Source organism: Eretmochelys imbricata, chromosome 4 (assembly GCF_965152235.1).
Source record: "Eretmochelys imbricata isolate rEreImb1 chromosome 4, rEreImb1.hap1, whole genome shotgun sequence".
In the NCBI taxonomy this organism is placed as follows: domain Eukaryota; kingdom Metazoa; phylum Chordata; order Testudines; family Cheloniidae; genus Eretmochelys; species Eretmochelys imbricata.
In genome coordinates this window covers 140,082,912-140,225,098 of record NC_135575.1, presented here as the reverse complement: position 1 = coordinate 140,225,098, position 142,187 = coordinate 140,082,912, and the positions used below count along the sequence as shown (strand labels likewise).

General features: G+C 49.3%; 2 protein-coding genes across 4 annotated transcripts in view; both read left to right on the top strand.

Annotated features, from left to right (window-relative positions):
* Window positions 1–46,286, top strand: part of ALMS1 (ALMS1 centrosome and basal body associated protein) — a 69,509-nt gene extending 23,223 nt beyond the window's left edge. The window contains exons 5-16 of one of the 3 annotated variants that reach the window (XM_077816043.1): window positions 3,437–3,974; window positions 6,625–6,750; window positions 10,782–10,952; window positions 15,878–17,067; window positions 18,837–18,878; window positions 21,742–21,859; window positions 23,586–23,834; window positions 25,038–25,282; window positions 26,525–26,705; window positions 28,147–28,210; window positions 37,405–37,504; window positions 45,772–46,286. In XM_077816043.1, coding sequence (XP_077672169.1) covers window positions 3,437–3,974; window positions 6,625–6,750; window positions 10,782–10,952; window positions 15,878–17,067; window positions 18,837–18,878; window positions 21,742–21,859; window positions 23,586–23,834; window positions 25,038–25,282; window positions 26,525–26,705; window positions 28,147–28,210; window positions 37,405–37,504; window positions 45,772–45,816 — 3,069 coding nt within the window. In that variant the 3' untranslated portion in view covers window positions 45,817–46,286. Of the gene's footprint in view, window positions 1–3,436; window positions 5,193–6,624; window positions 6,751–10,781; window positions 10,953–15,877; window positions 17,068–18,836; window positions 18,879–21,741; window positions 21,860–23,585; window positions 23,835–25,037; window positions 25,283–26,524; window positions 26,706–28,146; window positions 28,211–37,404; window positions 37,505–45,771 lie in introns of all 3 variants that reach the window. The other 2 variants (XM_077816042.1, XM_077816041.1) reach the window with 2 other exon arrangements.
* Window positions 46,287–60,730: 14,444 nt separating this feature from the next.
* ADAM33 (ADAM metallopeptidase domain 33) lies at window positions 60,731–136,654 on the top strand. The gene is made up of 23 exons (XM_077816040.1): window positions 60,731–60,862; window positions 65,761–65,843; window positions 82,165–82,241; window positions 98,412–98,490; window positions 103,490–103,566; window positions 106,199–106,385; window positions 106,863–106,928; window positions 116,340–116,411; window positions 117,005–117,171; window positions 117,284–117,368; window positions 118,128–118,270; window positions 120,141–120,318; window positions 120,902–120,991; window positions 121,574–121,769; window positions 123,242–123,350; window positions 126,036–126,240; window positions 127,125–127,202; window positions 128,224–128,332; window positions 129,008–129,155; window positions 130,074–130,176; window positions 133,404–133,637; window positions 134,301–134,455; window positions 136,461–136,654. Exons 1-23 carry the CDS (start codon window positions 60,742–60,744, stop codon window positions 136,510–136,512), a joined length of 2,814 nt encoding a protein of 937 aa, XP_077672166.1. The 5' UTR covers window positions 60,731–60,741; the 3' UTR covers window positions 136,513–136,654.
* Window positions 136,655–142,187: the final 5,533 nt, after the last annotated feature.

Here is a 142,187-nt window from a genome sequence, read left to right as displayed (position 1 = left end):
TCCTGTTGCAAGGGGGAAGTCGGGAGTCTAAGACCTCCTCTCTTCTAGAAAAGTGCACCAGTTTAACTAAACAGATTTTTTAAATTTCTCTGGTTAAACTGGTGTAAACCCTTTTAATATGACACACTTAAATCGATTTATTCCTTGCTTAAATTGGTTTAGTCTTGGTAAATTACTGACTGAAGCTAAATTGATATAGGTAAAGGGTAAACGGATTTAAATGCATCTGTTAGGGCTTTTTATCAGTTTAACTTGACTGACTTTTAAATCAATGTTAGTTAATTGCTTGTACTTTTCTAGCATAGATAATGCCTCAAAAGGTGTGGTTTGGAAGAATGAACCTAATGCTTGTCTTGAAGGTTTTCTTGATCAAATGATCAAAGTATTTAATTTCCAATGACATTTTGGACGTCAAACAGATTGTCCAGGATTATATATTTAACTCATGGTTTACACAAGACCATTTCCAGTTCTACTGTGGCTGGCTTTATTTGCTCATTCCTTTACTCTAGCTGTTGGAACAGTACGTGTTCAGACGTTCACATCCCCTTCTACTAATGAAATGTAAGATTACATTTTCCCCAGTTGTACAGATCAGAAGATAAATTAACAAACTACATAGATTTTCTAGGCAAAAACAGGACTATCTAAACTTTGTCCAGGTCAATATAATTTATTTCACGTTAGCTCTTCACAGCATCAGTGGAAAGTCCGTCAATTTTGAATGAATCTAAATTAAAGGAATGCAAATACTGGTATCTTAAAAATAATACACTTTTGTCCCTGTCAATGAAATTCTCTATTTCTAAAGAAATTGGACAGGGATTGAGGTTTTATGGAGCAAATGTGGGCTCTAAAGAGATTGATGTAAAATTTGCTGATCAAAAATGTTTCTTGTCTATTTCCAGTATGTGGTGATCATGGCACTGCTTCTGATGCTAATTTGTAACTAAAGGTGATGGGATGAAGTGATGTAAGAGAGAGCGGTTTTCTAGCATGTTGTGTGGAGTGTGGTTGATGCATCTCAGTGCTGTCTGCAGTGGGGTTAAACCGTGTGGCCTCTCTTTAGTTAGCATACCCCTTTGACTTAGGGAATTTTAGACTGCTAGTTGAGAATTTTCTGCATGCATCTGGGAGTCTGGTGTTTGTTTACTTACCTGTCGACTTGTTTACAGTGTGATCTGCTCTGTAGAGGTGTATTTTATTTCTAGTTTTTCTTTTAAAGATGCCACCTGTTAGATCTATCAGGTAAGCTGCTACAGAGAGAAGCTGTTTGTTTGGTGCTCCTTCCCTAATAAAGATATTCTTGGGAACCTAGGTTTTATTCTCTTCTATTAAACAAAACAAATCAACAAACCTGCAAGAGACATATCTAAAAACAAAAAGCCTTGTTTTGAGTGGTGGTTATCCTTGGTAAGTCTGCACATACGTTCACTACTATATAGGGGTAAATGTAACACCTTAAAATGTCCATTATTTATCATGAAAGCTTGAAAGAGAGCAGAGAGTCTGGTATGTTCAAACCTTATATCGGCATACTTTTATGTGCATTATTTAGTACTACATTACAGTAAACAAATTTGGCACAGTAACCAGAGCTGGCTAAAGTATCTTTCAGGTCTGTGTCAGCATATTGTGTACTTGTTGGTATGCAACCGTCCGCAAATGACTGTGTAGAGACACCAAGCTTCAGTTTGTTGTTTAGAAATTAAAGAGCAGAATATAGAGGAAGATATAGTCTATACACAAAGGAGTTAACAATTGAAGGGCAAACTCCTGCCATTTAAATTAATGGAAATTTTGCCATTTACTTCAGTTGCCCATGTTAGCAAGATAGCACACTAATAGATGAAAAACAAGAGATCTGACAAACAGAACATCATGTGACCAGGAGAAAGAATCATCAGAAAGTAGGGCAGCACTTATTTTCTGATTAATTGATGGGCTGTACCATGTTTTATTTAGTTTTTGTTTTATTCGCCTGCCAAGGCAAGTCTGTTTTTATTCTGTGTCCTAAATTATTGTGCAGTTGCACATTTCATACCAGAGGTGCCTGTGTTTCAGTGGTGGATTAAGTAATTCCTGTGTATAGTTTCAATGTTAATTTTACATTTGTAAAGTGCTTTGGGATTAAAGGTGTTCTATAAGTGTAGGATCATTATCACAATTAACATCAACTTTTATACGTGTTTGAAAACATTAAAAATGCTGACTGAGTTTTTTACCTGGTGGCTTTACTGGTAAGTAACTGGTCTGGTTTTAGAAATCTAAAGATTTCTCCCCTACCCCTCCACTCTTACTTCCAGTACAGTTGCAAGCAGTCTTACCAGTTTTTGTAAAACAAAAGAATGTTCTTATGGAATACATGTATATTTTAATAGGAAAAAAGATGACATATGTCTGGAGAGTGAAAAGTTATTGCTAACTAATAGTGGCTTCTTAAACTCTGGATATTTTTTGAATTCTGTTTTAATTTTCTTGTCAGTTTGACATTGGCTTGCAGAAAGAGCACTATTGCAGATCTAATGCTTAGACTGCTGTTGGAAAGATTTGTTTCTTAGTCAAAAAAAAGGAACTATTAAATGTGAGAATTAAAATCACCAAACTTTAATTGAAGACTTTTCTCATGTATCAGTTTCAAGAATAGCTTTTTGCTTTGCTTTTATCAGTAATTGAAGCTTTCTTTGATTTGTGTGTGAAGCATACGTGCACTTGGCTTCTTAAACTCTGTTGGAGTGGAACAAGGGAGAATTTTTATGTGCCCCGTTTTATTTCTTACAGTGACAGCTATGGAATGCAAGATGTCTGACAGCAGTAGTGTCCCAATCAGTCAGGTCCTCTCCTAAGTAGCTAATGGCCTAACCATATCAATATTTGTCATTTCTTAATGTCTAGAGGCCCCAGTTGGGGATCTGAGTCCTGCTGTGCTAGACACAGTACAAATGAGAAGTAAGAAGATAGTCTCTGTTCCAAACACTTTATAATCTAGGCTTATAACAAGATGGGACAGGATGGATGAAACAAACAGCTAGTGGGGTAGCGAAGTGGGAGAGCAAGATCCCAGTGAATGAAGTGAGCAAGTTTTGTTCAATAAGAAGTACTTACAGCTTGCCTCCTCCCTATCTCAAGAAAATCTATATATTGTCTATTTTATTACAATAAAACCAAACCCCGAAGAATACTGTTAGAAAGGTAAATTACAGTGATCGTGTTGTATATTGTGGCATTGAAACTGACTGCTTTTCTGGCATACCTGAAGGCCAGTCTTGTTATGTTTACAGTCATATTAGCAGTTGTGTTCCAAAATGTTTGTATTTTCTGTGTGATGGCAAAAATAGGGTTATTGCCAACTTTAGTCCTTACTTGAATTGTTAAATTCTTATTGCACAATTTATTTTTTTTTTCAAGAATCTTTGTGGTTTTTTTGCATTTACAGGATCCATGGGGAAACAATTCAGAGGCTATAATGAGTCACAGCCATAGTCGGAGGCAGAACACAGGACACTTCAAATCTCCAGCTGGCAAACAGTTGCAAATTGACAGCCAGACACAAGATTTCAAACTTAATGAGTCTCCAGAGTCAAACACAAGACCGGTCACACCAATATATAGAAGTGACCCTGCTGATTATTCACCACTAGATGATGCACAGTTTAAAGCTTTGAATACCATCCAAAAACATATCTACCATCAGCTGCAGACGCTCAGACCTAATCCCTTTGATGCTAGCATTGAGCTCCACACACCCTTGTGTAAAGATATGGATAAATTTTCATTGGGATTGGTGGATGGCTCCTGTGCACCAAAAGAAGAGGATGTGATTCTTTCATCTCAGAAGAGGCAGTCTACAGAAAAGCCTTCTGTAGAAGTTGCGAAGCAGATTACTTCCATCACTTTTGCATCCTGTAAACGATCCCAGTCTCCATTAGCTTCCACTGTCCCTAGTGCCAGTCTCAGTGAAGATACTCTTCATGGTATAATGCCTTTTGAAATTGTATCTGTTAGTGCTAAAGACCAGAGACCTGGCGAGCAACAAGTGGAAAGTTCTAAATCATGTCCTTCGTCAAGCCCAGCAGCCACTCACTCACATGATAATGATTTTAAGTTTAGTGCAGATAAAGACAGGTTTCAACATGTTCCCATTGCTGTTGGCAAACTTGGAACTTCTCGAGAAAAAGAAATTTTATCAGGTCAAGGTTCTGTAACCACATACACTGATCAAGGACTGACCCTAGTTGCAGATAGTGTTGAGGAAGCTGAATCTTCCACTCACGATACTCTTGAGTTGGGCAGACATAGTTCCAAATTTTCTGGGGTTGATCATGATATGAAATTTGATCAAGAAGTAAATATGTTTTATCAACCTCTTTCCATGAGTCCTCATCAGCAGGGAAAGATGAATCTGTACAACCAGGTTCCCTTTGCAGATAGCTCAGAAGGTCCAGTTCATAGCCTACAAACCCTTTTGCTTAAAGACCATGGTAATTTGTTGGAAAAGGATAAACTTTCTTCTGATATGTTCTCTGTCAGCCAGACAAATGTTGAGACCGGACATGCCAATGTGATACATTGTTCTTCCCCAGATAAAACTTTAACCGCTATGCCTGAATCTCCTTCATCTCCAACCAGGAAAGCACTGTCTTGTGTCCACATAACTCTCTCCCCAAAACTTAATACAGAACTGGTCAGTATATTGGATGCTGAAGCTGAAACAAGATCTAAAGACAGACTTAAGACTGATGCTCAACAAATGCTTTCAAGCTCTCCCCCCAAAATTTTGTTAGAATCTGCCTCTAAATTATTAACTACTGAATCTATCCCAAAGGATCAAAGTTCTTCACACTTCCCAAAACCAATATCTTCACAAGATTTAAGATATATGCCTCTGGAAAGTAGCCAGAGGGTACCATTCTCAAGTCAGGCTCACACCAGAGTTTTGGATTCATGTGGACATAATCTGCAGGATAATTTCAAGATCACAGTTTCTGCACAAACTGGAAAAGCAACATCTGATGCCATAACTCAGATAACAACAGAAAGTCCTGAAAAGACAACATTTTCAGCAGAGATATATGTGAGCACTGAAGATGGTGAAACCAGTTCCTTTGGGTCCTCTCACCAAAGGGCATGTGAAATCGCTAACCTAGCTACTTCATCTCTGAACCACATTTCACCTTCCCACAGGCCAGCTGGTGAGAAAATCAAAGTGTCTTCCATGAATCTACAATCTTTCCTCTTCCACACAACCTGTCAAGTCAAATGTTTTGATTCTTGTGCACTTAGTGGGAGAAACAAAGGGGTTTTTTTTTAAATGAACTTATTTTTAAAATTGTTATTTAAAATGATGCATATTAGAAATCATGAGGGTGCTCAGAGACCTTTGAGTTGGCAGGTAACTAATCGTATATTACTCTGTGGGCAAAATAATTTATTTACACAGCTACTGAGAGAGAGAATGTGGTAGTGATGATATATACCCCAATAAAATCTGAACTCACGTGGCAGATTAACTCACATTGGTGCAGGCCGTGCAAACTGTACCTCTTTACACCAGTGATTGCTGCTGCACAATGCAAGTGTATGTAGACTCATTCAGTTTCTATAATATTTCCTCTGTTCCAAACTCTGGGTCTCTCTCCTCTTTGAGGTGTTGTGTAAAGCAACATCAGTCAGTTGTGTGCATATGGGGTGAGAAGAGATCAGATGCCTTCAATATGTGAAGACCTCCAGCTCTGTTTGAATGGGAATACAAAGATATCCTTTCAGCTACTTGAACAATTGTTTATCTTCACTATTAAGAAGCACTAAGTGCTCCAGCCCTTGCCACCTGCAGCAAACAGAATCTTCCAGTGGAGTTGCACCATAGTTGCATGTTATATTTGTTGACCTAAACACAGGCAGGTGATTTCATTAGTTATTACTCACAGTGAGCAATGTTGGTATGTGAATGAGCTTTTTAAATTTATTACAGGTCTCACTAGTCACACATTTTATTAATCTTTAAGGAATGTTATAAATGATTGTCATCCTTTCTAGCTATAAGCGGGTCAGCTTTCTAACTAGCAGGTAGACTCCTTTCTGATCATTCTTTTTAAAGAGCGTATTCTCTAGGGCAGGGGTTCTCAACCTTTTTCTTTCTGAGGCCCCCCCCCTACATGCTATAAAAACTCCACAGCCCACCTGTGTCACAACAACTGTTTTTCTGCATATAAAAGCCAGGGGCAGTGTTAGGGGGTAGCAAGCAGAGCAATTAACTGGGGTCCCAAACCACAGGGGGGCCCCACGAAGCTAAGTTGCTCAGGTTTTGGCCTCAGCCCTGGGTGATGGGGTTTGGGGCCCCAGGCTTCAGCACTGTGAGGCATGGCTTTGGCTTTCTGCCCTGGGCTCCAGAGCGTCTAACACCGGCCCTTGGTGGACCCCCTGAAAGCTGCTCGCGGTCCCCCAGGGGAGCCCCGGGCCCCTAGTTGAGAATTGCTGCTCTAGGGAAATAGTAAACTGCAAACTGAACACAATCTATGCAGCACATCTTCCAGGATCTCTTTGGGTCCTTATCTGTGACCTCGGCTTATTACAGTTTTAGGCTTTGCTGATTTCTGTTAATTGCACTGCTCTCCATTCCTGCAGATCAGCCTCTGTTGTTGCCATATAAGCCTTCTGGAAGTTCCGAGATGTATTATGTTCCCCATCCGATGAAAGGACCCAAAATATCTCCTGTCAGGTCAGAGACCACTATTGAGAGCTCTCACTCAGGTATTTACATTTCTAAAAACTTTTACAAAACTGAGCCAAATTCTATCCTGAGTCTGAATGCATAGTTCTAAGCTCTTGCTGTAGTCAATAGGGCTAAGTATGCATAATGCAACTGCAGAATGTTCTAATGAGTTAAATTCAGCTGTTACAACAAGCAGATCTTGAGTAACTCCACTGATTTTTAATAGTTACTTTATCTGGATTTACTCTGTGAAACTGTGAGTAGAATCTTGTCCCAGTATATTTATGCCACTTATGTTTTGTAGCTTTGTAACATAAAGATGTGACATCCTGGATTTGAAAGATGTGGTCTAGACTTCTCTAGTCAGAGACTTCATTACCTCTGTCTGTTGGGACTGAAAGGAGAAGTGTGTATGTTTTTCACACAACCTGGCAGATTTTCCTTTAGTTCTTCTCTTTCCACTTGGAATTGCTTCTTCATTTGGGCCTGTTTCATTTCTTCAGCGGTCCTCCCATCCATCCTGATCTAGTTCCCTGCTTTAAATCTCCTCTTAAAATGTTCCTTTTCTGTTTAGCTTGTTATGGATGCATTCTGAAGTGTAATATGATACCATGTATTAAGGAAGGGTATATCAGAGTTTTTAAGAAAAAAGAAAAGGAGTACTTGTGGCACCTTAGAGACTAACCAATTTATCTGAGCATAAGCTTTCGTGAGCTACAGCTCACTTCATCGGATGCATACTGTGGAAAGTGTACAAGATCTTTTTTATATACACACAAAGCATGAAAAAATACCTCCTCCCACCCCACTCTCCTGCAGGTAATAGCTTATCTAAAGTGACCACTCTCCTTACAATGTGTATGATAATCAAGGTGGGCCATTTCCAGCACAAATCCAGGTTTTAACAAGAACGTCTGGGGGGCGGGGGGGTAGGAAAAAACAAGGGGAAATAGGTTACCTTGCATAATGACTTAGCCACTCCCAGTCTCTATTCAAGCCTAAGTTAATTGTATCCAATTTGCAAATGAATTCCAGTTCAACAGTTTCTCGCTGCAGTCTGGATTTGAAGTTTTTTTGTTGTAAAATAGTGACTTTCATGTCTGTAATCGCGTGACCAGAGAGATTGAAGTGTTCTCCGACTGGTTTATGAATGTTATAATTCTTGACATCTGATTTGTGTCGATTTATTCTTTTATGTAGAGACTGTCCAGTTTGACCAATGTACATGGCAGAGGGGCATTGCTGGCACATGATGGCATATATCACATTGCTGGATGTTCAGGTGAATGAGCCTCTGATAGTGTGGCTGATGTTATTAGGCCCTGTGATGGTGTCCCCTGAATAGATATGTGGGCACAGTTGGCAACGGGCTTCGTTGCAAGGATAGGTTCCTGGGTTAGTGCTTCTGTTGTGTGGTATGTGGTTGCTGGTGAGTATTTGCTTCAGGTTGCGGGGCTGTCTGTAGGCAAGGACTGGCCTGTTTCCCAAGATTTGTGAGAGTGTTGGGTCATCCTTCAGGATAGGTTGTAGATCCTTAATAATGCATTGGAGGGGTTTTAGTTGGGGGCTGAAGGTGACGGCTAGTGGCGTTCTGTTATTTTCTTTGTTAGGCCTGTCCTGTAGTAGGTGACTTCTGGGAACTCTTCTGGCTCTATCAATCTGTTTCTTCACTTCCGCAGGTGGGTATTGTAGTTGTAAGAATGCTTGATAGAGATCTTATAGATGTTTGTCTCTGTCTGAGGGGTTGGAGCAAATGCAGTTTTATCACAGAGCTTGGCTGTAGACGATGGATCGTGTGGTGTGGTCTGGGTGAAAGCTGGAGGCATGTAGGTAGGAATAGCGGTCAGTAGGTTTCCGGTATAGGATGGTGTTTATGTGACCATTGTTTATTAGCACTGTAGTGTCCAGGAAGTGGATCTCTTGTGTGGACTGGACCAGGCTGAGGTTGATGGTGGGATGGAAATTGTTGAAATCGTGGTGGAATTCCTCAAGGGCTTCATTTCCATGGGTCCAGATGATGAAGATGTCATCAATATAGCGCAAGTTGAGTAGGGGCATTAGGGGACGAGAGCTGAGGAAGCGTTGTTCTAAGTCAGCCATAAAAATGTTGGCATACTGTGAGGCCATGCAGGTACCCATAGCAGTGCCGCTGATCTGAAGGTATACATTGTCCCCAAATGTAAAATAGTTATGGGTAAGGACAAAGTCACAAAGTTCAGCCACCAACATTCCACACAAAGATGAACTACAAGCCATCAAGAACACTATCCCCGATAATGTCACGGCTAACCTGGTGGCTGAACTTTGTGACTTTGTCCTTACCCATAACTATTTTTTCATGCTTTGTGTGTATATAAAAAGATCTTCTACACTTTCCACAGTATGCATCCGATGAAGTGAGCTGTAGCTCACGAAAGCTTATGCTCAAATAAATTGGTTAGTCTCTAAGGTGCCACAAGTACTCCTTTTCTTTTTGCGAATACAGACTAACACGACTGTTACTCTGAAACCTGTCAGAGTTTTTAAGGTAGCCCCAAGTTAGGTGATTTCAGATTAGAAACTTGTTTTTTCTTAAAGTGGTTTATGGTTGTGTTTCAAAAAGTGCTAGCGGAGTGGAAGAAAGAGAATGATTCATCAGCATATTCTGCCCTGCTTCTCTCTAAATATGGTTGCTATGTACAGCATTTGCTGCTCATAACAGACATTATAGGTCTGATTTTCAGGTATACTTCAACCTGGTCTCCCTTTTGGCACCCACAGAAATTTGCAGCCACAGTTAATGTTATGAAGATGTTGTCTTAACTCCCTGGTATACAGGTACACTGGATAATAATTACAGCTACAACTGTGTCCACAGTAATCTTATCTGAAAAATTACAGAAGTAAAAGCAAAGGTCAGGCTTCCAAATCTGTCTCCACATGTTTCCTAATCTTCACCCATTCTGTCTGCTGTAATGTAAGGGAGAAGAGAGAGGTAGATGTGATGTGTGGGCTTTTTAGGAACCAGGGTGCTAACAGTGCAAATGCAATGTAGACATGATGCAGCTCAGGTTCTAGAAAACACACAACAGTATTTTTAAAAATCTGATTTTAAATTCCCTGCTGCGGTTAGGACTCGTAGTTCATGAGAACAATCTGAAGAAAATTGAATTGAATAAGGCCATTGAATGTAACTGGATAGTGTTGCCAAAGAATAGAAATCCGTTAACTGTCTCTTTAGGCTTTCAGACTCGTAGGACACAGAAATGTGGTGCTGTGGGAGCTCTGCTGGAAAAATGTGTTGTTGTTGTCTTGAGCTGTTGTTTAGAGGCTGTGCAGACCTAGTTATGTAGCTAAAGAAGCATTCAGTAGGACTAGAAAAAAAAATCCCTCTAACTGCTGTTTCATACGTCTGTCAGCTTGCTTCATCCCTTCCCTGTACAGATCCCAGAAAATAACTGTTTGCATCAGTCAATGAAAATATCTAAAATTGAATATGAAGATCAGCAGGAGGGAGTCTGGACCTCTGAGTGTGTGATCTTAACCTCTATGTGCCTGTCTGTAGTAAAATGGGTATAATATTTGCCTACCTCAGAGGGAAGCATCTTTTGATCGTGGGATCAGAGGCGCTATAGAAAAACTACGTACTATAGAAAAACTAAGCTGCTGGTATTATTTCACTAGAACTATGTTGTTCATTAGTTGAATGCACTACTAATAATGCCTTACTCAGGCAATAAATTAAACTCCCTATGTTAGCTGCCTTTCAGTCATTTGCTGTGACATGAAAGCTCTAGGTCAGTGGTGAGCAACCTGTGGCCCATCAGGGTAATCTGCTCGTGAGCCGCGAGACAGTTTGTTTACATTGACTGTTGGCCGCCCACAGCTCCCAGTGGCCAGGGTTTGCCGTTCCCAGCCAATGGGAGCTGTGGAAAAACAGTGGCTTGCACATCCCTGCGGCCCACCACTGCTCTAGGTTGTGGCCTGGTTTGGCCTGTTCTTAAAACTGTACCTTCTCTGTGCTGCTTCGCTTTAACCTTTTATTCGTTATCATAAACCTCTGTGACCATGTTGCTTGCTTTATTTATAGGATCAAATGATGCTATTCCTCCAAATTTTCCAGCAAAGGTACTTGGCTCCATGGATGAGAATCCTCTAGACATTGTAGCTATTAAACATAAAGAGGGTGTCTATAGTAAGAGATCTGAGCCTAAGGTAGCCTGGGCAAAAGAAAAAAAGACATCACTGGAAGCTACTACAGGTAATTAGATTATCCATGTGCATTTTTCGTTTCTGTATCTCTTACAGGTAAAGCCTTTTATTTTATTTAAAGTGAATTTAGTGATGTTGTATTATACCACCAGGGGTTCGGCTCTGGTTGCTACAGTTTCAGATTTAGAGCCTTTAGGAACACATGAAGACCAAGGATAGTGACCACACATACATTCACAAGTACAGGATCTAATCTGTTTTACAAGTTGCATTAAAACAATAAGTAAAGTTACAATCACCTATGCATATAGAAATCCTATAACAAACTATGCAATAATTATAACCGTTGTCATACTCACATCCTCAACGATATTCTGCGGGTCTGATGGATGGCTTGCCAATTGATCCACAGGAGAGAGTTGGCTCCTGCTGGAGTTTTCCTATAGGTAACTCATTTTACCCAATCCAGGCACCCTCTCTTATCATGTGATTCTGTCTACACCTAATACTGTGTGCATATGCATGAAGGTGTCAACACTCATTTTCCTTATCTGTATTGTGCCCCCCAAGAATATTGGAGTAACCCATTTTTCATAGGTTGTTTTATTCTCATTAGCATCTACACACAACATCTACCCTGATGTCAGGACATATTTTGGAAGAGAACAGGGTATCAATACCTCATGGTTTTAAACAGTACCTTGCGGTCAATTTTTGTAACACCATCTGTTGGCACATCTTTCTCATGATCCTGTGGCATAGGGTCAGTCTTTGGTCACTTACTTATGTCAAGCACTTCGTAAACATATATGGTCTAGTATGACTAAGCTTAAAATCTTACAGGCCTTGGCCTTCAGCCCTGTTATACTTAGATACCTAATGCATACTTATCACTTCTAAATACTTATCAGTCTTATACTTCTATAATTCTACAACTTAAATCTATTAATTATTTGTAACATAGCATATGAGTTAATCATAACATCATACAGTACAATAATATATGGATAAAATGAACTAATTGGCTACACAGGAGAGTGTGTGGTTAGAGCACAGGACTAGGAGTTGTACTCTCACTGATTTCTCATGATCATGTTATTTGTGTCTCTCTTTCCCTCAGTTCCCCCAATAGCACAATAGATATAATTACAGTTAACAACATGCAAGGGGTGCTGAAGCTCAGTTAAGGTTTAGTAAAATGCTTTGAGGTCATCCAATAAAAGGCACACTTAGTGCAAAGTATTCTCAGTCAGGTGTGGAAAATTATCATGAGGTCGTTGAATAGCAATTTCTTGGCAACTAAAATGTGACAGGATGGCTCCATAGACTCATTAGACCTTTTGTTCATGTCCAGGGATACCTGACGTCACATTGCCAGGTACTGATTCATCTCTATAAGTATTGAATATTAATATCTGTTGGGTTTACTGTATCTTTACTCCTTCCCCCTCGTAGCTTGGGTTGGCTGATATTAAAACTAGAAACTGATTTCTAGAGGCAGAAGCTCAAATTTATCATTGCAGCACTCTGCTAGAGGGGACACTGCACCATTGGAAACATTACTCTGTGATGCACATAAGTGCATTTTTTTATATTGAGATAATGTATGAAGTGTCAATTATCCCATGGAAGTAGCTAAAATTAGTCTTGATTGACATTCCAGATCTTGGTCCTATTTGAGTTGTTGGGAGTTTACCAACAGTACGAGTAGGATCAGGGCTTTCATTGACATCAGTGGAAGCTGCTCCCTCTTATTCCTGGGCAAAATTTGTCCTGTGCTTTTTACTCTAAGTGAAAAAATTGCTGCGTGACTGCCATCTCTACTGCAAGCAGATATCCATTCCATTAGGGAAAAAAACGAGGAGTACTTGTGGCACCTTAGAGACTAACACATTTATTTGAGCATAAGCTTTCATGGGCTAAAACCCACTTCATCGGATGCATGCAGTGGAAAATACAGTAGGAAGATATATATATACAAAGAGAACATGAAAAAATGGGTGTTGCCATACCAACTGTAACAAGACCAATCAATTAAGGTGGACTATTGTCAGCAGGAGAAAAAGAACGTTTGTAGTGATAATCAGGATGGCCCATTTCCAACAGTTGACAAGACGGTGTGAGTAACAGTAGGGGAAAAAATTAGCATGGGGAGATAGTTTTTACTTTGTGTAATGATCCATCCACTCCCAGTCTCTATTCAAGCCTAATTTAATGGTGTTCAAGCAAATTAATTCCATTTCTGCAGTTTCTCTTTTGGAGTCTGTTTTTGAAGTTTTTGTTGTTGGAGAATTGTGACCTTTAGGTCTGAAATTGAGTGACCAGGGATGTTGAAGTGTTCTCTGACTAGTTTTTGAATGTTACAATTCTTGATGTCTGATTTGTGTCTATTCCATTAGAGTTACACTTAGTGCTCTGTACAGCATTATGAAATACTCTTTGTACCAAACAAGAACTGAAAAAGTTACAATGAGGTAATGTAATTATGTCCACTAATGAGGGATGAGCGCAAAGTGGGTTCTGAATTAAGTGTCTGATTTCTCTGGAGCCCATTTTTTCCTCTTAATATCACATAAACATGTTAAATGAAGATCTTCAATTAAATGAATGTTTATGGAGTACTTCTGTGTAATTATTGTATTCCTGAGCTAGTAGACAGTCCAACCTGACTGGGGTGAGGTCATTCCAGGAGACCAGGCTAGCACATCAGTGGACATTCCTCTTGATCACTTTCACCTGGGGAGAAATCTTCCTTGAAGCTTTTCTGCTCCTTGAGTGGAGATTGTTTTGAGTTTTAAATATCCACGTGTATGTTGTAGTAAAATATCCTCTCATGTTTACCTTGCTTGTTTGGTAAGCGCATCTGGGAGCTACAGCTCCCATACATTGAATTTGTGTAGTGTTTCCCTTCACTCCTACAACATATCATCCTCTCCTTAAAAAGAAGTAATAGCTGGCCTCCCAGTCTGTTTTCTATGTGGTGTTCTTCGTAAAATGCTAGGCTACAGGAGTAAAAAGATGAGATAAGGGAATGACCCTTTCTCTCTTGGGGAAGAACAATACTAGACAAAAAGACCAGTCTTTGAGGAAAGCCAGAAGTAAACCAACCCTGTTCAAACCAATGGTTCTACTTTCAGCAAAACCTGTTAGTCTCCCATTTGGCCACTTCCTTAATCACCTTACAATTATTGTACTAATCCCCACCTTCTCCAGTTGAACTAGTAATTTCCCATGTGGTGCCATATCAAATGTTTTACTGGTTTCAGAGTAGCAGCCATGTTAGTCTGTATTCACAAAAAGAAAAGGAGTACTTGTGGCACCTTAGAGACTAACCAATTTATATTATTATAAATTGGTTAGTCTCTAAGGTGCCACAAGTACTCCTTTTCTTTTTGCAAATGGTTTACTGAAATCCAGATAGACTACATCTACTGCATTATCCTTGTCTAAAAAATTAGTTATCTTATCAAAGAAAGATATCTAGTCAGTGTGGCATGATCTACCTTTAATACACTCATGTTGCATTTTATCCCATTTTCCTTTTACTTCCATGTCTTTAATGATTCTTTCCTTTGAACTCTGTTCTAAAGCTTTGCATATCATTGAGGTCAGATCGCTTTCCCCTCCCATTTCCTAAATATAGGTACTACGTTTGCTATTCACCAATCATACAGTACCACCCCCACTTCGATAAGTTTATGAAAAATTCTTGCTATCAGACTAACAATTTCATGTGTCAGTTTCCCCTCCTCGACTCCCCCATCTCCCCAGACCCAAGTATATTAAGCTCTTTGAGTTTTGTTTCTGCCCCAGATGTAGTAGTTTCTGTTTCAATATGCTCATTCCCATTAACCATCCTGCCTTTGCCCCCATGTTCTACATCATCTTCTTATTGAAAACAGGCAAAATAAACATTTAGTTTTGGGGCCACGCTCTTAGATTATCCTTAGTTTCCACTCCAAGCTCACTACACATCATTTCTTTTTTTTCCTTGCTCCTTTTTATTTATATGGCTAAAGAATCTTTTACTTTTTGTTTTAATTTACTTTGCAAAGTCTAACTCAGGTTGACTTTTGGCAGTTTTCACTTTAACCCTACATTTTCTGACCTCCAAGATGTAGCTTTCTTTGCTGATCCATCCCCTATTCAATTCCTGTAGGCTCTCTACATACTCATAAATATCCTTTTAGAGATGATTATTCATCCAGTTAAGTCTGGAGCATTTCCTTACAAGCATTTTCTCTTTTGACTTGGGATGCATATTCTTACTGCAGTGCATGCCTACAAAATACATTCATATTAATTAAAATCTCATTTATAATACATTGTGTAGTTATTTGAAAACACAGGTCATTCTACATACATCATCTTTTGGTGGGATTTCCTTGCAGCCATTCTACTTTGGGCTGAGTAATCCCATCAGATTTTACAAGCTAAGACTTGGTCAATACTTCTGTGGGATACCTCCAAGACATAAACAGGGTGATACAGGAAGTAGCATCACTTACAAGTGGCATTCTTTTAAGTTAGTAGCATGGCACTATATACTAGGGGTTTCATCCTTTGGAAGAGAGGTAAAACTGAGTTTTTGGCTGCTTGTCATTGAAGATCTTATGGCACTTTTTGAAAGAGTAAATGTTAACCTCAGCATCCTGTCCATATGCCAGTTTGGGAAATTACATACTGCATGTTTAATTCCTCCTGCAGTTTTAATGGGTATGGTATTCCCCTTCATTTCCTAGCCTTAATGTCTGTATAAAACTGCTGTGCACTGTTAATAACTTTCAGATTCCATCCTAGAGGTTGCATTTCAGCATTGTGTGAAGTGACTCATATATACCTGCAATTGGTAAACTGCTTTGGGAGTCCTGTGGAATGAGAGTTCCCTATTTATAGGAGACTCTTTCTGAAGAAGCCAGTAGCCATCATTTGTGTGTGTGGGGAAATAAAACAGCAGTTTTCTTTCTGTTTCAGAGTCCGTGAATCATTTGGAATCTGTAAAAACAACTCATTCAGTTTTCAAGACAGCCCAGTTTTACCTTCACCATCCAGTGCCCCTGCAACATGAGAGTTACTTCCTCTCTAATGATGAGCCTTCAGAGGAGTGCACTGATATTGGACACACTGGACCTTCTTCAAGAGATTTCTTCCAAAACTGGAGAGCTGCCAAGAAAGATCAACACTCTTCCTCTGTTTATCCTCAAGAGGGTGAGGAGGATGAATTCTCCCCACTAACTGCAGAAATGGATTATAGCAAGGTTGAGGACTTGAGATTCAATGCATTTTTGGGGAAAGAAGCTTCAGGGAAAGAGCTTGTACAAGAGGACCAAAAGAAGGTCAGAGATTATCTGCTATCAAGCAGCCAAAGGACTGACTTAAGCAGGAGACAGAAGATGGATCTGCCACTAAAACAGAGTACCTATTCCACTGGCAGTTTGGATGAGCTTTGGACTAAGTTTTTAGAGCGTCAAAAGAAGCACCACCTTCATAATCTTAAGATCAGCAATGAGCTGTCCCTAGTGGAACGCCTTGATCGACTGGCCCGAGTCCTCCAGAATCCTGTTAGGCATTCACTAATGCCTACAGAGAATGGCAAGAGCAATATTGGAGAGAAAACTAGGGGAAGAGAGCAGAAGAAAATAAGACATCAGGACAAGAAGGTATATGAAAGTAACCTAGACGCTTATAGAAATGTACTGAACGCTGAAGAAAGATCAGATACCAGTTATGATGAAAAAAGACGAGTTGAGTCTAGACAACAAAGGGCAGGAGAGAGAACTATCAATCACATGAAGAGATTCTTGAAACAAAAATATTTAGATCCTCTGAGTGACACCTCTTTAGAGACCATGCCTACTAAAGACCATGTTGTGGTGACAGATTCTACTGCCTCTGAATCAGACATGGTGACCCAAACAGAGATGGAAACAACTTCTCAGACTGAGGTGAGCAGTTCCATTTCCACCATTGACACTGCCAGGCTGATCAGGGCTTTTGGGCATGAAAGAGTACGCTTGTCACCAAGACTGTCCAAACTGTATTGCACCATCCATCAGCAGAAAAGTCGCTCTGAAAAGTGGGACAAGGGAAGAAGTAAAGTAGTGGGCTTGAAATATCCTAACATGACTTCTGCTGAGCGACATAAAAAAAGAAGAGATACTCAGGTATGTGATCAGTTAAATCAAGAGGCAACCTAACAGGTTTTTTTTAATAGCTTTGTTGATGCTGTATCATAAACAGAGTGGAAAACATAGTAATCATTCCTTATTTGGAGAATGGTTGATACTGGCCTAGAGAGAGGGTTATTATAGGATAGGCTTCCCTCACCAGTGAGAAAAGTAGCCCACAAAACAAATCAAGTTCTTCTCCCTTTTTCCAGGGCAGCAAAATCAAGTTCTGTTTTCTCTCTTCCCTTGTCAAGGGGCGTCCTTGCCTCTAGGTACACCTTTCTTCCTGGACACAGCATTGCAGGGGTCTTAGCCTCTTGTACCCCATGTGGTGGCTACTTTCTCTGACACAGTGACCACTCCCATTTGGACCTCCAGCCAAGTCATATAATAGTTCAGTCCTGTTGTGTGGTTTGGCTTCACAAACAAAAGGTCCTTTGCCTCTCCTGGGCTCAACTTCAGTTCTTTCCCCTAGTCAGCTTACTGCCCCCCCCTCCCCCCGCCCAACAGGCTTTTCTCTGCTGGGAGTCCAAATACCATTTAAGCTGGCCTTCTACCCCATCCCCCGTCCCCAAGCTGAGGACTTGTCTACATTCTAGGGCCCCACCACAGGAATTAAGCCTACTTCTATAGCTCTGCTTCCTGGCCCTAGCCACTCCCAAACTACTGGACCTTCTTCCAGATCCTTCCCAGGAAGAGAGAACTCTCCCTAGCTTCTCTCTCTTCGGTCTCTTCCTCTCTATTGAGCTGTCTCAGCTCCTTATACAGCTTAGCTTCACCTCCTCTGGCCAGGAGGCAATTAGTTAATCACTTCCCAGGTATGGAGCATAACTAATTAGGTTCTTTCCCTTATTTTACAGGCAGTGGGGAATTAAGCCCCATCACACCCCTTCGTTCACTTCCTTCCTTTGCTTCCTGTTTATGTCTGTCAGAGACCCTGTAGAGCAACAAGCTCCAAATATATCTGCTCTCCAAACACTTAAATATTCCCTGTCTACCTCCATATTTCAGCAGATGAAACTGGGAAAGCAGGGTTGTGGAATTTTTATGCTCTTAAGTCTAAGCTCCTTCCATTACAGTTGTCCACTGCTTGGGAGTCGTCATTAGTGGAGTATGCATATGTATGTTTGCTTGAAGAAGAAAGGAAAATTACTTAGCTGTACTGTAATTGGAGTTCTTTGAGCATTTGTTGTACATATAGACATCCCTCAACCTGCTCTCCATCCCCTGTACCTCAGAGTCCTTTACCAACCAGGATTCTGCAGTGGAGAGGAAACAGAGGCAGTTGGTGTGCTCTATCCGTTTATGCACTTGACTAAGGGCGCAAGGGTGCATCGAGCACAAGCGTGTCCACACGGACACTTTTGGCCAAAGATTTAGAACTCAAATGGATGGGATGTGTGCACATCATTAGTAGAATGTACATATGGACAACAGATCTTTAAGAACTCCAGTTACTGTACAGGTAAGTAACTTTCCTTTTTACTTATAGAAACCACTACTCCAAGACAAAGTACTGCACAATATTTAAATTATTATAGAATAAATATGTTGTATAAGAGAGTGGCACCCTTTTTATAATCATGTTTATTATATCTGTGTTTTATCTGAGTAATATTGTCAACTCTTCTTCCACAGAACCCTGTTTTGGATAATTTTTTTTATTTATTAATCATTTCAATGCCAATTTTATGCTGAACAGTATACAAACTCTGGACCCTTCCTCAGGGTGTTTGCTATTTAATATAATTTATCTTGTTCCTAAGGCACCCCTCAAAGCTATATCTGGCGCCAGCTGCAAAACCAAGGTTTGCATTAAAGTTGGTCTAAATGGAAATAAGCATGTTTATATTCATTGCTGAATGACTGAATATATCTAATCCTTCTTGAATGCTGAAATGCTTGTTTGGATGGGAGGGAAATCACGTTGTTCTGCATATAGAATAAGGATTCTGTTTTCTCAGAATGTATATCTGCATTTTGATTCTGTTCTCTGATACGCAGGTGTGTATCTGCCACATCTGTCTTGTAAAATCTGCCAGAGCAGTAATTGATTTTACAAGATGCAAAGTGACGCATTCCTGTATGTGTGAGAATAAAAACCAGGCCTTTTAAATGTGGTGATTGAAATTATGCATTGTGTCGATTTGGTGACAATGAAGGTACAATAGTTCCTGAGCAATAAAATATAGCTCCTGTCGTTCCCATCATATTTAGTATTATGAGTTATAAATAGAATACGGATTACTGTGATAGGTGAGAAAAATCTGTTTCCTAATTAAAAATGAAGCACAACTAACTTCATTGCAACAGCTGTTTGACGCCATATGGTCAGAATTGACGGCTGTAGAAGCATTGTCAATAAGTGCTGTGTTATTTAAGCACCAACATATCCCCATTTAGATAATCCGAATACAAAGCTTGTGTAACTAGGTGCATTATATTCACAGACAAAAGACCCTACATTTTAAAGGGCAATAAGATCATTATACAAACTTACAAAGCCATCTCATTCAATGTTAGGCTCTGTGAGTGCAGCTAGTTCTATTTTTATATTGAACTAGTGCCTGTGCAATCTCCCAGGTACTTAGCTCCTTGTTTCTTATAAATTACTATTTTCTGGATGGGTTTCACCTTAGTAAAGAACACTGATTTTGGGGGGGTACAAAAATGTGGGGGAACCTTCACTGATGCCTTTTTGAAAGTCCTTTGCTTTCTCTCTGGTACTGTAGAACCAGAAATCATTACTGAGCAGCAAGAGAACACATCAGAATTCCAGGCTAGTCCCTTCCCCTAACAGGCTCTGCAGCATTCAGGTACCCTTGGCCCAAAGGGTGGGAATGTGTGACTCACTTTAGAGCAGGGGTTCTAGCAACAAATTTTTTGGTGGCCTCAGAGTGCAGCCACCAACTCTTGCTGGTGGCCACACTGATACTTTTTTTCCTAAAATTATTTATTTTTCCTAAAGTTAATAAAGTAATGTGCACATATACACATCCAAATCCTTGTAATTTATTTATGTAAGGTCTTGGGGTTTTTTTGCAGACTCAGTAATAAAAATAGGTTTCAGAGTAACAGCCGTGTTAGTCTGTATTCGCAAAAAGAAGAGGAGGACTTGTGGCACCTTAGAGACTAACCAATTTATTTGAGCATAAGCTTTCGTGAGCTACAGATCGGATGCCGATGAAGTGAGCTGTAGCTCACGAAAGCTTATGCTCAAATAAATTGGTTAGTCTCTAAGGTGCCACAAGTACTCCTTTTCTTTTTGCGAATAATAAAAATGTTGCAGTTATCTCTATTCTTTACTGGACCTAACACAATAGAAATACAAATTAGGTGCTGTGCATGTTCTTGTCTTTTTTTTTAATATTCTTTTGCTTTTTTGGTAAAAGTGGTTGTCTGTACAATTCTGAAGTAAATTTAAAAATGATTTGACATAATAGAAGTCCAAATAATAATGAAAAACATATGTGGGTGGCTTGGGTCTGGGGAGGGGAGGCATGGCTGTGATTGGCCCGGGGCTCCTCCGGGCAGGTGTGGGGCGGGGGACTCAGAGCTTTGGCGGGCCCAGAGCTCCTCTGGCTGGGGGGGCTCCTCTGGGCAGGTGTATGTGTTGGGTGTGGGGTGGGGTCTTGGGGCTTCAGCCAGCCCGGGGCTCCTCTGGCCGGATGGGGTGGGAGGGGACGCTCGGGGCTTCTCCCGGCGGGGGGGCGTGTGACTTCAGCCGCAGTGGGAGTAGGGGGTCTCGGTACTCCGGCTTCCGGGGGTTGCAGACGGAACAGTTACAGTTGGGGGCTAGCCTCCCCAAAGGGGGGCTCCACCCACTGCCCATCCGCCTGCCACTCACCTCAGTCCCTCACCTGCCGCTCGCCTCCTCTCACCCCCACACCTGCCACTCACCTCCTCACTCCCCCCTCGCAGCCAGACCCCCCCACCCGCCTCCTCACCCTGCTGCTGGCTTGCTGCTTGCCTCCTTACTCCCCTGCCACTCACCTCGCCACTTGTCTCCTCACCCCCTGAAATGTTAGTACAATAATTATATTCCATTTGATTTTTTTTATAATTGTATGATAAAAATGAGAAAGTCAGCAATTTTTCAGTAATAGTGTGCTGTGACACTTTTTTTTGTATTTTAATGTCTGATTTTGTAAGCAAGTAGTTTTTAAGTCAGATGAAACTTAAGACAAATCAAACTCCTGAAAGAGGTACAGTAGTCTGGAAAGGTTGAGAGCCACTGTGCTAGTGCATGAAGTTAAAGCTTTAAAAAATGTCATTTCTACAACAGTGTTTATTTTAAGAAAGCAAACAATTATATATGTGAATGGATGTGCATTAGGATTTCGTGGCTGATTGTGTTAGTTACTGGTGGCAGAGCTGTTAAAGCATTGCCATTTTCTCACCTGAAAAATTGGCAGAGTGACGCTCCTAGTTCATCAGGTTTGATGCCAGCAATGTATGTCCATTCTTCTAAACAAAAGGAAGCCAAGGTTAGCGGAATTGTGTAGAAAGTTGTGGAAAGATGTTTGTAGGCCTGTGGTCGATTGTTAATTGAATCATTTTAAGAACTGAACTTGGGACTCTTGCTCCTTTGCAGCTTGACCCCTCACCTCTGCCCCCATGCTGACTTGAGTCGAATAGAGATTCCCAAGAACCTGTTATGTTTTTTTCTAGATGTCAGACTCTGTTATTTCATCAGATTCTGTTGCTACAATCAACGGTTCCTGTGGACCAAGTTCTGCCCTCGGTAACAAGCGACACATACGGATGTTAAACAAGGGCATCCAAGCAGGTGAGTTTCTTAGGTCCGAACTTCACCTCTGCTTATTCACTTCTGACTTTCATCTCTTCAAAACCATCGTAGAGGGCTGCTTCAGAGTCTAATGCATGTATTTGCAGACTGGTATGTACACTGGACATTCACTGCCCACAAACTGTACTGCTTAGATGCTTTCACAATAAAGTACTGTGTTAAGATCAGACACTTCCATTTGCTGGCTCCCACTATGCTACTGGCCAATGTCATTGCTCATCTGAGTTCTGCTAACCCAGACCTTTAATCCTTCTCAGTATCCAATAAAAAGAACAGGAATACTTGTGGAACCTTAGAGACTAACAAATTTATTAGAGCATAAGCTTTCGTGGGCTACAGCCCACTTCATCGTTGCGTCTGATGAAGTGAGCTGTAGCCCACGAAAGCTTATGCTCTAATAAATTTGTTAGTCTCTAAGGTGCCACAAGTACTCCTGTTCTTTCTGCGGATACAGACTAACACGCCTGCTACTCTGAAAAGTATCAAATAAGTGACTTAGCTCTAGCTTCCATGTTATTTTTCTTTTGCAAGAGTTCTAAAGTTCCTGAGGTCCTTTGTCTGTATGTAAGTCACTGAATGTCTTTCTAAGCACTTGCTATTTTATCAGTGTAGTCAGCATGCCAACAGCACCCTTTATCCCTGTTCGCAGTATTGTCCCTTTGAACATCTCTTGTCCTCTGCTTAAGATATGATGTATCCATTGACTGGTATAATTCCTGTGTTCAGGCTCTTCCCCCCTCCCACCAATGGCAATTTTCAATTACACCATTCCCTGAAAGCAGGCTTGCAAAATCCTCCTTTAAGGGATGAGTGACTGTTTTTTATGGGCAAACAAAATACCTGTTTTTCATTATCATTATTTTGTGAGTAAACTTTGCATCTGGGATGGTAAATGTTCATGACATTTTTCCAAGATTTCTTACAGTTTCTTAAGCCTTGGTTAACACCTTCAGTTGTACACATTTTTAGTTCTCCCTTTCATCCCAACTGTTTAAAAATCTTTACAAATAAAATTTAGCATCCGTGGAAAGTGCTGGACTGATCATCCTGAGCAAAGGATTCTGTTTATCCAGTAAAATGTAAGCAGCACAAGCATATGCTGACTTACCTTTGTGCCTCAACCTGGATACAGGAATCTTCCTCTAGCAGAGAGGTGGTAGTTCACTCTCTCATCCCCTTCAGTGCTTGACCTTTGCTGTAACTGCCAACAAGAGAGTTCCAGTTGTGTTAATGGTGTTGTGATGTAGACACCTTTTGCCCTGGGAGCTAGAATGATGGCACTAAACTAACTTCACATGGATCATCATATAGTAACAACCGTTGGTCACTGAACTTGAGCTGGATTTAGAGTGATAACTTAAAAGGCGTGAGTCTGTTTTTACCAACCCTTAGAGTCCTCCAGCCCCATATTTAAGATTACAGTAAAATGGCAAAAAACTCTGACAAAACCTGCACAAGTACCACCTTCTGAATCACTAACACCACATTCTGCAGCTTGTAGATCCTCGGAAGTCTTCTATCAATCTTCTGGTCTGGTTCAACCCAGCTTAGTTTATGAGATCTGACATGGTTAGAATACACGGGGGTATGGCAGTAGGCCACTTACCTAGTTTGAAGGACCAGGGAGGGCTTTCCAACATCTTAGCTTATTGAGTCACTGCTGCTCCCGAGTAATGTGTTCCTTTTTCTTTCTTTTGAACTACAGGAGATTTGGAGATTGTGAACAGTGCAACTAAGAAAAACACTCGAGATGTTGGTATGACTTTCCCCACCCCAAGATCTAGCCAAGTGAGGCCACAGAAACCCTCAAGTTGTGCCGATGGTGGGTTTGGGCAGTTGGACGGTGGGTTTTCAGACTTTCAAAACCCACCAGGCAAGGGGAAACTGAAGGGACAGCCCGGCAATTTTCTCATGGACAAAAAGACAGGAAGCAACAGGCCACAGCTACCACAAGGTCAGACCCAGTATTGCACCTTTGTGAATGGGGAAGTGCTCACATTTCACATCAGCCAGCATATATTACCAGTACACAATGTATATATTCATGAGATCTTTAGCTGGCCCTGTAAGAACAGTTTCTAACAATGGCACAATTATATTTTTTTAAAAGGCAATGGAATCACTAACTTTTATCAAGTGTTTATAGTTGATTATTTTTAGTGCCCCGAAGTGTTAGAGCTCACAATCTAAATTTCAGGCATGATATATCAAATGATGGTGACAAATATAGGGAGTGAATGTGGCAAGAAAAGACAAATCAAGTATATGCTCACATGGATACTTTGTTTAGGCATGTGAACATCTTAGCATTTCTGTGAAGCTGCATATATTAAAATGATAATATTCAGTATTTCATAACTTTACTGGTTCATTTATTGAGGGCTTCATGGAATAAGTGAGTTTTCAGGTGAAGAGAAGGTCATAATGTTGGAAGGAAGTGTTCTTGTCTCCCTCTTCAGCTGTGGTTGTATCTTGGGGAAGGACAGGGTCCAGCCTCCTAATTTGAATTTCCCATCAACACTCAGCTGCCTGGCTGCTGAAATGTTCTAAAATATGTTAGTTTCCATCCCTTGATGCAATTTTTTATCATCTTTTGGTTAGGAACAGATAATCCTACTCATCACAGACTTGTATATGCTTCACTTGAAAACTTCTAAAGGGTATCTTCTAGTTGTATTTAAATTCCAGAAGGCTGTAAATTCAGGAGGGCCTAGCACGTGAACATAATGGCGTTGGAAGATGAAAAGCATGTGCCCTCAGAAACATCTTTAAGAGCCATAGGACTTTTTGGGATTACAGGTGCTTTAGCAATGTGAAATTATTAGTAATTGAGGGTATAAGTAAAGAGAAATTTCTTAGCTGAGCCATTTCAAAGAGTGTTTTATTCCTGTTCGTTGATAGAGACTCGAGGACTTTCTCTAGTGTTTGGCAAATGCAGTTGTTTGAAACAGCCCTGGTGTTAACATGAATAGTCTCATTGAAATCAGTGGAACTATTGACGTGAGCAAGGACTGTAGGATCAGGCCTCTAATTGTGTTTAGTGACACTATGTATACATAGACGCTCAAAGGGAGATGGAAAATGAGAAATTGTATATTCTTCAAAATAAATTTTTCTCTAATTTTTCCTTTTTGGCTCTAAAAAATATTTTCAATAGGAGTTTCCTGGTTTGTTCCTGCTGAGGATTTAAAGTCCGACTCTAGGAAGGAGAACAAATCTAGCTCCTTTTCTGGTCCAGGTCCATCCTGGTTTGAGCCACTGACCAACACAAAGCCATGGAGAGATCCACTCCGAGAGAGGAACTGGCAAAAGCAGCAAGGCAGCATCAAGATTCAACCGGTAGTCCCAGTAAGAGATGTTGAGAACAAGCCCCCAAGACTATTTGTGAAAATGACGTTGCAGGTAAGAACACTCCACTGTAGAGGTTCTTGTTTTACTGTAAGTTTTGGAGGAGAGAGGTGAAAAGATGGAGAAGATTAAGCCATGTTTAGGTGCTCATAGAACCAAAACTTGTGGCCCTGATTTTCACCACTTTGCTTTCACTGCTGTAGGTAGTCAACAACACAACCTATAATACAACACTATTGCTGTTTTTGAAAAAAGGATTGGATAATTGTATACATTTTATAACACCTATGCCTATACAAGCTAAGATAATCAGGATGATCAAATCTCATGTTGTTGGGCTTCAGAAGGAATGTAGCAGCAGCAGTAGCAAGTTGGTTTTTTAATTGCTGCCCTGCAGAAGTATCCATGGATGCTTAGTAATAAAGATTAAAGAGCGTGATACATTTTAAACAGTGAATAAAATAAAAACAGGGAACTTACCTATGAAATGGAAACTAAAATGGGGATTTCAAGTACCCACACAGCAAATTATATAGACACTCAAGGCCAAGTGTGAAAAATACAGTTTTATGGTGATGATCAAAAGTGAGGAGGGTTGAACAGAAGTTGATGTCAAGGGGCAGTGAGTTTCACACCTACTTCAGCAAGGGCATAATCGCCTGCTGCCTTGAGATACAGGAGTAGAGCAGAGTGAAGGCAGTTGTGTCAGCACAAGCAGACATCAGGAAGAAGTTCAAGGAAGGTGTCTCAGATGCAGCCAAGTCATAGTACTCATTGGCTTTGCATATTGAAAGCTTCTTATTACCACTAAACCTTGGGGTTAAAATGGAAGTGAAATGCTGAGACCCCATTTAAAAACTTTCCTTAGAAGCCAACATAATGTGGACACTAATGAACATATGCTATTTAAAAAGATAGCTATAATGGACTTTCGTTTTATTTTGATGGAGGTGTCTAATTCTGTGGTTAACAGTATCTTGTCCTGTGTGTGTGGCTGCCTGATCTTTGGCCTGCTTGTTTAAACTGAATTTTACATCCTTTTTGCAAATTATTTCAGCTACTCTTTTCCTCAGCCAGTTAGCTTTCACGTTGTTTAAAACCAAAGTATTTGCTAACAAGATCCCCAGAGAATTGCTCAGCATTATGGATGCAGCATTCTGTGCCATGTGAGGATGACTCTTTGAAAGGAATGCTTGCCATGGTTCACTCATGGGGTTAGATATTTTGATCATCCCCTCCCAGGTTGAAGGAACGTCCTGAAACTACTTTACTCTGAGGGTTTTTTCACCTTCTTAGGAGGCTCTTGCTTTGCACCGCCCTGATTTCATCTCCCGCTCTGGGGAGCGTGTGAAGCGCCTGAAGCTCATCGTGGAAGAAAGGAAGCTACAGAGTGTGTTGCAGAGTGAGCGAGAGGAGCTGTTCAATCCCCCTGAGAAGAAGGATTATAAGAATGCTAGTTACCTGCTCTATAACAGAGGTGCCTCATGTTTATGCCTTTTCATGCTCTATAGGAAATACTGAATGTACGCTGTTTGCCTACAGAGCATTATTCTAAGTGTACATATTTCTAATTAGATTCTTTAACATTCTTATTCATTTTATATAAATTCATTTTATATATGCATTCTTATAATAGGATAGTTATCCATTTTATATGAATAATGAGATTGTGATGGGTTGGGTCACAGAAACCCCCTTGGGACTGCCAACTGATGTGCTGAGACTACCTCTGAGCCTGTTTTCCCTGGCAGCTTGGGACTTCAGTACCCTGTCTTGTTGAGCCAGACATGCTAGCCTGTTGCAAACACGGACCCAGGTCTGAACCATGTTCCCCAAAAGCTACAGGCTTAACAGAAAACAGCTTAAGAAGTGTTCCTGTCTCCAGCACCCAGATACCCAGTTCCCAATGGGGTCCAAACCCCAAATAAATGCATTTTACTCTGTATAAAGCTTATACAGGGTAAACTCATAAATGTCTGCCCTTTATAACACTGATAGAGAGAGATGCACAGCTGTTTGCTCCCCCAGGTGTTAATACTTGCTCTGAGTTAGTTAATAAGCAAAAAGTGATTTTATTAAATATAAAAAGTAGGATTTAAGTGGTTCCAAGTAATAACAGGCAGAACAAAGTAAATTACCAAGCAAAAGAAAACAAAAACATGCAAGTCGAAGCCAAATACAGTGAGAAACTGATTACAGATGAAACCTCACCCTCAGAGATGTTCCAGAAAGCGTCTTTCACAGACTAGACTCCTTTCTAGTCTGGGCCCAATCCTTTCCCCGGTACAGTCCTTGTTCCAGCTCAGGTGGTAGCTAGGGGATTTCTCATGATTGCAGCTCCCTTTGTTCTGTTCCACCCCCTTATATATCTTTTGCACAAGGTGGGAATCCTTTGTCCCTCTCTGGGTTCACACCCCTCCTCCTAAATGGAAAAGCACCAGGTAAAAGATGGATTTCAGTTCAGGTGACATGATCACATGTCACTGTAAGATTTCATTGCCCACTTGCCAGCACACACGTATACAGGAAGACTTACAAGTAAACAGAGCCATTTACAACCAATTGTCCTGGTTAATGGGAGCCATCAAGATTCCAAGCCACCATTAATAACCCCCACTTTGCATAATTACAATAGGACCTCAGAGTTATATTTCATATTTCTAGTTTCAGATACAAGAATGATACATTTATACAAATTGGATGACCACACTCAGTAGATTATAGGCTTTGTAATGATACCTTACAAGAGACCTTTTGCATGAAGCATATTCCAGTTACATTATCTTCACACTCATTAGCATATTTCCATAAAATCATATAGAGTGCATTAGAACAGTTCTCTGATCTAAACAAACTTGTTCACTGTTTTTGTAAGCTTTAAAGTTTTATCAGGCTCAAAACTTTGCCTTTCCATTTAGACTGCCCGGTTAAACAGAAGAGAAGGACCATTCTAAAAGGTGAAATGGTTCAGAGATCAAAACGGTAAGGCTAAGAAAGACTTATTTCAAATAGACTGTAAATCAGGTGACCTCAATGGGGTGGTGAGAATAGATAAATCACTCTTGCAAGTGAAGGTTTTGGACATTTGGGAAACATCAGGTGGTTTAGGTACAAAATGGAAGGTTTTCTGTCAGAAGGTGAGTATGACTTGTTATTAATAGAAGTTTCCATGTTTTTTTTTTATTTTGGGAAATTTGTTTCTTTTAGCTACCTCTGAACATTTCACTGCAATGTTTGCAAGTCAAACGTTGCAGAATTGTGTAGGTGAGCACTAGAACTGAAATGGTCTAGGAACATAAGCCTTTGGTCAGTGAATAGCCTAGCCATTGGACAAACTGAGTGAAATGCAAAAAGTAATCAAGCACCACAAATAGTGAAAAGTAAATCAGAGTTCTTCGTCGAGTAGTGTCCCTATGGGTGCTCCACTTTAGGTGTCTGTGTGTGGAGATTTTTGGTAGCAGTGTCCAGTTGAGTCCGCGCATGTGCTCTCCCTCCCTCGTGGTCTGCCTTGAGGCTATTTAGCACTGCACGGACGAACCCCCCTCACTTCCTTCTCCTACCACCTTTGGCCTCTGACAGAACGAGCAGTTGTTCCTTCCTTATGTGTGTCATGAGCATATGTAGTGTTTGTTTTGTTACCTTTGTTCTCCCTAAAAGTACTCAGGCTAGTGTGTTTTGTTTTTATTTTATTTTATTCCTTTGGTTTAAAAATAAAAGAGAAAAAGGAAAAGAACTTCACTTTCCTTTCCTGTCTGGGGGCATTCTCCCCTCTCCCTGGGCATCTAGTAGACTCATAATTATTTTCTTTTTCAGTTAAAAAAAAACCCACACACCTGAAGAGGAAGCTGCCTCTGCAGCACACTTCTCCTCATCTCTCCCAGATGAGACTCTGCTGCCCACCCCTCATCACTAGATGAAGATTTTAGAACTTTCTGGATCTTACCAAGAGGGTGGCAGACAAGCTGCAGATTCCCTTACAGGAGGTGGCAGATACACATCACAAGTTGGTGGAAATTCTGCACGCTACCTTCTCATCTAGAACTGTCCTCCCAATTAATGAGCTGATTTTAGATCCTACCAAAATCATCTGGCAGAGCAAGCCTCCATTGCACCAACCCGCAACAGTGTGTAAACAAAAACAACCCTACATCTCTACCATCTTTGTTTTCAACATCTGCAACCCAACTTCATCATAGTGGATGTGGTTAATTCATGAAGCAAGCAACGTAATACCAAGTCAACTCCATGTGATCAGGCTTCGTAAGATGTCATATTCATCGACAGCATTACTGTTTAGAGTCATAAATTATCAAACTTTCATGGCTAAAACAATTTTGTTAATCTTGGGAAACCCAGGATGTTTCTGAAACATTACTGGAAACACAAAAAGAACAGATTCAGACCATTCTTAGAGAAGGTCAGTTAATAGCCAGACCGGTCCTAGAGACATGACCAGATGTAGGTGTTACAGAGCCTGCCCAGTCTCCATGACAGTGGTACTGAGGTGGGTTGTGGGGTGTTTTTTCTTTTTGTTCGCTACACCTCTCTAGATTGCCCAAAGAGCTACAGACTTCCAATTTGAAGGGCCAAACTCTTTGTGGAGAAGACAGATTTTCTCTCCACATCCTGAAGGATTCTCGGACCGCACTACACTCCTTAGGAATCTACACTGTGGAACAGAGGAGAAGATATACCTCTCAACCAGACCACAGATCACAATCTTCTCAATACTCACCATCTCTGTGCTGTTATAAGCCACAGTGTAAGAGGCCCAGGGCTCAAAAGTGAGAACAGTCTGCACCCCAGTTCATGACCTCTCAAACTGCCTCATATAAGCACTTCGATGAGCTGGTCAGGGGCCTGAACAATGATACCTTACAGCATCAGCTGCCATCTGTACACCTGTCACGCCACTCAGAAGTCACCTTACCTTACTTCACAGCAGTTAGGACCAGCTCTAGAGCAAAGAGATTGATTTCTAGCCCTGAACCTACAGAGTGCCTACTTCCATATCTCAATACAACCATCATACAGGAAATTTCCTATTGCTTACCTTTGGGACAGGATCATTATAGGTACAGACTGCTCCACACAGGGTAGTCTCCAAGGTTCACTTCATTGTGGTGGTATACTAACCCCGGTACAGTGACTCGACTTTATCAGCACCAACCTGATGCAGTACAAGCGAGAGCGCTCCTCTCACTACCCACATTCACCACCCTGGGACACATGTCTCCCTAATATGCTGGGGAGCTCACCTACACAACAACAAGGTTCAGGACAAATGGCCTTCCACAGAAATGACCTTCCATATCACTCTTTTGGGACTAGGGGCTGTCAGGAGTGCTTGTGCGCAAGCTCTGTCTTTCATCAAAAACAACACACAAAGGTTATGATGGACTTAATGTGACCTGTATGTTTTGTATAAACTGCCAAGGAGCTTCCAGATCTCCCTCCCTCTGTAAGACAGCATTCAAACTTTGGAATTGATGCACCCATCACAATGTGCTCATCTTAGCTGTCTGTCTACAAGGGATACAGAACAGGATAACCAACAGTCTCAGTTGGAATTTTCTCACGAGAATGAGTGTATACTGAATTCACAGGTGCTTCAAGATATAGCCACCCTTTGGGGAAACATTCACTGGCAGTTGCCCTCATCTTCCCAGCGGACAGGGCCCACTTGTATGTCTTTTCCCAGTTTCCTACCCTGTCCCAAGATTCTGTTGAAAATTCAAAGAAACAAAGCGAGAGTTATTGTGATTGCCCCTCTTGACTAAGACAAGTCTGGCTGCCTTACCTGATGCAGATGGCAGTATGCCCTCCTGTTCCTCTGATGTCTGCCCATTCCTCACCTGCTCTCTCAAAACAATGGGCTGACCCTTCATCCCAGCCCATGGGTCCTCTGCCTCCAGGCTTGGATCTTTCTTTGTTCCAAGGCTAAGAAACAGAATGCTCTGACAAGCTGAAACACATGTTGCAACACAACCACAAGTTGACCCACTCCACATACCTATCTACAAAATGGAAACGACTCCAAGTTGGTACCATTCGAAGCGGACAGACCCAACCTCATCTTTCCTCCCTCTGATTTTGCACTATATTTTAAACTCACTCAGGTCCCTTAAGGTACATCTCATGGTGAAAATGGCTTCCCACTTGGAGTTTGCTCAACCACTAATGCGTAGACTCTTTAAGGGCATTGGGACTCTCTTCCCCCATGTGACACCACTCGCTCCAGCCTGGGACTTTAATCTAGTTCTCAGGGCTTGGACTAGACCTCCCTCCGAGTCCAGAGCAACTTGTTCTCTCTTACAGCTGTCCATGATGACAGCATTTCTAATTGCCATCACCTCAACTAGGCACATAGGAGAAATAGCGGCCCTGAAGGCACACCCATCATTCACGGCCTTTGTCTTTAAAAAAATAAATAATAATAATAATAATAAATAATAACAACTGTAAGGTCATATCCCAAGTTTCTCCCTACTTTTTCTGCACTTTCCATATGAATCAACAGCTCCATCTCCCTGTTTTTTTCCCAAAACCACATTGTGACAACTGGGAGACAATTGTGCATATGCTAGATATTAGAAGGACATTAGCATTCTACTTGGACAGGACTAAGGACTTCAGGAAATCCCCTAAACTCTTCCTTTCGTCCACAGAAAGATCCAAAAGCTCTGTGATTTCTCCTCAAAGACTATCCAAATGGGTCTCTAGTTGCATTAATCACTTAGCAAGGGTGCAACTTGCTTCTGTCCATATGCACTCCATGAGATCAGTTCCTACCTCAATCACATTCCATAGGGATACCCCTATCTCCCCAGTCTATAGAGCAATGATTGGGGCCTCTGTCCATACTTTTGCAGAACATTATGCGATCACTGAAGATTTGGCCGCTGACAGCATCTTCGACTCCACAGTACTCTCTGTAGTAAAAGACTCCGCTCCAAAGTCCCAGCCTCCAGTGGTGGGTACTGCTCCAGAGTCACCTAAAGTGGAGCACCCATAAGGACACTACTAGAAGAAGAAGAAGAAGAGGAGGAAGTTACTCACCTTTTGCAGTAACTATGGTTCTTCGAGATGTGTGTCCCTATGGGTGCTCCACAACCCGCCCTCCTCCCCTCTATTTTGGAGTTCTCTATAGGACTCTGTGGTAGAGAAGGAAATGAGGGGGGTTCGCGCAAGGCAGACCATGAGGGAGGGAGAGCACATGCGTGGGCTCAGCGGGACACTGCTACCAAAAATCTCCGATTAGAGGTGCAGGGGCACACAGACACCTAAAGTGGAGCACCCATAGGGGGACACATCTCGAAGAACCATCGTTACTGCACAAGGTGAGTAACTTCCTCATCTAAAACTTTTACGGGTGTGGAATGTAGCAGACGTCTAACAGCACATACCGCTACATGATCATTTGGGACAAATGTTTATACATAGGATATGAAATTGGGTAGATATTGCAGGGGAGTGCATAATATTTGGATAGTGAATTAAGAATACACAAATAAATGGTGAGATAGGGACAATAAGTGAAAGGTAGATATGAAAAATGTGATAACTTTCAGTTGGGTCTTGAAATGGTGTAGGAGGAAAGAGATGAGAAAGGAAGGGAGGGGTATTATATCTACATGATAGTCTGTAAAATATTTAAAGTCTTTTGACATGAAAAGTGCTACAGAAGCATAAGATACTTAAAGAATCAAAACAGCAGCCACAGGGATATTGGAGTCAATGGGACTTAAACATATGGCTAATTACTTTGCTGAAGTGGGACTTCAGAGTGTAAGACTATATATAGGGCAAATATATGCCAGAAAGATTAGGTAATATACAAAATAAACCCTGTGATTTAATATAAAGGCTGGAGGAGAGTGAGCAAGATGATAAATTTGATTTCAGTGCTGTTTGGCATTTCAAAAATTGTTTTAAAGGCCATACATTGAAAGTTGCCACTTGCCCCGGGAATGCAGATGCCAAAATCTTAAAATACTCGTTACTTTGGGGAAAACTCTAATCACAGGTCAGTAGTACTCCTTGATATGTGCCATTAACTGCAGCATCTTCATGAACTCAGAGTTCATATATATCTGAATTCATAGCATGTCTGCTGATTCACCCAAACTGGATCCAGTTGTGATATTTTTATTGCCATTTACTTGTTCATGCTGCGCTTTTAACTTTTCTCTCAGTTGAAGTTGGAAAGTAATTTATCACTTTCACTGGCCTTTTAAAATCTGCCCATTTAATGAGCACAGTTTTTTGTGGGTCATTCCCATGAGGTGACTATTCTATTTCTCCTTACACCTTATTAGAATTATAAATCAGCTATGGAACAGGGTGCTGAATTTAGCTACAGTCGTGTATTCCCTACGTAAGTTAAATGTCTCCATGAATGGGTGAGCCAATGGCCTAATACCTGAACAGCAGATTACTTTCTAGTTAATGAGGCACCTCCAGCCATCCTGGAAGGAGCCTTGGAGAGTAAGTGGGATGGTAGTCTGAGGGACTCCTGGTAGACCTTCCCACCCCCATCCAGTAGATCATTTGTAGGTCTGAAGAGGCTTTGATCCCCTTTCCAGTGGAGAACTTGTATGGCCTGAGGTAGAAACTTCAAAATGGAGTATGTGCTAATGTCTAATAGGGGATCATGGATGGTGATAACTCTCATGCCTTGAACTGATTGTTTTACATAGAAAAGCTGCCTCAGATGGAATACATGTTGTTACAGAATAGTAAGATGAATACGAAATCTAGGCAGTAGGTCTTAGTAGGCGAATGCTTCTGCTTTTCCTGAAAATACATGGCAGTTTTGTCTCTGGGTGAATGTTTCAGTGTGCAGTGGGGAACTGAGCACATTGGCCAGAGGTAAGGCAGTTTTGCTGGCAAGTGCTCTGTAATCTCTTCATGCGGCTGAGCCATTGCACCTCAGCTCTGACCTGCAACACAGTCCTCTACAGTTTTGGACCCCTCATCAGCAAAGGCAGCTAGTTGTGCTGTTATAAACTAGATTGGGCCGTGGTTTTATGGGGTGGGATTTTCAAAAGTGTTCAGCATCGGCCTCATTCTACTTCCTCTGAAATCGTATGGAAGTCTTATCTTTGACTTCAGTGGAAGCAGGGTTTGGCCTGTGCTGAAAGCTTTTGAAAATCCCATCCATGATGATAGTACCTTTCTGTTGTACACCACTTTTGATTGGTAATTCTCAAAGCACGTCACAATATTTAATGTCTTTAATGTATTTATCCTCACAACAGCCCTGTGAAGTAGGTTGGTGCTATTATCCCCATTTTCTAGATGATGAACTGAGGCACAGAGAAGCTAACTGACTTGCCCAAGGTCACACAGGAAGTTGGTGTCAGAGTAGAGAATCAAACCCAGATCTCCCCAAGTAGTAGGCTAATGCCCTAACCACTTCAGGCCACCCTTCCTGATGAAGTGGATAAAGCATCCACCCAGAGAATGAAACCACCAGTAGCCTTTTCACTTATGAATGGATGCAATTCTATATTTGTGACTTCAGAGGTGAAAGACCAGTGTATTAATCCAAGTACTGCCTAACTCCTTCAGTTTAAGTCTTAGTAGAAGTAAAATTAAGAATCCAAATGTTACTCATTTTGTCTTCTCTATAGAGGTAATGCTGCTAGTGAAGTTTTTAGAAATGTTGGGCGTCTGGGAGCAGCCACAAACAGAGTAGGAAAACAGGGACAAAAGAGAAGGTATGTCTGTGAGAAGGTAGTAGCAAAGAGCTCTACATTAAGGGAACTGTTAATACTGTAGTGGCCGTGTTCTTATTTTTATAATGGAGTTCTTTCTTTAAGTACCCTATTTTAATTTGTATATGCCTACTCCAACAAGAATCAGCTTCATCAGGTATATCTACTCTAGAGTTTAACTCAGGTTAACTGATTACTAATTCAACATGTTAACTGACATGTTTGTACATGGTAGTCTGGACTCTCTACAAATGTGTGTGGTTTAATCGTAGTCTGAGCTTTAGGATATTGCATAGGAATCAGGTACAGCATTGGTCAAATTCATTCCCTGGGACCGTTGAGGATGGTGGAAGGGTAACTTAAAGTAGGGAGAGTCTGCTTTATCTAGTACCCTCCCATTTCTTTTCCTGCTAACTTCCCTCACTTCCATACCCTGTGATGTATTTTACAGACCTGCTAAATGTCAAATTGGTGCAAGTTACACAACTTTGCCACTTGCCCCTGTTTCTTGACCATCTTATGTCCTTGCTGAAATTAGCACAGAGACTTCCATGGGAGATGCACCCACTTACTCTCAGCTACATTTGATCCTATTGTGACAAAGCTCTGTCCTTGCCTCTGTGGGTCCCGTGTTTCCTGGCAGATTTTGCTAGCCTCAGAGGCTCACTGTGACCCTCCACATAACCCTTCTCTCTCTAGAGACAAGGGTCACAGTCTACTGAGCCATTTTCATCATAAGCCAGCGAGGGAGGTGAGGAGAAGTTATCTTTCCTTGCACAGTCTCTGTTTTCTCCCAGTCTCAGTGATTAATCAGGGGGCAAAGGTCAGGGGGGAGCCTGGGCCCACCCTCTACTTCGGGCTCCAGCCCAGGGACCATAATAGTATCAGCTATGGTAGCTGACCTTTTAGAAACATGACATGTACAATTCCCTGGGCTACTTCCCCCACAGCAGCCCTCACTTCCTCAAGCTCCACTTCACCCTTACCTCAGGGCCTCCTTCCTTATGCCTGATATGGTGTGTACTACTCAGCCTCTCCAACAGTGCAACTTCCTCCCACAGCTCCTGACATGCACACCCACCTGATTAACTGGGAGGCTTTTAACTAGTTTCAGCCAGCCCCTGATTGGCTTCAGGTGTCCCAATCAACCTAGCCTTCTCCCTGCCTTCTGGAAAGTTCTTAATTGGTCCCAGGTGTCTTACCTGACCTGGAGCAGCTGCCATTTCACTTATCCTGGTACCAGGTATTTGTTTAGCCTGGAGCTAATATATCTATCTCCCACTACTTTTCCATAGCCATCTGGTCTTGCCACGTCACACTGTGTATCCCTCATCCTCAAAACAGAATAAACTGAAGCCATTTCAAATGATTACCAGTTGAAGGAATAAATGTGTTTAAGAGAAAATCTGCTTCCAGTTCCCTCTGGCATTGTAGGCCGTGATCTGATGAAATCTATTGCATAAAAGAGCAAAGCAATCAATCTCTTAAAAGAATATATTTTAGGTACAACATGGTGTGTGTAGAAAGTTTCTACTGTATTCACTCGATCTCGAATCTGTGAGAAAAGAAGCAAGGTACAGTTTCTCCTGTTTAAGTATTATACCAGGCTGACCATTCAGAATATGGTAGTGTCTCTGCCCCAATTATTTTTTTTATTATTGGAGGCATTCAGTCCTACGTGAACTTGGCAGCCAGCCATTTTCATGAAATTAGCAGTTTCCAGTCTTAAAGCAGACACAAGACTCAGAGCTTTGGGGAGTGTGGGCTGAGCACAGCTCCTGTGCCAACCCTAGGAAGAGGGTACAGAGTCTGTTGCCTTCTGTGCCTAGCCAGTGTGTAGAAGGGAGACTAAGATCCTGATCACTGTACAGAACTGGCAACAGCAGCACTGGCCTTGCAGAGATCCTAGTCCTTATGCTTCCTGAGTTCAAGGCTTCCCATTATTCCTGGCTCCTGCCTGGGGGAGGCTCAAGAGGAGGAGAGGGCAAAATCTGGCCCTAGATCTTTAGATATCACAGATGATTCTGCCAAATTTGACCCATTTCAAGTGCTTTCTTGCCACAAAAATATCTACCATTCACAGATAAACTTGGTATTTGGAACCCAACGTGCCTATCCACTGGTGGCACCATTCTCTGCTGGTGATCCTGAAAATTGCACTTTTTGGAGAGTGCTGCCATATCATTGACATTACTCCCAAAAATACTCTTTTAGGGGGTGATACTTCAATGAATGGCATTGTGGGATGTGGAAACTTCCAGTACCATGGCTGGCTGTGATCGTGTTTTCCACGTTTGGCCTCCATGACACTAGCTACCCCAAAAGATAATCTTTCTCTGCTATATTTGGCCAGAAGCCTTTGAGAGAACGTTAGTGAAAAAAGCATCCTGTTTTTTATCTCCAAGGTCCTTTATTCCCAAGTAACTTTTTTTGTCTTTATTTTGTATTTACACTAAGAATCTATGAACAGCTGCCTGAGGTGCAGAAGAGGCGAGAGGAAGAGAAAAGAAAATCTGAATATACTTCATACCGACTGAAAGCACAACTTTACAAAACAGTAGGTGTTCTGTCTCACAAGCCGGCCTTCTACAGGTCATCAAGGAAAAGAGAATTCCAGGCAAACAAGTTAGACTAGGATATTCAAGATCTCTTACTTTGGGTCAAATTAATTTACTCTAGATTAAATCACTATAAAGTGAATGCAAAACTGGTTGAAAAACTATTTTTCAGAGTAATTATCAATGATTCATGGTCAAACTGGAACGTTATATCTAGTGGGGTCCTGCATGATTCTGTACTGTTCAATATTTTCATTAATGTCTTAGATAATGGAGTGGAGAGTATGCTTATAAAATCTGCAGATGACACCAAGCTGGGAGGGGTTGCAAGCACTTTGGAGGACAGGATTTGAATTCAAAATGACCTTGACAAATAGGAGAATTAGTCTGCAAACAACAAGATAAAATCGAGTAAAGACAAGTGCAAAGTACTACACTTAGAAAGGAAAAAATAAAATGTCCAGCTACAACTTGAGGAATAACTGACTAGACAGTAGTACTGCAGAAAAGGATCTGGGGGTTACAGTAGATCACAAATTGAATATGAGTCAACAATGTGATGCAGTTGCAAAAAAGACAGGGATATTAACAGGATGTTGTATGTAAGACACAGGAGGTAAGTAATTGTTTTGCTCTACTCAGCACTGGAGTACTGTTCTAGTTCTGGGAACCACATTTTAGGAAAGATGTGGATAAACTGGAGAGAGTTCAGAGGAAAGCAGCAAAAATGATAGAAGGTTTAGAAAACCTGACATAAGAGGAAGGATTTTTTTAAAAAATAGAGCATATTTAGTCTAGAGAAGATTGAGGAGGGGGACCTGATAAGTCTTCAAATATGTTAAGGACAGTTATAAAGAAGGTGGTGATCAGTCGTTCTCTATGTAATCAGCTTAGTTTGCAGCAGGGAAGATTTAGGTCAGATATTAAGAAAAACTTTATAAGGATCGTTAAATACTGGGATAGGTTACCAAGGGAGGTTGGGGAATCCCTGTCATTGTTGGTTTTTAAGGACGAGTTAAACAAACATCTGTCAGGGATGATCTAGGTTTACTTGGTCCTGCCTCAGCATCAGGGGGATGGACTAGATGACTTCTCAAAGTCCCTTCCTAGCCCTACATTTCTATGATTCTATTATATTTATATATTTTCTACAGTATGCATCTCTGTGTGTGGATGCTGAACAGAATATATATACAACACTTAAACCAAGCTGCAGTGACCCAACTTAGCCACACTTCAACAGACTAACCTCTACCCAATGTGCACACTCGATACATAAAAATGAAAAAGAAAATCTGTTGAAAAGGGAGGAAAAATGGTCCCAAATAAATAAATATGACTAGAAAGGCCTTGCCCCAATCCCTGAAGACAGAGCAGAGAGATTCTGGTGGGCATGCTGAAAGTGTTCAATTGATGACGTCTTTGAGCTCTGGTGTTTAGCCCTGGTGTATATTATAAACACAAGAGCTTTCAGAATTCACAGTGGGATTTGCAAACCATGTTTGAGAAGTTTAATAATGAATCACTGTCCTTCTTATAGCTTTGGTTGTATGATTTGGGAGGACTTTGAAAAAATGACTTGTTAACCCTCTGGAGACTGGACAGTAGATTCTTGAGTGTTCATTTAGCTGGCAGGTTGTCTAATGTTAATGTACTAAAGATTAATACTCAGAATTCCATATGCAGTTAAGTTGTGATTTAGAGGCAGCTATAGTAAAAGATACATCATGCACAGTTCCCTAGATACATCTATGTTAATGTACCTCCCTTTTATTCTGTGCAGCAGTCTTACCATTCCAATACCAGTGATCTTTCTCTTTAGCAGAGATTGGTGGTGGTTTTATGGAGTGGACCAATATGCTCTAGAGACTAATCTGAGTTCATTGTGACATGGTACATGGTAACTACATTGTATTCAGTGAAGAGAAGGTGTTTTTCTGGGTCATGGCATCTGGTGATCTATAACAAGGAGGTTGCAATTATATATAATGTACTGTGACATGATTTAAAAATATTTTGTACCACAGAAGTGCTCCATAAATTCTCTTAATAAACGTATCTCTGAGACTGACAATTTATCACTTTTATGATATCAGTGTTCTAGACATCCATATATGTAGTTCTTACATTGTGACTTAATAAAAAATAGAAATTACTGCTTGTGACCTTCATTGATGTCACAACACTGAAGTCCCAGGCTTTATCAAAACTGGCTCAGCTTCTCACTTCTGTTACATCCCCATCCCCGACCCTATAAATCAGTCTTCAGAGAACAATAGATTCAGGGAATAATCCACTGTATAATAGAGACAAAGTCGGTGAGGTAATAGCTTTCACTGGACCAACTTCTGTTAGTGAGAGAGAGAAGCTTTTGAGCTTACATAGAGCTCCTCCTCAGATCTGGGAAATGTACCCAGTGTCGCAGATAAATAGAGGTGGAACAGATTGTTTAGCATAAGTAGTTAACACATATTTCAAGGGACCATTCAAGGTGAAGTGGCTTGTTAACACTTCTCCAATCATGGGTGGGCGGGGAGCTGAGGGAATGTTTAGTGGATTATAGATTGTTGTAATAAACGTTAAATCCAGTAAAAAGAACGAGGAGTACTTGTGGCACCTTAGAGACTAACAAATTTATTTGAGCATAAGCTTTCATGGGCTAAAACCCACTTCATTGGATGCATGCAGTGGAAAATACAGTAGGAAGATGTGTATATATACACAGAGAACATGAAAAAATGGGTGTTGCCATACCCACTATAATGAGAGTGATCAATTAAGGTGAGCTATTATCAGCAGGAGAAGAAAAACTTTTTGTAGTGATAATCAGGATGGCCCATTTCCAACAGTTGACAAGCAGGTGTGCGTAACAGCAGGGGGAAAAAATAAGCATGGGGAAATAGTTTTACTTTGTGTAATGACCCATCCACTCGCAGACTTTATTCAAGCCTGATTTAATGGTGTCCAGTTTGCAAATTAATTCCAATTAAATCCAGTGTCTCTGTTCAGTCCATGATTTTTAGTGTCTAGTAAAGTTATGAATGTAACGTCCCAGGCTTGTCTTTTGAAGGTTTTGTGCTGGTTTCCTTTGAGGATGAGGACTGAGGGATCAGACGGTCTCCCACAGTATTCTTGCCAGCACGTTAAAGAAGAATGGGCTGGATGAATGGACTATAAGGTGGATAGAAAGCTGGCTAGATCATCAGGCTCAGTGGGTAGTGATCAGTGGCTCCATGTCTAGTTGGCAGCTGGTATCAAGCAGAGTGCCCCAAGGGTTGGTCCTGGGGCAGGTTTTGTTCAATATCTTCATTACTGATCTGGAGGATGGTGTGGATTGCACCCTCTGCAAGTTTGCAGATGACACTAAACTGGGAGGAGTGGTAGATACGCTGGAGGGTAGGGATAGGACACAGATGGACCTAGGAAAATTAGAGGATTGAGCCAAAAGAAATCTCATGAGGCTCAACAAGGACAAGTGCAGAGTTCTGCACTTAGGACGGAAGAATCCCATGCACCTCTACAGACTAGGGACAGAGTGGCTTGGCAGCAGTTTTGCAGAAAAGGACCTAGGGGTTAGAGTGGACGAGAAGCTGGATATGAGTCAACAGTGTGCCCTTGTTGCCAAGAAGGCTAACGGCATTTTGGGCTGTATAAGTAGGAGCATTGCCAGCAGATTGAGGGACATGAACATTCCCCTCTGTTCGGCATTTGTGAGGCCTCATCTGGAGTACTGTGTCCAGATTTGGGCCCCACACTACAAGAAGGATGTGGAAAAATTGGAAAGAGTCCAGCGGAGGGCAACAAAAAGGATTAGGGGGCTGGAACACATGACTTATGAGGAGAGGCTGAGGGAACTGGGATTGTTTAGTCTGTGGAAGAGAAGAATGAGGGGGGATTTGACAGCTGCTTTCAACTACCTGAAAGGGGGTTCCAAAGAGGATGGATCTAGACTGTTCTCAGTGGTAGCAGATGACAGAACAAGGAGTAATGGTCTCAAGTTGCAGTGGGGGAGGTTTAGGTTGGATATTAGGAAAAATGTTTTCACTAGGAGGATGGTGAAGCACTGGAATGGGTTACCTTGGGAGGTGGTGGAATCTCCTTCCTTTGAGGTTCTTCAGGTCAGGCTTGACAAAGCCCTGGCTGGGATGATTTAATTGGGATTGGTCCTGCTTTGAGCAGGGGGTTGGACTAGATGACCTTCAGGGGTCCCTTCCAACCCTGATATTCTATGATTGCTCTGTAAAAAGTGTTCACCCACAGGGGATATGGTATTTATCTTTTATCGTTTTTCTGTGAGAGTTCATGTGAGAGCGCAGTGATTGGTTTCACCCACTTAGTTATTATTGGGGCATTTAGTGCATTAGATGAAGTACACCACATGTTGTGATAGGCATATATAGGACCCACTGATCTTGAAAGGTGTGTTGTGGAGGGTGTTGATCATCATAGCAGGGGAGGTATGTCTGCAGGTTTTGCACCTGTTGTTTTAGCAGGGTCAGGTGCCACTTTGAGTTGATGTGTCCCTCGTCTGTGAGGAGCTTGCTTCTGATGATGATGTTGGGGCGTTGTCTGAAGGCGAGAAGAGTGGGTCCAGGAAAGATTTCTTTCAGGATGTGGTCCCAATCTGGGACCAACACTGTTACAGCAACGCTGCATATGCTGTATAGTAAACAGTCCCTCTGGATATACACCTAAATTGCAAACTGGGCTCCTCTCTCCATACTTCCAACATGTTCCAAGTTTTGGTGTAATGGCCCATTGCATGCTGGGGCATCCCACCAAAGCGGGAGCTGGCCGGCCACAACAGAGATTAATGTCTAAAAATAAGGTTATGGTTAAGGTTTGTTTATTTGTTTAAATGTGGTACCATTCTGAATGCCCTCTTAATCTGCCTGATGGATGCATGTTGTTTAAATTACTGGAATTTGGTACTATCCTTTTGCTGGCTACCTTCAGAATATTTTACCAGTCTGAAAAGTGCTTCATAAAGAATATTTTGGATATGTTTCTTTGATTTTCTGTCTTAGGATGGTAAATACTGAACCATAATAATGATCCAAGTTTATATGACTACAACAAGATTCTGTATATAAATATTATTTGTATTAATGTCTTAAATGTACACCTTGCTGTGCAAATGGTAAATGGCCAAGAGCTTACACTCTGAAGGGCTAAAGTCAGGGCAGAACAGAATGCCACAATTCAAAGAGAGAGGGGTGTGGTTTTTATTAATGGTCATAGCCATTGCTGGATCTAAAGTACAGTTAAGTCTTGCAATATGAATGAACACTTTCTGGAGTTGACATTGAAGTAGTATAGTTAGCAGGAGACATGAGAGAGAGAGATGAATGGTGCAAAGCAGGACATTTCAGACCTGCATGTGTCCTTGGTTCAGAGGAAGGGTGATTCACTGCAATAAATACAGTATATCTTTATTTTCTTCCGTGGCTGCACAGAATAACTGCAGACGGAATTGTTTAGCTGTTGTTGTTAACATGCTATTGATATAAGTTCATAATGTAAGGGGATTCGACCATACATAAAGAAACTAATTCCATGGAGTGGCTCTGGAAATGGCATAAACCATTAGGATTGCAAGACTCAGGTGATTTTTCATGTCCCCCTAATATGAAAGATGGATTAACTACTTTATGTGTATGTGCATAAATTATATATCATGTATGTTGTTGTAGCCATGTTGGTCCCAGGATATGAGAGAGAAAAGGTAAATGAGGTAATATCTTTGACTGGACAAGTATCCTGGGACCTTTCCAGCTCCTACAACACTTCAAACACTGATGGAAGATATTGAATTTTGCCATTTAAAATGGAAACTTCCCATTTGAAGAAGGAAGCCAGACTGTACAGCCTGTGGCTGAGCAAGAATTTCCTTGCATTGCAGCTCTGAGCTGCTGTAGACTCTGTCAGAGCTGGGTTGTGGGCACAATAACTGGGAGCAGGGACCCTATCTGTTGTGTTCTCAATGCTGACTCCCTTCCCAGCCCAGAAAGCGTGGAGGAGGAAGCTCTCAGATTTGAATGCAGACAGGACACGTGCCAGACTTACTGGGTCAGTAGGTTGGAACAAGGAGCATTGTGTGTGTAGAGGGAAACTAGAACTGGAGGCTGGCACAGGGAGGAAGAGAAAATGGGAGTTGGGTTAGGTGAGACTGGGAGGGGCTGGGCAAGGAGACTGGAACTGGGGCGGAATTCCAGGTTGACTATGTAACCTTAATTGGACCCTCTTGTGTGTATGAGTTATGATACAGTCTTTAATTACATGATCACTTACTGTTTTTTTTTCCCACGGGCCTCCTGTCTCATTCAGGGCACAGGATGGATGTTGCTCTGTTGGTGACTCAGAGCTGGGTAGCATAGGAAGAAAATCCCACAGGTGCTGGACAAATTAATTTGATTACATATTTTCCCTTTTAAAGATCTGAGCGTCCATGCATGCATTAAAAATCAGAAACAGTGAGCCAGTTTTTGAGATTAGATGTCACTTTAAGGGTGAGGAGGTGGTGCGGGAGGGAGGCTGTAAGTAAGATATTGGCCAGTAGGTGTCATTACACCAGCTGGAAAGGAAGAATGTTGTTTCCAGAGGCATATAGGCATATAATAGTCTTCTCAGAGCTGTGATTCCCACTTGCTGCTTTAGTGAATCTGTTCATCTGATTTTTGACCTTCTTGTTGCCTCCCACCAGCGACTTTTAAACAGTTTTTTTAATTGTTAAGGGAGAGGTTGTTAAAGTTCTTATCTTCCATCTTTGGGACCAGAGTTCAGTTCAGTCTGGGGCAACTTTCTGAGTCCAGAGTAATCAACATTTCTACAAAACTGCCAGTTAGAAAACAGCAAGGCATAACCACTGGCACCAGTGCCATGTACTGTGCAGCTGCACATGGCAAATGTAATTTGTTCCAGTCAGGGCTGTTCTTCAGTAGTTGTGCAAGTATCTTGAGATCGCAGGATGGAATAGGGCAGTATGTGTGCAGTATTGAGGGGCAGATTCCATACCGAGATGGATGATGATTGTTCTGTTGCTTACAAAGTTTTCCATTATACTGTAATGAATATACAGTATAATTATACTTTAATAAATTGGATCATTTGTTTGTGTGCATCTGCTTCCTCTGTCGTGCAATAGATCAGATCTGCTAATGAGCATATCAGTTCTCTCTATTAGTAGATTATATGGATAATCCTGTGTGTTTACACTGCACTTTACAAAGCAGAGTAAGACTTCTCCATGCTTCAGAGATACCACAACCTGCTGACTGAATCAGCACAAAGGTGTGGTGCTTTTATAGCTGAAGTTTGTTCACTTAATATCAGAGATCATAAACTGGGAGACACAAGGCCACTGGATGCTCAAAGAGAAGAGACTTAGTATCCAGAGAGAGATGTGGAAAGTGAGAGAGACTTGAACTTTCAGAAATAGTAGAAGTTTTTCCACTAAAATGTGGGGAAGAAATTCTGTGCACTTCCTTGGGCAAAGGGTAAGAGTTGTCGAAACAGCCTCACAATAAGGGACAGCCTGTCACTGAATCAGAAAAGAATAATAATATAGAACAGATATTTAATAAAACCCCATCATCAGTGGAAAATCTGTTCGTACACACAATTACTTGATTTATTAACTGTCTTGTCTACCTTGTCATGACAATACAATTACAGAAATTGAAAAAAAAGAGTTCTGTTCCCAAAGCCACATGTTTTGCCAGTGGTCCTGGTGTCTTTGTGTATGTGCAGCCACAAAGCATTGTTAGGCAAGAGGAGTAAGGGAGTTTTATCTTATTCAGTGATAGACAGCTAAGTCTCTGATCTAGCCTTCTGGAAGGCCGCCTGCTTAATTTTCTTTGTTTACTCAAAGGCAACTAAAACAGTGGAGTAACAACTGTTGCTTTCATCACACAGTAAGTCCATTATGTTAGTCAAAACAAGTTTGTGAGTTCATAATTGAAATATCAACCATTATTTGGAAGATGATAGTTGCACATTAATCCTCCATTTGCTTGTGCAATAACAATAGGCACTTGCTCCCTCTCTTGTTCTCTGTTTGTGCCATTCCACCAGTGGGAAGTGTGTCAACATTCTTGTCTCCTTATACCTCTATGGGGAAAGCACAGTTGGTGCAAGATATATGTTAAGGGATTTATCGGTATTTACTTATTGGTGACAGTGTTTTGAACAGTTAAATGCTAGGTAGTAGCATTGTTAGAGAAATAATACTAATTAATCTGTCATTTATCTTCATATTTCCCCACAGAAAATCACCAATCACATCTTAGGGAGAAAAGTACCTTGGAACTGATCGGAAAAACAATCTTCTGTTTCGATAAGGTGTATTGCATGTAGTGAATTTTCATGCATCTTTCCTATGTACATTAATTTATGATGTGAGAATAGAATACACAGTAAATATTCCAATGTGCAGAGTATGTTTGGTGCAATTCAGTAATGTCGTATTCTCTTCACATATTGAAAGTTTGGATGTATTTATAATTGAGGATCAGTGATTTTATGTGGATGGCAGGTTTTTAATTTTTAAAAAAATAAATTACTGGTTTCAGTAATGTTGTTACACCCTTCCCAGATTAATTTAGTTTTGTAGTATTTATAAATATTTAAGAATCAATGATCTCATGTGGACAACAGATTTTAAATATTTATTTTTAATAACTATTTTAACAATGATTTTTTAATTTTTATTTCATAGCTCACCGTTTGTAATTATTTTGTACTGCTGAAAAAATTAAATAGCTTCAGATTGATTTGCAGTAACTGTCACTTTACTGTAGTCCTTTTTCTAGGGTTTTGGTATGTATGGCATCCGCAAAAGTGAGTTAATTAAACAGCCATGAAAGGTTTCTATTGGGTAGGATAAGCCTGCAGACTGTAACTGATTTCATCTTTAAGGTGGGGCAATTTTAGCACTCTATGGAGTGGTTTAGATTTGTTCCTTCCATTAATAATGACTCTACAGTTGTACAATCCTGTTGTACTCACCAGTAGAGGCCAATGGAAAATGTTTTTCCATTTTGTTGGGAATTCACTGTTTCCATTCCCAAAGTGTTATCCCATTCCCAAACTATATCCAGAGAGAACAATAGTTTTAATTTTTTTGGCACTCAAACCTTGAAGGCCTAAAATGCCTCAACTCAAAAAAAGTCAAGGTTCCAGTTACAAATAAATGTTAACCAGTGTCGTCAGACGTCACCTGTGTGCTACTCTGTTCAGTGTTGATAACAGTTGGCTGCGTGCATGTGTGCTGTCCCAGCTCTGCGCAGATCGCTGGCACAGCAGATCTTGAGCAAACCACCCAATGACCACAGACTCCAATAAGGTATGAAGGCACCCGGCCAGGTTTATTGCCAAACGAAACAGTCTCTAGCTCCCTGGATCAGATGTCTACAGTTCTGCTAGTACAGACAAAGACATCCACTCAGGGATGCATTCTTATACACAGGTACAAACAAGTTACACATCACTCCTGACACATCAAGTACAACCCCTCTGTGCTTTAGGGTGCTACCTCTCTCCTGGTACATGTTGGTTTGAACAAACAAGTCTATCCATCATGTTATCCTTTTGACCCTTTCTTTAGGATGGGTCAGCCTGTTCCTTATCTCTGTGGAATGTGTTCGTACCAGAATGTTCTGGTGCCATCCTGGCACCTATTCATCCTACTAGTACTTGATACCTTTTAACTATGTGTATACGTGCAATTAGCAGCCTTCTTATTGCCAACTTCTGTGAGCAAGGCCTGCCTCTGGCTCAGCTTAACTTTGCTTTATGTTAACAAAGTCTTGACCATTACTTTAGCTCAGGCCTTAGGTCTCATACTGGGCCTCTGATACAAGGGTTTATGTTTCAGGGCCTCATCTTACCACATTCAGCATGAAAAAAAATCCCTGTCCCCACCACCCCAACAATGTTGAATTTTCATTAATGAGCACAAATTATACACATCAATTGTGGAGATGATTTTTTTAGACTCATGCCCTTTGAAGAGAATGCCCTGCCCTCCCATCCACTAGGGAGTCTATCTTGAGATGATCAGTAAGTCCATTCTCAAGTGTCATAAGAGCAGGTAAGGCAGCAAACTGTCCCCATGGTACATTGGACTTGTGTTACAGGAAGATGATGATGATAAAGAAGTCTAATTTGGTAAGTGTTCAGTGGACAGAAAATTGTTGATGCAAAATTTTCAACCAGTTCTGGTTGAACTGATCTTTCTTTCTGTCTCTAATCCACCTTCCGTTAGCTAGATGCCCTCTCCAGGATGTTTGGTTATACACATAACTGATGTCCCAGTGATAGAATACAAATTGTAAAGGCTGTGGTTCTCAGTGTACAGCTGCTTTTTTGTCGGCTTTTTTGCTTACCGCAGAGGAGGCTGTATGAATGTATAAACAGGAAAGGCATCTGAGTAAAACAAGTACATGCAAACTGTGAGTTGTTATAATTGCAATATTTCCTGCTTCACTGTAGTTAAGGTGGAGATATTATTTATTAATTACAAAGAATGCTCTTGGGTATAAAGCTTTACTGTATATTTCTGTATTCATTTACTCTAGAAGGGTGAAATATAAAAGGGGGACCTCTTGTGATCATTAAAAATTTCACAGCACTTTTCATAAAAGTTAGAGATGAAAGCCCCAGTGTCCTGATTAATTACAGTCTGCCCAGCTAAATTCCCCCTGAAGCTTCCATTGCATATGATGGACCAGATCCTCAGCTGATGTAAATTGGTGTAGTTTCAGTGAAGTCAGTGGAGCTACACTGAATTATCCCACACGAGGATCCAGTTCAATATTTTTCACCTCTGCTAAACTAGTGGTACCATGTGCTTTAAGCAGCTGTCATGTCCTACCCCAGAGTCAAGAGGAAATGGGACAGAGTGAAATCATCTCTGTATGTAGTTTTAGAAAGGGCTTTTATTATTACTTGTTTGTCACAATAGCATCCAAAGTGTGGTAAACGCTGTGAAGAGTTTACAGTCTAAAAAACTGTAAACAAAGGATGGGGAATGTGAAATAGCATGCAAGGATGGAGCGTCAAGGTGGTGACTAGCAATCTCTCTAGGCCCTTCTATGTTACTAGAAAGAAAAGGAGTACTTGTGGCACCTTAGAGACTAACCAATTTATTTGAGCATAAGCTTTCATGAGCTACGGCTCACTTCATCGGGTGCATTCAGTGGAAAATACAGTGAGGAGACTTATATACACAGAGAACATGAAAAAAATGGGTGTTATCATACACACTGTAAGGAGAGTGATCACTTAAGATGTGCTATTACCAGCAGGAGAGAGGGCGGGGGGAGGGGGGGACCTTTTGTAGTGATAATCAAGGTGGGCCATTTCCAGCAGTTAACAAGAAAGTCTGAGGAACAGTGTGTGTGTTGGGGGGTGGGGGGGAATAAACATGGTGAAATAGCTTTACTTTATGTAAAAAGAAAAGGAGTACTTGTGGCACCTTAGACACTAACCAATTTATTTGAGCATGAGCTTTCGTGAGCTACAGCTCACTTCATCGGATGCATACCGTGGAAACTGCAGCAGACTTTATATATACACAGAGAATATGAAACAATACCTCCTCCCACCCCACTGTCCTGCTGGTAATAGCTTATCTAAAGTGATCATCAGGTTAGGCCATTTCCAGCACAAATCCAGGTTTTCTCACCCTCCACCCCCCCCACACAAATTCGCTCTCCTGCTGGTAATGACTCATCCACTCCCAGGACACAAATCAGATGTCAAGAATTATAACATTCATAAACCAATCAGAGAACACTTCAATCTCTCTGGTCACTCGATTACAGACCTAAAAGTCGCAATATAACAACAAAATGTATTTTTTTTTGTTGTAAATAAAACAGACTCCAACGAGAGACTGCTGAATTGGAATTAATTTGCAAACTGGATACAATTAACTTAGGCTTGAATAGAGACTGGGAGTGGATGAGTCATTACACAAAGTAAAACTATTTCCCCATGTTTATTCCCCCCCATATACACACACTGTTCCTCAGAGGTTCTTATTAACTGCTGGAAATGGCCCACCTTGATTATCACTACAAAAGCTTTTCTTCTCCCTCCCCCCGCCCCCCCTGCTTTCCTGCTGGTAATAGCTCATCTTAAGTGACCACTCTCCTTACAATGTGTATGGTAACACCCATTGTTTCATGTTCTGTGTGTATATAAATCTCCTCACTGTATTTTCCACTGAATGCATCCGATGAAGTGAGCTGTAGCTCACGAAAGCTTATGCTCAAATAAATTGGTTAGTCTCTAAGGTGCCACAAGTACTCCTTTTCTTTTTGTGGATACAGACTAACACGGCTGCTACTCTGAAACCTATGTTACTAGATTATATCCCTTCTGCCCACCTGACTAATTATTACTGCTTGGGATCCTCTGGGATGAAAGTTGCTGTTAATGACTTTCCAAGTGTCCATTTGGAGTCATGTAATCACCTCCAAATGCTGCAGAAGAGTCTACAAGTGATTGCTATAGCTTTTGCCTTATTTATTGGACCCATTCCTATGGTATAAATGTGGGTGACCTTTTCCCCCATGAAAACAAATATAGCTCTATGGAATCTTCTTGGTTTTATGTTCTCTTGCCAGAGATGCTAATAGCTTCATTGTTCGAGTTTTTTTTAAGTTTTCAGCTGATGAAAAGCATATGTCCACAGTAACCTTTAATAGTCTGTTAATGCCCAATGGTAAACTTTAGGAACCTTCCTGTTTTCAGTTAGTTCTTCTTGGTTTGATTATATTTAGATTTCTACATTATACCTGTCTAGCTGCCCAAGAAACTACAAGCGTCATAAGAACATAAGAATGGCCAAACTGGGTCAGACCAAAGGTCCATCCAGCCCAGTATCCTGTCTACTGACAGTGGCCAATGCCAGGTGCCCCAGAGGGAGTAAACCTAACGGGTTATGATCAAGTGATCTCTCTCCTGCCATCCATCCCCACCCTGTGACAAACAGAGGCTAGGGACACTATTCCTTACCCATCCTGGCTAATAGCCATTGATGGACCTATCCTCCATGAATTTATCCAGTTCCCTTTTAAACCCTGTTATAGTCCTAGCCTTCTCAGCCTGCTCAGGCAAGGAGTTTCACACGTTGACTGTGCGCTGTGTGAAGAAGAACTTCCTTTTATTTGTTTTAAACCTGCTGCCCATTAATTTCATGTGGTGCCCCCTAGTTCTTATAATATGGGAACAAGTAAATAACTTTTCCTTATTTACTTTCTCCACACCACTCATTTTATATACCTCTATCATATCCCCCCTTAGTCTCCTGTTTTCCAAGCTGAAAAGTCCTAGCCTCTTTAATTTCTCCTCATCAATCAAATTTATTGCAAGTCAGAAGGACGTTAGAGGCTGTCCATTAAACTGTTTGAGGCTTTCCTAGGTGCTACCTCAATAGAAATAAGAAATAACAAGCAGCTAGCTACATGTTGCACCACCTGTAAAGAAATGGATGACTTAGACATGATCTCTTTCTGAAAGAAACACTCACAGTCTGGTTCTTAAATGATCATGGCTGACATTGCCACTTGGACTTCCAGAAGCTTCTGGAGCTGCAGGTTTGAAGCATTAGCAACAAACAGGCATAACCCCATAATTGGTGGTCTAATCTGGTGAACAACTGAAAAACAATTCTGCTGGTGGAACTACTTAATGTTCAAGGAGTCTACAATACAGTTTGTGTTGCATCTGGAATTTATGCTTGGTCCTTTTACAGCATCATTCATCAAGGAACTTGAGCCGCTTAACCATTGTTTAATATTTACAATACTGCAGGGAGAAAAAGGAACATTATCTCTCTCTTCCAGATGAAAAAATGAGATGTGGAGAGGGTAAAGGCATGATTTACAGAGGTTCTGAGAACTTCACCTGAAGTCAACATAAACTGCAAGTTCTCAGCACCTATGGAAATTGGGTCCGAGTGATTTGTAAGTCACACAGCAAGTCTGTAGTTAGAATATAGGTCTTTTGTCTCCCCGATCCTGTGGCTTTAACAACAAGACCATCCATCTTTCTTCGTGCTTCTTCATGGAGAGCAGTGGTGTATTCAACACATACTTCACTATTCTGTTCCATATTGTCACAAATAAGGTGGAACTCATGCTTGGTGCAGAGCATCTGAGGTTCGTAGTTCTTTACAATAGTCTTGTTCCAATTTTGTAAACACATATAGGGAATTGGAACCCACAACTCCCAGCCTCCAAAACACATGCGTTTCCCGAGAATTTGTTTTAATTATGAGATCCATGTTCCTCTTTTTTTCTATCTTGTTTTATTTGCGTGGTAAATAATTACTCTTATTTTAATGATTTGTACAGCACCCTGATGGGAAAGGCAAGCACTCTAGTAGATAAAATAATTACTCAGTGAGGTAGAGGAGCAACTCCTTTGGTTTGAGCAGTAGGGGGAATTTAGAGTCGGGCCCAAATTGCAAAGTTCAGATCCAGACTTTCCAAACACTCCGATCTGTTTGAATTCAGGATTTTATTGGGCCCACCTCTCTTATGCACCTTCTTTCTGCTCTTTGTACTTTCTTCTGTGCTGCCCCCTACACCTGGAACTCCCTTCCTCCTCCCAATCCACCTGGCCTCTCTCCTCTCCGATCCTTGGAGCAGAGATAATATCTCCCCCATGCTTTGTACAGAACCAAGTACACTGAACAATCAATGAATACTAATGGACTGTCTTGTCCCCAGCTAAGGGGGAAAACGCTGAAGGGCCAGGAAACCCCATGAGTCCCACTGTGCAGTGTCCTTCAGATCATTTCCTCAGGGAAATTGTAATTGCCTGTGAAAACAGCAGGGGACATGATTTTCCTAACTCCCTGCCATGCGGCATTATGAGAGGAATTCCCACAGATTTCTGGACATCTGTGGAAGGCAGAGGCATTTATGTGGAGGCCCAGAGACTGTGCACAATTTCTCCGATCTCTTATTTTGTCTGAGATGCTTTGCTGTCTGCTTTTTTGGGAAGATCATGAATAGTGTGGAGAAAGTGAATAAGGAAGTGTTATTTACCCCTTTCCATAACACAAGAACAAGGGGCCACCCGATGAAATTAATAGGCAGCAGTTTTAAAATAAATGAAAGGAAGTACTTCACACAACGCACGGTCAACCAGTGGGTTCAAAAAAGAATTAGATAAGTTCCTGGAGGATAGATCCATCAATGGCTATTAGCCAAGATGGTCAGAGATGCAACCCCATGCTTTGGGCGTCCCAAGCCTCTGAATGCCAGAAGCTGGGACTGGATGACAGGGGATGGATCACTTGATAATTGCCCTGTTCTGTTAATTCCTTCTAAAGCATTTGGCACTGGCCACTGTCTGAAGAAAGGATACTGGGCTAGATGAACCATTGGTCTGACCCTGTATGGCCGTTCTTATGTTTTGCCACAACTGCTACTACCAGTGTGCAGAGAGGGAATGTGTTTAAACATCACTGAGACCCTGGGTATCATAGTCACCTATCTCAGTTTGCTGAGCGGAAGCACTGTCTTGTGATTTAGAATCCTGTCACTAGAGTCTGAGAGAAGCCTCGAGCTTTTACTGTTATCACGTAGTGTATATTTGCTACCATATGCTTTGCTGAAGGGATAGTATGGGAACTGGCACCCTGCCATAGATACCTAGCAAACCCAATTCAAATTTGCTGTCTTATCCCCCTTTGGAGGATAAAGCATGTACAAGGCTGGAATAGAGGTGATAGGAAACTACATGTGGTGCATGTTGGGGAAATGATTGTTTGGGGGTGGGAAGCAGGTTTATAGGAAGGCACTTATGCTTGGAAGGGTGCCCTTTTCCTGTACCAAACAGCTTTCTTTTCCTTCATTTCCTCCATGTAGTCTCCAAGGCTGATCTTCTCCTAGTTACCACCACTTCTAGAAACACCATCACATGGGGGCTCTTAAGCCTGTGGTGTCAAATTCTGAGGTGCTTACTCAACTTTTGAAAGGCCTTTCTAAGGAAAAAACCCTTTTGAAGTCAGTGACAGTTTTGCCTGAGGAAGGGATTAGTGAAAACTGAGTAAAGAAGGACCTCAGGATTTGGCCCCTAGTCTATACTCTTTGAGCCAGATTATCCCTTTACAGTAGTATATATTGTGAGTAACACACTGAAGCCAATGGAGTCGTACCAACGTAAGAATGGTATGAGTGAGAAGAGAATCAGGGCCTCTGAATCTGAATTAGACTGTAAAGTCCTTGGGATAGGGCCTGTCTCCTCTACAATGTGGAGCGCGTTATCCTCCCTCCAAGGTAATGCTGTTATAGTCTGTAGGAGCTTTAAGATTGTTGGTAGGAGTCAGTCTCTTCTGATGAATGGGCAATCTTAGGAGAGAATCTCTTTTGGGTTTTTTTTGTGTTCAAGCCATCTCACTACATGACTGAGAACTGTCAAAGAGGAAGAGGAGTGCTGCCTCCCGCATCTCAGATTCTAGGAAAACAGTAGAATTTTTATCCTCCCCAGATCCCAGGCCCTTTTAACCATGATCCCTTTTTTTCCAGCGGCTAATTGTCCTGCAGCCTGCTTTCCTACCGGTGTGTTCCCCCGACACACCCCGTCAGCCACAATGCTGCATATATGCTCTTTAGAGACCTGTGCCTGGCGGGCATAGAGCAGAAGATCAGTGGATTAAATACTGGCCCCACTGAAGTCAACAGTAAAACTCGTACTGGGAAGGGGCCTTCCACACCAGCTAGTTGGAAAGTGCTGGCTGGAACTACTGTAGTGAAAGACGGAAGAGAAAACCAGGACGGAGGCAGCAGGCCCTGGATTTCAGGGAAGAAACGGTTGGGTCCAGTAAGGAGCTGAGGCCATGTGCTATTATACACACTGGAAAATCCTCATATAGAACTAATCATGCAATCACCTCTCCAGTTGTGGACTGCTACTTCCCCACATCCCGGACGGTAGGATAGGGACCCACAGAGTTGTAGGGAGTGCTCAGCGTGAGCATGCTGAACAGGTTCTGCTGAGCCACTGTAAGTTGGAAAAGTGCAATTCCTTAATGCAGCATTTGAGAATCAAGCTGGTTTCCTTTCTCCTCATACATCACCAGGTAAATGAAAAGGCTAAGTGAGGCCCTTGGGGAAAAGGAACAAATGCCACATGAGAAATGCTGGTCATATTGATTAGTATAGTTCTAGATACCACAGTGATGAGGGAAATGAAAGAACCAGTGTACAATCCTGTTGTGTTCATATCACGCTATAAGTGACACCTCTGCAACCCTATTACTTTCCACAGCTAGCACCGATGTAACTGCTTGGAACTTGATAGACTATGTTTTGATGATGCAAAAAAGGGAACAGAATCCAGCTCCTTCCTCTGTAGCTGTGTTGGCTCCTACAGGGCTATCGGGTCAAAAGCAGTAATGTTTTGTTGGAGTTCCCAAGGTTAGCAGATCTGGCCCTGAATACACCCAGAGGACAGAGCTGTTCTATAAGACAGTGTCATTTCTATATTGCCATTTTTTGGACGGTCCCCTTGGGGATTTTTGTAGAAGAGTCAGCCTTGGGATGTCTGGCCAGAGTTTCCATTCCAGTACTACAGCAGGTCACTGTGGCTGCATTAGCATGGTGATGAAAGGTTTGATACATAACATCACTGAAAGTTTAGATTCTGGGGACTGTTTGTGGACAGACCCTCTATCTGCTGAGCTTGTGGATTTCCCCTGCCAGAAAATTCCCCTTGTTCCACCATGGCCAGTGACTTCTGCCTGCATATTCAGCCAAGGATTGTAGCAAGTGCCTGAGTAAACCCTACACCTAGTACCACATAAGAGCTTTTTCTCTTTATTCTTTGCAGAACCAGCTGCTAAAGGACCAAAGTGGTGCTGGAGATGTGCTGAGGGCCAAGGAAGTGGCAGCGTGTGTCAAAGTGGGGGTGTGAGGCGTATCTTTCTAATATCCCTGCCTAAAAATCGCCTCCTGCGTGATTACAAAGAGCGGCAGAGAAGTGGAGAGTGAGTGACATGGAGGACTTGGGAGGTTGTTAGGTCCATCACTGAGTCTGTTGTGGAGAAGCATTAGTGCCAAGGGAGTGCTTCCCCTTTCTGTGTGCAACATTTGTTAATAATCCCTCTTTCCGCTGCCCATGTGCTACTGTTGGCTCATGCATGGATATGTGAATCTGCACCATAGCTGCCTGGCAGCGTGATCCCGCTGCAGAATGTATTCGGTGGCAGTAGTTTTTGTAGGTTTATATCAGTACTGGTGTCACCCAGTGCTTAAAGCCAAGAGGTTAATGGGACATGGAGGTAGAGGGCTTGGTTCTCATTTATACAAAGGCCCTTTATGCTGCTCTGGCTTTTGCGGGCCTGGTGCAAAACATAGTTGTGGGCCCCCCTGGGAGCAATGGAGCATGGCGCAGGGAGATTGGTCCCCAGAGTGAGGGGCCGGCCAGGGTCCTGTCATGGATGGGGTGGCCCTGCTCTGCCCAGCCCAGTGCTAGGGCACTATTTACAAACTGGTCCGCCTGGCCATGTGCTGCCAGCATGCCCCTTCCCATCAGGGGTAGGCCCATGCTGTCCCCGCCCCCCCACCACCGCCCAACACTGGAACACCCACCCCTCCCATTCCCTATGGCCAGAGGGCCCCCCCCCCCGACCTCCTCCACAAATGCACAGTACCCTGCACAACACCACCTCTGCTCACAGCCCTACCGCAACTGCCCAGCACCCTTCACAGAACCCCCACTCCCTAGTCCCCCAACACACACACAGATCTTCCCCACCCCCACACAGCCCAGCACCCCCACACCAGACTCTCCAGAGACCCACTTCCACCAGGCCCTGCTTCCTGGCCGCACTCACCAGCCCTGCTAGGAAGCGACTGTGTCTGCCAAGCTGAGCCACCAGTGCAGCCATGGCTGGTCCTGGAGCAGAGAATCACTCTGGCCCCTCAGGAGTGGCACAATCAGCCACTGGGCCTGCCCCAGCCGGGATCTCTCAGGACCCACTTGCCTGGAGGGGCCCAGCCAAGGCCCGCCCCCCCACCTGGCTGAGACTGGCCAGGCTTCTGCACCAGTTTCAGGCGGCTCAGCTACAGGGAAATAGGCAGGGCCTCGCAGGTGGTGGGAAGCAGAGACTGCCCGGAACCGGAGGTGCACTGGGGCCTGGCCAGGGGACAGAGAGAAGCCGGCAAGTAGGGCCAGGGGGTGTAAAGGAGCCCTCAGCTGGCTAGTGGGCAGGCTGAGAGGAGCAAGTGGGCAGGGAGGTGGGGGAGCCAGTAAGCTGGCAGGTTTTCAGGGCACAGTGCAAGCAGAGCAGGCCGGGGCCCCTTCTGAGCATGGACCCGGCTCCGTGGTGCTACTGGCACCATTGTAAACCCAGCACTGTAAAGGGGTCTCAAAGTAGGTGGAAATGGCCCCTGAGAATGCCCTTGGTATAGATGATTTCCCTGGCCTAACATATACCAGGGCCAGGCAGTGCCCTGCACAGCTCGAGATTCGACCCACGGCCTGGCCACGGCTGGCTCAGGCTGCGGAGCTAAAAATTGCTGTGTAAATGATAGGGCTCGAGCTGGAGCCCTAGCTCTGGGACCCTCCACCCTCACCAGGTCCCAAAAAATCTACGAAGATTTGGTTTTTTTTTTTTTCAGCCTCTAACCTGAGCCCCGTGACTCCCGCGAGCCTGACTCAGCTGATCCGGGCCAGCCGTGGGTATTTTATCCCAGTGTAAACACAGCTAAAGCCATCTTTGCCCTTTGCTGTCCCTGCCCCAAGTGCTGGAGCAGAGTAACTGAAAATTGGGCCTGTTAAGTTGCAGGAATGGTAGAGGCACTTAAGGAGGAAGCCAAGGAATGAGAGAGAACTGAAACTCATGTGGGTATTGCAGTGGTGTAGCCAGGTGTATCACCGTGGCTTGGCAGGCGATGTGCATGAACACACTTAGGAAACTTGCCGCTTCCCAAGTGGTTAATTCCGGGGTGCAGGCTGCTTCTGAGGCTTTGAGATCCTCTCCTAGAGGCTGCTGGAGACTGGAGTGGGAAGTCAGAGAGGCTTTGCAGCAGCGCAGCAAATGCCTGCAGTGAGTCTTGGGTCCCCCGCCCTCCACCTCTGGCCTGTGATCCTCATTTATCTAAACTCCACCTCATGAAGAGTCCCCAGAGCCATCCAGTCCCTTGGCTGAGTGGGAACCTCTTGAGTTTGTAAGGCGTAGCCTCCCCACACCAATCTTGACCATGGACTCTGCCGTTTCTTGTATGTGTGTTTGTGTATATATGCAACGACAGGAGGAGTGTGTGTGTGTGTGTGTATACACACACACTCTCTCTCTCTCTCTCCCTCCTCTCCTCCTGTCATTGTTACATTGTGTGTTTCTCCAGTGGGTGGAATGGGAAAACCCTTCTCATCTGTTTGAAACAGTGACTTATTGCTGATTTATAGCAGCATTATATTGAATTTTCCATGCCTGTGTGCGGGAATTAATTATGTGAGATGGGAAGCTATTTTCCGTCTTGTTCTGAGAAGACTCCCATGACGTTTACACAGGTTTATTACTTAGGGTAACTTTTAAGCCAATGAACTGGTGGGGGTGGGTGGTGAGTGTGTGTGTATTCACATCACTGCCCCATATTGGAGAGGATTTGAACTGCACAGCTTTGTTTTATGGTCCCTATACTGTAAAGTGCTAATGAAGATTTTCCTTTAGCTCAAGTGATAGGGGCTTGTGCTTTTTAGAGTAGCGGATTCTGAGTTCCATACCTGACATGACTGTGACAGCTATGTGCTGCTAAGTGGCATCCCATTTATCAAATGAGAATCTCAAATAAATTGACTGTCTCTTAATCCTCCAGAATTATTAGACCCAATTTATAGATGGGGAAATGGAAGCACAGAGATGAAGTGAATTTCCAAAGGTCACCTAGTGAGTAGCAGATTGAGGACTGGAACCCAGGAGTCCTGGCTCCCCGTCCCCTCCTCCAACTTCTAGAGCATATTGTCTTTTGTGGAGGCAAGGGTGCTGGAACAATTTGTACAGTGGGGGTGCTGATAGCCATTGAACCAAACCGTAAATGGTGTATATGATAGAAACCATTTCAAGCCAGGGAGGGAGGCAGCAGCCCTAGTTCCAGCACGTGTGGAGGTAGTTACATTGATTCCTAGGAAGGAGGTCACTGTTGCTGACATATTGCTTGTGTATCCTCTCTCTGAATGTGATGGGGTACCTCACCATGTTTTTATTTGTAAAGGTTGGGAACACTTTAAAAATGAGGATTGGGTTTAACAGTTGATTTAAACTCTCCGCCTTCTGTCAAGAGGCCAGAGGGTCCTCAGAGAGCAGGATGTGGTGGGGATTGGGGATGACCTTTTCTAGAGCAGGCCGTTGCTTCCCTTAGACTCTTCTTTACTCTGAGGGCTGGTTTGCGTACTGATTTAGATAAATCTATGCAGCCCTCTGCTACAGCACAGATTTAAACAAAAAATAGCGTTCTGAAAGTGCCAGGGGATCTCTCTGTTTTTACATCTCAGCAATGTGTAGGGGACATTGCTCCGTCTTGCTCTGCTAACACCCAGCTGGGGCATTAACTTCAAGAAAGGAGGGTGGGGGGGCCAGGAAGCTAAAGAAAAATATATTCCCTTCATCCTGAGAAAAGTCCTGACATCAGCTGACCCCCAAGGGAGGAATATCTGTGACCTTTCAAAACCGGTCAAGTCAATTGTGGCGATGAACAAGACTCATGTGTATTTTTTTTGGCAGGCACATTTGGAAAGGAAAGCGAGAGGCACCCAGTTTGAATGGTTGCTGCAAGCCATCCATGCTTTTGTTCCACCCTGGAGAAGAGCTGTAAACTAGTCAAAGGCAGGAAAAGGAGTACTATGTATACAATGGGAACTGTGTGTGTAGAGCAGGAGTGGGCAAACTTTTTGGCTCGAGGGCCACATCTGGGTATGGAAATTGTATGGTGGGCCATGAATGCTCACAAATTTGGGGTTGGGGTGCGGGCTCTGGGGTGGGGCCAGAAATGAGGAGTTTAGGATGCAAGAGGGGGCTCTGGGTTGGGGCGGGAGGGGAGGGCTCATTTGGGGTGTAGGAAGGTGCTCCTGGCTGGGAGGGCTCTGGGGTGGGGCCAGAAATGTGGAGTTCAGGGTATTGGGGGGCTGGGGCAGGTGGTTGGGGTGCGGGAGGGGGTCAGGGGTGCAGGCTCTGGGTGGCACTTGCGTCAAGCAGCTCCTGGAAGCAGCGGCATGTCCCCCCTCTGGCTCCTATGTGGAGGTAAGGTCAGGCGGTTTAGGGGCTGCCCCATCTGCAGGTACCGCCCTTGCAGCTCCCATTAGCCGTAGTTCCTGGCCAATGGGAGCTGCAGGGGTGACGCTTGGGGCAGGAGCTGTGTGCTGATCCCCCTGGCTGCCCCTAAGCATAGGAGCCAGAGTGGGGACATGCTGCTGTTTCCGGGAGCCTCTGCACAAGCACGCGGAGCGGCTTCCGACCCCACTCCCTGGCTGGAGTGTGGAAGCAGGGCGAGTCCCAGACCCCACTCCCCAGCAGGAGCTGGAGGGCTGGATTGGAGCGCCTGGAGGCTCCCGTAGTTTGCCCACCCCGGTGTAGAGAGAAAATCTATAGCAATATATCTACACCTCTAAACCTATGCCGGCCTGAAACGGACCCCCGCCTTTAGTGTGAAAAGTGAGACTAAAGGGAGACCCTCTCGGATCTCTCCTGGCCTAGCTTCAGAAGCTCCCCAGAGGAGACCAACCCTTTTGTTTTTATTTCTTCCTTTTTTGGAGGTTGGAATTTGCAGCAAAAGAAAGTCACAGCTGTTGGCTTTGTGCCCCAGCCAAACACTATGGCACCTGGGCCATTTGGAGCAAGACAAAAGTGCGGGGTCCGGGGGACAGTGTAGGGTAGGTAGGGGGGTGTGCGTGTCTACGTGCGTGATGGGGCCTTTGTGTTCCTGGCCCGGCCTCGGGGCCTGGGCTTCTGAGCCTGCCTGTATCGCAGAGACCAGGCCGAGTAGCCGCAGCCAAGGGGGGCGCTTAGCACAGCGTCTGGTTCTCATTACACAGCCGGGCCAAGCACTAGACCCGGCCCGTGCCGCGGCCCGCCGCCGCCTACAAGCCCCAGGCTGCAGCGGGGCGCCCGGGACCGGCCCCAGCTGCCGGCGAGGAGGTGGGGCATGGGGAGGCAGCGCTGCATAAGACCCGAGGCAGGGCAGCGGGCGTGCCGGGCAGAGGGCAGCGCGCCGCGGGGATGGAGGCGGGCGGTCCCCGCACGCCCTGCTGCCGGAGGACGCGCACGGGGCCCCTTGCGGAGCGTTTCTTCCTCCTGCTGCTCCTGCTCCCCGGCCCCGCGGCCGCCTCCGAGGCACCAGGTAAGGGAGAGCGGGGCGGTCGCAGGGGCAGAGCCCCCAAGGGGTCCCTGGCCTGGGAGAGGGGCCCGGGCCACGCCGGGGGGGATGTTCCCATAGGGGCCCCCCGGGTCTGGCTGGCGGGGACGGGAGGAGAGTGCACATGGGGTGCAGCCCCCCCGGGTGTGGCTGAGGGGGGCTGCCCCCGGGCGAGGGGTGAGCCGCCCCCCGGGTCTGGCTGGCGGAGAAGGGAGGGGGGTGCAGCCCCCTGGGTGTGGCTGGGGGGGGCTGCCCCCCGGGTGAGGGGTGAGCCCCCCGGGTCTGGCTGGCGGGGAAGGGAGGGGGGTGCAGCCCCCTGGGTGTGGCTGGGGGGGGGCTGCCCCCGGCGAGGGGTGAGCCCCCCGGGTCTGGCTGGCGGAGAAGGGAGGGGGGTGCAGCCCCCCGGGCGAGGCTGGGGGGGGGCTGCCCCCCGGGCGAGGGGTGAGCTCCCCCCCGGGTCTGGCTGGCGGGGAAGGGAGGGGGGTGCAGCCCCCTGGGTGTGGCTGGGGGGGGCTGCCCCCGGGCGAGGGGTGAGCCTCCCGGGTCTGGCTGGCGGGGAGGGGGATGCGCCCGGGTGCACATGGGCGAGCCCGGTAGGTTGACTGGAGCCGGCAGACAGCTGGGCAGGAGCGGGGACTGTGGCTGACGATGTGACCGGAGCGGGGGTCCCCTGCAGTATCGTCCTCCTGGTAACCCAGCCGGGCTGGCGGCTGCCCCAGCAGAGCGGCTCCCGCTTTGCGGCCCCAGGCCAGGCGGGCTCCGCTCCATGCCTCTATATGGTCGTGCTGGGGGATCAGGAGGCGGCTTGCTGCTCGCAGCCAACTTCCCTCTGCCCTGGGCTGGGCTAGCGAGCCCTCACCCTGCAGACATCGGCTCCGGGGGACCATCCATCGGGGGCCCCTGTCGGACATCGCAGCCAGTGGCCCCTTGTGCCCCTGCGGGGTCCCCACCCCAGTGACCATCAGTAGCTTGCGGTGGAGGGGCTCACAGCCTTCACTCAATCCACAGCTACCCCAGCCACCACTCCCAGGGGGCAGGAGCGAGGTTTCCTTGTGCACCCTCTTTAAGATGAAAACCAGCTTTTTGGAAGGACAGGAACGTTTTCTGGGAAAATTTTTGTTACCTTGAAAGTTTTCTGCTATTGACCAAACCAGAATGTTTGTCTCTATTTCTGGCATGGGGGGAGGGTTCCCTCCAGAAAAATGAAATTAGATTTTTCTGCTTGAAATGAAACAAAAACAATTTTGTATCCTTTGGATTTTTTGTTTTCTTTCTGAAAACACACCACATGGTTTTGAGCAGCTGCATGTGAAAAGGACCCTCAGAACTGGGTGCATGGCAGGATCCTGGCTTGGCAAAAATAACTGATCAAGTTTGGGGGCAGGCAGGAGCTGTGAAGGGGGAGCAGAAAGCTTACTTTGAGCGGGGCAGGGACTGCCTTTAAGTGTTTGTACAGCACCTCGCAGGGGGCCCTGTTCTGTGACTGGAGATTCTAGGCGCTCCCCCAATGCAAATAAATAATGACAGCTCTATCAAATGCAGGAAAGGTGCGCTCCTGGAGAGCATGTTTGCAGAAGAGGGTGGGGCGTGTATGTAATTCCCTGAAAAACAGGGAGATGGATAAAACGTCCCATTGTAGTTTATTTGATTTAGATTTTAACAAGGTCCCATGTCAGGGTCTAAGCCCCTCCCATTCACTGCAAGGACAGTTTTCAGCACAGCTAGGATCCTAGCATAATAAGGAACAGCCATTATGATATGACCACAGGCCCCCCAAGTAATCACTATAAACAACTCCCCGTGTCCCATCCTATCTCCAAACACCCCTGGAGAAAGGTGGGCTTTGCAGCATATCCAGCAAGGTTCGGACCCCTGCTCAGTTGGATGAATGGAAAGGCCCTGATCCTCAAAGGTAATCAATTTGAAATCAATCAAATATCCTTGAGGATCTGGGCCTCAGAGCCTTTCTGTAGGTTCCTGGAAGCTTCCCTAAACAGCTGGAGGTTTCAAACCTGGGTATTGAACTTGTTCGTTCTTTACATTGTTGTTTGGCCTTTTCAGTGTAATGATTATTTCTGCCTCCATCAAAAATCTGAAGCCACAGATTGCCCCCAGTTGTGACAGGAATCCTGAGCAAGGGCAGGAGCAGTATAGAAACAGTTAGTTCTGCTTTTCCCCTTCCTTCCCTTTTTGGGTATCCTGTAATGAGACCTTAGAAAACCACAAAGGGAAATGATTCCTAGGGGTTGGGATGCTGGCCTGTAGTTCTAATTCGAGCTCTGGCAGCATCTCCTTTTGTAATTTGAGGATAAATCACTTCACCGCTCTGTGCCTCAGTTTCTCTGCCTGGGAAATAGAGAGAGTCATTTACCTCCAGAGGCTTGAGGCTTAATTAGTGTTTGTAAAAATGCTGAGATTCTCCCACGAAAGCTGCTCATAAATTTGCCGCCTTATTTTAGCTCTTCATGCAATCTATTAAGCTGCCGTTTGAGAAAACAAAAAAATCTCAGACCCACCCAGTGTCATATTCATGTTACAGAACAAGACTTCAGGGCTCTTCAGTCTAGGTCCTGGCTTACACTTAAAAGTTCAGTCAACATAGGTATGGCGTTTGGGGGTGTGAAAAATTCATACCCTGAGTGCCGTAGCCATTCTGATCTAAATCCAGTGTAGGCGTGGCTAGGTTGATGGAATAATGCTCGGGGGGGGGGTGGAGTGGATTACCTACAGCGACAGGAAAAACCCCTTCTGTCGCTGTAGGAAGCGACTACACTATGGCACGATGGTGGCATAGGTAGGGCATCATAGCTGTGCCATTGTAACGCCTGTAGTGTAGTCCCTTCCTGCAGCAACAGAGACAACGATCGAGCAAGATCCGTTGGTCTGGCTTCAGCTTCCAGCCAATTCAGACTAGAAATAAGGTGCAGATTTTTAACAGTGTGGATAACTAACCATCAGAACAATTTACCAAGGGTTCGGGGTGGATTCTCCACCGCTGGCAATCAAGATTGGATGTTTCGCTAAAAGATCTGCTCTAGTTCAAACAGGAGTTCACTCAGGGAAGTTCTGTGGTCTGTATGATGGGGGAGGGCGGGCAAGATGGCCTAATAAACTGTGAGTCTGTGCAACATTGACACAGCTACGCTTTCGATAATCTTGTTATTGTAGCCTTGGTTTTAATGTGTATGTAGTTTCTGACCAAATCTTTAGCTGGTTTTAGACCAAACCCTGGTTTTCAAATACTCCACCCTTCACATCTCCCCCAGCCCAGTCTGCTTTCAGATATTCGCACTGAGGAACTGAAAGAAGTAGGTGGGACCCTGAAGTAAGGAGCCCTGCTGTTCGGATCCTAAACCCTCCCATTTGGGCTGTGACTAAATCCAATCTTTGACTGAAAGTGTGTTCATTTGTACAGTGTGCCCATCACTTGAGGTTTTGCAAGATCTTGTGCTGTTCTGCAAGTTTCACGTGTTTCTTCAGCAACAACAGATTTGTTTGTGTTTAAAATTGAGTCATCAGTCGCTATTCTGCAGTCAAATGCAGTGGAATTTTTATGAAAACTTGGGGTACTTACATGTCTCTAATCGGGTAGGGGGGCTACACGCATTGCCTTGTCTTGGGGAGTTGGGATGGGTCAGAGGAAGTGGTGATGGGTTGCAGGTCCTTTCACTGCTAGGCTGCAGGCTCTAATACAGGTTGGAAATCAGTGAAAGTTGTTACTTTTGGCTGTTTGGTGACCGGTGTGAAATGAAGTGGAGAGACTCATTCCAAGGGCCAAATTCCTTGCTGGTGTATAGAAGCCAAGGATTGCACTGGGTCATGGTGAGTGCTCTCCCCTCTGGCCTCTGGATGTGGCCCCAGGATAGCAAACTGATGCAGCGGGGTCAGCGTGCGTTCCCTGCTGCTGCCAGTGCTGTGCCTGCTGGGTGATTTCACTAGAGCATTGTGGTCTCCAGGGGCAGTCTGGCATCTTTCACCAGCAATACGTTTGTGTTCAGGACTCAGGCTTTGTGCTGGCACTAGGTACAAGCTGTGAGTTTGGATCCGGCACAGAGCTCCACCAGATTATTATAATGTACTGATTGTTACATTCAGGTAGCACTTCTTGGGGGGTGGGGGAGTGCTCTGCCTGAGAGGAAGGATGGGCCAGTGGCTAGAATGATAGCTTGGGAATTGGAGGACCTGCGTTCAATCCCCTTTTTCACGATATTTTTCCCATGTGACCTCAGGCAAGTCACTTTAGTCTCTATGTGCCTCAGTTCCTGTAATCTATAGAATAGCACTTCCCTATTTCACAGGGGGAATAAATACACACATTTGTGGGTCCCAAGGCCAGAAGGGACCACTGTGATCATTTAATGTGACCTCCCGAATAATACCCGCTAGAGACCCTTACCGAAGTAATTCCTGTTTGAAGCAGAGCAGATCTTTTAGAAAAACACCCAGCCTTGATTTTAAAATTGCCAGGGATGGAGAAACCACCAGGACCCATTAAATATTGTGAGACACTCCGACATTAGGGCCTGTGTTATCACTAGGGTGACCAGATGTCCTGATTTTATATGGACAGTCCCGATATTTGGGGCTTTTTCTTATATAGGCTCCAATTACCTCCTCCTTCCCCCCCCCGTCTCGATTTTTCACACTTGCTGTCTGGTCACCCTAATTGTCATATAAGAGCCTGAAATAGATGAGAGAGTTCTCAAAGGGCTTTGCCAGGCTGGATTCCTCAGCCACATTCTGCCAGTGCAATTGGAGGGGAGTCCTACCGTCAGCACATGAATGAGAAATGTTCCTCTCTCTTGATTTTGTTCTCTTGCGGGGAAGGGAGAACCCCTGCCTGTGTTCTCTGCACCTGTTCACCGTGACGTTTTCGCTTGCAGGGCTGCCACCGCACGGAGAACTGGTCACCCCTCACTGGCTTCTGAGAGGACGCAGCAGGCGAGCAGTCAGCGTGGCCGAAAAGGTGGGTGAGATTCAAAGCGTGCGTGTTTCTTGGTTTCCCCCTCCACCCTGAGTGTCCTGGGACATGAAGGGTTAAGCCAGGGTTTGAGCAACATGCTCTTGTATTGTGAGTGGGCAGCTCTCCTTCCCCAGTGTCCATGTGTGGGGCTAAGAAGTCAATATCTGCACAATCTGAGCTGTGAGATATATTTTTTTGAAGAGATCTTTTGGCCCTGTAGGTTGCGGAAATAACCTTCTTCCCATGGTGCAGTGTAAGGCTGTCCTCCTGCCCCTACAGATCGGCAGCCCCAGCGCCTCGGCTGCTGCTCAGAGCTTTGGCCAAGGCCAGTTTTTATTTAGGATGTGAATTTCCTGCTGGCAGTAGGTACCAGCTATGAGTTTGGATCTGGAATAGAGCTCCACCAGATTATTGGGTCAGTTTTCACAGCTGCTGTTCAGCCAGGAAACTGACGAGATTTCTGTATAGTTCAGGCTGCTGCTGCTGCTCTTTGCGGAAAAGGGCTACTCTGAGGAGACGGACACCTCAAACACGAGAGGCTGGGTAAGGGGCAGAGTAGCAGACTCCTGGCTGTCTGTGGATTTTGCAGTGGCAGGGGGAAAAGACTTCTATCCTGTTCCAGCAGGCAAGTGGTAATGAAGATCTGGCTCTCATGCAGTTGTCTCTCTGGTGGGAAAACCCCTAGAAAGCATCAGTTGTCTCAGTAAGATTGCTTCTGTTGTGTTACTAGAACCTTTGTGGCTAAGCTGCCCGCTGCTCCTGCCATACAAGGAGCAGTTGTGAGGAGGAGGCCTTGGGTTTCAGACGGATGTGCACGTAGCCTGGAGGGGCTGGGTGAGGCCGCAATTGTGTAAATAGCCTCCTTAATGTAGGGCCTTTCATCCCGAAGGATCCCAAAGCACTAGAGACCCTGTGTGCGGGGATCAGTAGCATGCAGCTGTTGGGTGAGTGGCACATGGGATCTGTTCTGTAGTGGCTACGTGGTGGTCTGTAGGTGGGAAGGGGGAGGTGACATCTTTGAATGCAACCCCAGGCGGACTCAGGAGGATGGAATGTAACTTTTGATTGGCGTTCGGCCGGGACACACGGGGAGACCCTTAAAGACCACGATGGTTCAGGTGACCTTGGAGAGGTGGACACAGTGCCGAGCAGTGCCTGGGGCAGCCCCAGCTGGCTGGCACGTGCTGCTTGCGTGGCAGGTGCAGCCTTCATTTGCAAGGCTGCCTTTGCAGTCACCAATTCTTTCCTTTATTAAAAAAAACGTGTTTTGCGTGATGTTGCTCTGTGACCTTCCCTGGTCCTGTCAGGGCATGGATCCTGGATCTCGGGTGCTGCCACTCTTCTCAAACAGCTGGCCTCTCAGCTGCTTGGTATACTCTTGTGCTCATCATCTTGGTTTCTCCCCTTCCCCCCCCCCCCGGCTCCCTGGTACAGGGGTCAATTGTCTCATGTCCCCTCCACGTGCCTCAGTTTCCCCCCCCTGTAAAATGGGGGCAATGTTACTGACTCACCTCCCTGGCGAGGCTGTGAGGCCTGATTGATGTCTCGTAAAGCACTCTGAGGCCTTGGGGTGATAGCACCGGGCTGGAACACTGAGCTTGTTAGTGGCTATTGAATTCCATGGTGAGACGCCTTCATCCAGCAGCTGCGTTCCATGACCGGCTCCTCGCCCTGCCTGTAGCAAGGGGGATCAGCACCAGGCGCCCTCCCACCTTAGCCCACGGGGTTGCTATGGCTCCTGTGGTCCATTCCTAGGAAGGGATTGCTCCATTCCCAGTGAGTTACAGCAACGAGGGGGAGAGGGCCCAGGTCTATATATAGGCCAGAGGGCAGTCAAGGCGGGGAATGCGGGATAACCGGGAAGTTTATTTATATTGCTACTTACATTCCTCTGCCTGGAATTCACTCACAAGATGCTGGGAGAGACCGAATCTGAATCGGGGGCGGGGGATGTGTGTGTACAAGCGCAGACTGGGGCCCTGGCTTTGCACAGGGCATCAGCGGCAATGTTAAAACATCACTTACCAGCGGGATTACAAGGAGGGAGGGGCGAGACCCCCGTTCATTTCCTGGCATCTGTTCTGCCTCAAGTGACTCCGGGCAGCTCAAGACAAGAAGGCGGCTGTCCTGGCGGGGAGGGACAGGAAGGGTGTGTGGAGGCAGGGGGGTGGATTATGGGAACCAGACTGGGGCTGGGGGTGGGGGACGGCAGATCTGCATTCTTGGCGATCTCAGGGGATCAGAATTTCCAGGCGCTAGATCTGAAGTGGACTTTAGTACTGTGCCCATCACCGTGGGATCTTGGTGGTGAATGGCAGTTGTTTCGAGGCAACCCCCTGCTTACACCAAGGACAGGGCTCTGCGTATGCTGTCCTATCCCCCACGCCCCCTCCCCACCCCGCCAATCAAACAGCCTGCTTAGACTCAATGAGGCCACCTGAATGGTCAGAACCCACCTGTTTTATGAAGGACCCCTTTGGAGCCGGCATGGCCCCACCCCGCAGGCTGGCACTGTGAGCGGCTGCTCGGGCAGTCAGTGCCAGCCTGGCTCCATTTGGCAGCCAGGAGAGTATAGGTCCAGTTGCCTGGGTGAGCTGCGGGGTACCCACTGTGTTGCACAGCACCCGCTAGCTCTGAGCACCCCAGTTCTTGGCCCTATGCTATTTAACACCTGTATTGATGACCTGGAAGGAGAGAGAGACCCATCACTGATCAGGTTTGCCGAGGAGATGCAGACTGCGGGAGTGGTGGTGAATAATGAAGAGGACAGGCCACTGCTGCCAAGCAATGCAGATTGTGCCGTAAGCGGGGTGCCAGCAACCACTGTGCTAAATGTACACATCTGGGAACCCAGAATGCAGGTTATCCCTACAGGATGGGAGACTCCGTCGTAGACAGCAAGGATTGAGAGAAGGACTTGGGGTCGCTGCAGGTAATCGCCTCCACGTGAGCTCTCCGCACAATGCTGCGGCCAAAAGGGCTAACATCATCTTTGGGTGTGTAAACAGGGCCACATCCCAGAGGAGTAGGGAAGTGATCTTGCCTCTACAAGCTGTATTGACAAGACTGCCACGGGGATGCTGGGTCCTGATCTGGTTCCCATGCATCAAGAAGGCTGTGGGAACACAGCAGAGAGTTCAAAGGAGGGCCATGAAAATGATGCAGGGGCTGGCAAACAAGCATGTGATGCGTAAGGGACTTGACCTATTCAGCTTCTCGAGGTGAAGGTGGACTTGGTCACTGCGTATAGACCTGTGTGCATGGCAAAGATATCTGTTGCGGGGGCTGATCAAGGCATAACAAGATCCAATGGCTGGAAGGTGAGGACACCCAAATTTTAACCTTGAAATAAGATGTAGTTTCCTAGCAGCGAGGGTGATTAGACATTGGAACAGCTTCCCTGGCGGGTGGGGGACTCACCATGGCTTGGAGTCGTTAAGATCGGTTTCTGGGGGCAGCTCCACAGCCTGTGTGCGTGCGGGAAGAGGGGTGTCGGACTGGATGGTCAGGGTGGTCCCGTCTGTCAATCTGTGAATCCCCATGTTCGTCCCCTTCCTTCCTGGGCCATGGGGAGAACAGGTCGCCTGCCTGTCCTCAACCTGCTCATCTTGACAATTGCAATTCTGCATTAACACTGTTAACCAAATCTCCATCTTCAGCTGGTCACCTGAAGGGGTCAGGAAGGAACAGTTTTTTTTCCCCCCCGATGCACAAATGATCCGATAGGATGACGGGGGAGACAACACATCTCCAGCCTCAGGGGCTTCTGAAGCATCCGAGATTAGCTCGGCTGGAGACAGGGCACCAGAACCGGTGGACCCACTGCTCTGAGGTGGGACAGAGAATCCGCTTATTAGATGCTGGCTGCTGTGTGTTGCTCATGTGGTCAGGGTCACGCTGGTGGCCAGATGTGGGGCTGGGAAGGGATTTCTTCCCGGGGACCTTGGGGTGGATCATCTGGTCACAGCTCACCTCATCAATTCCCTGCCGTGGCACTGGTGGGGCCTCCGTCTCCCCTGGTCTCTCCCCGTGGCTTGCAGCACCAGTCTCCTAGGACTGAAATGCTTTGGGCTAACTAGCCTCACTGGGCTCAATCCAGGGGTGTCTGGGTGACGTTTAACGGCCTGGCACGCACAGGAGCTCAGACCAGAGGAGCCAACCCCGCCTTGGACCAGCTTGCCGAGGCTTGTGGTGATCCCCCATTGCTGGGGATCGGATGATCTAGGCCGGAAGATCCACTCTCGTTCAGCCAGAGCGAGTGGCCTTGGGAATTAATTCAGGGGAGGGCCGTGGCCTGTGCTGTGCAGGGAGGTCAGGCCAGATGATCACAGCGCTCCGCTCTGGCCTTAAGCTCCATCCTAGGAGCACAGGGACGGGATCTGCCCAAGGCCAGGAGGGTTTGCTCTGTACCCCATGTAACAGCTTGTGCAGGATCCTGGGGGTTGGGGAGAGTAGAGGCAGGGAGAAGCATTAACCCTGCCACCGTTTTGTTGGGGGCCCCGCCCTGGAGCAGTTATGCGGGTGGCCTCGTGTTCGCTGTGGTCTCGCCCCCACAGACAGCAGGGCGGACGTCTCTTGTATCCTGTTTCCTTTCTCTCCCCCTTGCTCTGCGTGCATCACAGAGCTGGCTAGCCCACTGGCTGCTCTTGCCAGCTGCCACCCCTCTGCTGTGGGGGTGACACGGGGAGAGGGGCCGTGCATTGCCGGAGGGTGGGCTCTGGGACTGGCCGTCCCGGTGGCTCTGATCAGATACCTCTGTGTCAGCCACCACCCTCTCCCTAGACCCATGAGTGCTCTGTGCTCCCACCGTGACTCGGGGGAGAGCGCGGCAGGCTGGGGCAGCCAGAGTCCTGGCAGGAGGAGCGTGGGGCAGTGACTCTGCATCTTGGGGCAGGTGTGGGCTGCATGTGAGTGGCAGAACAGGCTGAGGGAGGAGCTAAGAGGCAGCGGGGCCCTGTAGATGAGGCACTGGGCTGGGACTTGGTTCAGTTCCCTGCTTAGCTTAGACCTTGGTTCAGTTCCCTGCTTAGCTACTGCTGTGCTGTGGGCCTTGGGCAAGTCCTTTCCTCTCTCTATGCCTCAGTTTCCCTCCCACCCTTTGACTGTGCAGACGGTAAGCTCTGTGGGGCAGGGACTCTCTTGCTGTGGGGCCCCGATCTCAGCTGGGGCCTCTGGGTGCTACTCCTGATGACAGTGGTATCCCAGGCTTTGTGGTTTTGCAGGAACCAGCCTGGATCTCCTCTTGTTGACAGTATAAAGCGAGAGCAGCCTGTGTGACCGTCCTGGCCTGCGCCCTAGTACTAACAGCATAGGCAGAGCTGGGTGCTGGGTCAGCGTGGGTGAATGTCTCACAGCAAACCAGACCCGGCTTCGTTCTGAATCATCGCACAGTCGTTAGGCTGACGAAGCTAGAAGTGGCTGGGATCTTGCCCGTGGCTCTAGGTACTCAGCCTCAGTTTCCCCATCTATACAATATGGAGAGAGAATCTCTTCCTGAAGTAGGGGTGGGGAGGATTAGTTAGTGCCTCTAAAGTTCTTTGAATAGGAAAGCCCTCTAGAAGGGTTAAAGGTCACGAAGACCTGTGGCCTGAACTGGATTTTAGAGCCAAGTCCTAGTTCATTTGAACTTTGGGGGCCAAAAACCCAGAGGAGAAATCTAAGGTGGTGAAAGTTATCCTGTTGGAGGGAGGGTATAAATCACATCATTCTAGACTGTTAGATCCCCTTCGATCGACACCCTCTTTCCTGTTATGTGTACTCCAGCACCACCCAGAGGCCCTGATCAGAATCAGGCCTCATTCTGTGGGGTGCCGGACAACCCCTTAGTAAGAGATGGCTCTGCCTTGAAGGACTCATTGTTGGTTCTGAGTCATTTTAAAAGGTGCTGGGCTCTTTCCCCCAAACACAACAGCAGGATCGGCCCTCCTCTATCCCAGCAGCCCTGCTCTCTTCTGGCCCCTCGGGCCGAATGCTGCACCAGCCAAGACACCTGTCAACGCAATGAGACAACATCCAGAAACATTGCGTAAGGGAGGACGTCAATTGCATGTCAGCCCATCTGAGGCTGGTGGATTTTATCGGTAGCCTCTTCCAGATCTTCCATGGGTGGGTTCGCTTGGTACAGGCTGCTGAGCCCCGTCTGCCCTGCGCCCGGCACTGCTTCGAAAGCTGGCACGCAGCGGGCCGGACGTGCTGCCATTCTGACTGGGAAAGGGTTTATTCCCACTTCGCACTCGCTCTGTGCTGGTGTCAATGCCTGTTCTAGGCACAGGGCAATGCACAATCAGACGCCGGAGTTTTGTCCTGCTTCTGTCTTAGATCTAGGTACTTACATGGCCCCCCCCCACAGCGCCGCAGTATCTGAGCACCTCCCAATTCTTAAGGTATTTACCCTCCCCACGGCCCTTGTGATGTAGGGCAGTGCCATTGTCCCCATGGTACGTGGAGGATAACACCCAGATCATCCGAGGTATTTAGGCTCCTAACTTGCATTGAAATCAATGAAATACCTCCATGACTTGGAGGATCAGGGCCTTAATGACTTGCTGCCTGTGGGATCGTGGGCCTGCGGTCGAGCAGGGAATTGAGTGTGGGTCTCCTGGACTAGTGCCCCAATCGCTGGACTGTCCTTTCTGGGTGGGGAGGTGGGCCCATGTCATGGGGAACCATACAACGATCTCTCTCAGCCAAGTGACGTTCCAGCTGAGAATTCCAGCGTGCAACCAGCAAGATTGTCTCTGCGGAGCTTGCCTTGATCTCTCTCTGAGTTCCAGGCCGCAGAGGGGTCCCAGGAGCTAGACCCACCCATCTTGCCATGCGTTAACGCTTCCATGTACCCTCCATGTGGGCAGAAGGGTGTTGATTTCTCCATCGCGCCCATGGCAGCCTCGGTGCCTAGGTTAAGGCACCCGGCAGCCGCTGATTTCACTGGTGCTTTGGCACTGCCTGAGCTGGTGCCTCTGGGCAGGGTCGACGGTTGCTCTTGGGTTTGGCGTCATGAGCCATGCAGCGAGGGTGCAGGTGGCCTGGGCGAGGCCGCGGGCTGTGGAGAACCAAAGATCATTTCCCCTCCAAAGGAAAACAAAAGGCTTTGGTCTTGGCTCCTCCATCAACAGCTCTGCGGTTTTTCTCATCAGCAGATTGAAAAAGAAAAATACTCTTGAATTTCACCCGCCGGGGCTGGGTCTCCGACACCGCGGCTCCTTCCTCAGCTGCTGTTAACTTGGCCGCCACTGATGGATTTTGGATGTGCTGTTGGAGCCTGGAGCTGGAGTCTTGTGCAGAGAGTGCCCCCAAACTAGACCCCTTGCCTGCCCTCTCTGCAGGCGCCACGGGGAGAGAGGATTCCCCAGTTTGCTTCTAGCCCCGACAGTGGTGGAAACGCCAGCGTCTGCTTAAGCCCCCCGGGCTGGATGGCTGGGAAGTGTCTTGCGGCAGATGACAGCTGGCGGGTGGGGCTCACTGCTGCAAGGAGGCGAAGGGCTTTGCCATGGAGCAGAGGAGCATCGACCTGCCACTAGCTGAGATACGGGCTGTCAATCCTCATGCTCCAGGGCATGCGCCCAGTTCAGCGAGGAATTCCCAGTATGGCGCGGTTATGCCCATTCTGGATGGGAGTCTTAGAGCTCCCTCGGTCTCCGAGCTTTGACCCCTGTTGGAGAAGCCCCAGGACTAGAGACCTAGCAGGGGAGACTGGTTCTGTCTGCTGCTGGGGGAGGGTCTGTGGCCTGTTACACTCTGGCACCATGAAGGGGGTGGCAATTAGACCCCAGACACAGCCGCCCCCTGGCTCTCCACCAGCCAGGCCCCCAGTGTCGGGGGTGTGCTAGGAGTGGGGGTGGCTGGCTGATGTGCAGGGCACTTGGGCTATTTCTCTGCCTCCAGGGGGAGTGGGGCTTAAAGCCACCTTTGCTCCCCCTGCCCCCCGGCCTGTGCCAGGTGCAGGAGCTGAGAATTGGGCGAGGACTCTGAGCTGCAGCCCCGGGCTGTTGCGGGGGGCAGGCCGCTTCCTGTGTCTGACTCAGCCCGACCAGATGCGGGGAGGTGACCTCGGCTGGTTGCTTAAAGGCAGGTGCTGGTTCTATGTCCCGTAGGTAAGCCGGTGCGCCGGGTTGTCGGGCTCTGGGGCTGCAGGTACAGCCCGCCACTCCCTTCTCTCTGCTAGGCCATGCTGGCCACCCAGGAGCCGTCGCCAGCCGGCCCTGCGACACGGGGACAGGCCCTGCTGCCACCTCCACCGATGCTCAGTCCTGCCCCCTTCGTTTCCACGGGCATCTTGTGATAACCCATCTCCCGGGTGAACTAAACACCCTGGGGGGGAGTCGACATCTGCTTGGCTTGAAGCTCAGTCGTCTCCCTCAGGGACCTGCAAGTCTATATGGCCCCCCCGGGGCCTGCCTGGGTCCTCTCCTCACTCCACACCAGAAGTGCAGGGGCAGCTGGCTTTAAAGGGGCCACCCCAGTGTTGGAGGGTTCCCTGCTGACCCCCCCCTATTCTTTCCCAATATCTCTATTCAGCAAGGATTTGGGGAAGCCCTGTGAAGGCCGTTGGACAGTCGGGGCTGGCTGGCTGTGGCGTGCAGCAGATAAGGGCCCAGTCCTGCTCCACTGAGGGTAATGGGAGCTCTTCTGTTGGTTTCACTGGAGCAGACTCAAGCCCCACGTGACTAGATGGACGGAGCAGGCGGAGAGCGGTTCCCTGTGCGTGGCCAGAGGAGACAGTAATCTTCCTTTGTGAGTGACCCTCGGCCCTTCTCATCCGAGCCCCAAGGCACAGAAGGGGAAACTGAGGCCCAGAGTGGGGAACTCTGGCAGCACCAGCATGCTAGTTCCAGGCCTTAATCACCTTCTCTGCCAAGGGCTTTGAGTCTAGTGTGGGGGTGTGTGTGTGTGTGGGGGGGGTGGCGTTTTTAGGAAGGGGAGCAGCAGCTTTGTGAGCATGGCCCTTTAAGAATTCAGTTTGACAAGAGCATCCTGCCAACAATGCGCTTATGCAAACACACAATGTAATTGCTGGGGAATTTGAAGGAGCGAAACTCCACAGAGGAAGAGACCAAGAGGGCGCTGGGGAAGGGGAAAGCAGAGGGGGATTTGAGAAGGAGGGAGGCAGGAAGAATGGGGGGAAAAACTGGGACCCAACTGGGGGATAGAAGGGAATTGAACAGAAGAACGCACAGACCATGTTTGGCCAAGGCAGCGCTGTTTGTATAAGATCATGTTCTAAAAATACAGCCCATTCCCAGCATCGCCCAGGGAGAGACCCTCTGCTTCCCTGCCTCCCTCCCCCTGTGAAATCACCGCAGCGCTGCGCCTGGCTGGCGCGGGGAGCTGAGTGGCCATGTTTTGGGAATGACTAAGGGACTGCCAGGGAAATCGTGGATTTTTTTTTTTCCTGTGCTCTGGTCTCCTTTTTTGGAGCTGGGAAGATCTTCTGGTGGCGGAAGTGGGGCTGGTGCGATATCACACCTGGCAGTTTCAACGCTCCCCATGTCCCCTGCCCCACGCTGCCACCATGCGGCAGTGAGTCTGGCATAGATGTGTATAGGGGCTAAGCCCCTCTGTCTTTAATTTATTTCTTCTGCCGGCTCCCCTGTGAGACAGGGCAGTGCTGGGATCCCCACTGTGCGGACGGCAACGGAGGCGGGGAGAAGCCGGGGGCACCATTTTCACAAGTGCTTAGCATGGGGGCCCAGATCCTCAATGGCTCCTGAGTTCTGTGGAGGTTCGGCACCTAAATACCTTGGCCGCCTCATTTTCACAGGGAATTCCGGCACTTGGGGGAGAGGTTTTTCAGAGGTACAAATGGCAGCTGGGCACCCAACTGCCCCTGGCGTTCAGGTGGAGTCTGGCACCCACTGGCCGTTTGTGCCTTTGGAAGTTCCCCCTTGGCAGCCTGAGTGCCTCTGACTCGCAGTGAGACGAGGCAGGAGAGGGCATCTCTCTTATTGGACTAACTTCTGGTGATGAAAGAGACAAGCTTTTGAGCCACACAGAGTGCATGAGGCTCCTAAACCACTTAGGCCTTGAGGAAAAGAAAGGGGATAATTGTACCAGGTTAACCCCCCCCCCCGCCCCCAAATTGTACTTGGGGGCCCAAATTTCTCCTGATGAATCCCAGTCCCTGGAGTGCCTGAACCTCCATATCTTCTTCCCTGAGTGTTTTGTCTCTGGATTGGGCTACTCCGTGCAGATTTGCGCCTTCCTTGAGGAGAGCCCTGCCTCTGCCCAGTTGGCCTGGAGCCCTGCAGGCGACACCAAAAGTTGCAAAATAAGGAACAAACTCCAGCCTTGCTAGGGAGATGGAGCCTGCGGATCCCACTGCTGCCTCTTGGGTGTGTGGCCTACACGTTTAGCATTGCTGGTCTGGCAGCCTGGAGCCCTCTGATGTGGCAACACCCCCTTCCTTGCCCTGGCATAGAGACCACGGCCAGGTCACTCCGTTACTTCCCTGTAGGGGCTGCCCATAATTAGCCCCACTTGTGGGCGTGGCTTTTTCACCTCCCAGGCCACCAAAGAGCTAGTCATTGCTGGTCTGGATTTGAACCCACGGCCAGTCCCGGGGGCTCATGATGAAGGCCTGTACGCTGTGGCCTCGTAGCCGCCACCACAGCGGGCCTCGTGGAGCTGCCTTGGGCAAGCAGGGCTTCGCAGGTTCCTGAGTCAGAGTCTGAAGTCTCAGGCTCCAGAGCAGCACCTGTGGGCTGCCCAGAGCCAAGTGCTGGGACTTGGGCTTCCCCAAATGCCAGGCTGGGGGTATGCTTTATCCTGGGAGCTGGGGCTGTCTTTGATCGGGAAGTGCTGGCTGATTAAAGAGGGGGAAGGTTGCCACTGGACGTGCGTGGGCCTTTGAATTGGGGTGAAGACACGGCAGTTCCTCTGGCTCGTCTTGCCTCCTGAGTTTTAACCAGCGTCCGTGGCGATCAAAGAGATGGGGAGGCGAAGCCCTGACGGCTGATTCTTCCTTGTACAGGCAAAGTCCATCCTGGCGTGCGATTTGAGCGTAAGGTGGGACCCGTTATGAGCAAAGCAGGGGTGGGAACGGCCCCGTGCCAATAGGGCGATTCTCGGACGGATACACGGTGCCGAGGGAGAGCCATATTTGCTTGTCTAAGTCTTAATCTCCGCAAGAGCCTCCCCAAACCAAGTGTCGCTGCAGTCCCAGCACATGCAGTCCGGTCCGGCAGCCAGCTCTGAGCAGCGGCCGTTCTACGGGGACGGAAGCTATGTAGATCTCTAAAGCCCCCATCACGATGCTTGGCACCCAGGGCTTCATTGCAAATGTTCTTTAGACAGCCTAGGAAGGAGTCCTGCAGAAAGGGATCTGGGGGTCATAGTGGATCACAAGCTAAATATGAGTCAACAGTGTAACGCTGTTGCAAAAAAAGTGAACGTCATTCGGGATGTATTAGCAGGAGTGTTGTAAGCAAGACACGAGAAGTAATTCTTCCGCTCTACTCTGCGCTAATAAGGCCTCAACGGGAGTATTGTGTCCAGTTCTGGGTGCCACATTTCAGGAAGGATGTGGACAAATTGGAGAAAGTCCAGAGAAGAGTAATAAAAGTGATTAAAGATCTAGAAAACATGACCTATGAGGGAAGATTGAAAAAATTGGGTTTGTTTAATCTGGAGAAGAGAAGACTGAGGGGGGACATGATAACCGTTTTCCAGTACATAAAAGGTTGTTACAAGGAGGAGGGAGAAAAATTGTTGTTCTTAACCTCTGAGGATAGGACAAGAAGCAATGGGCTTAAATTGCAGCAAGGGTGGTTTAGGTTGGACGTTAGGAAAAACTTCCTAACTGTCAGGGTGGTTAAGCACTGGACTAAATTGCCTCGGGAAGTTGTGGAATCTCCATCATTGGAGATTTTTAAGGGCAAGTTAGACAAACACCTGTCAGGGATGGTCTAGAAAATACTTAGTCTTGCCTTGAGTGCAGGGGACTGGACTAGATGACCTCTTGAGGTCCCTTCCAGTGCTACACTTCTGTGATTCTTCACCAACAGGCAGTTCTCCCAAAAGAAACAAAGAGTGGAGGAATCTGGAAGTGGCCGCCCGTCAATAGGTGGTGGGCTGTAGCTGAGTTCCTCGTGCACAGGTGCTCCAGTGAGCTCTGCTACTCGGGAACAGTCTCAACAGAGGCCAGAGATGGAATGAGCCATGGAGACTGAGGTGGGCCAAAAGCTTTGTTACCTTTGCAAACTCCAGAAACTCCTTCCCATGAAGCAGCTGGCTGGGAACCCTCCGGGCTGGGATCACTGGGTGCCTTTCTCAGGCCTGGCTTGTGAGGGAGGTCGCACCAGATGATCAGGATGGTCACGTTAATCCATGTATCTACGGAATGGCAAAGCACCAAGCCCTTGCAATGAGCCCTGGAAGGGTGTTCTGGCTCGGGGAGTCTGACAGCCCCCCCGGGGGCTCTCCTTCTGCTCTGCCTTTAAGCACATGGCTCTGGAATGACAACAGTCGTGCTGGGAAACCGGAGCCTGACTCAATGTGTCGTTTGGCTTGCGAGGGCCTTGTTTACTGAAGGGAAATGTTAAACCGTTGTCTGTGGGGAGAAGTGGAGAGGAGGGGCAGATTGCAAGAGAGACATAAACCAAGTCAGTAACATCAGGGAGAGACATAAACAGAGATTGAGACACACGCCCAGAGAGAGAGAAAGGATCCAGCCTTCCGGCCCTTGTGTACACACAGCACAGCTTGGGCTGATGTAATCCCCTGTTAGATGCACTTGGTGACCAGGTAGGATGACCACCTGGACCTTAGCCCCCCCTTGCCATGAGGCCCCACCCCTGCTCCTCCTCTTCCCCCGAGGCCTCACCGCCAACCTGGAAGCCAGAGCCGGGAAGTGGTAAGAGCTGCCCAGGGAGCCCAGGCTGCTGTGGGGAGCCCCAGACCCTCCGCCTGCCCTGGGGGGCAGGGACGTGGGCTGGGGGCTGTTTTCAGGCACCCTGCTCCCACCCCACCCAGGGCAGATGGAGGGTATGGACCTCGACAGTGGCCTGGGCTCCCTGGGCGGCTTTTACCCTGGCCCGACTCTGGTTTTGGGGGGGCGGGGCCTCGGGTAAGAGATGGAGTAGAGGGAGGGGCCTCAGGGGAAGAGGAGGAGTCAAGGGTGGGGCCAACGCGGGGGCGGGGTATGCATCCTGCTTTTGCCTTTTGAAAAGGTGGTCACCCTATGCCAGGGGCCAGTTCCCGGCTCCCCTCTGGCAGCGTAGAAGAGGCCTGGAGAAATGCTGCACTCCTCTCTGTTACTCGCTGTCACCAGGAAGATGAGTGCTTTAGAGCTGAGATAGAATTTGGGAGCCCCCAACAGGGCTCCCCGGTGCCTCTGCCCCAGCACAGGTGGTGGGAGTTTTGGAGTCACTTCAGCACCTGAAGATGGTGTCTGCACTGATATTTCGTTCAGATCTGTTCTGTGATCAACTCCACTTGGCAGAGCGCTGGCCAATCATCAGACAAATGCACAACGCAGGGGCACCCTGGGCGAATGCAAGCTCTTTGTTCCTGCCCCGGTTCTGGGTCAGATCCTCTGCGTTGGGCTGCTTTTCCAGCTGATGAGCTGAATCTTATTGTCTGGCCACTTTCCTGCAGCACTGGGATCCTGGGGCCTTGGTGTATAGGCAGGAATTGCTGGTTCTAGCAAGATGTGGGAGCCGTATGGGCAGCTTGAAATCCCAGGCACTGCTCCAGTTGGAGTCCAAGACGCTATGTTGAAGTATTGATCCCACGGGGTGGGGTCCTGGACACAAGTCAGAGAGAGAGTTTTGGTTTTAGCCAGTGGCCCCAGCCCACAGAGCATCGGTCTGTGGGGGGAAGGGCTGCTGCTAGCCAGGCAGAGCTGCTCTTAAGTCAAGGATTTGTACCCTGGTGCCAAGCCCCTGTGGAGATGGGCCACCCTGGTGTGAAGCAGGCTTGGCTCCGATGGGATCTGTGCCAGACAAGGCCCTGGACTGCGGGCCCGGCCCAGAAGCCTGTAGCGTCCTGGGGAAGCTGAGTCAATCATTTCCTCCCCTTGCACCCAGTATTTTTACCAGCCGTGTGTTAGGCAGTGCCCGGAAGCTGACATTTCTATTGATTCCCCTGCGCTGGCATGACAAACCCTGCAGTCACCCGACTGCACCGCTCGGATCCCAGCCTGCGGAGACAGGGACGCTGGGCCCTGCCTGGACAGCTGGCAAACCAGCTGGAGGTAGCTGTCAGGGTGCAGAGGATGGGGAGGAAATGAACAGCAAGGGCCCAGTTCTCCATTGTCTCATGCAGCTGTTTACTCCAGTGCAAAGCGCCGGGGGGCTGATTCAATGCAGAATCGAGCCTCAAGGTGCGGGAGGCTGAGCTGGTGGGGAGAAGAAGGGGGAGGAGGGAAGTGGCAGGGCTTGGAGGTAGATAAAAGCAAGAGCTATGGGTTGAGAGGAAGAGCTCTTTGTGGAGGGGGGAAGGGAGGTTGTCCTCCTTGCTCTCCGGCTGTAGTAGGGCCCAGGGAGCAGAGATGCTGGCTCCCATGCTGGCTGCAGGGAGCCTCCGCTGGCATGAGCTTGCCACTTGGATTCCTCTCTTGCTCGTCCAAATTGCCACGGTCCCCTGGGTTCTTACCCTGTGGGCTGACAGTCGCTTGCCAGCGTGGGTTGGAATGGAGCCAGCCCCAAGGCGTTGCTGGTCTGGGGGTGCTGGCTGGGTTCTTGTAGCTGTGATGTCTTATCCCACCCCAAGATGGGGGTCTTAGCTCCTGGGGACAGGAGACATTCTACTCAGGGCTGGAATTCAGTTTTCAGGGAGGAAGGCTGGCCTAGTGGTTAGGGAGTTGGACTGTGACTTTTAGAGGCAGGGGTCAATTCACTGCTCTGCAACAGACTCCCTGTGCGTTCTTGGACAGGCCCCTAGTATCTCTGCCTCAGGTCCCCATCTGCCTGGCGGGGTAATAACCCTGGCCGCTTTCAGTTCAGTTCTTTGGGGCAAGGACGGTCCCTTCCTAGCACAGCTGGGCCTGGATCGTGGTTGGTGTTACTGCAGAGCAAACACTAGGAACTATTTTTGTCCCTGGGGAAGAGATGTCCCATTTCCGATCTGGGGCGGGGATCCCGTCTCGTCCCTTTGTGTATTCTCTGGGATGTTTCCAATTCATTCTTGCATGCATGCGTGTCTCTGCAGAGAGTGGTCATGCATCCACATCTCAGATGTTCTTTGTCTCTCGTTTTCCTCCGGTGGGTGAGGCAAATCCATTAAGGGGGGTGGTTGAGCTGGATCTGGGCTGGGGGAGGAGCCCAGCGTCGGTGACAGAGGCAGTGGTCACGGCGACCGGGAGCCGGAGAACAGGCTGCCCTGGCCTGACAGAGGAGGGGCTGGAGAGCGACCTTGGGGTGGGGGTTGCAGGTGTCCAGGTGGGAAGCGGTGAGGACCCAAGCGGGGATTTCAGGGGAGCCAGAGCCCAGATCCTGGCAGCGTTACGGAGGCAGAGCTGCGTTAAGGACGAGTTCGGCGTCTGGGCTGGGGTGAGAAGCAGCGTCACCGAGACGGAGGCACGGGGAGGGTATCTCAGCCTTTCCCTTGTTTTCTGGAGGCCCTGGCATGCTGCCCGTCCGGAAGCTGGACCCGGGGGTGGGGAGGACCCAGCAGAGGCAGAGTGTGCAGGCAGTCGGACAGCGTGAGCTGCCGAACACAAGAACAGGGCCAGCACAGCCTGGGGGTTCAGCAGCATGGGGGGAGGGCCTGTGAAGTCAGCCAGCCAGCCCATCACCTGGGAATGCAGGATGGCCTTTCCACACCGTCTGCCCACGTGCCAACCGATAAAAACGGGCGGCGGTCGTGACCCCCTGACACTTGGTCGTGCCCCCTGGGCTGAGACCCCATCCCTTCTCCAGTGCTCTTAACGCTCCCGGCAACAGAGCCTCCACCGCTTCCCAGGAGAGGCCATGCCACTCTCTAGGGACCCCGGCGACCAGATCTGCTCTGGGAGGAACCCACGTTAGAGGGCAGCGTATGAGGTCACATCCCTCTCTTGGGATACCCGCCGAGAGGCTACTGCTGGTGCCAACGCTCCGCCTAGGGGAGATCTCTGTTAGCTCGGGTGGGCAGGGCCTGCCTTCTTGCAGCAGCTGGAGCAGGGTTCTAGACCCGGCTGCCCAGGTGCGGGGCGGATCTGTTCATTGGCTGCATCAGGAGGGTTTCTTACACGGGGGAGCTGGGCATGGCCCGTTCCCAGATTCCCCACCCTGCAGATCTCCTGGCCTGGGGGGAGCTGGCAACGGAGGCAGAGCTGTGCAGCAGTTTGCCCTGTCTCCCCGGCTTTCCCTTGTGACCCCATTCCTCCCTTGCTCTCCTTCCACAGGTGCCAGCACCCGCCAGGGGGGATGTGGCCGTGACTGCTGAGGGCAGGGAGCTCATCCTGGCACTGGAAAGGAACCAGTAAGTATCCACCTTGGGACACGGGGGGGCTCTGCAGGACTCTAGCTGCAGGGTTGGCCCTGGATGTGTGCAGCAGGTGTCCGGGGTGGGGGTGTCTGCATGGACCACCTGGCTGTGCAAGAAATCCTCTCAGTGTTGCCCCAAGCATGACCCTGTCTCGTAGATTGTCACGCCCTTGTGTCGCCGCTCAGCCACCAACGGTGTTGACTGTCCGCTCCCTGGTTCACCTGCCCATCGGCTCCCTCCCTCTTTCCCCTGCCCAGTCTCCTGCCAGCCCGGAACGTGCCTCTCGCCTGGCACGCTCCCTCCCTGCAGTGCTGGTGCAAACGCATGCCGGAGGCGTCATTGCCCTGCCCCGGTGCAGTCATTCGCACAGCGGGAAGCCGGCGTGAGCCGGATTCAGTGGCATGTTATGCGCTGAGCGTGGACGACGACGCACGCTGCCAGGGGGCTGGGCATTCCCATACGCCCCCGCTCAGACACGTGGGCACGTGCCTGCTCTCAGGCAAGCTGCACTCGCCCTGTAGACGGGGCGACTTGCGAGAGCTGGGAGAGTGAGCCGCTGCTGGCTCACCGGGGTTTCTCAGTGACTCACAGCCAGAACACAGCAGTTCCTAAGCTGCGGGTTGCTTTGGTATTGTCGGGGGGCGCGCCAGGGCTGGCCTGTTGGTTCTTCTCAGGGGGTTTGTGGGGGCTAGGCTGTGTGCCGTCCGTTGTTCCTGCAGGGTTGTTCATCCGTCCACACTGGTTTGTTTTTACAGGCTTGCTCGCAGGGGTGGGGCTGAGCACCGTGGTTTGTTATTGTAGGGTCTCTCAGAACTCATCTGCTTTGATTGATTTCCTTCCTCCTGCCATTTTGGAATTCAAAAAAGCTGTGAAACCGTTAACCTCTTGATCTCCGTGGTGCACCCAGCACTGTAGTGTCTGTGGGCCCTGCTCATATCAGTGAAGTTAGCCTTCCAGTGGGGCAGGGCAGTGCTGGTAACCCTATTGCACTGCTGGGGGAACTGAGGCACAGATGAGGCTAAGTGACTTGCCAAAGGGGCACAGGGACCGCTCTGCAGCAGAGCAGGGACTTGAACTGAGGTCTCTGGAGTCCCAGTCAGTTCTGTAACCACATGCCCCCTCTTCCTCCCATGCAGAGCTGGCTTCCCCCGCCGGTCTGTGGAAATTCCTGGCCCTGTGAGCATCCCAGTGACTCCGTTCCCTGTCCCCCCTCTGACCCTGTGCTGGCTGAGTAACTGGTGCGGAGCGATCCTGACGAGTTGCCTGCTGATGGAAGCTGAGCTCTTTGGACTCTGCATGGAGCTCGGTGGAGGAGAGCCCGCCAGACTGTTTTGGTTTCTGCGGCTGGAGGCTGCCAGGCTCCTGGGGCTCTCGCTGGCGGGCAGGGGGGTCAGCGGTGCCGGGGGCCCCGCTGGGACAGGGATTTGTTTGCAGATGGGCTGTGCCCTGGCAGGGAGTGAAACCAGTGAAAGTTCAGGCCAGAGAGAGCGTTTTCAGCTTCCCTCCTAAATGCAACAGCAAAGGGGCAAAGCTCCCGTTGGATCAAGCTGTGAAAGATGCCCAGGGAGAGGAGTCTGGGGTTAGAGAAGCCCCGAGAGAAGGATGTTGGGGAGCAGTGTCTGGTGAGCAGGAGGGGAGTCGTGAAGGGAGCAGAGAAGCAGTAAGAACTGCTGTGGTGAATTGGGCCATCTGGTTCCATATCCCACTGCCTGGCGCACGAACCAGGCTCGGCCTGCCGGCCTGCCGCCTCTTGGTGCATGAACTGGGCTGGCCCTGGGCCAAGGATTCTTGTTATCTCTCTGCCCCATCCTGAGCCCTAATGTAGTATCCAACTGCCTTCCATACTGACCGTTCGTCCATCTAGCCTCCCTCTTACCGCCAACCTGGTCCAGACCCTCCATCCACCTGCCCGGGTCCAGGATCCCACCTACAGCAGTGGCCAGTACCTATGGCTTCAATGGAGGGCACACTGTTCCCCTGTCAAATACAATTGGTTGCTCTACTGGAGCAGGGTGGACCGAGGGAGGCATTCCTTCCTGACCCCGCAGGCCATCAGCCTGCGCCCTGAAGCATGACATTCGCTGATGCTCGGTGGTATCTTGGCCTGGGAAGAGGGCAAGGGACGCACTGTGGCAGCAGAAGTAGCCCACGTGGGGAGGGAAGCTGGAATAAGAGGAGAGTAAGACATAACCTTAGGCATGGGGAGAGGGATGTCATGAAAAATTGTGGTCCAGTGGTTAGAGACCACGGGCCTAGGAATCCAGGGGTCTGGAGTCTCACCCTGGCAGGAATCCAGCTGGCGTGGGCATAGGAGCAGTCAAAGCAGCACAGCTCAGGTTTCCGGGTGGGTAGCTCTGCCCTGGCCCAGGCCCCGAGTACGTACTCGGCTCGCTAGCCCGCTCTGGCTTTGCTGCTGCTGCCCATGCTAGCTGGCATCCAGCTCCCTCGGGCCGGCGAGCCATTCACGGCTTTTGCCGCGTGGAGATACCGGGTGATCTGAGCGTCAGCCTTTCCCTAGCTGGAGACGGGGACGGTGAGCCAGTTACTCCCTGCACTGGGCCTCTGGTCAAAAGCTCAAGTGCTGATTTCCACTAGCGAGTATCAGAGCAGTAGGGAGGATAAGGCCCCGATGGGGGTCCGATGAGCACCTAAATCGCGAGGGTGCCTGGGCGCTTTCCTTGGGGGTGGCTGCAGTGCATGCCGAGAGGCGTGAGCTGGGGCATTGCTTGGGGTCGTAATTAACCAGAGGAAGCTCTAACCTCGTGTGTAATGCCGGCTCGCGGCGGATCTGAGCGTGCCGGGAGAGCACGTTCCACCCCAGCACCACAAAGCGCTTGACTGCTAGGCTGGGAGGCAGCCGGCCCAAGGGCCGTGACAGACGCTCCATCGCTGGGGGCGTTTAAAACTGGACCAGCCAAACATGGGAAGCCAGGCTGTGAGGAATCACCTGCTTTGCTGGGGGGAACAGGCTCCACAGCCTGACCAGGGCTTTCCCTTCTATGGTTTCCACCATGAGCTGCCCTCAGCATTAGCACTGGGCCGATGTGTCTCTCCTGCCTCCCTGACACCCAGAGTGGGGCGAGTCACCGCCTGCGTCTCCACCACTGGGCTGAGATGCTCCCGAGGCGTCTGCCCGCCGTAGAATTCCTGTCGCCCCTGGGTCCCGTGGGCAACAGGCTGCAGGACGTTGGTCCTAGGCCTCCCTCCCGATCGCCGAGCAGCAAGTGGAATGTTCTCCCTGAAGAGCGCGTCGGCCTCCGTTCGGGCCGTGGGAGCGAGGCGGGCGTTTCCCGGGGCGGGGTCCCCCGCCGGCCGCGGTGCTGTCGTGTCCTGGGCCCTGTGCGTGTGAACGGGGTGATTTCACCTTCCCCTACTGAGTCAATAGTACGATTTCTGTCCTGCAAGGGAAGTACCAACCCTGTGAGCTTCCTGCCGATAGCAACCTCCCTGAGCCAGCTGGGGAATTGTGCATCTCGTGCCTGGTAGGAGTTAATCTCTCTCTTTTCCATGTCCCACACCCACCCCTCCCTCCCTCTCTCCCTCCCTCGGCCCCCACCCCTTAGCTAATGTACGACTCTCCATCACCCTCTGGTCCTAAACAGTGATGGACAAAAATCTGGAGGGTCCTTGCAGCTAAACACCCAGGAATCTGTGCAGCATGTGAAGTGTATTGTGTTGATGTGCAACATTTCCCCAGCATCTCTGAGCGTAAGCTCAGACTGTTAGGTCTGGATATTGGACTAGAAATCTCCCAGGAAAAGGCTTTTCCTCTGGGATTCCTGGCTCTCTTTGGAAATGCTGCCGCAGTGGCCTTTCCTGTGCAGCATCTCGTTCCTCTGCCCTGGATCCCAGCTGGAACGGGCAGGCGCAGGGAGCATAACGAGGGGACCAGACTAAGGATGTTTTGGGCACGTTCAGCAGGACCAGCAGGGAAGGGTGGAGTTCGTGGCTTGTGGCAGCATGGACTGGTCTCCGCATGGGACTGTCAGACGGCCATGAGGCCAGCTCGCCAGAGTGGCAGCGTGCAGGCCCCGGGTAGCGTTTCAAGATGCCAAGGAGTGGGATTTTCAAAAGCGCCTCGCTGGGCCCCCGGTGGAGCGGGACTGTTAGACCTGTGCTGGGGGCTTCGAAGCCTCCCCGGCGCTGTTCTGTGGGCCCCTCCTGGTCCGGGTGAGATCGCACCAGCAAAGGCAGGACCACGCGGGGAAAATCCTGATGGCTCTACCAGCAGCCAGTGTCCGCCTGACCTGACGTGACTCTCCCGTGTGCTTGTTTGCACCCAGCTCCAGCATTAACGAGCCTGGTCCGTCGGTGTCGCTGCCTCTCCTCCGCTCGGAGCTGGTTTGGATTTGTGCTGGGGCTGGCAGCATCCTTTCTCCGTAGCCTGTGGCCTGAAACCCTCCTCGGGCCGGGGATCTGGAATGTTGTTTCTTCTACACGCTGCGTCCGCGCCGATCAAAAAAATCGCAGGAGACGACGCTACGGCCCTTTCCTGCCAGCAGCCCTGCTCGACATCGTATTTAGCTTGGAGCCTGGCCTAGGCAGGAAGTATTTGGAAGGGTAGACTTGATTTTTGGAAACCAAATGAAATGAAGAAACGCGCGCTCTCCAAAGTAACCAAGAAGAGAGGGACGGGGGAGAGAGAGAATGTTTCAGGCATCATAATCCTAGCAGGGGCCTGTGCTCATTCCTTTGTCTTTTCCTAACCTCTGGGTGGGATCTGGGCAAGGACTCCTGGGGTGGCATCTTCCCCCGGCTGGGGCGGGTGCAGGACACATTCATGCCCCAGCACCTCGTCACAGTCTGGGCATGTCAGTGTTCTCGCCGGCCAGGAAGGCACAATGTCATGCCAAGGTCTGTACCTCCCCTCGCGCAATGCAACAAGCCAGGTGCCCAGCTGGTGTGAATCGGTCTGTCTGACCGTCCGTCTTCCGGTTCTACGCGGCTGCCCATCATGGTAGTATCCGAGCTCCTTCCATGTTAAATCAATAGCAACATCCCTAGTGGATTTCGGGGAGTCTCTGGCTCTTCTCCTTTTGCTCTGGTGTCAGTGGGTCTTTGCTGATTCACACCAGCGGAGAGTCTGGCTCTTGCTTAGCCCTGATTCTCCTCTCTCTGGTTCTGCTCTTCTACCGGCGTGTATCTTCTGACCTCAGCAGAGCTGCTCCGGATTTACACTGATGTCAGCGGCAGGAGGAGCAGGCCCAGTTCCTAAGTAGCAGTGTTTGTCTGGGTCGCCTCTTCTCACTTCCGGCTGGACCTGCTGTCACCTTACATCTACCTGCCTGAGCAAAAGTTAGGGAAAGCCATTTGCAGGCCCATTCATGAAATCTGACCCCGGCCCGGCTGGGCCCTTTGTTCTGTGGCCCCTTCCTTGGTGTGTTGGATCTGCAGGGCTGGCTGGGGTTCCAAGGGCCCCTTGTGATCCTCTCACCCGACCTGCGTTACCCAGACTCATCGGCCTTTGATTGGTGCTGACGTGGGTAGCCAGGTTCGAACAGGTGAGAGCATAAGCTGAAGTGCTCTCCCGGCATCCCTGCCTGTGCTGGCTCCGGGCCCAGGGGAGGGAGGGTCACGAAGGGCAACAAATGAAGAGGAGAGAGCGAGCCCCACCGAGCCATACAGCCCATAGCTCACTCAGCGCCCAGAGGAAAGCCCAGCTCAGGAGCTGAAAGTCCTAGGCCAGTGCTATCACTGTTACGGGGCAGGGAGAGTTAACCACAGAAATACTGACTGAAGGGGCCTCGGGGATGACCTAGCTGGTTGAGAAAGGTCACGTGTCCTCCCCCTCCCAGGCATCGGTTCCAATCGTGCATGGTCTGTAGCTAGACAGGGCTTGAATCTGCAGGGTTTTCACTAGCACCACGTGCTGCCTGGCTCTTCTCTCTCTCCACACTCTGCCGCGGCGGGGACTTCCAGCATAGCCAGGCGGCTGCCTTGGGTTTCTCTCTGTCCGCTCCCGAACAGCCTGATGCTGGCCCGGGGTTTGCTGCGGGTGCACCCGTGTTGGCACGTCACCGCCCCTGGGAAGCAGCAGGGCATTGAGCCAGCCTGCGGGGCCCCCGCTGTTCGAGGGTTCTCGCCTGCAGGGCGATGCCTTCTGGGGCAACGAGCGCAGGGGGAGTTGGCGGCAGCAGCATAAAAAAGTTTAGTATTCGTTCTATGCGGAGTGCCGTCCCCGTGTCTCCCCCCCGACCCCGCATCCAATACTGGTTTCTGGGTTTAACTCAGGCTTCGCACCTCAGCACCCTGTTCCTTGCAGGCCGTGCCCTATCCCGGCTCAGGCGCTCTGCCCAAGAGGTTAGAGGGGACACAGTGGGGAAGGAGGGCATGGCCCCAGGAAGGGGAGGCCCCTGGGAAACTGAGCAATTGTGGAACGTTGTGCAAACTGCATTTGGTTATTTGGATATTAAGAACCCCAGTTTTAACACCGGTCCCTACTCCCATAGCCCGATGCAGTACAAGGCGAGTGACACACACCAGGGTACATTTATGTACTGTGACGTGGCAAGGCCAGATGTACTATGGAAAAGTAGTGGGAGATGGATATATTAGCTCTAGGCTAAACAAATCCCTGATACCAGGATAAGTGAAATGGCAGCTGCTCCAGGTCAGGTAAGACACCTGGGGCCAGCTAAGAACTTTCCAGAAGGCAGGGAGAAGGCTAGGTTGATTGGGACACCTGAAGCCAATCAGGGGCTGGCTGAAACTAGTTAAAAGCCTCCCAGTTAGTCAGGTGGGGGTGCACGTCAGGAGCTGTGGGAGGAAGCTGCGCTGTTGGAGAGGCTGAGTAGTACACACCATATCAGGCACAAGGAAGGAGGCCCTGAGGTAAAGGTGAAGTGGAGCTTGAGGAAGTGAGGGCTGCTGTGGGGGAAGTAGCCCAGGGAATTGTACATGTCATGTTTCTAAAAGGTCAGCTACCATAGCTGATACTATTATGGTTCCTGGGCTGGAGCCCGGAGTAGAGGGTGGGCCCGGGTTCCCCCCCACACACCCTTTGCCCCCTGATTAATCACTGAGACTGGGAGACAACAGAGACTGTACAAGGAAGGATAACTTCTCCTCACCTCCCTAGCTGGCTTATGATGACCCTTCTTTCTAGAGAGAGAAGGGTTACGTGGAGGGTCACAATGAATATCTGAGGCTAGTGAAATCCGCCAGGGAACGCGGGAGCCACGGAGGCAAGGACAGAGCTTTGTCACAGTACATAACTGGAGTGCTGGGAAGCGGTGGGTACTGGCCTTGGTCTTGAGATGGGGTATAACCTTTATAGCCCTGACCAATGTCTGTGATGGGGTATGGGGTAAAAATCAGTCTCTTCCCAACCCTCCCATGTATCTCCTCCACTCCTCTTATTACAACATGAACCATTCATAGACAGAGAGAGAGAGCAGTGTGTGGAGACCGGTTTAAATTTCATTCTGGCTTAATTTGATGCGCCCTGTTTGCCAGCCCTTGGATGGAACCCCAGCCCTCCTGTTCTTCCCTTGTTAGCATCAGGGCATAAACGTTTGGAAGCCAGGCTCGTTTGCGGCCATCTGGCTGCTTTGGGTAACGAGGGACAAGCCAGAAGGAAACCAGAGCTCGCTCTTGTTGAAAAATGCTGACCACTGAAGAAGTCTGATGAGTAATGATGCTGGCTCTGAGCAGAGAACAGCGGAGTTTCCCAGCAGGGGAGAAAGCATGGCTGTGCATGCAAGGAGGTGGATGTGCAAGAGAGTGTGTGCTCATGCATGTAAGGTGTGTGCAAAGGTTCTGGTGTCCCTGGGAGCAGGGAGGGAGGAGCACAAGACTATGCATGTGTTTGCATTCATGAGGGGACAATGGCACAACACTCTGGGAAGGTGTGTGTCACTTCTCCCTCTACCACTGGTCCCGTAGGTGATGACAGCTTACTACTGCTGCTGGCTAAAGGGACTATTCCTGTAGCTCAAGTGATGGAGGTCTGTGCTGTGGTGGTGAATGTCCCAGGTTCAGACCTTGCTGATACTGTATGAAGGCGGCTGTTCCAGAGCGTTGTGAGCATGCGGGTGAGGGGTTTGTCTACCCGATACACTACAAGGATATATGTGCGTGCACGTGCCCGTCCTTCCCCCCCCTTAAGGGCTTCTAATAACACCATGGGAACCATGGGTCTGATCGGAAGTCAGTGGAGAGGCTCCTATTGACTTCCAAGTGCTTTGGATCAGACCCGGTAAGAGCAAGGATGAGCTGGTTTGGGGCTGTTGACTTGTAACGTGTGTAGCCTCATTTCCCCCATCCAGCCCCCTGTTTTCTATATCCAGAGATAGTAAAGGTAGCACTGAGGCTTTCCTCTTGTCTTGAGTTCCTGGAGCTGCATCTCCGCTCCCAAACCTGCCAGCTCCCTTCACTCTTAAAACCACAGAGGAAGCTGTAGACGTTTGTGATCTCATCAGCAAGCGAAAGGGAGGTGCTGAGCCCTGAACACAGCCCTGGCGGGGGAAGTAGAAGATGGACGGACTTCACCAGCTTGGTGTAAACGCGTGTGCAGTTCTTGGGCCCTGCAGGTTTAAATCAACACAGCGGCATTGACTTTGGTGGGGCAAGGTCAATTTACACCAGCTGGGGATCTGGCCCCCGTCTATCTACCATGTACACATTCTTGGTCAGGAATTGTAAACCTTTTAATTAATACTTTTTTTAAAAATCGTGTTTGTGATTCTCCTTGAGCAAGGGAAAAGAAGGGGATTGAATCCTGTCCTAAATAGAAAAAATGAAAGGTGAGAGGGCTAAGATGCTGTTTGCCAGAAAAACGTGAGGGAAAGCTCATGGGAGACTTCTTCAGGCTTTTTTTGTTTGAAGTTTCCCATTTTGATTGCAATGGGAAAAGGTCTTTTTGCAGAGGTAGGACCCTGATTGAGGTAATTCAGCCAGTCGTCTGGCAGCCCACTTTGCATATGGCAACCCAGTGGCTAAACACTGTGAAAGTTGTTGTGGAAACAATATCTCATTTGCACCAGTGCAGTACCGCCGTGCCCCTCCTTCATGAGGTCAAATCCTCTCAGGAGCTGGCCTCAGATGAATTACTTCACTGGAAACAGGCCACCAATCCCTTCCTTCTCAGGGCTGCCAGGCCACAGGGAGAGATGGATGCATATATTGCATCGACTTTTCAAAGCAGCTTTCGTAGCGTTTGCCCATTAGCATTATACTAGGTGAATGAATGAAAGTATGTTAGTGATTTACGCACATTGCGTAGCGCACTTGCTCAGTGTCCTAACAGCCTTCTACTGCTGCTGGCTAATGGAGATACTCCTTTAGCTCCGGAGGGCTGGGCCTCAGGTGCTGAAGGCCCTAGATTCGGTGTCTAGTGGAGACTTGGGGTAGGGGCTGTTGCAATCCCAGGCATTATTGTCCGGTGGCTAGAGCAGAGCACTGGGAAATGAGAATTCTGAGTTCTGTTCCTGGCCTTTGCCATTGAATCGCTTTATGGCCTTAGCGTCATGTGTTTTCATGTCTCTGCGCCTCGGCTCGCCAGTCTATGCGGTGGATAACCATGCTACCTCCGAGACCCCGAGCCTTCATTTGTTGTACCGTGGCTTGAGAGCTTCGCATGACGGGTGCTGTCAGAGGACACAGGATAATTACCCCGTAGAGCTTGAACGGCCTTTCAAGGATCATGTGTTCAGGGAAAAGAGCTCAAGCGACGTTTCTCATGATCAAAGTGGCTTGGACTGTCTGATGCATAGGTGCTGACTTTTGCTGCCACCGGTGGGTGCTCGACCCCTCTCTGCCCCAGGCCCTGCCCCAGCTCCGCCCCTGCCCTACCCCATTCCAACCCCTTCCCCAAAACCCCGCCCTGGCCCCACCTCCTCCCCTGAGCGCGCTACGTTCCCTCTCCTCCTCCTCCTTCCAAGCATGCCGCCAAACAGCTGTTTGGCGTCGGCCAGGCGGGAAGCGCTGGGAGGTAGGCAGAGGAGCGAGGGTGCGGATCGCTCAGGGGAGGAGGCGGAAGAGGAGGTGGGGTGGGGGTGGGGGTGGGAGGGGAGAGCTTGGCTGCTGATGGGTGCAGAGCACCCACTGATTTTTCCCCGTGGGTGCTCCAGCCCTGGAGCTCCCACGGAGTCGGCGCCTATGGTCTGATGGGACAATGGGTGGTGGCAGCTGTAGCTATGGAGTTCTTACTGGGAACTTCAGAGCGAAGCACTGTCCAGCCGTGGTTACTAGGGCTGCTTTCCCCATGCTAGGACAAGGGATCGCCAGACATCTAGGGATCTCCAGCCCTGTGCAGAGGTGCTGTGGAGTGGGATCATGACAATGGTGGTTCTTAATTCTCTCCCTGCCGAATGGGATTGTGACCCTGAGCGGTGGTGGTATCGGGAGCTTTGCTTTAAATGCCAGGCACCCACTGAGCACTGCATGTACTAGCTTGTTCCCTCTGGAGTGATTAGTGCTGACAGCATTGTGATATCCAGCACAAATCTGGGACTGTTTCATTGTCCTGTGAGTCAGAGGGACAGGAAGTGGGATGGATCCAAGGAGATCGGAGGTACCCATGATTTTGGGGCTGGCCACTGGCCCCAGTGGGTGAAAGGGGAGGGAGAGTAAAGGTCATAAAGAATATCAAGCAGGTCCACGGGCGGTCTAAAGTCTTGTTTGTCTTTGTGGGCATTAAAGATCTCAAGGAACTTTCATAACCATAGGGGTTTGCTTTGCTGTACTCGGCCAAAATGTCCCCTATCTCTGCTGCCCTCCACCCCAGAGGTGGCTGAATTTTGGTGGGTCTCTCGTGGACAGTTTGTGAAGAACATCACGTCCTTTTTGATGGCAGACATTCCTGTCGCCAAGAAATCGTCTCTGTTTAAATCTCGCCCCCACGCTCTGGATTGCACTTGGCTCTAGTTACACTGGGGTAAAGCTGCACTAACCGAAGCCAGTGGAGTTACTCCTATGCTCCCCCAAAGAGAAAAGAGCACGGCCCCCGCTCTTGACACGTGGGGCACTAAAGGTCACACTGCCCGATTTTAGCTCCCTTTTAATTGCCAGGCGGTGCATGAGGTGGGAAGCCACAGCTTGGTCAATGCCAGCTGATCGGCCCAGGCAGGGGCGGGGCAGGCGAGGAGTGGGTGGTCCCAGAATCCACAAGTACTTGTTACAACTCAGCTGGTTGCAAAATAAGAAACCGGGAGGGAGGGAAAAGGTTGGCTGCTACTTTTTGCTGCTGTTTGTTTTTTTCTCTTTCTGCTTTTCCCTCTTTTACTGTGGTATAAAATAGACCAGGTGGGGCCCAAGGGCATGGAAGTAACCTACGGATTTAGGGCGAGGTCTTCAGCAGATGTAAATCAGTGCAGCTCCGTTGACTTTACACCCGCTGGGGATCTAGCCCTCAGGGTCTGATCCTGCAAGGTGCTGAGTCCCCTCAGCTACCACTGAACTCACTCTGTGGGATCGGGCCCTTAAATAGCATCATCCTCGTTAGGATGTGTCCCAGGTGCCCAGCACCATGGTAGAGGGTCTGGATGGGAACTCCTCATGGATCGCCCTTCGTTTGGGGATGTGTTGTGGCTGTGACTCGTGAGAGCTTAGCTCCCTGCCATCCTTGGAGAGCCCGGGTGCTTTGGGTCCAGCCTGTCAGAGCAGAGGGAAGGGCCCAGGACAAAGGTGGAAGAGGCAGGAGGAAGGTGGGGGAGGTCAGAAGTGAAGAAGAGGAGTGGCTGCTACAGGGGGAGGGGGATGAATGGAAGCAGGCCAGGAGACGCACGCGCTCTGGGTTCACGTCTCCTGCCACAACGTGATGGTTGCCCTTGTCTCCCGTCCACTGTTACTGTGCAATGGTCACTGTTCATAGCGCTGCCCGATGGCGGTCACCGCACACAGGCAGGGCCCTGCCGGGAGGACCACTTGGGCCGGAGCCCGGCGCCGCGGAGTGCTGCTCCTTGCGTCTCCCCCTGCTCTCCAGCCTCCGCTGCCTCCCCTGAGGGCCCTGCCCAATACCCAATTGCTCTTGCATGTTGGAGCCTTTTCCTAGCACCCGCCTCAATTCCTGCCTGCTGCCCAAGAGGGTGAGTCACTGCCACCTGGAGGAGTCTCCAGAGCACGTCCTCCCCCATCCTCTGGGTGGGTGCAGCGAGCCGCCTCCTGCCAGCGCCTAGGGGAGGATGGGCGTCCGTCGGCATCTTCTATCTGAATCCCAGAGATGGGGAGGACCTCGGGAGCTCTCTAGTCTCTCCCCCATTCCAGCCAGTGCATGAAAGTTATCTCTGAGCCCGAGGGAATTACTCCGTGGCCTAAGCAGGAGATTCCGGCTCCATGGATTCCTGGGAAACAAACATTCAGCCCCCTGCAGAGCCATCTCCGACCTCCTCGGCGAGCCTGGTTCTGTGCCAAGGGCTCTGCATGGCTCTCTCAGAGGAGATCTTAACCCTGGCTCTTCTCTCTGCACGCTAGAAATCCTGCAGGGCTTATGACGAGCTGCCCGCTGTCTTCGACCACGTCCCAGCTCCCCCAGAGGTGGCTGCATTTCAGTGGTGGAGAACGTAATTTATGTGTTTGGGGCCAGGCCAAGGCCCCATGTACTCAGCAACAAGCTGAATTCTGTGGCAAGAGCCCTCGATTCTGCAGTAGTTTTGTTTTCATTCAAATCCAGATGTTTGTTGAGATACAAAAATTCATATTGTGAGATCAGCACAGCAGCTCCTGGGTCATTTATCCTGTTGCTGAATTCAGCTCACTCATTGTCCCCAAAGCTGCAGTTTTGGATGCCAAAGACTTTTCCATGGACCATGTGTAGCTGCATCCCAGAAATGGCTGGAGGGATGCTGGAGGTTTGGGTCGCTAGGTGAGAGGCAGATGGGGCTTTTGGCACCTGGAGAGGCAGTCTGGGATTGTGGGCATAGCACGGTAGCTGGATGTTTCTGCCAAACTGATCGGTGGTGAAATAGCTCACAGGGTTAATATTCAGACTGCCCTCTTCGGCTCTCAGTTCAAACCTCTTTGATGGTTTCAGGCTCTCTGCACACTCAGGCAGGCATCTCTGCATTGGGTCACATTGCCAAGGTTTCCTTTGAAGCCAGGAGGGCTAGAGGGTGTTTCAGAAATGGAAGCGGAGACTGGTCCACAAGGGGCGGATTCCACTGCTAGAGTATGTGGGTCCATGTGCGCAGAGCTTGTGCAGCCCTCGGGGGTCCTGCAGGATGACAGTGCTGTGGCCAGAGCAGTGTGGCCTATCAGAGCATATTCTGCAGCCTGGTCTAAGTGCCCCATGAGATGGGGCCTCCATGTCCTGGAGAGACGATTCCCCAGGCTAACAGGCCGGGCCATTAGCAATTTTGCTCAAGCTCATCCCATTCCTCCCACCACGCTCCCTCCAGCTTGGACCACCCTGGCTGGCTCCTCTCCAGGCTTGGAGCTCCTCCGAGGAGCTCTGGCCTGTAGGCTGCAAGGGGAGGAACTTGGCCATCTTTGCTCTCCCACCTCCAGTGGGGTCATTCCTGTCTAACCCCCTTCACTTCGCTCCCGGAGACGCCCGTCCTGCCCCACGCAGGAGCCCCCTGAAAGAGGCAAATGCCGCCTTCGCTTGGGGTTTTAAGACGTTCTGTCTCTGTTCCCGAGTCTTGTCGTCCGTTCAAACAGCAGGAAGCCGTTTGTCAGCGCGGGGCTGGGTGTGTCGCAGTTGCAGGGCTGCTGAGAGATCGCAGGCAGCTGTGGGAAAGTGACTCACTGGGGGGGCCAGGGTCACCCGGGAGGTCTGTGGCAAAGCAGGGCAATGAACCCAGGTCTCCCAAGGCCTAGCTAGTGCCCTAAGCACTGGCCCCTCCTTCTGCTTTGAAACATGCCACTTCTGCAGATTGCTTGTCAGCCGGGGGGCTGGGTCCTGCACACAGGCCCCTCCCTCTGCCCTGCCGGTATCACAGAGACGGGGAGTGAGCCGACCCCCAGGCACCCTCCCCCATCCAAAACTCGGATCCTGGTTTTGTTCTGAGGCTCTGAAAAGTTTGCTTCTCTCCCCCCTACCCCAGTGATATGTAAATGTTTGGCTCCCTCTGCACGTTGGGGGTTGTTTTCTTGTTTGATTCCCACCCTCCCGCCCCTCTGCTGTGCAGAGCGCGTTCGCAGGGACAAACGCACCGTGATGCCCTACTGCAAACCTTGCCGGCTGATGCTGCTGCCTCAGTGATATTTCATGCCTGGCAGCGGCGGATCCATGGCAATCAAGGGGTTAACTCCAGCTCAGCTTCTCTCTTCTGCTCCTTGGCAGGGCTGTAAATTTGGCTGTTTGTGTCAGAGGCCTGGGCTGCATATCCCCCCCACATCCCCCTCCGCAGGTAGAGGGTAATAGCCTACTTCTGCTGCCAGCTAAGGGCATTGTTCCTGTAACTTAAGTGGTAGAGGTTTGTGCTTTGGTGCTGGGTTCAAACTCCGCTCGGGCCCTGTGGTGGAGATTGTGCCCCTGGGGAGACTAATGGAGGAATGAAAACTGGGGAAGGGGTGAGCTTCACGCCCCAGGCCATGGCATTGGGGAGTTTTCTTGTTGGGACCTCTCGCTCTAAATACTATGCCTCAGGAAAGAGACCTCACTGACTCTGACTGTGTTTTGTTTTATTTCTCCTGACTCATCCCACGTGGCCCCCAGCTTAAGCCTACCTGAGTCTGTCGTGCCCCAGGTCCGGCAGCTCCCAAAGAAGGGGGGCAGGCAGATTTGGACTTGGGCATCCTTGACAATCTTCAGCCCCGGCCTGCATTGGTCAGGGATGGGTGGTGGGTGGGTGGGGGAATTGTAGGAAGTCCAGCTTCCCTGGAGTTAGTTCTGAAATCCCCTCTGGCCTTAGGAGTTGAAACCCAGACAGCCCCTTCTCTGCAGCTCCCTCTGAGTTCCTGCCCCATTTCTCCAGCTCTGGGGTGGGATCACCCCCTCCTTCCCTACTGCTGGAGCAGCAGGACCCTGCCACTTCCCCACTGCCCTCCCGCCTCAGATCTGGCCCAGCGGCCCGGATCTCCGTTCCCCTTGCCTCCATCCCCCCAAGGACGTTACGGGAGTGTCCCATCAGCAGACAGCCTGTGCTGAGATGGGAACCCGAGGGGAGGCCAGAAGGGGCAAAGCACTTCTGGCTCAGAGGCCTTTGGAAAGAAGCCAGAGGTTGTGATCCATGCTCAACGTATGTCTCCTAATCCCAGAGCCAGAGAGGCAGGGGAGCGGGGTCCAGTCAGCAGCCAACCCTGGGGCCGAGCCGCGCTCCTCTCCACGCCAGGCAGGTCTGTGAGCAGGCCCCGGGTCCGCGCCCCTCTCTGGGCTAACGATGATTGGGGCCGGGGGGGGGACAGGGAAGCCCACAGCCTTGGTTTTGAATGGCTCCCTCTGTGCGGCTGCCTCAGTTTCCAAGACAACAGCACTGGGGCAGGGGCTCAGGGTTTGGCTTATGCGCTCTAGGCTCCCCTAGCCCTCTCCCCTTCCCCAGGCCCGGCTCTCCTCTACCGGCCTACCCCTGCCCGCCCCGCTGCTCCCCGATTGACCCCTCCCAGCTCCAGCTCCCCCCCCCGTTTGCCTGGGTGTGTCTAGTTGTGCGAACACGTAGCGAGGTGAGCACACGCTCAGAGGCGTGTGTCTGCGTGTACGGCTGCGGTTGTGGCCGCGTTTGTGTTGTGTGGATCTTCACGTGTGCGCGTCCGGGGACGTGTCTGTGTGCAGTCCCTTGGGGCGTCTGCCTGCCGGGACGGCGGCGCTGGGATTCGGCGGGAGGGGCGCCATGCCAACGCCACGTGCCCAGCGGGAGGGGCCTGCAGGGAAGGAATCTGCGTTGAGGCTCTCGGTAGAGCCACAGGACCGGTGCAGCCAGAGCAGCGGCCGGGCAACCCTCCACTGAAGCGGCCCTGCTCCCGCGGCCCAGCCTGTGCCAGGGGCGGCCACCACCGGGCCGAGGCGGGAGCCTCCAGCCCAGTCTGACTGGCCAGGCGGCCGTCAGTGCCGGCAACAGCCGTGTTTTCTGTGCCGTGGACGCACGTTGGCCGCCAAGCAGCCGTCAGGTGGCCCTGGGTGTCGGTCACTCCTGACCTGGTCTGCACTCGCCGGGAGCAGAAAGGCCCCAGATCGGATCCTCCAGCCCCCACCTTTTACTGGCTAGTCCTTGCCCCTCTTAGGCAGTAAAATAAGGAGGGGCTAGGAAGACCTGGGACTGCTCACCGGGTTCTCTTGTTCTCTCCCAGCAGGCTGCTGTCGCCGGACTACACCGAGACTCACTACTCAGCCGGTGGGCAGCCGGTGACGCTGTCTCCCAACTACACCGTGAGTAGGGTGCCCAGCATTGCCAACGGCAGAGGTTTTGCAGTCGTGCTGGTGACTCCTTCCCTCTGAGTCAGCGCTGGCCCAGCGCCCGGTTCGGGGTGATGTGCTCCTGGCGGCACCGTCCCTTGAATGACCTGTAAAGCTCAGGATCTGTCCCGTTGTGGGCATTGAGGGTCCGGTGGCTCTTTTTGCAAACCTGGGCGTGTTTGTCCCAAGCAAATTCCATCCAGCTCAGGTTATTACATTCTACCTGTCTATAGCCCCCCTGTAAAATATGGCATTCTTCACTTCCTGTCCCAAACTATTGTGTGGTGCTACTGTTAAACAGCTGCCGTGATCCACCCCAGAGGTGGCTGCATTTCTATGGTGGTCAAAGGGATACCTGTGTAGCGCTTGTACCTAATCTGGGGAAGGGGGTGGAAAAGAGAGATTTTTACGGTGTGTGCCTAGACGGCCCATCTGGACTCAGGGAATGTTGTGGGGTGGTCAGATATCATGATGAGTGTCTAGAGAGCTAGCTGGACAGCTTCGTGGTTGTACAGCGCTTTGGGGTCTTGTGGGATGAGAGGAGCTGGGCAAATGCAGAGGTCAGGTAGTTGTCGTGTCTGCCCAGTCATTAATGGAAGAGACTGTCCTTAGCAGGTGTAAATCAGGATCATTGAAATCACTGGAGCTTGCTGATTTACACCAGCTGAGAATCTGGCCTCTATCTCTCTAGAATCCCTGCCGCCAGCATCTTTCACCAGCACTGCACTAATCTGCGACACTCCACCTCTCACACCTCCTCCCTCTCACCAGCTTGTATCCTATCGCCTCCAGATGGGATCTGGTGACCCTCCAGGGGTGCAGGCTGGTAAGAATGGAGGACAGCACTGGCTGTGAGGGTCACCCCTTCACTATAAGTCACAATACAAGTCAAACCACAGAGAAGAAGGATGGTCCAATGGCCAAAGCTCTAACCCGGCACTTGGGAGACAGGGGTTCAGTTCCTTGCTCTCCAACAGCCTTCACCTTGGGTGACTCACTTAGCCTCTCTGTGCCTCGGTTTCCCCCCCTCTATCATGGGGATAATAGTACTGCCTCCCAGAGGTGTTTGGGAGGGCTAGATAAGTCCCATAGATGCATACTCAGGCTTCCATCAGGGCCACAGTGCAGGATGTGTATGGTTTGTGGAGATTTCTGCGGGACGTGACTGTCCCTATTTGCTTGCGTGCTCTTTGAGAAGCCGCCGTATTACTCTGGTTTCAGGAGTCCTGCTTTATTGGGGGTTGCTTATGGCAACCAGAGACTAGGGGATCCCCTAAAGTAATAGTATAAACCCCTCCCAGCTGGGTTCTTGGGCATTGAATGGTCATTAATGACTTCAGGTCGGCTCACTGTCCCCGTCTGACTCTGTTCCTGTCGGGGAGCTGCTCGACTCCCGCCCTGAGGCAGTGCCCATGGAAACACCCATAAACCAACACGCGCTGTGGGAATGGAAATAGGCACTCAGCGATTGAGCGACTTGAAGCAAAGCTGGCGAGTGTAGCGGCGGGAATGGAACCCAGGAGTCCTGACTCCCAGACACCTACTGTGACCACCGGACAGCACACCCTGCCCGTGTAGTTCCACAAGGCTGACATGGCTGTTCTGTTGGGGGGCCTCCTCTTCGGGAGCCTCCGAGGGCTGTGGCTGGTTTACCGCACAGATTCTCAAAGGGTGTGAGTGCTGCAGCTCACTTCACCACCGCACTGGGGTGTTGTGAGGATACATGCATTAAAGACTGTCAGATCCGACTGCACAGGGGCCATCCAAGCCCCTTAGACCGACAGTCTCCTTACCCAGAGCTGCTCTTTTCATGTCTTGTCTGCGTAGTGCTGGGAACTCTGCTCTCCTGGCTAGATTCCCTTTTCATTCTGTCTGCCTAACTCCCAGACCTTAGGTGCTATATTCTTCTGCAGATGGCTGACGATGGCTTTCGAACCTAAAACGTCTCCTCAGCATTTCAAACTTTGCAATTCAAACAACGCAGGGAAAACACTTACAAATTTTGTGACATCTCCCCCTGAGTTTTTAACCAACTCTAAAAGTAAGAAAGAAAGAAAGAAAGAAACACGCCACATTTTGTAAAACAGAGGAAACATTGGGGGGAAAAATTTCACCAAATTCCCTCTCCTGTTTGTTTTGCTTTTTGACCAGCTCTCTGCTTTTCAGATCCTGTCCTAAATTTCTGGGCTCTGTTGATTAGCAGCCCCATTCCACCCCAGAGGTGGGCACAGTGCCCTTTGCCATGTATCCCTTACCTGCACTCTGGCATGGCACTGTGAGGGTCGCCTGTCAGCTAACCTTGCCCAAACTGGGGAAGAGGTGGGTGTAGGAAAGACAGCTTGATTTAACAGACGGAGTCCCTCTCTTTAGGCTCCCACCGACAGGCTGGGCAAACAGCCCTGAAGTGAAGCTGTCTTAGTGAAAGGAAGCGGGTGGATGGATGGAGCCAGGGGGAAATTCAATCCCTCGCAGAAAGCCTGCTGCACCGATTCTGCAAGTTGCCTGGTGTTATGGGCACAGATTCCAGGGCAGGGGAGCTCAGTCTGAATACCTCAATAGCCAGACCACAGCGCTGTTGCTGGATGCCTGCTGGGCAGCCAGCCTTGTGCTGACTAAAGAACCAGGCTTAAAAACTTGGTTTATTATTACTGGTATGACAGGAAAGCCCAGGGGGCATAACTGGGATCAGGGTCCCATTGTGCTAGGTGTTGTACAAACCCAGAGCGAGAGAGAGTCTCTGCCCCAAAGGCAAGCCAGACAAAAGGTGTGTGTGGGGGGGAAACTGAGGCACAGAGAGGGGGAAGTGACTTGCCCAGGGCCACACAGAAGGTCAGTGGCAGAGCCAGGAAGAGAAACCAGGACTCCGGCCTCCCAGACCTTCCCCCAGGACCACACTGCCATCTAAAAACAAAACTGGATTCTGTTACAAGCCTGGATCCTGCTGTCTGGTTTCAAGCCCCATTGATTTCAGTGGCGAGCTCCGTTTAGCAGCCGGTGGCACAAAGCCATTGCTGTCTGGCCAGGCAGCATTAGTAGGGGCCAGGCTAAACTAAAGATATTTAAAAACCACGCTGGAGCCCCAGTGCACCTCACGTCCAACGCATTCAGGTCCGTTTCTCTACGGGCGGAGGTGATCGTAAATCCCACCCACACACTCCTACCGGCCAAACGTGGTGTTGGAAACCAGCTTGTCTGGCACCAGGCTTGAACTGTGGTTACAGCCACGGTTCTGTGGCCAGGGGAGATGGGGCTACAGGCTTCAGAGGAGCCAGTGAGTCTGCCCCATCCACCACGCCCTTGCTGTCATTTAGGCTTTTGTTCTTTCAGCCTACCCATCTATCGGAATCGAATCTATCGCCCCGGGAGGTTAGAGCCTCAATATTAAGCCTTTTTCTTTTTCTTTTTCTCTCTTTTTTTCTCCAGTGATCCCACAACCCCACTTTAAGATATTCTGTCACCAGGGCACCATCCCTCCATCTCTAACGTGTGATAGTCTAAGCAGCCTGTCCTCAGGGTATCTGTCTCCCACTCATCTCCCACACCCCAAATCACAAAGCTGGCCCAGAGCATGGTTTCTCCAGACCCATGGAACCCTGCTTCTCCTCCCTTCCCTGGGCCAGGCTGCTGGGGGCAGGCTCCTCCGGGCTCGGGCTGTGGTCTGAGGACATCGGGATGCCAGGTCAGCGGAAAGCGTGTTCCCCGAAGCTCAGGTTTGCTTTGCTGGGCCCGTGCAGATCCCGCGGAGCTAGTTTTCCCTCCACTGTGGGTGCAGCTCTCTCAGGGGCAGCTCTGCCCCGTCTCCCCAAGTCCCCCGCGAGTGGGCACAGTTCAGCCCCCAGACAGCTGTGCACTGAGGGTGCCTGCTTTGAAATGTTGGGCCCCGATGTGCAGACGTAGGCCCCCCGAGGCTGATAACTGGACACCCTCCCCTCCCAACATGGCTCGCCATGGGCCTGCTTGTGTGAGGAGCTGGGGTGACCTGTTTTCCCTGGCAGTGGGGCTGACGCATGTATCGTTAGGAATGTGAGCAGCACACGGCTGCTTGTGTCTCTTGGATGGGATACGGCACCTCCCATCCCAGGGAAAGAGAAACACGCAGCAGAAGGCAGCTGCTTTCCTCCTGCCCCCGTTCTCCTCCCGCTCCCCGATCTGGTCTCCCCACACAGCCTGCCTCAGGCCTTCCTGCCCGTCCGATGGTGTCTCACTCCATCCCCCCGCCTCGTGCGTATCTGCCTTCCTTGTACCGCACGGCAGCTGGCCTTCAAATTGTCCTCACTGGCTGCGCCGCAGCTTGACGGGAGATGGTAGTTAAAGCAAGGGACAGGAGTCGGAAGCCCCTGGTTCTGTTCCCGACTCTGTCACTGACCTGCTTCGTGACCTTGTGCAGGTCACCGCTCCGCGCCTCAGTTTCCCCATCTGTAGAGTGGGCATAATGATACTCATCCACTTTCGTAAAGTGAAGTGAGAATTTAGTTCAGGACTCCCGAGTCCAGTGAACTTTGGGATCCAGATTCATGGTGAGTCTGGCTTTGTTCTAGCAGCTGTGTGGGGTTTATTCTCTGGGGCGGGGATTATTTCCCCTATGGGCTGCCTGACGTATGGCCCAGAGCTACAGGAGCAGGGTGCTCTAAGTGAGAGAGCTCTGATCACCTGCGCCCTGGTCCAGCTCACATGGAAGTCATGGCGAAACGCTCATTGCTTTTGATGGGAATGCGATCAGGCCTGGACAGGACAAGTGGCTGAATTTGGTACAGTCCCTCACACAGCCTACGGGGGGTGCAGACAAGGTGTGTTGAATTCCCTATCCTTAGATGGACTGGATTGGCGGATGACATGATTTAGTCTTGATTTAGTTGGGGCCACAGCAGGGTTGGTTTGTCACCGAGCAGTGGGTGGGAATAGCAAGCAGCAGGGTCTGTCTGTCTGATGGCCAATGGTAGCCAATCACTGCTGTCTGTTTCCCTTTCCCCAGGATCACTGTCATTACCACGGCCATGTGCGAGGGTACCAGGGCTCCTGGGTGGTTCTCAGCACCTGCTCGGGGATCAGGTAAGGAGGAGAGTTTGGCATGCAGGTGCGGGGGGGAACTGGGGGCAGGGTGTGGGCTCAGTGTGTGACACACAATGGAGGCGGAAACTCCTGGCAGGGAAAGCACAGTTCATACATCGTAGTCAAGGCCCTTGTTCATCCTGGCCAAGCCGTTGAATGTGGCCTGCAAAGCCTGGACCCCCCTGCCCGCTGACTAGACCACTGCTCTTCGCGTTCACACAGGGAGCTTCTCTGGCCTGTGTTGTGCAGCACATCACACTCCCGGTGGTCCCTTCAGACTGTGAAACTATAAAACATCCTGCTTCCAAACTCCTTTCGACCAGGGGCCCAATCAACTCCCCAGCTCACAGCAGCCATAACAAAACCAACAAGGAAAACTCCAAGTGAAGCCAACGCACCTACCGTGCCAAGTGCGTTCTCCGCTGTTTGTCTGTGGCAGACGCAGCGCTCGGGAAGCAAGCGAGGCGCTACGCTGCACTTGATCTTTCATCGCTTCCCTTCCCCAGTCACGGCACTGGTGCAAAGGACGCCGCTGTAGACAAGACCGTCAGATCATCTGGACGCAGTTGCCCTGATGCCTCAGTGATGGGCACAGCATAAGAAGATGGATGGCTAGATAGAGACTTTGGGCCCATTTCTCCATTGCCTTGTGCCTTCGTGCGCCATTCTGACCTGGGGGTCTGTTACAGGCGCTCCGCCCTGACGAAATTGACGACGCAAAATGCAGGGCGGTGGAGCACTGGGCTCTTTGTCCATAAAATGCCAGACACACAATAAACGATCTTCTCCAGCAGCAGCTGGTAGGATGGGTCTGGAATCGCCTGTGGAACTGGCTCGCTTTACGATTTAACTCCCCTCTGCCATTTTCATATAAAAGGCCAACGCGCCAGGCACGGCCCCGAATGGCAGAGCCCGTGTAATTGGCTAGAGGTAAGGACGGAGCTGTCTCCCAAAGCTGGAGTCCTGTGGCAATTTACCAACAGATCGAATAGCAATGGCTGATGCTGGTAGCGTTTTAGATAAAGTGAGGAGGGTTGAGGGGGAGGCTGTCTAAACAGTCGGTCTGTCTGTCCAGGTCTTTGCCTCTCACTCGTCACTGGGAGCATGAAGGCAATGTGGCCTAATGGATAGAGCACTGGACTGGGGCTTAGGAGACCTGGCTATTCCTATGACCTATTTCTATTGCTGGCTCTGCCACTTGCCTATAGGTGACCCTGGGCGAGTCACTTTCCCACTCCGTGCCTCAGTTTCCCTATCGGTATAATGGAGCTAATGATACTGACCTCCTTTGAAAGCGCTATGGAAGAGCTGGGGATCAGCGTCCAAATGCCTAGGTGGTTAAATAACGAAATCTGGCAGGGCTGCCAGCTTGGGAGGAGGAGGAGAAACTGTACCCTATTGTTCAGTGCTGCCCTTAGCTTTCTGGTGACAGCAGGAGGATTAAGGATATGGCAGATTCTGAGCCACATGTTAAACTATCCAAGCAGGTGAAGTAATTGCCCAGCAATGCGCACATGTGATTTCGATTTGATGGGGGAATGTTATGGATGTTGGGGCCAGCCCCTCAGCTGGACGGCCTGGGTGTCGGCTTTCATCTGACACAGGATTCGTGCCAGAGGCTGCAAACTGACCGAGACAGCGGTGGAGGATTCGTCAGCTGGGGGTTTCATTTGATGTTTGTTCTCCTTTGTGCCATAAAGATGCCAAGGTCTCTGGTGTCTGCAGGGGTCTGTTTTCCAGCACTCTGGGCCCGCTCTCCTGCTCAGGCATGCGCCCTGGCTTGCTGTGGTTGCTTGGGGTAAATGGCTTTGCATGAGCACCAGATTCCTGGTTCAGACCCTGCATTGCCAGCAGCTTGGAGTTTGCATGATCTAGCTGGGTGTGCAGGCTCCCTGGTGGGGAGTGCTGGGGCAGGGCTGGGGGCGAGCTAGCATGAGAGACCTTTGTTACTGCCGGTGGGCCAAAACGGTTCGGATCAAATCCGTAAGGAGCGAGCTAGGCCCCTAGTTACAGAGTGAGCTGATCCTTTCCAAGGCACGAAATTGCTGGATCCATTTATTCACAGCTGTTTATTCATTCGCTTGTCCGTCGGCATCTCTTCCCCCATCTCTCTGTCTGTCTGTCTTCCATCTGTCCCACCTCTCCAAATGCCTGCCCTTCACCCTAACCCTCCATCTGAATTTCTCTCGCATTGTCTCCCGCACCCACTTCTGACTTGTGCCACCCTTTCCCCTGGGAACAGCCCCGGGGAACGCTTGCCAAGCAACTCCTGCCTTCCCTCTCAAAGTCTACCCTGACGCCCCCCCTTTCCTGTAGCAGCTGTAAAGTGCTCACGCCACTCTGTGCCTGGTCCGTACTAATCCAGCGAGTGCCTTCAGACTGCACGCCAACAGGCTGTTATGTTGGGCCCCGATCCAGCATCACCTTTCAGCGACATGCAGACATTAACGTGTAGTTAGAAGTCAATGGAACTGCTCATTTTCTACAGCTAGGCCCATGCATAAGTGCTTCGCTGGGTCAGGGCGTCTGTCTCTGCTCTGCTCCCCTGGTTAACTTGGTCAGAGTTGCCCTTTAATTCCTCGTGTGCATGAAGTTCCCTTTCCATTCACGGCTCTCCTCTCTTTATTGCCAGCGGCCTGATCGTGCTGAATGTCAATGACAGCTACTACTTGAAACCCCTGGGGACCCCGGAACCTGAGCATCACATCCTCTTTCGGGCAGAGCACTTGCCAGTCGAAGGCGGGACTTGTGGGCCTAGCGGCCTGTTAGGAAGCAGCGTAGCTGACATTGCCAGACTCGTCAAGCCGGTGCATCAGCGGGTAAGTCTTTGCTTTCCTTTCACTGTCCTGTTAAAGGGTCCTTACCTGTGTGGAGGCAGGTGAGAGCTCTGAGAGCTCGTGGCTCAGCAGGCGGTGGTCTTCCCTCTGGGCTGGGATGGAGCCTGGTGCCCTAGCACGGTGTTGAAGGTTGCCCTGGTTTGGACGAAACGTGAAACTGAGTATTGGTCCAGAAAGATACCACAGCGGGTTCCGCGAGATACGGGGGGGGGGGGGGGGGGGGGCTAACGTTGGTGTCACAGTCCTGTTCCAGATCAGCAAATTGCATCTGAGCCGCCAAGATTTTTTTGGCTGCTCCGTGCCTCAGTTTCCCATTCTCTGACCATTTCCCCATTGCCATTCAATGCACGTGATCTTGAATGTCAAGATCGGGGTTGCCTCAGAATTTGGACTGATTCCTGTCTGTTGCACTGGCTTCCTTTTCCTCCTTTCTGGTGACGCTTGTGATTTGTTGTGCAGGCAAAGAGAGACACCTGGAGGACCCTGAAGTACATGGAGCTGTTCATTGTCGCTGATTACACCCTGGTGAGCACTTAACTCTCAGAAACTGGCTCCAATTGACCATCAGCTGGAGGAACACGGACGACTGTCAGGGAGGGAGGCTGGATGCTGGGACAGCGTGGTCTTTGTCTGTCATTCAGAAGAGCCAGGATCCCTGTCTTTCTGTCAGGTTTTTATTTTTTATCTGTTCTTCGGAATGGCCAAGATCAATCATATCCATCCATCCATCATAATTATATCCACTCTTAATCTTCCAGTGGTACCCAGAAGGTACCCGTCATTATTACTTTATAGGGCCCACAAGTGTGCTGGGTGACATGCAGAGAAAACAGGTCTCTGCCCCCAAGGAGTTGATCTGTAACCAAAATGTCTGACCAATGAGTGGGGCAAAGGCATAGTGCTGGGATAGGAGTGGGGCTGCAGAGGAAACGGGAGCCCTTTGTATTAAAGTTTCCTTTATAAAGGGTTAATAAATGCTTAATGGATATTGTAATAAATGGTTAATTGTTACAGAGGTTTACAGAGTCCAGCAGGTCAATAGGTTGCTAATAACCATGTATAATGCATATGCAGGCACAGATAATGCAGACTCAGTTAGAACAATGGGAAAACAAAATAGGGAACTGGAAAAAAGAGTGATGGCTTGGGAAAAAAATTAAAGCAGACAAAGATAAACTAGACCATCAAGTCATAGAAATGAAACAGTTAATTTGGGATTTGACTAAGGAAAAGGAAGAGAAAATCGCAAGCGTTTCTCACAGTTGGTGCCAGAAAACTCTAGCAACGTTAAAAAAGCAAGTGAAAATACAGGAGCTGCAAGTTGTCTGTGTCAAAAAGAAAAATTTTTTGATTTGGATTTGGATTCCAAAATGCTATTTGGTTTGAAGAAAATCTGCGAGGGGGGTCAAAAGAGAAGGGAATTCGGCCAACCTCGAGAGGGGCTTTATACTAGGTTAAGAAAAGAGATCAGAAACTGGCTGGAAGAGCCTAAGCCAGAGAAGCCTGTAGCAGCAACAGACCGAGATCAACTGTTAGGGATGCAGCCGGGGAGATACGGTCAGAGCAGACCCAAATAATTCCTGTGAGTTCGTCAGACTTACAGTTGGTGGTCAAGTCACTGGGCCCAGTGAATACAAAAAATGTAGCTACATGGCTGGTATAGTGGTCAGAATTAGGAGGAACAAAGAATTTAAATATGAATTAATCTTATAGGTTCATCGTGGCAGCTACAGGCAGTAAATCAAGTGAAAACTGCCTTGGACAGGCAGCCAGAAGCACACCAACTGATACCGCGATTTATGATGCTGTTTTTTAAAAAAAAAAAAAAGAGGTCAAAGACCCATGAAGGTGTTGTCCAGTGCAGATTACATGAAGCCTGGAAAGTCACCCAGGGATTACCTGTTAAGGAAAAAAGCGCTGGGATTATGGGTTGAAGAAATGCAACCGGTGACTAATCCCAGGGCAGAGGTCACCAGACATGTCACAGCTGATTCTTTGATGGCAGCTGATTTGAGTTCGAGGGAATTTTGAAATAATGTGTTGAAGGGACTGAACAAAAATGTATTTGCACTGTCTACTAATCTGGTGAGCCAAGCAGCCCGGGACAAGGGGTTACCTGTTATGGATGCACTGGGTCGTTTGCCAGCGAATGATGACGGGGGAAGCCAGGTAAAAGAATGGAAACCCAAAGTACCTTTTGTTAAAGCAATAACATATGCAGATAAGAGTGCTTATAAATCAGGATACCGAAAAAAACAACCCCCCCCCAAACTCGTGGTAAAGAACAAAACACCCCATCCCAAGGAGGGAGAGGGTGAAATAATCAAAATGAGCCCCCAAAAGGAGTAAATGTGATTCAAAATATCGCTTGGAGGTATTTAAAATTAAGGAAAGTAAAATGGAAAACGGACGCATGAATTAAGAAAAAAAAAAAAAGGCAAAGAATAAAAAAAAATTTTAAGGAGCAAAAAAAGGTCACAGCTCTAGAAGCTGAGGGTTCAGAAATGCCTGCTCTGTAGGGAAGCCCCGATGACCAGTTGCTCCCACCGGAAACGGGCCCTCAGAAGTGGGAAATGGTCACTAAATTAAAATGGATTTAAACGGGAGGCCTAGGACAACTGTCCTTGTCAAAAAAATAATGAACCCAAAGATGCCCGATTGAATAGTGGGGCTGGTGTAAATATTGTAAATAAAAGTTGTAATTTAACTCGATATGTGTCAGAAATTATTGTAGCAGCCTTCTTTACTGGGGAAGGCGTGACAAAAAAAAGTATCCTTCAGTAAAAATAGCTCTCCCCAGAAAGAGAGTGGGGGATTTTTGTTGTAGAAAACAAATGCTTCAGACAGATCAGGCGGCTGAGCCAGCAACATTGGGAACTCCTTTTTAAAAAAGAAATTGGTTAGTTTTGAATTTAACTAATAAAGTTCTGTGGCGTGTGCCGGGCTGGACGGAAAGCGTCCTGACAGCGGGGTACATTCCCAGCATATGTGCTGCAGAAGCAGTGTAAAAGATTATACTGGATCGCCTTCCTCTGCAGCGTGGGGCACGGGTCACTTGCTGGAGGATTCTCTGCTCCTTGAGGTCTTTAAACCACAATTTGAGGCCTTCAATAGCTCAGACATAGGTGAGAGGTTTTTCGCAGGAGTGGGTGGGTGAGATTCTGTGGCCTGCGTTGTGCAGGAGGTCGGACGAGATGATCATAGTGGTCCCTTCTGACCTTAATATCTATGAATCTGTGAAAAACGGCATGTGAGGGTAAAGGGGTTTCCCAATGTATACATGAAAAATAAAGCAAAATGTGGTAAAATCAAAGCATGTGTTAAAATCGTGGGGAATAAAGGGCCACCACAGAAACAATATAAATATCGTGTGCAAGCAGAGGCAGGAATTAAAAAAAAAAAAAAAATTAAGTCATTAGAACAACAGAAATTAATTAAAAAGGGAAATTCTGCATACAGTAGCCCAATTTGGCCCGTATTAAAAGCCTCAAACAATTAAAAATTGACCGTGGATTTTAGACAAATTAATAAAGCTTCCCCCGCCGCTCCCCCCCATGGTACCAATAGTAGCAGATTGACCTCAAGGAATGGCAAAAATACAGGGGGGCCCTAAATGGTTCTCTGTCATAAATATGGCAAATTGTTTTTTCGCCATCCTGTTGCATCCCGATTGTTGGGCCCGCTTTGCGTTTACTTTTAAGGAACAACCGTGCTTATGAAAACCATTCCCCAGGACCTACGCTGCGCTCTGGCTATTGCGCTCCAACATGTGGTGCGACTGCTGGATCAATTCTCCGAAAAGAATTAAAAGTCTCCTCCTAGGTAAATAACATAGTGGGGGGGGGTGGGGGGGCACGAAAGAGGAGGTGACTGAGCGAACTGAAAAGGTGTTAAAACTCCTTCAGAAAACGGGTTTCAAGGCTAAGAAAAAAAAGAAAAGCCCAACTAGTGCAAAAAAAAAAAAATTATTTGGGGGTGACCCTAGGGAAACAAAAAATTCAGGTAAATCAACAAAAGGTAAAATCATTATTAAATGTACCCAGGCCAAAGAATTCTCATGCGTTAAGGGTGATGTTAGGGGGGTTTAACTATTTAAAAAAACACATCTGGAATTTTGCTGCAATCACTGGACCCTGGTGGCATTTACTAAGAAACGTTTAGGGAGGGGGGCCCTCAGCAACAACAACAAAAGAAGCTTTCTGTCATTTAAAACAAGCCTTAATGCAAGCTCCAGCATTGAAATTCCCAGAGATAAACAAGCCGTTTGTCAGTAAGTTGGCAGCAACTCAGCACAGTCTAGCAGTGGTATTGATGCAAAAACTAATAAAAAGTTAATACTGGTCGCATACAAGGCTAAAAAATTAACCCCTACGAAGCAGCAGTTTGGAGTCTGGGGGGGGCGGAAAAATGGTTAATTGCTGTGTGGGCCACTGAAGCTTTTGCTTTGTCGACCAGCACAGCCCCTACAAACACCTCGCTCTCCCCTGAGGTATGTTTCTATCAGAAAAACGGCAGGGAAAAAATATCAAATACCAGAAGGGCCCAATGGACCTTAATGTTAACTAGCAAAAAAGTTACTTGTAAAAATAACAAACAAGCCATAATGTTACCATATGCCCTCCTGATGGAAGGAAAGAAGCATAAATGCCCACTTCCAAAAACTGAACCAAAGTTTGTTAAAAAAGCACCCCCGGTAAATAAAGTGTTAAGCCTCGGGACAAAAGGGGAAGTAAAAAAAGGGTTGGTTTACAAGTGGCAGTTCATACCATAAAAACCCTAAAAAATATACAGGGTTCTGCAGCTGCACAAACTGATGGGGAAGCTATTTCTGGTTCTGTAAGTAGAATTTCAGCTCAGGGAGCCAAGGTCAAAGCTCTTAGTGATCTGCTTGAACAAAAAAATTATGTTGCAGACTTTCTTTATGTCTATATACATTCAAACTTTGTGGTGCAAGACCCTGTTATATTCCACTGAAAGTTAAAAAGAAAAAAACATTGGGAAACAGCTGAGGAAACAAATGTGGTCCAGATTTCTTTTTTTCTTGTTTTTGAAAATCTATCTATAATTGGTTTAAAAAAAACCCAGAGAAATTAAAAGTAAAACGTATTAAAGGGCATCAAAATCAATAATAATAATAATTAATAAAGCGGATGCTTTAGCTAAATTAGCAGCAAAAAACCTTTAAAAGTTATGATAGTTACTAAAGCTCAAGCTATAAAACAGGAGGTTAAACCTAGTGTGTGTGTGTGTGTGTGTGTGTGTGTGTATATATATACACACACATACATGGTGGCTATGTGGTAAATAAAAAAATGGAAAAGGTAAAGTGGGTACCTAACAAACTTCCAAAAAATAATAAAAATTATTAACCTGTGTCACCCTATGGCCTAGGGTGCAAAAGAACGTAAAAAACTTTGTTAAAACCTGCATAAGGTGAGCAGCAAACAAAAATAAACCACCGAATTCGGGACCCTTTTGAGGTAAAATTTAAAACAGGGCAAAAACATGGCGAAAATGTAACATGGGAATATCTCAAGCCAAAAAATTTTAAAAAGCAATACGTACTAATTTAGTTATCATAAAAACAATCTAGATACAAGTACCCTAAACTACCTTTTAAAGTTTAAAATTGAATGTAGTCACCCTAAATGTAACTGATAAACAAAAATTGGCTAATACGCATGTAAAATAAAATGTCAGTGGCTCTTAAATGATCAAAATATGGTGTAATAGCAAATCCTTCCGTAATAATAAAATTAAGTTGCTTTAAAAAAAATTAATAGGGAAATATATTTTCAAAAACATGGTCAGTTTTTTATGTTTATTAATTGCACCAAAAATCATGGCAAACAAGCACCTATATTTGTGGCACCTTAGAGACTAACCAATTTATTTGAGCATGAGCTTTCGTGAGCTACAGCTCACTTCATCGGATGCATACCGTGGAAAATACAGATGTTCCACAGTATGCATCCGATGAAATGAGCTGTAGCTCACGAAAGCTCATGCTCAAATAAATTGGTTAGTCTCTAAGGTGCCACAAGTCCTCCTGTTCTTTTTGCAAAGACAGACTAACACGGCTGTTACTCTGAAGCACCTATATATAAATGTAATCAAAGCCCCAACTATTGTAAATCAAACAATCTGGTTAAAAAAAGCGCAAGCAAACATGAGTGCACAACCTCCGCCGTGTACGCCATCTGCCTCGAGTACAAGCATGGCAACAACCATAAAAGACCAGAACTATACAAAATAAAAAGTGTATAAAAATATATCGTAGGCAGTATTGAAGCTGAAGCTAGTTTTAATCTCATTTAATATTAAAACGTTACCAAAAACAAGTCAGCTTTGGGTAAAATTTTGGGGGCTATACAAACACATGTCAAAATTGTGATGCATTATCGGAACAAAAAAGGTGTAAAACTCCAGTTAAAACAAGCCCAAGCCTTAGAAACGTCTCTAAATGCAAATCTTTTTGGTCTGTCTAAAATTAACAGTAAAATGGTACTAGCGATACAATGTGTACAAATGCAAACTTATAAAATACAGTGCATAAAACAAAATGGTTACTCTGTTAAGTAATGGGCAATGGCCTTTTAAAGGGTTCAAAAATCCTCATATACCAAATCAACAAATTACAAAATTTAAAAAAAAAATATAACGTAAAAAGGCAAAATGCTGTTACCCAACACAAAAACCAGCGGCAGTCACCCGGGTGTTGCCAGAAATTATTAATAAAAAGTTATGGCAAATAAAAATAAGTAAAACACACTTAATTCAAAAGAAAATGATAAATTAGTAAAATTTAACAAAACATTGTAAAAAGTAAAAACAAAGCAAACGGGTGTGCCCACAACCAACTTGGTCCCTGAAAAAATGTCATTTAAACCATTCAAGCAAACACTGTACCATGCAGTACTTAACCTCTAATGGCACAACCGTGTTTAATTTAGGCAATGGGTGTATTCGTGTGTTTTAAAAAAGGATAACAAAAGAAGACCCAATTAAGTCATGTAAAGGTAACGTAACAAAGATCGTTATTCAGAAAATTATTTACCAACGTCCTCTCTTTTTTTTAAAAAAAAAAAAAAATTGTTTAAAAACCAAAAAATGTAAACTGGTCCTTTAATTTAAAAATACATTAAAAACGATAAAATTAATTGGTAAAAGCAAAAAAATCAGGAAATATGCAAGAAATGTATCTGCTCAGCTAAAAAAATAACAAATGTTATTTTAACTCACGGTGGTCAAATTTTAACATAAAAAAAAATTTGGTAATTTCTCATTGGTATAATGTTTAAAAAATGGTCTCCCAGTGTGCCAGCTCTTCTAAATTGAATGCTGTATCCTATTGTTTCGTTATTTGCATTAATAATTTTGTTAACCTATGTTTATACTGCCAAATAGAAAGGTTCAATGCAAGTCATATATACAATTAAATTGCTTGCAAAATTATAAAGTGATGCAATAATTAATAAAAAGAAAAGGAGTACTTGTGGCACCTTAGAGACTAACCAATTGATTTGAGCATAAGCTTTCGTGAGCTACAGCCCACTTCATCGGATGCTCACGAACGCTTATGCTCAAATCAATTGATTAGTCTCTAAGGTGCCACAAGTCCTCCTGTTCTTTTTGAGGATCCACACTAACACGGCTGCTACTCTGAAATCTGCAATAATTAATGGCATTAATCATGTATCAAGAAGGGGGAATGTTGGGAGATATATAATATAAAACTCAGTATATGTTGTGATTCATATATAGCCATGTAATATGTTATAGGTCATTGAGGCTTGGTATGAATGACGTGTGTTTGGCATGAATGCATGCGTTGCAAATTAGCAACTGAAGCAAGGACTTAAGGTCAAGGACTATTAGAAATCTTTGTGTAAAAACAATCTTATGTTCCGAGAAAAATACGGGGAAAAAAAGCATTTAAAGTGTTGTATACCAACACTGTCCGGAATCTGCTTGCTCCCCATCCCGTAGAAACGCCTTTATTGCGGGTCTAACACTCCAATGATTAGGCTCACAAATCAGTCCTGGGAGAGACGGGATGACTGCGGGGATATGTAAAAGTCAGCGTGAAAGGACGGGCACGTGGCTCGATGAAGCACGGCTGCCGGTGCCCTATTCCTGAGTCACTGCCTTGGAAGAGCTCAGAGTGGTGGTTTTTATATAGGACTTTCCATATACAAAGCACGTGACAGATATGAGCAAATGAATGCTCACCCCAAGGTGAGGCTTTAATCACAAGTGGGGAAACAGAGGCACAGAACGGGCCAGTGACTGCCCAAGGGCACAAGGCATGTCAGTGTCGGAGCTCGGGAATTCCTAGCCCCCAGTTCTGAGGTGCTGAGAGCACAGGACCTCATCTCCCTCTCCCTCTTTGTGAGGAATCCTGCTCACCCACCTCAGCAGCTGCAACAGATCAAGTCCTGGGAACCCCGTTTCCTTTGCACTACTTCTGCCCTCGTGTTTGTCCTTCTCAGCCCTCTCAGCTTGGCCGCTGGAACTCAGCGAGGTCGCTTTCCCTTTGACTTGCCTCAGTGTGAAACTGAGTGCTCCCAGGGCTTGGGCTGCAGCTGCCAACGGCGACTGCTCGCTTGCCAGGCAAAAACACCCTTTTATTTGAAATTTGACAAAAGGAGTCGTAGCGGCGTGCCTGTCGCTGTGTGGCTCTGTAAGACCTCGTTTATGCCAGGTCTCTCTTTCAGGCCACGCGTATGCTGGTGCTGCTAACCCCCCCGCCACACCCCGTTTGCATGGGAGCTGAGAATGGGACACCCAGCGCCTGATTCTTGCCTGGCTGTGAGTGGCCACTAGGGAATTCCCCTGGCTTCTGTAGGGGGCTCGGTGGGGAGGGGTTTTGGCAGAGCAGGCCTCTGTCCTCCGCTGGCTTAGGGTCCGTTAGAGACCCAGTGACAGTAGCATATTAGGGCAGTTCCTTGGGTACTCAAGCCTTTGCGAGGCCCGGGCAGACTAGTCCTTGGGATCAGGGAGCTGTAACCAGTTCTCTTCCCCTCCCCTCTCCGCTCAGCCTCAGCTGAGAATCGGGCCCAGAGATTTAGATCGCAGGTTGTCAAGATGCACTGTGCAGAGGTCACCTGGCCCTGTGGTTCTGGATCCTCCCGCTGGCTTTCCGTTGCTAAGTCCCCTGGCAAGCCAGCTAAAACGCACGGACTCCTGTCCTGGCATTGCGTCGCCAGCCTGAGCAATGGGCGGTAATGTCGCCCGGCAGTTACGGGAGCGGAGGTGGGCAGCCGGTCCCCAGCGTGGTCCCCGAGACACTAATCTGAGGCCTCTGGTGTGCAATAGATCCAGACACTGACCTGGGTGAAGCACAGGAGGAAATCTCCCGGCAGTTCAGCTCTCCACAAAGGAGAGGCCTGTGAACACTCATCCCTTGTCTGTCGGACGCGTTGGCGCAGCTAGGGTCCGCTGCAGTGTCGTGTGTCTGGGTGGGGCACCGAATAACAGGACGCTCTGCTAACAGACAGGAACCCCTCCCTTCCGGCTGCACGAGCTGGAGGTACTAGTGTGGCAGGAAGTCGTCGAGGAAGATCCGTTCCTGCGGGTAGCTAACCTAACCTAATGATTTCTCACACGTGTCGGTCTAAGCTCATTGCCACTGCTGCGGTCAGAGGTCATTTGGGCCAGCGGCTGCTGAGGTCGATAGAAGTAGCTCCAGCCCCCTGTTGCTCCATGCGCCGAGCCCCTCAAGCCTGAACGCTCGGCATGGCCACCCCAGACGCCCCATCGTGGGTGATGGAAATGGACACCATCTCTTTCGACCATGGCTGAAGTTATTGTGAGATCCACCCCCACCAGTCCCGTATGGTTGTCGAGCAAGGTCCCTCAGTAGCTTTGCTTAAGACGGGACTTAAATATGCCCTCCCGCCTCGCCTAATCCCTCTTTTGTTCCCTTCTCTCCAGTTCCTCAAACAGAATCGCAACCTGGGCCAAACAAAGCAGCGGATTCTGGAGATTGCCAACTACGTGGACAAGGTAACGCCCGGGTGCCCTTGGCAGAGCAGGTTGCTCTCTGCGTGGCATCGCGTGTGTACAGCACCTTGCGTCCCCGGGCCCAGGCTCACAGCGCTGAGACTTGAGCTGAGGCCCCCACTCCGGACAGGCAAACCTTTGTCTTAGACAGCGCCCCTGGCCTATCCCCAAGGTTCCCAGCATTGTTGTGTCTCGATTAAGTCACAGGGCCACTGAGTCTGAATCCTTCCTGTGCCATCCAGCGTGGCTCAGGGCAGGAGCAGGGTAAGCGGAGTGGCCAGCGGCCTGATCTTCATCTGGTCCCTGCCCTTTGGCCTGTCCAGTTTGGGTGGCTCCCACTGGCACAAGCCTTGCCACCGTGTCGAGGGTGGAGACTACTAGGGGGCTAAGGTTCAGCTCTTCCCTTAGGGGATCACTGCAGATCGGACTCACAGTACCAGTGTGTCCTCGAGCAACGCGAGACCTGAACGCATGACGGCCTCTGCCCCATGGGGTGGGGAGGGAAGCGTGGCAGAGGTGATCTGAATCCAGAGGAGTTCACCGGAGGCCCAGCTGTGAAGCACTGTTTGGTTGTCTTCCCCCCGCCCCCTGCTCAGTTTTACAGGTCTCTGAATATCAAAGTGGCCCTCGTCGGCCTGGAGGTGTGGACGGAGAGGGACCAGTGCATGGTCACCAGCGACGCTAATGCCACCCTGTGGTCCTTCCTGCAGTGGAAGAAGATGCTGAGGTCTCGGAAGAAGCATGACAATGCCCAGCTGCTGACGTGAGTCCCCTGGTTTCTCTGTGGGTGTCTCCCCAGGCGAGCGCTCTGCCGCCAGGGCACACTAACATGAGCCCACCCCGTCCCTTCTCGTTTCCGGTGCATGTCTGGACAGCGGCAGGACCTTCCGAGGGACGACCATCGGGATGGCTCCGCTGGAGGGGATGTGCAGCGCAGAGAACTCGGGAGGTGTGAGTGCGGTAAGGAGAAGGGGGTTCCCATGATCCCCTCGCTCTCTGGGGCACCCTCCTCCCCCACATGGCTCCCTCCCACCTGCTGGGGTTACGTCATTGCAGGTCCCTCTTCTCCTGGGCCAAGTTAGCAGCCTCTAGAGCCGGTGCCCGTGGAATCTGTAGGCTAGAACTGCCTGGCCTTGTGTTTCCTGAGCTGCTTGCTCCTCTGCCGGCCCAGGCCTTCTTGAGCAGCATCAGTAGCTGTAGGAGCTTAGCGGACCTTGCTCCTCTGTCAGCTGGAGCCCTTTCCCTCTGTGGTCCGAGGCCTTGGTGCTTGTTCACAGGGTGGCCAGATCCTGGGGTCCCCCTTGAGCTGTACGACACAATCCCGCCATTGGAGCCTGAGCCCTGCACCCAAACGCCCCGGAACTTGGGGGAACTCAGAGCTGGGGTTGCATTTCATAGGGGGCTGAACCCCGATTCCAGGCCTGACACCACCTCATGGGAAGCTCTGGGTCCAAATCTCGACACAGGAGCACAGGCCCTGACCTCTGACTCTGGCTCCGTTCCGCATCTCTGTTCCCCGTGCCCCTCGGAGCTGGGATCCCAGGCGGAGACCAGCCTTGAGGTGCCACGGGCATCCTCTGCTTTCCTCACCATCGGGGATACGATCCCAGCCCTTCTGAGCCAAGTGGCACCAGCTCCTTTACCAGGCCGAGCTGCTCTCCCCAGCCTGGAGGGCACAGGCCCTGATGCTGTCTTCGTCCCTCCCCTTCTCTGCACCAGGACCACTCGGACCTGCCGATCGGAGCCGCCGCCACCATGGCTCACGAAATCGGGCACAACTTCGGCATGAGCCACGACAGCGAGGGCTGCTGCGTGGAGGCCACCCCGGCTCAAGGAGGCTGCGTCATGGCCGCTGCCACTGGGTGAGAGGGTGTCGGCGGAGGAAGTGGCTGCCCGCGGCTCCCCGCGTGCATTGTTCATTGCAGGCCCCAGGGGTGCTGCCCTTACCAGAGTCCGGCGTAGCGATGAGCACTGTGTCTGAGTTATCACGGCGCGGCTGGTGCGTGTTTTACCGCTACCCTCCATTCAGGCCTGCACACGCGTGTGGTCACGTCTCTTTCCAGTGGCTGGAGCGTGTTTAACGGGAGCGCTGCTGTTCTGCAGAGCCGGAGTCTCTGTTCGCTCCTGTGGCCGAGGCCTGTGTTTCTGTGGTGAGGCGGGGCACGCTCTCCCCACACCTACCTCGGGTGCTTTCGCTGACACCGGCGGTTTCTGAACGGACCCAGCCACAGAGTCACCGAACGGGCAAACTCAGTAGCCGTTCCCCTCTGAAGACCCAAGTTCCTGCTTCATGGGTCTCCTCTGAAAGGGGTTTCTATCGCTCTGCTGCTCCTGAGGCAATTCTGCACCAACAAATTAAGAATTCAACGCACAATATTTGCTTTGTCAAAATAGCACAATACAGTCACATCGTTTTCAGTTACGTAGGTCAGCGTTTCTCAAACTGGGCTCCGTAGACCCCTAGGGGTCTGCGGGGTCCCTCCAAGGGGTCCGTGGGCCCCTCTGATCAACTCCCCTCCCTCCCTCCCTCCCAGTGCCTCCTGCATGCTGGGGAACAGCTGTTCAGTGGCATTCAGGAGGTGCTGGGAGGGAGGGGGAGGAGTGAGGGTGGGAAGAGGTGTGGGGGGAGTGGGGCCTTGGGGGAAGGGGTGCAGTGGGGGTAGGGCCTGGGGCTGAACGGAGGCTTTGGGGGCTCTGCAAAATTTTTTAAATCAAAATGGGGGTCCTCAGGTTGCTAAAGTTTGAGAACCGCTGATTTAGGGACTCTGCAGGGGATCCAGGTGAAGGTGGTTGGGACTCAGCGAGGGGGGGAGTCTGGGTGCTGGGGGAGTGAGGCTGAGTGGGGTGGGGGTCTGGTTGCAGCTGGTTGGGGTTCGGTGGGGTAGGGGTTTGGATGTGGGGGAGCTTGGTGGGGTGATCCAGGTGCAGGGAGGGTGGAGCTTGGCGTCGGGGTTCTGAGTGTGGGGTGGTCCAGATGCATGGGGGTTGGGCAGTTCCTCGTACAGTGACCCCTCCCCCCCCACAGCTGGGGAGTGATTGGTGCAGGAAGCTGGGGGTCCTTGGGGAACTTCCTGCAGCCGGGGGACATTTCCAGAGGCAGGTCTGATTTTGACCTGGCCCTGGCCCCGAGGCGCACAGTAGGAGCCACCAGCCATGGCATCCCTAGCCCTGTCCCTCCCCAGCTCCGGGCTCACCACGATAGGGGACAGAGAGAGCCCATCCCCATCCCCTGAGGTGGCAATTTATGTCTCTCCCAGCTGCTCCCGATGCTCAAACCAGACCCACCTCCCGGTGCCCAGGAGGGACGTGTGAATCAATTTTTCTGTGGGGAAAGAGTAAAATCTGCAGGGGACATTAATTCTGCGCTTGCACAGTGGCGCAGAATTCCCCCAGGAGTAATCTACCTTAGGAACTTTTCTGGCTCCCATCACTGTAATACCTGAGCACCTCACAGGCTGCTTGCCCGCGTGACCCTGCTCTGGAGGATGCTTTGGTCATTACTCTCCAGTACTATGAAGTCTGCCTACAGGGCATGTTTCAAAACAGGGATTAAGTGGGGCATAGGGGTGGATATCACCGCATGTGCATTGAAGACCCTGTGCTCTCTAATTCCCAGGCATTTGGGCTGCCAAGCTCAGATGTATTGGTGTCTTCCCTTCTCCCCTCGGAACTGGTTGCTCCGATTTAAATATGTCCCTGTCTTTCTCTCTCTCTCTTCCCCCCACTCCGCAGCCACCCGTTCCCTCGCGTGTTCAGCTTCTGCAGCAAGAGACAGCTGGAGAGTTACTTCCACAAGGGAGGCGGGATGTGTCTCTTCAACATGCCCAGCACCAAAGACCTGGTGGTGGGCAAGAAGTGTGGAAATGGCTTTCTGGAGGACGGGGAGGAGTGTGACTGTGGGGAGCTAGGGGTAGGTGCCCTGGCTCTGCAAGGAGAACTGAGCCATGCCCTTGCAGGCACCTGGCACCCCATTATCTGCTGTGCCCAATGCGGGGCAGCACAGGGGTAGAACACCTCGTGGATGGAGGGGGAGTGAACAGGGGACAGAAGGGGGGGATTCAGTTCAATTCAGTGGGCTTTAGATCAGACCTTCTGACTCTGAGCGCTTACAGTGTGTTTGTGTGGAACCTAGCACAGTGGGACGCTGATCTGGACGAGGCCTCTGGGCGCTACCTGTCGTCAGTGAGAAATCAGTGTGAACCATGGCGAGGTTCTGGCCAAAGGCTGTTAACCGGGGGGTCCTCCCGCTCGCTAGGTAGGGCAAGTTGCGCCCCACCTCGTGCCTCAGTTTCCCCATCTGCAAAATAGGGGTAATGATACTGACCTCAGTGAAGTGCTTCCTCCCCTAAGGAGGACTGAAGAGCTATCTTGGAGAGGGGGAGGGTCCCCAGAAGCCAGCCCTGGGGTGGTGGTGGGGGGGAAAGGAAATGACCAGGGTCAGCTTGAGAAAGGCCAAGTAGCCAGCTGATCCGTGGCTGGCTCTCCCTGTACAGGAGTGCACCAACCCCTGCTGCAACGCGCACAACTGCACGCTGAAGGCCGGAGCCCAGTGCGCCCACGGGGACTGCTGTCAGAGCTGCCAGGTAACCTCGCCCGGCTGGGCCAGGGGCTGGCCGGACTCGGTGCTGGGGGAGGGAGGTGGGAGCAGACGGCTCTGTGTAGGATCGGGTTTGAGGAAGAGAGCCCCCCTCTGGGCCTGATCCTCAGCAAGGGGCTGCGGATCCCAGCGTAATCCTCTAGCTCAACCTGTTCTTGTTCAACCTGCTCAACCTCTGGAGGGCCTGGGTTCAGTCCCCTTGGCTACCACGATGGTGGCTCTTGCCCATTAGCCCTCCGATGGCCAGGCTCCCTCGGGAATCCCTGCTGACTGCTTCTGTGGCTACCGCATGGGGCTGGGAGTCAAGAGGCCTGGATTTCCTGTCTTCGTCTGGCCCTGAACATGTTACCGCGGCTGGGCCCCAAGGGAGAGGATCAGGAGGGAGTAGATCTAATCCCAGTGCTGATGGAGTGGCTAGTCCAGCTGCCAGTCAGCCTCCAACCCACCCCACTGGGGGCTCAGGGGACCAGGCCACCTGGTGTGGCTACGAGGCGGGCACGGCTAAAGGGCTTTTTGCGGCTGATGGGACCGAGGTGCAAATGTCTCTCTTCTCCTCCGGCTCTGGCAGCTGAAGACAGCTGGGACCATGTGCAGAGAGCCGGCTGGATCCTGCGACCTCCCTGAATACTGTACGGGGGCCTCGCCCTACTGCCCCGGCAACGTGTACCTGCTGGATGGCTCGGCCTGTGCCAGTGGGGACGCGTACTGCAGCAACGGCATGTGCCTGACTCATCACCAGCAATGCGTGCAGCTCTGGGGCCCAGGTGAGCCCGGCTCCCTCCCATTCCGTTCCTCGCTCTGCGTACAGGGCTCGCACCTGGCTTTGGCGGGGGGGAGGGACACACCGAACGGCTCCGAGCTTGCCCAGCCGTTGGCCTCTCTGTTGCCAGCCCTCGGGCCCAGCCGGTGCGTCCGCCGACGTTCCCCTGCGGTCGGGACGAGCCTGTGACGTTCAGGCCCAAGGGGCAGCATGTTTCCAGGCTGGGGCCGCTGCTCCCCAGGGCAGGTCTGGCTGCATTATGCCTGGGGTGGGTGTTTGGGCAGCCCCCTCCTGCCGTATGCAGGTTCTCTAGCTCCTGTGTCACTGGGATGGGCGTTAAACCCGCTCAGCCGTGTGCCAGCCGCCTCCAGAAACACTGCGTCTGCGCTTCTGCTTGCACGGCATCCGTATCCCGGTGGTCCCTGAACTTTTTACTTCCTGCCGCCCCCCCCCTCCCCCCCAGCAGGGGCGAGAGTGAGGCCACAGCTCTGGGGGGGAGGGGAGACTGTGGGTAGGGGTAAGGGGGCCACAGCTGGAGCTGGGGGTGGGAGCGGAACGCTGGACACAGGGCCGGCAGCTTGGGCCAGGAGGTGGCGCTCTCTCCCCGCCCTCTGTGGGGTCTGGCCCAGGCCCCAGTCGCATCCTCCAGGGGAGCGTGCCCCACAGTGTGGGGAGCTCTGCTGTATTCCCCTCCCCTCTTTCGCCAGCCCTCAGTGCACACACAGCACCCCCCAGGCAAGACCCACGGCACACAAGACGCCCGCATGTTGCGTGACACCTCCGTGGGACACGCTGCCCACCCGCCCTTCAATCCCAGTGCTTGCTGCATGTGCACGCCAGGTGCACGCTGCATCCCCCCGCACACGCGCCCTGCCCATGCGCACCGGCTCCGCACGCCAGTTCAGACACGCTAGCGATAGGCAGCCAGGGCACCCTGGTCATCTCGGTCCGGGCGGAGCGGTGAGCCTTGGGGGAGCCTGGCTCATAGGCTACAGATTAGCAGGTGTGATTCTTCGCGCGTGGCCTGTCCCGTTTTCCCATACCGATGGAGAATCTTCCCGTTAGTGTGTTGTTAGTGCCACCTACTGGACTGGGCTGTGTACTGCGCAGTGCAGCAGGGGAAACGGCCCTGGAGACTGAATTCCTCCGCGAAGCCACCGGGCAAAAGTGGCTCCTTTTTCTTCCCCCCGAGTCTCCCTGCCACCTCTGCGCAGCCTGGGTGCAAGCGTGGCCTGATGCTGGAGCTGCAAGCGTCTCCAGGGAGATCCCGCACCCCGGGCATTTCCAGCCCCGCATGGCAAACCCAAGGGTCTGTGTGAGCAGCTGAACCTCCAGCGTGCGCCACACGGCTGCAACCTCTGAGCCCCCACCCTCGCTCTGGCTTTCCACCCCCACCCCCACCGGTCTCCGCCATCCCCACGGCCTGGGGTCTGCACGCAGGGTTGCTCAGGGCGCGTTGATTCTTCTCCCCTGCAGGCGCCTGGCCGGCTCCCGACGCCTGTTTCCAAGATGTCAACACAGCCGGCGACACGTATGGGAACTGCGGCAAGGACAGCCAGGGGCATTACGTGAAATGTGACCGGAGGTGGGCGCTGGGGATTCACACCCACATGTGTAACACACCAGCTTAGTGAGTGTGATCACGGCTCCCCCGAGCAGCTGGCCTCCTGTGGTAACAGCCTGCTGCTCACTCCTAGCTCCTGGAGATCCCCAGCAGCTCAGGGGGAGGCCCTATGTCTCCCGGTGCCGAAGATCTTGAGTTCGATCCTTACACCAGCAGCGTCAGTGTCTGGGCTTCCCTTAGCCAGAATCTTGTTTCTCCTTCCCTCTCTCCTGAAGGCCAGATTCAATTCCTCCTCCTAGCAGGTAGCACAGTGTCCGATTTCCGCTTAGGAAGGAACAATCAGTTGCACACATACAAAATGGGAAATGACTGCCTAGGAAGAAGTACTGCAGAAAGGGATCTGGGGTCACAGTTGACCACAAGCTAAATATGAGTCAACAGGGGAACGCTGTGGCCAAAAAAAAAAAAAGCAAACATCATTCTGGGATGTATTAGCAGGAGTGTTGTAAGCAAGACACGAGAAGTAATTCTTCCTCTCTAGTCTGCGCTAAAAAGGCCTCATCAGGAGTATTGTGTTCAGTTCTGGGCACCACATTTCAGGAAAGATGTGGACAAATTGGAGAAAGTCCAGAGAAGAGCAACAAAAATGATTAAAGGTCTAGAAAACATGACCTATGAGGGAAGATTGAAAAAATTGGGTTAGTTTAATCTGGAGAAGAGAAGGGACATCACAGTTTTCAAGTACATAAAAGGTTGTTACAAGGAGGAGGGAGAAAAATTGTTCTTATCCTCTGAGGACAGGACAAGAAGCAATGGGCTTAAATTGCAGCAAGGGCAGTTTAGGTTGCACATTAGGAAAAACTGCCTAACTGTCAGAGTGGTGAAGCACTGGAATAAATTGCCTAGGGAGGTGGTGGAATCTCCATCATTGGAGATTTTTAAGAGTAGGTGGGACAGACACCTGTCAGGGATGGTCTAGATCAGCTCTTCTCAAGCTATCTGATGTGGGGAACCGGCAGTTTTTTTTTCCAATGTGCGCACAGACCGGCAGCCGATGGCTCAGTCCGCGGACCACCACTTTGAGTAACACTGGTCTAGATAATTAGTCCTGCCCCAAGTGCAGGGGACTGGACTAGATGACCTCTCGGGGTCCCTTCCAGTCCTACGATTCTGTGATTTAGCAGCTGTAGGTTTGTCACCCTCATGTACCTGCCGGTCGGTGGGCGAGAGACCAGTGATAGTATCGGAGCGTGAAACGGGTGACTGGAGAGGAACTGTTCTGCATTGATCCATTGGTAGCATGTGTTAGGGGGCTTATTCCTTCGCCCACTTACTTCCCTGGTCCTTCTCGCGTGAACAGAGAGCAACAATACCCAAAGTCCAAAGGTGCAAACAATTTGATGTTTATTGGGGTGAACTTCCAGCAAGCATGATTCCAGTTTCCTTCCTTAGTGTCCCCCTTCCCAGCTCTGACACCACAGAGCCTTACCTGTGTCCCTGTTCCCATTCCTGCCCTTAGCTAAACATGATTCCAATTTCCCCCGCCCCCATTCCCTGTTCCCATTCCCCCCCCCACCCATCCACACACGCACACTTCCTGATTGACAGCAGACTATATAGTAAAACTTGAGTTCTGCTTAGCTATACCTTAACCAATCATTTTCCTGAAATTTAACTAACCAATCCTAACATATTGTAACTTGATTATTTAACCAATTATATCCCACAACTTTAATTAGTTTACACCAGCAAAATTAATTATACAGCAGACAGAAACAATCACAGAACCAGACGGAGATTATACAGACAAACAATAGGGAAATGGGGACTACAGTGATAGAACAAACACAGAAGTGAGGATTTCACACCTCAGCTATTGATAAGTGAGTTCTTGCCAGACAGGATGCGATCAAACTAAGTTTTCTTTTACATCTTCTAGGCACTTCCCTTTCTCTGGAGGCGATAGGCACTATCAGGACAGGATTGTATCCTAACAGCCCAATAGCACCTTCTTTCAATGTGACTAGTTTGGAATGTGAGGATGTGACCGGTCGCTTCCCAGCTTACGGCTGCCTCTGCTGCTTAGCCAAAGGCCTTAGCCTAAGAACAGGGCCTCAGGCTGTCACAGTAAGAGAAGGCCCTTACACCGGCAGACAGTGATTTTGATTCTTTCTTTTATACCTCTAACTGGCCAAGTGATAAGAATACACCTAAATTCTTAGAGTCTAGGCCTTCACAGACAGGCCTGAATATCTATATCCTAACAGCATGCAACTGCTCCGTGAAGACATTCATGCTGCCCCGGGGCTGTGTCTGGTGCAGAGAGAGAATCGTTTGTGGTCCATGCCCTCAGCTCCCTGGCAGACAGGTACTAGAAGTGGCACTTAGGCAAGCGAGGGGGTCTCACAACACTGCAGGGAGAGGGGTCCAAATGAAAATGCTCTGGGGCCTGAGCGTTTCTGGGGAATGGGCAATTGACTTCTCTGGAATTGGGCCCTGGGCCTAGCAGGCGGTGTCATGTGAGACAACAGCCGCCACGTGCTTTCGCAGACAACTCATGAATTACCCAGAATCCCTTGCTTTGTTAAGCTCCTCCTACAGCACGTCCCGATCCTCTCTGATACTGAGGTGGGGGGGCCAATAACTCGACGAGTTCAGCTCGACCGGCGACGGCCTGTTAAGTAACCTTGGCGCCTGTCTTCCTAGAGACGCCAAGTGCGGCAAGATCCAGTGCCAGAGCTCGGCCAGGAAACCCAAGGGGACCAACACCGTCTCCATGGACACCACCATCCGCTTCAACGGGCGGGAGGTGAAATGCAGAGGCACCTTCATGTACGCCACCAAGGACGACGAGGGGGACCTGTCAGACCCCGGCCTGGTGATGACGGGGACCAAGTGTGGGGACGGGATGGTAAGCGCCCCCTCCCTCCCCCGCCCCACTTCCTGAGCGGTTGGAGGACGCTGTGGTCTTTGGTTCCTGGAGACTCACCCAGCAGAGCCTTGGGCAGGACGATGCAGGACACAGAGGGGCTCCTGACCCCCTTCGCCCCTGCAGCTGAAGGGAATTGGCCTCATTACGGGCTTCAGAGATACGGTGCCCGCACCGCCGCAGGGGGCATGAGTTAGCCTCCTGCTTGGCAGGCAGGACTGGCTGGGCCATGGGGCGGAGCTCCCTCCAGACCCAGAGAGATGGTCCCTGCAGGTCAGGGTGGAGGCACGGTGGTGGGAGAGATCAAGGCTGGCGGGGGGCCCTAGCCAGAGAGGACTCCAGTCTCTGGGCTGTCAATGTGATCCCGTCCCTCCAGTGCTGAATTCACCTCAGAACATCCCAGCACAACCCACACGTCTGTACGTGCGGGGACGGGGATATGAGGGGCGAAGGGGCATTGCTCGCCCTTGTGCAGCATTGCTCACCCCGCATCTCCACACGCTTCATGAAGGAAGTCAGCCAGCTCAGTTAGACTAGGAAGGAGTTTCCAAAGTGGATCTGTGCTGCTGGCATACCGGGAATATCGCCCCGACTGAACCCTTGGGAAGGCGCTCTGGGGTCCCAGCTGACGCTTGCGGGGAAGGGAGGAGGCAGGGTGGAAGGGACTGGATTCACTAATCAGGTCTGAAGTGTCTGAGATATTATTGGGGTTTGCACATTACAACTGCAGAATGACGCGTTGGAGGCTCCATCTCCCAAGATGTCTAGGTGCCCAGGGGTCCTAGCTGAGGAATGCAAGGTTACATTTTCCTATCTGAACTCCTAGGTCTTTCCCCACTAACTCCCCCCTCGCTCATTTCACTCAGGTCTGCAAGGATCGCAGGTGCCAGAATGCTTCCTTCTTTGAGCTGGAGAAGTGCATTTCGCAGTGCCATGGCCACGGGGTGAGTAACCATCCCAGAGCTTTGGTGGAGTCCTGAGGTTGGCTCAGGTTCTCCAGTGAGGTGAGCGTCTCACAGCCAAGTGCTCACCTGCCCTTTGCATCCATGTCAAATAGAGATGGGGCTGAGTTGGTCTGTTTGAGTCTGGGGTCGAATTCGAGGGGGGACAGGTTGGATCACCAGGGTTCTAAGGGCCTGGGTTCTAGATCTGAACTTCGCCTCAGTTTGGGAGTGGTCAGAGTGTGGTTCAGATGCCTGTCAGCTTAGCATCCAGCTATGCTCAGAAGCCCGGCTGAGACCTTCATGCAGGAGGGAGAGACGTAGGCCAGCAAGGAGCCATTCTGATGAAAAGTTTAAAGGGGATGAAGTTTTGGTCTCCAGAGGCAGGGCTCCCTGCAATATGAATCCAGAGCTTCTGGCATCGTAGGTCAGTATCTTCCCAGCAGGTCCCCAAGGTGAGTAGAGGGTGAGTGAACTTGGAGCAGTTTGGGTGGAGTGCAAAGTTCTTCAGGAGAAAATCCCCCCTCCAGAGCATGAGTGGAGAAAAGGGCTTCCAGAGCACAGTTGGTTTAACAATGCGATGTCAGAGCATTGCCTCGCCCAAGTCCACGGAACTGGACCTGCAGATGTCCAGGTGGGCCGCTAGATGGCTCAAGCACTTCACCCCGCCGGGAGGGGGAAAGGGACAGCCAACAAGGACGTTGGTTTGATCCCATGATTACAGACTGGCCTGGCCAGAACCGTGGGTGCTCCAAGGTGGCTGTGAGAGAGGCACCTAGACGGATGGTCCGGAGCTCTTCCAGTGCTGCTGTCACTGCTCTGAGAGCTCTCCTGGCGAGGTGGAGCCTGGGAAGGCTGAAACTAACCATGGCTATGCCTCCTTCCCCAGTTGGGCCCTCTCCGGTGTTGGTTGCCTGTGGGAGCTCGTCACCGGCTTTTCATCTCCTTGCACTTTGTCCTCTTACCAGTCTGCTATTGACCATTACCCTGCCCTGGCCCTGACACCCTCTCCCTGCACCTGTAGGTTTGTAACAGCAACAAGAACTGCCACTGCAGTGCCGGCTGGGCCCCCCCGTACTGCGAGAAGCCGGGCCTGGGGGGCAGCGTGGACAGCGGCCCCGTGCAGCACGACAGTGAGTTCTGATGTCAGGCCGGTGGCCCGAGGTGGAGGGGGGCGGGGCAGCGGCCCCAGGGCTTCCATACACCCACCCTCAGCTCAAAGCCGGGCCGCTCCCTGGGATGGGAGGTGGGAGTGAAGCATGGAGCTGCTCTCTCTCTGTTAACATGCCAGAGGCTCAAGAACGGCGAGGCGGAGAGAGAAAGCAGCTGATGGGACAGCTCCCGAGTGGGGAGGTTCGTTAGGCATCTCCCCATACATAGGGAGAGCTGTTGGCAATACTTCCCCACAGCTGCCTCTTCAGCAGCTTCTCGGGTCCCCGGTGGCTGGGCGGGAGCTACAGGCTGTTTGCAGAGATGTGTCTGCAACTCCGGCTTGCCCTGTGTGGGGGGCATACGTTGGGCACGCCATTTTGCATGTGCAGGTTAGGCCCACGCCAAAGGTCTCGGGGTCTGGGTTTGCAGCACTGGCGGTCGGAGAAGGTGGCTCTGTACTGGTTTGCTGTGAACCCCTACGAGGTGCAACGGAAGGGGATGGACACAGATGGCTGTTTTCTACGCAGCCGCGCTGCAGAGCCAAACTGCTCCGAGCTTTCCTGTCAGATGGGAAGGGGTGTTTTCCACCCCCAATGTAAGGGGCTGATGCAACTTCAAGCCCCCTCCTCATTTCTCCGTTTCCCCCCCCTCCCCAGACCATGAAGCCATCTTGATAGCCCTGCTGCTCGTCTTCCTGCTGATCCTCCCTGCCGCAGCTTTGGGGATCTACTGGTGCTACAGACGGAAGAACTTGCTCCTGAGCAAATGGATAAAGAGCACGAGGAAGAGCCAGGAGACGTGCAGGTGAGCGGCTGATGGAGCCAGAGACCATCTCCCCCTTGAGGACCCAGCGACACCCACAGTTATTTGATTCTGCGCCTCGACTCACTGGGGGAGAGAATGGGTGGGTTAGAGGTATAGGGCATAGGGCCCAAATTGTTAAAGGCATTTAGGCACTGCTGCGCTCAGCATTGCAATGCCTACCTGATTTAGGAGCCTAAATCTCATTGTCAGAAGGGATTTAGACACTTAGGAGCCAAAATCCCATCGACAGTCACCTGCAACTCCTAAATATCTTTAAAAATTTGGGTCTACCTCTGATCTGATCTAATGCCAGTTTCACAAGGTGTCACTTCTGTGGAGTTACTTGCAATATACACTAATGTGAGATCAGAATGTGTGATTCTTGCTTGCATGCATGGGGTTAAACTGATAGCCAGATTTGAGGTTGGGAAGGGATTTTCCCCTGGCTAAATTGGAGTTTGCATCTCTCCTCCAAAGCACTGAGCAGGAATGATCCACTAGACTCAGGGGCATCCTACATGAACACTGCCTACCTCCATCCATGTGTCATCTTCTGTTCCTAGGGGACTGCAAACGTTTTCGGTGTCAGACCAGAACTAGATCAGTTCAGCATTTCATGTGTTCTGTCTGGTCCCCATCCTCTCCTCTCTGAGCCGCACCCAAATATTTAAAAACATGGTTAACAGCAAAGGAAACCAGCCCCATCTGTCGATTTAAATCCCGGGCACGTTCAGAATATGCCTCAGTGAAAATGCTACCTTCCCTCGGGTATTAAAAGCAGCCGTGTAACCGTACTCTCTTCCCCTTATGGCTCACTTGTCCATTCCGGGGTCTGATAGCCAACACCCGCGAGGGCAGCTATTGCAAAGCATTTGATTTTCTTTATAGCTTGTGTTTTCTGTTTGTGATTGGGGGCAGGAATGGAGCCATCCATCAGAAGGGAACCGGGGGCCATTCGAACGCGGCTTTCACCTTGCAGGATGTTTCCTCCTCTGGTAAAGCTGCCAACAGCACTAACAAAGTAAGTGGGGGCTTCAGATCTTTGCATGACCGATTACTCCAAGTTTACGTCTCCTCTTCCTAGAATGGTGCTCTAGCTTCCTGTGTTTGTGCTCACGTCTCTCTCTAGCGGCTGGCTCCAGCACCTCCAAATCTGCTACCCAGCAGAACCTAGTAATGTGATTCCTGGAGCTCAATAGGCCGGGCTTGTAGTTTTATTGGTGCTGTAGATCCTGGGTTCTACACCCGCTAATAACCTTGGTGGCTGGGTGTACGTGGCCATGGTTTATTTCATTAGCATCGTGGCCGAATTTCACTGCTCTGCATTTTACTGCTCTAAATCCAGAATAACTTCCACCGAAGCCAAGAGTCACTCCAGATTTACACCACAGACTCCAGGCCAGAAGGGACCGTTGTGATCATCTAGTCTGGCCTCCTGTGTAACGCAGGCTGGGGAACTGCCCCACAATAATTCCTAGAGCAGAGCTTTTAGAAAAAAGCAGCGTAACGGAGACCAGAACTGGGCCAAGAATCTGCAACTTGGCTGGTGCTTGACTGACTATTACATTAAATGAAGGCTTCCAGTCACTCATAACCCAGCTAAAACATGTTATGCTCTCATAAATAATGACAAGACCCTTATAATCCAGTCACATGGCTCCTTTTCCCACCAAGGCCTCTTCCTCCAATACTGATTTGCTTTTCACCCCTGCCCTTCAAACAGTGGTTCACTTTTTGAACCATTCCCCTAAGTCCCATCTTCTCCCGGACAACCTGGCAAAGGGCCGGGGCGGGGGTGGGGGTGGGTGGGAGGTGGACAGTTGAAGCAGGTTCGAACTACATCCCGAAGGTGCAGCTTAGCAGAGGTTGCAAATGACTCTCCTTTAATGGCTCAAGGCCAGGAGTTGACACTGAATCTCAGCGACTGTGGACAGCTTCGCTGGAGGGGAGGGATAGGATACAGAAGGACCTAGACAAATTGGAGGATTGGGCCAAAAGAAATCTGATGAGGTTCAATAAGGATAAGTGCAGGGTCCTGCACTTAGAACGGAAGAATCCAATGCACCGCTACAGACTAGGGACCGAATGGCTAGGCAGCAGTTGTGCGGAAAAGGACCTAGGGGTGACAGTGGATGAGAAGCTGGATATGAGTCAGCAGTGTGCCCTTGTTGCCAAGATGGCCAATGGCATTTTGGGATGTATAAGTAGGGGCATAGCGAGCAGATCGAGGGACGTGATCGTTCCCCTCTATTCGACATTGGTGAGGCCTCATCTGGAGTACTGTGTCCAGTTTTGGGTCCCACACTACAAGAAGGATGTGGATAAATTGGAGAGAGTCCAGCGAAGGGCAACAAAAATGATTAGGGGTCTAGAACACATGACTTATGAGGAGAGGCTGAGGGAGCTGGGATTGTTTAGTCTGCAGAAGAGAAGAATGAGGGGGGATTTGATAGCTGCTTTCAACTACCTGAAAGGGGGTTCCAAAGAGGATGGCTCTAGACTGTTCTCAATGGTAGCAGATGACAGAACGAGGAGTAATGGTCTCAAGTTGCAGTGGGGGAGGTTTAGATTGGATATTAGGAAAAATTTTTTCACTATGGGGGTGGTGAAACACTGGAATGCGTTACCTAGGGAGGTGGTAGAATCTCCTTCCTTAGAGGTTTTTAAGGTCAGGCTTGACAAAGCCCTGGCTGGGATGATTTAACTGGGAATTGGTCCTGCTTCGAGCAGGGGGTTGGACTAGATGACCTTCTGGGGTCCCTTCCAACCCTGATATTCTATGATTCGCTGCTTGTCGTTCTGTTCCAACGCTGGCACTTGGAATCAATACGATGGAAGGAAGCCTTGGGTTTAGTGAGCGTGTCCGCTCTGGCTGGAGGGCTGCACGGAGTCCGCAACTCTCCTGTCCTCTGTCCCCTCTAAGCTGCGCAGCTGGGCGGCCGTCCAGGAGAGATTCAAGTGCCATGCAGCTGATTAGCAGAGCGCACTCATCTGGCAGCGTGTGTTCAGGTGCCCCTCCTCCTGCTGCTTTGCAGCCATGTTGCTCCTGCAGCTGCTCCCAGGACCCTCCTGCTGGCTGTGCAGAGTGCGGGGGGAGGGAGATGCCGAGGTCAGGGTGTCCCCCCTCCCTCCCACCCCGTACCGCGTCTCCGCAGAGCAGGGGAGAGGGGACAGCCTGGCTCAGGACTTGGAGCTGCGGCAGTCTGAGGTCAGAACTAGGGTGAGTGAGTGAGTGTGCATTTCTTAAAGAGACAGTGCATGGTCTCTAAGCCTTCCCTAGCAGCCAGCTTATCACATAGTCTCTCTCCCTTCCCCTCCCCCTGCCCATGTACCCCATCTCCGCAGAGCCAGGAGGGGAGACAGGGCTCAGAGTCAGGACAGAGCGGGAGAGCTTTTAGTGAGTGCCTCAAAGAGAGAGCGCGTGGTGTCTCTCAGAAACTTCCCCAGCAGCCCCTCTCCCCACACACACTGTCTCTGGGTCGGTCGGTCGGTCTCTCTCTCTCTCTCTCTCTCTCTCTCTCTCTCTCTCTCTCTCTCTCTCACACACAGTCTCTTTCACACTCACCTCCTAACACACTTGTGTTATTGTTGTTGTTACTTCTTGGTACTTCCTACAGTGCACATATATTCTCTGTAATTTTATTCTTTCAAGATGTGTTATTTTAGTGTTTTGACTGGTCTATGCATTTCATAATTTTTATTTCTCTTACACTTAAATTTAATTCTTTGAGTAGTGAGTTCTATAAAGCCTAACCTGTCCTGGCTGGAGTAATTATCCCTATGGTAAACTTTTTAAAAAAAAATATATTAAATCTAGGTTTTTTGTTTCTCCTAGTGGCGCACGCCCACACATACCTTGGTGTGCATAACAAAATTTATTCTGCACATGGATGGAAAAAATTAGAGGGAACATTGGTCCTGTCCTGTCCTGTCCCAGAATGCACTGGGTCTGGTGGAAAATCTGGGCTGGATACTTCCAAGGTAGTCGCTATTCCTAGTCCCTCTCCTGGGGCGACAGTTCCAAGGCACTGTGTTCCACTCCACTTGCAAAGAGTGAGCGTGGCCTTCAGTCTCGTGAGGGAGAAGGGAAGGTGAAGAGGCCGGAACAGTTGAGCACCAACCCGCACAGAAGCAGAGGAACACATAGGCACTGGACTCCTGTGTGCCCGCTGAGGATAGTCCCCTCCCAGTGACCGGGGACCTGGGCCTTAGGTTTGACTTCATTTGTTTGTTCTTCCGGCCTTGCAGGCAGCCAGGAGCATCTTCCCCCTCAAGCCGAACGGTTCCCAGCCCATCAGCATTGTCCACCCCCTTCGCCAGGCTCCCAGCCCAGCTGCTCAGCCCCACCGAGACCTCAAGCCGTCCAGGCCGCCTCCTCCTGGCGGCAAATCCCCCGTCGTTCCGGCCAAAACGATCGGCTCCCAACCCAAGCTGCTGCCTCCAAAGAAGCCTCTTCCCAGCAGCCCTGTGAGGACCCCTGTGGTGAGTTTCCCGGTCGCTCCCCAATGCACAAGGGTTCAGTTACTGTGTTGGTCCCTCTTGGGGTACAATGAGGTGTCCTCTCTCACCTCTGTCAGCCAGGCCCCATTCAATGCTGCTAGGACCCAGGCTACTGCTGGGTCTCTCTTTGTCCCGCTCTCGGGGTGAGGCCATGCGTAGCGGCTTATCTGCCTCTGAGCTGACTCTAGCTCCAGCGGTAGAGGCTCATGCTTTTAGATACCAAGGGCCTGGGTTCAGACCCCGCCTGGTGCACACGGGGCTGGTGGCTGACGGCCTGTTTGTCTGCAGAACAGGACTCTGCCCCGGGGCCTCCACCCCACCCCTAGCCGCCTCGAGAAGGGATTTCTGCCTCCGTGGCTCTTTCCAATGAGGTGCTGGGCCGAGTTAAACAGCCGCTGGGTCCCCCGCAAGAGGTGGCTGTGTTGCAGTGGTGGGCAGAGCTAGCCATGTCCAGCAGCAAGAGAGGGTTTGAAGTCCGCCTGGGTCCCCTGGGGCATAGCATGTACAGCAATACGCCATTTCTAGTCTCCAGTAGCCCCAGCTCTGTCCTGCAGCTGGAGAGGCCGTGCTGTGGGCAGCTGGGGACTGTTCCTGGGACAGAGAATCTGCTGGATTGACACCTGCTTGTACCATGGTCTCCTCTAGATCGTCTCAAAGCACGGACCCCCTCGCCGGCCTCTGCCTGGGAGCCCTCTCCTGGCCAAAACACCTCCCTTGGCACAGGGACGGACCCTGCTGGTCACGGTCCCTCCCACCAACTTCAAGGCAGCAGGGGCCAGCTCTGCCAGGTACCTAACCAAGTAAGTCCAGAGTGAAGCTCGAAGCTCGGCTGCCCCCTTGCCTGGCTGCATCCTGGCAGGATCCGGTGGTACAGCATGCTGCGGCTGAGGCCACCAGGAGATGTCCCCCCTTCCCTGCAGCTGTCGAGAGCAGGGTCGCATTCCCTTGCTACAGCAGTAATGGAGGAGCTGCAGGCGAGTGTGTAACAACAGTGAGCAGGCGGCCAGCACCTCCTGGGCCCAGGCAAATGGTCCGTGGGGCTTGAGAGAGGGCCCATGTCAGCAAGTCTCCCGGGCTGAGGGGTGCCAGGTGACTGGCCTAGGAGGCTGCACTTGGTGGAGATGTGGGAAGTCTAGGCAAAGGCAGCCTGATGGAGTGCCCGAGGGGACGGTCGGTGTGGTGGGGGAGGCGGGGCTGGGGCTGAGCAGGGGCCAGGGGAATGGTCTGCGGGGCAGTCTGGGGGAGGGAGCTGGATGGCTTAAGGAAGCACTATAGAGGTTAGTAAATGCTCTGTGTGGCTGGAGGGGCACCATGGGGCAAGGGTGAGCAAGTTCTCGCTGCCTGAGAGGCCCCTGGTGGGGAAGGGTCCATTTGGGGCTGCTGCAAAGGGGCTGTGGCATGGGAAGTTTCTGTACAGTCAGATGGCATCTTCCTTCAGACTCAGCTGCCGCAACCTGCCAGGCTCTGCCCAAAGGCCTGGGGTGTGGGGGTAGGGGGGCGTGCAGGGATTCCCTGCAGGGTTCGGGCCTGTTCCCTGCCATGTGCCCAGAGGGCAGCGAGCAGTAACAAGGGGACCGGGCTGTTTCTCCTTTTTCTCCCTGCCCACGCCCTTCCCCCTTCCAGCTATCCCGCTGACGCTGCACTCTGTGGCAGGAGCTTGCCTTGCCAGCAGGAAGAACGGCCTTGTGGTTAACAGGCCGGACTGGGGAGCGGGGAACTGCAGGTTCAATCCTTTGCTCTGCCACAGACTCCCTCTGTAACCTTGGGTACATCACTTTCCATATGTCTCCACTCCACGCTATGGGCATGTCTGCACTTGAAAGGCTACTGCTGCAGTAACGGGGGGGTCTCCCGTTGGCGTAGGTAATCCACCTCCCCAAGAGCCAGTAGCTCGATCAGAAGAATTCTTGCATCATTGCCCCAGAGCTGTCTGTACTGGGGGGTCAGGTCGGCTTAACTATGTCACTCAGGGGTGTGGGTTTTTCATGCCCCTGAGCGATGTGGTTGGGTCGACTTCACTTTTGAGTGTAGACCTGGCCTAAGCCTGGGCTCTGATTCAGGTTTCAGCCAAGCCCCCCTTCTGTCCACACACAAATCAGTCTGACTCGGGTCAACAAGCGCTCAGGCTCCAGGTCCCAGGACACTGCTAGAGGGGTGAGTCAGAGAGTGAGTCCTCCTGTGGCTTGGGTCCAAGCCCGGTCATTGTGCAGTGTGGATGCAGCGCAATGTGGACACACTAGCATGGCTGTGAGACCTGGGTCCACCCATTGTAAGCCCAAGTTTCCAGTGCAGCGTGGACGCTCAAGCGTGGGCTTGGAAACACTGAGTTCACAAGCCCGGGTCCCACAGACCCAGGTTTACAATGCAGTGTAGACATCCCCTTAGTCACTCTGGGCCTCGTTCCCATGTGGTACATAAAATGGGACCTCAGTAATATTGCCCTTCCTGGCAAGGCCATAGTGATCTCTCAGCCCCTGTGACTACGGGCCCATATCAGAGAGCTGGCGTCTCACTGGTAATCATATTTATTACGGCAGTTCCTACGGGTCAGCCAGGAATGTGGCCTCATGCTGCTAGGCGTTGCACAAACACAAGGGGGCGCCCCGGAGAGCTTATGGTCTCAATAGACAAGCCAGACCCCGGCGCCCACAGGACTTGGGTGGTGCCTGGGCCGTGAGCCGTCTTTCTGCACAGGTGTGAATTTGAGCTCGATGTTTATGAAGCCCCTTCAGTGCCGAGAGCTGCACAATTGCCGGTTGGTTTCTGCTCTCTCGAACGTGGCATTTTTCTCTTTCTCTCCATTAGGCCCGTCCCGGGGTTCAAAGTCCAGTCCGCCTCCTTCCCCTTTAAGAAATGACAAATGTGGAAAAAGCAAGAAGAATCCTCGCACATGCTCCCCGAACTGGTTCTCCTCATTTGCACTATTGCAGGCGACGGGGCTCTTTTGGATACCAAAGGACTATTTTTATATGAGGGGAAATGTTTCTGCACATAAAAGAGGGAGGGTGTGGGGGAAGGGAAAGTGGTACGGAGCTATATCATTGGGGTGGGGTGGGCAGGGCAGCTTGTGGGGTTAACCATGATGCATCAGCTGCCTGCCAGGGGCATCATCCAGACTCTGCTCCTTCCCAGCCATGCCTGCTGGGCTGGGAAGCAGCAGATCTGGGTTCCCTAAGCAGCCAGCACTGATGGAAGAGGCTGGTGACCAGTCCCAAGGCAGGGCCTAGCTACCTTTGCCTCTCTCGCCAGCAGAATCCAGTGCTGGACGTTGTTACCACAGCTGGCACGGGCGATCCACGCGGCCCGGGGGACAATGCAATTGCCGACTCAAACGGTGCCACCTAGCGGTGGGGTGTCTGACTGGCGTGTCCCTGGAGGATCCTTGTTGTCACCCTCCCCGGCTTCCTCCTGGTCTGAAAGGCCGTGGCAATCGTGGAGAGCCCAGCAGAATAAGGTGCTCTGAAGAGGAGCCAGCTGGGAGTGCTTCTTTCGTGCGGCACGTGTGGCAACGGGGTTTCAGCTGCATGGCTATTTCAGGGAGCGGGGGGTTCCCCAGCCACGTGCTTTGTTCCCGTCATATGGTGTAAGCCATGTGGTTGCTTTCTGAGCTGCTAATGTTTTATTATGAAAAGGGGGAAGAAGTGTGGACCAGTGGTGAGAGCAGGGGGCTGGGGAGACCCACTCCCAACTCTGCCACTGACTCACTGCGTGGCCTTGGCCAACTCACTGCACCATTCTGTGCCTCAGTTTCCCCATCTGTAAAATGGGGGTAATAATACCTACCTCACAAGGGTGTTGTGAGGTTTGACAAACTGATGTCTCTCAAGGGCTTTACGATCCTCAGATGGAAGGTGCTGCGAAGTATTACGATGTGTTTAATGTCTGAGTCACTTTCCTATGACATGACACCTGACGTCGTCAGGGTCTCTGAAGTGAGAACAATGCCTTTCTCCAGTCTCCTTGTGTTCTTTCGTTTTGCTCGATCTGAATCACCGCCTTCCCTCGGGCACTTCAGTCACAAAGTGCAGTTGTCAAGGCTCTCGTTTCTCAACCCGCTCACAGATTCCTAGGCCAGAAGGGACCACTGTGATCTGCTACTCTGACTTCCTGTATATCACAGGCCAGAGAACTAGATCCTTTCCTTCAGAAAAACATCCCATTTGACTTAAAGATGGTCAGTGATGGAGAATCCACCCCAACCAGGTCTATTAACCAGAGGTAATTACGGACTGTGATCAAGTCACCCCTTAACCTTCTCTTTGTTAAGCTAAATGGATTAAGCCCTTTCAGTCTATCACTGTAAGGCAGGTTTAATCATTCTCGTGGCTCTTCTCTGAACCCTCTCCAATTTAGCAACATCCTTCTTGAATTGTGAGCACCAGACCTGGGGACAGTGTTTCAGCCCCAGTCGCACCAGTGCCAAATACAGAGGTGAAATGACCTCTCTGCTCCTATTCGAAACTTTCCTGTTTGTATAGCCAAGGATCGCACTAACCCTTGTGGCCACAGCATCTCCGTGGGAGCTCAAGTTCAGCCAATCATCCACCATGACCCCCTAAGTCTTCAGAGACCAGTGGAAATCTGTAGGAGAGCATCTGCAACAGAGCAGGGCTGAGCTGGGGAGCGGACCCCAGGGGAGATGGCAGGGAGCAGCTGGAGCGTGAGGACAGTACAGTCTTTACTGTTGAAATATTGTAATGAAGAAGAGTTGAATGACTGGGGACTAGAGGGCAGAGGTTGGCAGAGAGAAGCTGAGTCTATGAGAACAACCAGCAGTGTGTGTATTTGCACCACTGCCCTCTCTTAGCGTTCCTCAGGCCCCACGGGTGGCCCAGCTCTGGGCACAGGCTACAGCTTCCACCCTTCTGTACCACAGACAACTGGCAACTGTCGGCTGTGTTCATGAGCCACCCGGGCTGTAGCGGACGAGAGGATTGTCTCCTGGTAGGCCTTGCGGGCTGGGTTCCTGTGACTCGGGAACATAAGAACATAACATGAGAACAGCCACACTGGGTCAGACCAAAGGTCCATCTAGCCCAGTCTCCTGTCTTCGGACAGTGGCCAATGCCAGGTGCCCCAGAGGGAACGAACAGAACAGGGAATCATCAAGTGATCCATCCCCTGTCGCCCATTCCCAGCTTCTGGCAAACAGAGGCTAGGGACACCATCCCTACCCATCCTGATTAATAGCCATTGATGGACCTATCCTCCATGAATTTATCTAGTTCTTTTTTGAACCCTGTTACAGTCTTGGCCTTCACAACATCCTCTGGCAAAGAGTTCCACAGGTTGACTGTGCGTTGTTTGAAGAAATACTTCCATTTGTTTGTTTTAAACCTGCTACCTATTAATTTCATTGGGTGATCCCTAGTTCTTGTGTTCTGAGAAGGAGGAAATAACACTTCCTTATTTACTTTCTCCACACCAGTCATGATTTTATAGACCTCTGTCATATCCCCCGATTGATGCAAAGACTCTTGCAGCCATTTGTGGACAGGTGTTTGCTCCTTTAGTCTGAAGACACAAACCCAACTCATCCTCCTCAAACAAAAGTCACAAAGCAACGAAGGGCCTTCCCACCCCCAGCTGTTTAAAACTGGATCACCAAATTGATTTGATTTTTCTGGGGAACGGGTATGATCACCTGCATGGGGCAGAGCCCCTGTGCCCGGATCCCCCAGCATCTGAGGGTCAGGTCCAAAACCCACTCTGCTTTCCCTGCACACAGTCACCTCTGCCTCTCAGCACGTGAGGCATTGAACCTCCAGCCAAGGCTCAGGCTGCTGCTGCTCGCCATGGGCAGGAAGAAGAATCTATCCGAGAAAGGCAGGACAAGGTCCAAAAGCTGGATGTTAAAGCCAGACAAATCCAGGCATAGGTTTGAGCAAGGAGAGTAGTTGGCCGTTAATGACCCAGGGAAGTGGTGGACTCTCCATTTTTTGGTGGCTTCAGATCCAGGCTTTCTGGGAGATGCTTTAGTCAAACCCAAGTAACGGGGCTCATTAAAGGGGTGTGCCGGGGAAATGTCAGGGCCTGTGAGCTCCAGGCAGGCAGGCAGGCTACATGGTCTAAGGGTCCTTTCTGGCCTTAAAATTGAGGAAGCAGCTCCAAGATAACTGGAGAAAAAAAAGTGTGACCAGTGACAGGCTGCTCAGAGAGCAAGGTCCAGGCTCCAGAAGGTGGCTCAGTGGTCTTGACGCCCCATACGAGCTTTCTGGTAGCACGGGTTCAAATCCACTCCATCTTCTTCAGTGCTGGTGGGTGTGGGGGATGGGCTGCATTCTGTTCTTCAGCTGGCTTCCCGCTGCTCCGGAGCTGCCCACTCTGAGCAGAGAATAAATGAGCTTGTCTGCAAGGCCCCTGTCAAGGTTCCTTCCCCACTCTGAACTCTAGGGTACAGATGTGGGGACCCGCATGAAAGATCCCCTAAGCTTATTCTTACCAGCTGAGGTTAAAAACTTCCCCAAGGTACAAACTTTGCCTTGTCCTTGAACCCTATGCTCCCACCACCAAGCGTTTTAAACAAAGAACAGGGAAAGAGCCCACTTGGAGACGTCTTCCCCCCAAATATCCCCTCCCAAGCCCTAGTCCCCCTTTCCTGGGGAAGGCTTGATAAGAATCCTCACCAATTAGCACAGGTGAACACAGACCCAAACCCTTGGATCTTAAGAACAATGAAAAAGCAAACCGGTTCTTAAAAGAAGAATTTTATTGAAAGAAAAGGTAAAAGAATCACCTCTGTAAAATCAGGATGGTAAATACCTTACAGGGTAATCAGATTCAAAACATAGAGAATCCCTCTAGGCAAAACCTTAAGTTATAAAAAGACACAAAAACAGGAATGTACATTCCCTCCAGCACAGCTTATTTTACAAGCCATTAAACAAAAGAAAACCTAAGGTATTTTCTAGCTAGATTACTTACTAACTTTACAGGAGTTGTAAGGCTTGCATTCCTGATCTGTTCCCAGCAAAAGCATCACACAGACAGACCCTTTGTTTCACCCCCCCACCCCCCAGCTTTGAAAGTAACTTGTCTCCTCATTGGTCATTTTGGTCAGGTGCTAGCAAGGTTACCTTAGCTTCTTAAACCTTTACAGGTGAAAGGCTTTTGCCTCTGGCCAGGAGGGATTTTATAGCACTGTATACTGAAAGGTGGTTCCCCTTCCCTTTATATTTATGACAGCCCCCGTTACCCGTCTAGCTTCTTCCAGTTCCTCCCTACCTCAGCCAAGGACAGAGCAAGTGGCTGCCCTCTCCGAAGGGAAGGCAGCCCAGCCCAATCTTCCAGCAAATGACACCTTCGGCCGGGTAGGTGTGGCTGGAGGAGCCGGTCTCCGTCTGAGTAAGCTGCAGCGCCTCTCACTCCGGCTGAACCGAGTTCCAGGCAACGTGTGGATCTTTGAAGCTTGACGTTCCAAGCTGAGCCCAGGGGCTGATTCTCTCCTGCATTGGGAGGGAGCGGGGTGGGGGGATCGTAGGGAGTTGGCTCCAGCTTCCTGATTCTGTGGCCTGATCTGTGCTGGTCCCAGGATGAGCTAGAAAAGCCTAATAGCGGCTCTCATTGATGCTAAGTGAAGATTGGATTGGTGTGAGCTCTGCTCTCCCTCCTCAACCGTGGTGGATTAGCTCTGGCCAATTGGGGGCGGGCCTAGAAAAATGGGTGCCCCTGCATCCTGACCCCGCTCCCCAGCAGGAGGAGGAAGCAGGGGCGCGACTGCACTTGCTCTGGCCCAGGGCCCCACAATCCACCTCTGCTCCTCTGACCCCATCTGCCAGGCTGGGGAAGGGGCAGTCAGCACAGGAGCCAGCTCTGCCAACGTTATACCAACTGAGCTCTCACCTCCCTCCACAGAGGATTCTAGCTAGCCAGGATCCAGCTCCTTTGTGCCCCCTCAAGCAATGCAAAGGGGCTGGGCTGCCCTTGAGAACCTGGCCCACTTCAGTCCTGATGGAGCAGGACTGAGCGTTTTCTGCCCTCTGCTGCTTATAAATCCAAGTCAATATCGGTGTTTAGCAGTAGGTCAAAGAGCAAAATGTTTGCTGCTGTGCTTAAGTCTTAATTACAAAGGCTGAGGTGTTGGAGACAGACAAACCCTATACAGGAGCTGTATCTCCTTGCCAAAGCTCTTTTTGTCAGCATGAACTATTATAACTCTGGCTATGGTTATTATCCAGATAAACATTCAATCCTTTTTAAGTCTTGATAAGTTCTTGACCTCAATGATATCTTGTGGCAGTGAGTTCCACAGGCCAATGATGCCTTGCATGGAAAGTGTTTCCTTGGATCAGTTGTGAATTTGCCACCTTTCGGTTTCCTTGAATATCCCCTTGATCTTATGTGATGGTACAGGGAGAACAGCAGCTCCAAATATCCCTTCTCTGGGCCATTCAGTTCTGGGTTAAATGTCCCAAACAATGACTCTTCCACCCCTTCCTCTGGGAGAGCATTCCTTAGCTGGACGGATCTCTGTGCTGGGTGAGCTGCCATGCCCCAAACAGTGCTGCAACCATCAGATTCATCTTTCCTTGC

Excerpts from the sequence above, each read along its gene's own strand:
- ADAM33 (XM_077816040.1), top strand. The coding sequence starts at position 60,742 with ATGGAGGCGGGCGGTCCCCGCACGCCCTGCTGCCGGAGGACGCGCACG. Across the intron at positions 106,386-106,862 it reads TCAAGCCGGTGCATCAGCGG|GCAAAGAGAGACACCTGGAG; the intron begins GTAAGTCTTTGC and ends TTTGTTGTGCAG. Across the intron at positions 106,929-116,339 it reads TTGTCGCTGATTACACCCTG|TTCCTCAAACAGAATCGCAA; the intron begins GTGAGCACTTAA and ends CCTTCTCTCCAG.